The following is a 144,179-nucleotide window of genomic DNA, read 5'->3' as shown; positions in this document are numbered from 1 at the left end:
GCCCCCAGGTTCCCGCCTGCCCCGGGCTCGTTTTATGCTCTCTGTGCTCAGCTTCCTCCAGCTTTCCTGCCGGAACCCACAAGTCCTTTTGTCTCTCAACAAAGTCCAGCTCTTATCAGTCAAAAATCCTTTGGTTTTTAGACTGTTATCTTCACAGTGGATTTCAAGAGCCTGTTTTTGAACTCAAAAATCAAAAATTTGGTCTTTGTTCTAGACATTACCATCTTTTCCCTCGAGAGCCGAGGGGCAGAAAGCTGTCTGAACACTGGTGGGAAGGAGGGGGGCCGAGGGGAACATAGCAAAATGATCCTCTGCCATGCACGGCCATGCATGACAGCTCTGAGGGGCTCCCAAGAGTATGTTGAAGCCCTGACCCCAGTGCCTGTGAATGTGACCTTATCTAGAAACGGACTCTCTGCAGATGCAATCACGTTACGATGAGGTCATGCTCAATTAGGGCGGGCCCTCGTTCCGTAAAACCTGTGTGTTTATAAGGAAAGAAGAGACACAGACAGACACAGAGAAGTTGGCCATGTGAAGATGGGAGCAAAGATTAGAGTGATGCATCTACAGGCCAAGAACACCGAGGTTTGCTGGCAACGTCGGAAGCCAAGAGGAAGGAAAGATTCTTCTCCCCCGGAGCCTTGGGTGGGAGCATGGCTCTGCTGACACATTGATTTCACACTTCTGGCCTCCAAAACTAAGAGAGAATAAATTTCTGCTGTTTTAGGGCACATGGCTTGTGTAAGTTGCTATGGCAGCCCTAGGACACTGATACAAGGAGGTGGACAGGGGCTGGTGCTGTGTGAAGTGGCAGCCCACCCCCGTCTGCTCTTTGCGATCAGACTCTAAGACAGATGAGCATATTAGTGAATCATCTTTCAGATGCAAGAGGATGAACACCCAGCCTGTCTTGGTTTAAGCAAGAGAGGAAATTTGTTCGCTTAACCAGAGGTCTGGGACTAGAGCTTACCAGCATCAGGAGTGGCTGGATCCAGGGGCTCAAACGGCATTACCATCACCCTACAGCCCCATGTCTTCTTCTGGTCTTGTCCTTCCCAGGTCACCCTTCCACTTGGCCTATTAACCTTATGCTTTTGTTCCTTCCTTGTGGTTGTCTTCTACCAATTTTCCTTCATCTTTCTCTGCTCAGCAAATCCATCAATCAACAACCAATTTTTAGCCTAAAAGCTCATTCAGCACGAAGCAGTGCTGTGCAGGGGTTAAGAGCATAGATTCCCAAGCCAGCCTCTCTGCCAGTGGCTTGCTGTGTTCTTGGGAGAGCTATTTGACTTCTCTGTGCCTCAGTTCCCTCACTGGGAGAATGGGGATAGTAAAAGTATGGGCCTCGTGGTGTTACTTTGGGAATGAAGTGACTTAATAGATGCCAAATGCATGCAGTTCAGTGAGTTCACATACGTGAAGTGTGGTGAGGAAGGCCTACCATGTAGTGAGCACCGAATACGTACCCGTTTATAAAGTAGCGGCATATTATGCAAAGTTCTTTCACATTAATAGTAGAACATTTCAAAAAAAGCCTTTGACACAGACTTGCCATTCCCAGAAGTGACACAAATGAGGAAAGTGAAGCCCAGAGAGGTTTAAAATCTTTTGCAAGGTCACCAAGTCAGCAAAAAGCATAGCCCAGATTCCCAAAGGTTTTTCACTTCCAAACACTGAGCCTTTTCACTGTACGTGTTTGATCTCAGTTGCCCTGGCTCTTTGTCCTCCATCAATGACAACACCCTGCCTCTCTCATCCTAAAAGCACCCTTCCCTCCACCCTGCCTGGACCCCAGTGTCCACTGCCCCTCCCTGAGCCTGATCCCTACCCCGGCTCTGCACCTGCTTCACCCTGCACCTGGGGTGCGAAGGACCCCATGATCGGGCCCACCCATCCCCCACCAGCTGGATCTCCAAAGCAGGGCCACCATTTTGGCTGGAAAGAAACAAGAAAGATGTCACATTCTTAATGTCTGAAATTTTTCTTTTAAGCTATGGCCCAAGGAAAAGATGAAAAGATCTCTAAACTACTTGCTCCTCCCAAAGAAACATGTTCTCTTCAGGCCAAAAGAGAGAGGGTAAGGAAAAGAACTAAATGAACATGGGGTTTCTCAGAAGGAACCATGAACCCCCTACAGCCGGCCACAGGGGAAAGAAAAGGTCTGGTGTTGACAAGGAAAACCCCCATCTATTATGTGGCGCATCAGCCACCTGAGACCCCATCCCTCACGGAAGACCCTCATCAGCATAATACTAACCTATTATCTGACACATCAACTAACCTATTACCTTAGCCACCTGAGACCCCACCCCTTGGATCACCCCAACTTCATAAAAGTGGTAAAAATCGGGTAGACGGGGCTCAGAATTTGGTGGCGAGACCCCTCTGAGCTTGCCAGCAAATAAACTTCGATTCTCCGACTCTCGGTATGCCGCTCAGTTTGTCGTCGGGACCACCCGCTGTGACACTGGCTGTAACAATGTGTTTGACGATCTGAGAGTCAGGAGCCCTGGGCACCAATGAGGCGGAACAGGCATCTGTGGGGAGGCGGAGGCCAAGGGCCAAGGGCACGAGGCTCACAGAGGCACCCCCACTGCCCCGTGGGGTGCAGAGGAGCCAAGCGCAGCAGCACACAGTGGAGGGAGGGGATGCAGTCCTGCGGGTGGGTGGACTGGCCAGCCTGGACCAGGAAGTGCCAATGGAACAGTGAGTGCACTTTGCAGAGGAGGCCGTGTCTACACAGGCCAAGGAAGAGCCCGTCTGCCCCTGTGGAGACGCCACCACCTTAGTCCTTGGAAGGACTTTGCCCTGCTCTGAAGTGAAGGAGGGGGAGAGGAATCTGAATTGTAATTGTGCTTCCGCTGAATTAGGGACATTACGTTTCTGCTCCTTGCAGAAAAGGGGCGTTGAGGAACCCCCCCTAGAGCAAAAGCAGGCCTTCTCCTTGCCCCTCTAGGGTTTCAGATCCCGTTACTCCTTCAGCCTGGTACCTGTTAGAGTCGGTGAAGTCCGGGTTAGACCTGAGAAACAAAACCAGCAGGAGTGATACACACACACACACATAGAGAGAGAGAGGGAGAGGGAGACCCTCTAACCAGCTTCCACAATTGTGTGGGGTCAAGTCCCTCTAATAAATCTCTTATGACATGGGATTTGATCCTTTATGAAATGGTTACAGGGACCCGACCCCTGCGATTGCGGAAGCTATTTAGGCAGGCTCTGCAAGGCTGTCGCCTTTGTGTCTGGAGCTGGTGTCTGAGGTCCACGGGGAGGCCGTGGGGAAGGGAGGAAGGATTGGAAATGGGGACAGTGAGGACAAGTGCATCCCACAAGCAGGAACTGGCATCCATGAGGACAGGCTGGGACACTCGTGGGTGTCTGTTTTGAGCACCTCCTCTCGGTGCGGGAGGGAGTCCCGGCCGAGGCTGGGCGGTGAGACTCCGCCTGGGGAGGAGGACACCCCGCACCGTGCTGGGCCACACGGGGTTGCACGCTCAGGAGCAGAGGCAACAGGCCGGGGCTGAGGGAGGCAGGCTCTGTGGTATCCAGAGGGTGTGGTGCTCCCTGGCTCCCTCGGGAGGATATGGTGGGTGTTTTTGAATAATTTCACAGGATAGCAGGGACGAAAGCCTGCCACCCGCAATAAGCAGGCCCTGTGCCTGTCACAGTGCTAAGGAGAGTGGCTTAGCTAGGGGACCCTGCCATGGCAGCATAATAGAGCAGGTAACTTGCAGCTGGGGTCCCCCGGATGTGAAGGCACACGCAACTTCAATGACGGGGTGCAGTGTCTGCAGGAGAAGTTGGCATCCTCTGTGGTGAAGCTGAGCCCGCCCCAGCCTAGGGCGTAGAGAAGCAGAGTGGGCGTTCAGCAGGAGCCAGTGGCTGAGCCACCCAGGTGGACCAACAGGTGAGGACAAAGGGCGCAAGCAGTGACAGTGCCTGGACCTGTGCATGGGCCAAGGGCTGGAGGAACATGGCTGCTGCTTCGCCTTCACCTTGGAAACCTCGTGCAAAGGCCCTGTGGCCTGCCCCAACTCCATCCTCTGCGGGGAATGGAATTCTGGGAAATGCAGTTCCGGCTCAGCCAGGACAGCTGGGGAAGACACCACACCATCCCGCCTTTCTTCCAGGCCCCGCAAAAGTTCCATTTCCTGCAGGAAAAGGCTTTCCTGACTAACTCAGCTGAAAATGGTCTCGCAACTTCCAGGATACCTTATCCTTCTCTAATGTGCTTTTCACTTTGTGCCAGATAATAACCACTGTGATTACATCTCATTTCCCCTAACAATGATAACTAAGCCGCTGTGTGCCAAGTCTCGTACCGTGTCACCTCTAATCCTCCGAGGGACCAGAAAGCAAGCGTTATGACCCCCCCTTTTCCAGGTAAAGAAACACAACCAGGGGGGAGGGGAGATGAGAAGCCCCCTGGGCTGACACAAGGGGGAAGAGGCAGCGATGCTGAGAGCCAAAGCCAGATTTCTCGGATTGCACCCCAGCCTCTCCCCTGCTCTCAGTGGCCTTTATTCTTGTGCCTCATTCATGTGCCTCTCATGCTCACTAGTTCTGTAGCTTGGACAGGATAGAAACCCACTTGGGATCCATTCAAATCCCTTTCCTGTATGGGAAGCAAAGGACCACAGCTACAATTGGTGAAACCTCAAATCACCGTGCAGTCGTTATTGACTGGCCCTCTAAATCCTCACGGCCCCAAACGATTCTGGTGACACTTCATCCATGTTGGATCTGAGCCCACTGAGCATGCCTCAGCCTCCTGGCACTGTGTTCTGTGGGTACGTGCCCTTGTTTGATGGCACTACAGCCCCTGAGGAAGGTGTTTCCACCCCCATTTTACATGTGAGGAATCTGAGACTTGCTGGTAGTCACTCGGCCAAAGTCATGGACTTACAAAGAATAGAAGCCAGAATTCTGAGCACCCAGAAATTCTCGTCTCCATCTCAGGGGCTGCTCTGCTCCTAAGCCCTGTCACAGGTAGGAGTGGGCTCCACCTGGTGCCATCTGCCAAGTTCTAACTTATGTCCCACATCCCTTCTCTCCTCCAGACACCTCAGCTCCCACCGTTAGGGGCTGCCCGTGCTGTCTACCCCACACTCCTCCTCTGCATCTGAGCCTTCCTGCCTGTCCCCCCAGCCACCGCCATGGCCAGGTGTGCATTCTCTCTCTGACTGCTGCTCCCAACCAGCCCCCTGGACTCCACTCCTCCTCCCTCCAGCCCCGCCTCCACATTCCTGGAAAACCCATCCTCTGGAAACAGAAATCTGATCAAATAACTCCTCCACAGACAGTTTTTGGTGACTTCCTATTGTCACTGCACATGACACTCTGATTTGGCTCTGCTGACCACCCAGACTGAGCTTCTGGGACCAAGAGGCTCACCTGTGTATCTTGGCATCGCAAGATCTAGCCCAGTGCCTGGTGCATAAGAGGGTCTCAGTACAGCTTTGTGGAATGAGAAGGATGGGGAAACAGCCACTGCAGACAGAGCCCTTATCACATACCAGGCATCCAGAACACCCTACTGAGGCATTATCTCATGGAACTGTAGGGGTGAGGGGAAACTCCCCCTTTCCCCAGAGAGTTCCCTGAAAAATCAACCCACAATGAAGGCAGATTAATAAGAGAAAGGTTTATTTACCATGCACATGGGGAGAATCACAGTGATTACCCAAATATCCCAGTGGGATCCAGATATTTTTATACTCGCCTTTTAGAGGGGAGAGGGGATATGAAGAGGACAGGTAATTCCGTTTAGGGGCAATACATGGATGCTAGGGAGGATGAATGGATGGGGAAACAGATTGACTAATAAATTAACCCGAGAGGCAGGTATTATGTTTTAAATGATTTTGACCAGATCTGGCTGAATTCTTGATCTTCCTTCCTGCAATCTATTGAGATGACAGGGAGAGAAAGGGAAGCCCACTGTTCTTTTGATCTGGCAGTCTCTTTATGCAGATAAAGGGAAAGCCCCTTCCAATGCTTTTTTATCTCGAAGGGCCTGTAATTCAAAATACTCTTTATACCAAGGACTCACATTTTAGGGTGAAATTTTATGAGCTCCTTCATAACCCTCCGGATAACCTTATGCAATAGCAATCCTTATTTTACAGATGCTGAAATGGAAGCAGAGAGCTACGGTAACTTCTCCAACACTGCTCCTGAGTGGCAGGGCAGGAGTCGTGCCTCCACAGCTTGGATTCCCAACCATGACATGTGCCCAAAGCTGACTGTGCAGGGCTTTGAGCACTCAGCTGCACCTTGGGCAATGGGAAGCTGTGCTCTGGGACCCACGGCAAAGCAAGGGTTAACTTACCTGCAATAAGCCGCAGTGCAGGCCCCTTTGAAGACAGCAGGTGTAGTTTATGCAGGGGCAGTTCCAGGATCTGGACTGTAGGGATTAGCCAGCTCCTAACTGCAGATCCCGTTACAAACTCATGGGAATCTCTCCAGCCTCAAAGACAATTAACTGCTTAATGAACAAGAAACAATGACACATTTTTAACAGAGAGCCCCAGGGTTAATAGAAAGGAATTCATACCAGTTTTTGTGAGGAAGGCATATATGCTCCAACAAAAGTTTCAGGGCTGGCGGGCTCTGGAAACAGGTGACCGGCCACCCTTGCAGACGAGGCTATTCACAGACACGGCCCTGTGAGGCAATGAAGTTGGTTTTCTTCTCATGGCTATTTTTCTGAAAGTTTCTAAGGCTTCTCATTAGGATGAAAGCAAATTTGATGCTGTAAACTATTTAAAGATCCTCCGGAGTGCCAGTGAAGAGAGACCTTCTCTCGAGGTGGTAAGCGATGGCTATTTTTAGTCAAAGTTTCACTGCTAATGTTTCATAACTTTCAAGTGACTATTCAAGTTGATATTTTCAGCCAGAGGATGCTCTTGGGTTTAGGACCAAATGAGCAATTTACAAAAGACTTAGGCTTGCTTTGCCCAAATGCCTCCGGTTTCGTGAGGATTTTGAAAAATATTTTTACTTTTTTTTCTTTTTACCTTGGGTCTCGCATTGATTAATATCTATTAAAAAGCTGGTGTGCCTTCTGCTTCCTCTTTTAACTACTCCCCTTTGTCCCCCATATTTGAGGTGTCACAGTTGTTCCCCACACCAAACTCACCAGAGGCAGGGCTCCTGGCTTCTCGAGCCCAAGGAGGGATCACCAGGATGTCACATCCTTGTCACTTAAAACTCAAGTGAAGGGTGGATATGAGCTTATAGACATCCACAAGAATGCCTTCATGGAAACATTATCAAATTCTCCCAGAAATAAATCAATAATAATAAAAAACAATCCAACTCATGGTAGATGTACAAATGTTGTAGGAAAAACATCAGATTTTCTCATCATTTCCATCAATATTTGGATATTTGCCTCAGATGCAGCAACACGATTTTTGGTGTGTTGTGCAACAGTGAGCCGCTGTAAGTGGACACGAAGCTATTAAACAGCAACAGCAGTCCTTGTCCTCACTCCCCTTCCTGGGGACCTTTGATAACTTAGCACCTGGATCCCCCTCCCCATGTAGAGAAAAGATCAGAGGCAGAAGTCATCGTGATGACATCGTGAGATCAAACAAGCTGACCAAAGTCACACATCTCCAGTCCGCAGTGAAGGTTGGAACCCATGTCTGGGCTCCAGGTTCGTCTGCTGAAAACCCAGAGTGGAAGGCAGAACCCAGCCCCTGAAACACCTGGGGGGAAGTGAGCCGTTCCTGGGGCAAGGGTCAGGGACAGCAGCCAGCCGTACAGAACTTGACTGCAGGAAATGGTACCTCTGCCGAAGCACAAATGGTACTGAGAGTATATTCACGAACTCTCTGTATTTTAAGGTCAGTACTTTGAGTAATAACCCTTGCAGGCAAGGACGCTGCTCTGCCTTTTTTAAATCAGCCAGAACACAAGTGGTCGTCCATCCAAGGTAGGCCAGTGAAGGGCCAGAGAGAGGAGAGGGACACCACTGAACCAGATGGAGGGAAGGAAGAGGGCAAGAGATGGGGTCTCTCAGGTTGCCCCAACTCTTAAGGGAGACTGGATCTGTGCTCGGAACCAGAGCCAGGCTGCTCTTCCAGTGCACAGGGAGTTGGGTGTCTTACGCACATATTGTAGCCAAAGTTTCCTGCTTAGTGAACCATGTAGACATTTTCCCTAGTGTGGTTTTGGCCCTTCCCACCCGTTGCCTTGGGTACTGCGTAAGGCACTGTCGAGAGACCCTTCCAGGGGGACTAGGGAGGATGTGGAACAGGAGAAGCCACTGTCTGCCGCTAAGTTTCTGGGTCTCAGAACAGGTGGAATAGAGACATCTCCCCCCTTAGTGCTTGCGAATGGCGCCCATTCCTGGATGGGTCCTAAGGTCATATATTTGTCCATAAAATGAAACAAGGGAAGTGAGGAGCATCCATCAGCCATGGATCTATGTCTTCAAGCACATCACAGTTGCCCAGAAAAGAAGGACAAAAGGAAATACCGAAATAATTCAAGCTGCCACTGCGAGGTTGAGCTGCCCTTTCCAATCAATCAAGAAATATTTTAAGTACCTACCAAATGTTCAGCATTTTTCACTCAAGAGGACACTATAAGTCCTGGAAAATGTGATTCCCACTTTCAAAATTTTATCATCTGGTTAAAGAAATGAGATGAATAGACTTCACATGTATAATAAGACAAGGCAGATTAAATTTAGTGCTGAGTTATGCATTCAGGAAGAGAGATCGGAAAGGCCAGCCTCCCCGCGGGAGCTGCGAGGATGTCGTCATCTCGGTGTTAAAAGGAGGCCTGATTCGGATGAAGGCAGGAGAGAAGGAAGTTCCGGAGGACAGTGATCGTGGAGAGAAATGCTAACTGAGAGCGGCGGAACGTTTTCTCAGCTGTCAAATGAGGACAGCATTGGCCTCATCAGCTTTGTGGGACTTTTCTGAGGAGCAAAGATACTTAGGTAGATAGTGTGTTTCAATTCAAGCCCAGTGATGCACTCAGAAACCACGGGGTCCTCAGGAGGAGGATGCCCTGCACCAACCGGCAGATTTGCCGGCAAGCTTCTCTCCCTCTGAGGGGAGCCGGCTGCCCCCCTGGCTTTCCTGGGTGGGGAGGAGTCCCCCTGCCCTTCCAGGACTACAGCTTCTGCGTCACTGCCCCTCACCCTCCGCAGCACAAGTAGGGCAGCATTCTGCCACCACAAAGGCCAGGGAGGGGTCTCAAGCCTGGGTGCCTGGAGCAGCCTGTACCTGCCATCCGACGTCACAGGAGTCCAGGAGTTCCTGCAAGGCTGCTCTGACTTGCAGATCCCCAGGAAGGAGGGGGTGTTGGGGGCAAGAAGCTGAGGGCAGGACTTCCTGCACCTCCTGTGGCGGGAGCTAAGGCGATGGAGACCCCTGCAGGGGCTCCGGAGAACCATGTGGGTGTCCACCCATGAGGGACGTTTGGATTCTCAGCTTATGAAGAGCATCAGAGTCCTCTCAGCATCAGCCAGAGAGGACACAACAGCCAGCAGAGTGGACGATAATGTCACCCGGTCAACCCAGAGAAAGTTTGTCCTGACTTCATCCTCAGAGGCTGCAGTGCATGGAAGAAAGAGAGGGAGGGAGAGGAGGAGGAGGAGGAGACCAGGAGGAGGCAGCTGAGGTGTGACCTGCTCTTCAGGGAGCAGAAGAAAGATTTGCACCAAACCTGAGAGTGAAGTTTGCATAGCAACAGCGCTGAAGCTTGAGCACGAAGTGAGGCTGTGCTAGGAATCAGTGGGGCTGAGAAATGCAGGCTCTGGCCAGGAAGTCATTCAGGATACAAGTGCTTGCAGGAGGGGAGGGAGGGTTCCTTCCAGCAGGGCTGGGAGGGGCAGATACTGGAAAAAGTCAGACTACAGGGTTTCCTGTTCATCGTCCCAGGGAGCTAACACTTCACAACAAGCCAATTTCATTTGAATCTATGAGAAATGAACATATTCATATTTCCAAGTTAGCATTTCAGGCTTGTCCATAACCCTGGGCTTGAGCGCAGGCAGTATTTTCACAGGTGCTTCTGATTAGAGAATAAGAAAGAAGTAGCAAAGCATTAGCTTGACTGGGCACAAGACAGAATGCCATTTTCTTTTTTGCCCTTCCGTGGTCCTAAGTGACAACAAAAGCTGTTTTCTCTGATTCACAGCAACCCCGGTATCAGCTGAAGAAAAATTCCCAAATAGTGGTGGTTTCAGTGAGGGCTGCATTCACGCTACAAAGATGCATTGAATATACGTGCAAAAATTCATGTTTACATTAAAAAGCATCCTTTAAACTAAGCCATTTGCTAAAAAGCAAATTTCAGGACCTACCATTTCAGTTACTTTGTGGGAAAATTATTGGAATGGAGGGATCATTATATCCCACGTATTCAAAAAGTTACAATTACCTATATTTTTTGAAAGTTCATGTAAAATCGTTATGATCTTTGTAATTATTTTTCAGTTATATTTTATTTTTTATGCCTAAAGTTGCAATTTGCTCAGTAATGCCCTGGCACCCTGAAGACGTTAATGAGCATGCTCGAGGTTCAGCATGGTGCTTACAGCATCATGCGCCGGAGACCTCACAAGCCCGCTCCCAGGTCCTGCTTACTTGTTTTGGGCATGTGGCCAAGGGGGCTCCTTCCCGTGATCTCTACCTCACAACTAAGGAAGCAAAACCTAAGGAGCTGAATGGCTTTGCCCGGGATCAGGAAACCAAACACCTGCATCCACAAACGAAGCAGGCTATTTGAGAACATCATTGAAAGAAGACAAAAGAATTCTCAACATCTACTCCAGCAAGAGTCAGTAAAGCATTATGTTTACTATTTTTTTCAAATCGCCTGTATTTTTACGGATTTTAGTACTACTGTAGAAATAATGATTTATTTCTCTAAATGTGGAGGATTATGCTTTAGTGTCAATACTTCCATGTTCCTAAATGTCTTGATTATATTGTTCTATTCTGATGGGAGTAAAATATTACAAATGATTTATCATAGATATTAATTTAAAATGTGTCATTTCGGTATGTTTATTCCATTGCATTTTGCATTACTTTGTAAATATTCAATGGCCTGATAAATATAACCAGTGTGCAATATATTACCTAATGACACCAATATGATCAGTACTTCTAGAATTCTTGGGTTCCATAAAACCTTCTCATTAAATATGATTTAACAAATAAAAAAATGGAGTGGCTGTTCTCTTGTTCTTGTGGCCAGCCCAATGTCCACACAGATGGCTTCTTAATACGGTGGGGACCGTGACAATCCATCCCTTTTATTCCTCTGATGTCAAGAGGACAGAGAAGCTGCATGGACAAGGTCTCTGGAGACATCGCCGCTCTCTAGGCTGTCTGTGACTCTGGACAATAGACAGCCCCCTCTGAAGAATGGTAGACATGAGTCAACCACCCAAGTTATTCAATTTTTTTCTTTCTGAGACTTGCCAATTCCTGATGAAAGCTAAAGGATGTGGTTATAAACATCAGCGCTTTAGCTAGACTGCTTAATTTCCGTGTTGACCCCATCCACATCCCCGTCCACACACAGAAACACAGGGGAATCTTTTAGGCCACTGACGTGAATCACGGCTGTGGGTCTGCGTGGGTCTGGGCTGGAGGAATCTGGTGTTTACCACTCTGATGGTAATAGCCTGGGGACCAACCTGCTGTGGAGCTGTCTCCTAGGCAACTTACCTTGTTCCTAGAAACCAAAACCCTTTCCAAATTTTGTTTCTTTATCCCTACACACAAAAACATCTGAGGGCAACAAACCCAACTTCAAAATCCCAAGGTCAGATAATTTTCACTGTTTCCTAAGACTTCACATTCTTGTAATTGAGCTTCTGAAAGCCAGGCAGACCAGTGAGTCCATGTGAGGATAACGGAGTGTGCACCGGGTTGAACTGTGACCCTCAACAAGACATGTTGAGGTCCTAACCTCCTGCCCCTGTGAATGGGACCTTATTTGGAAATGGGGTTTTGGCAGATGTAAGCAAGTTAAGATTAGGTCATACTGGGCTAGGGTGGGCCCTAAATCCAATGACTGTGTCCGTATAAGAAAAAGGAAATGTGAACACATAGACACATGTGAGGAGTGCACATGCAAAGACAGGCGAAGATCTGAGTGACACAGCTGCAGACTGAGGAGCGCTGAGAATGACGGCCACAGCCCGCAGCTGGGAGAGGCAAGGAGGGCTCCTCCCAGAGTTTCGGGGAGGCACCGGCCTCCTGACACCTCACTTTCTGACTTCCAGCTTCCAGAACCATCAGAGAATAAATTTCTACTGTTTACAGCAGCCCTAGAAAACTAATACAGGTTCCAGCTTTTTCTGTCTGTTTGTTTTCAGTGTTGCTCATTAGAATGCACATATTTCAAAGGTGGCGAAGCTCGCTGACATTTCCATTTCTCCTTTGCTGATGCTCATAAATGGCAGTGAAAATTCGATCCCCTCAATCAACCCCTCCCTGCAGCCCCTTATGTTATGTTCTCTGGCTCAAGGCTGCTGTGGGACTCCTGCGGAAGGATGAAGCACACCTGGACCCACGGAGCCCCGCACACCTGGATCCTGGCCCCTGAACGTCCCTGGCATCTGCTCGGCCAATGCAGAGCCATCCAAAAAGGTCAGGGATTTGCAAACCCAGTATGTACTTCAGGACAGCAATAGGTAATAAAGAGCATGTCAAACAAAATTACTTGGAGCCTTTGCTGAAGACTGCGTCAGTGCACACACACTGGCACAGCAGTGACAGGGGCCTCAAAGCTGCTCAGCCTTGGTAGAGCATGATTACAAGTGGGAACCCGGGGCCAGGTGCCGGGATGTTGGCCCTGCTTCTGTCTCCTGGCCGAGCCACGGTGCATCTGCAGGACATCGCCTTTGCCTGTCCGTTCTCCAAGAACCTCAGTGTAACGACATCCAAGTCCCCAGGGTATCAAATTGCCACAGTGTCACGAAGGGCCTGTGAGAAGCAAGGAGCTGCATTAGCACTAACAACAAAGTGATCTGAGCTCCTCAGAAGTGGGGAGAAGAAAGGCGTATTCTGAATATTTGGTTCCTTAGAAACCCCACCCGGATATGTCAAGGGAGCAGGCACTGACCCCGAGTGACCCTGTGATAATTGTTAACAGTCATGTTGCATCTCCAGCCTGGCAGCACCCTCCACATGGCCAGATTCCGGCCCACTGGGTACATCTGAGCATCTGAAAACCTCTCCCGGAAAGCCAAGTTTTAGGTGTAGTCTGCCGAGACAAGGGAAAAGTAAATCAATTCAAACAAAACCACTCTGTGATGACCTCAAAACTGGAAGCACAGCTCTCCCGTAAAAATCTGTGAAGAGACGCTGGGTCCTTTTAGGATTCTAAACCCCAGGAGACCAAGGCGATCAGAGCACAGAGGAAAATGTAAACCATCCACGGTGGAGAAGGAAGAGGTGGCGGGAAGAAACGCCCGTCCAGAGCTGACTGCTGGCAGCGGGGGATGATTACAGGAACCCAGAGAATGATCTAGCACTGTGATGGGTTGAATGTGTTCCCCCAGAAAAGGTATGTTAGGGTCCTAACTCCTGGCACCTCACAATATGAACTTACTATGAGATAGGGTCTTGACAGCAGTAATTGAGTTAAAGTGGGGTCATTAGGGTGGACTTTAATCCAATATGACTGGTGTCCTTACAAACAGGAGAATTTGGGGCACAGATACACATAGAGGGAAGATAATCATCTCTACCCCTTTGTGCTGCTATAACACAGCACCACAGACTGGGTAATTTACAAAGAAAAGACATTTGTTTCTCACAGTTCTGGAGCACGAGAAGGTCAAGATCAAGGCACCAGCAGGTTCACTGTCTGGCGAGGGTCAGGTCTCTGCTTCCTTGAACGCTGCATCCTGCAGAGCGGAGGAGTCCTGAGTCCTCACACGGCAGAAGGCAGAAGGGCAGAAACAGACCAAACTCCCTCCGTCAAATGTTTTATAGCAGCATTAACTCATTCATGAGGGTGGAGCCCTCATGGCCAGAACACCTCCCAAAGGCCCAGCTCCCAACACTGTTGCACTGATGGGGCTAAGTTTCCCACACACAGATTTTGGGGGACCCATTCAAACCATAGCAATGCTATAAAAAGATGTAGACAAAGGATGACCATCTACAAGCCACGGAGAGAGGCCTGGACTAGATAGGTCCTTCCCTCCCAGCCCTGAACAAGACCAGCCTTGATCGTGGTCTTCCAGTCTGTGGCAGCTTGTTCATGTAGGCCTAGCAAACTAATGCAGATGTCATTGCCAAACCTTGGGTTAATTCCATTAACCAGAATGATTCTTCTGTCTACGCTTTTGGAAGAAAAAAAATCATAAGAAAACAAATCAACATCATCGAGTTATTCTTTTTTATCTTTCACACTTACCTAGTGCTTGTTCTGCCTGGCAGGTTGCAAGCATGTTGTGAATATTAAGTCATGTACTCCACGTAAAATCCCTGTGAGGGATGTATTGTCATCACTGCTAGTCTACAGATGAGGAAACCAAGGCCTGGAGGGATTAAGGAACTGGCTCGGGGACACAGAGATGTTATTCAAACCCAGCGGCAGCTCCAGGGTCAACGCCCCTAACCACTGGGACACCCTGTCCCCCCTAAACCCCAGCCTTCTGGCCTGTAGGCTTGCAGAGCCCAACAGCTCCCAGCAGCTCCACATTCAACTTGGGGACTTGCAGGGAATGCAAGACCTCCATCACTCACACAAAAACCCCTCAGGGGAGGAGCATTTACTCAAATCAAATAGCCCAGTTAAATTGATAGCTTCCAGGTTTCAAAATTAAAATAATAACAAAATCAGCATCCAATGCAAGGGCCTTGTCTGTGCCCCTTTGTCCAGCATGGTGGGAAGGCAACGTCCCAGTGGGTCAGGAACTTGAGACTCCAAGTCTACTCCCTTCCTGGCTACAAACTGCAGGGTGAGCTGAGGACAGCCACAGCCTCCGATGGGAGGCACAGCTGGGCCATCTCCCCTCCCAGCCACACTCGCCCCTCCAGGCCTGAACGCTGACTGACACCTGGCCAGGTGGCTTGGGGATTCCCCCTGCCCTGCGGTTGGTGAGGCAGCTCTACGGTGGTGGCACCTTTCATAGATGTGGCAAAAAGAAATGCACACATCTAATGTGCTTTCCGTCACGGCCAGATCAAAGGCCACTCCCTCCCGCAAGATAAATTCTTGAAAGGGATGTGATGAGCATCCCTGGGAGTCCAGTGTTTAGAAGCTGGAACTTCTGAACCAACTGCAAAATGTGAACTGACTCACCATAAGATTCCTACCTGACACTCACCTGGGAACGTGGAAGCACATGTCGCAGGCATTAAGGGCTTCTATCCGTTAAAATTAATTTCAGAACCAAAATTAAAATATGGTTGCTGATGGGAAGTAAATATGCTCGTTGCACAGGCAGCCTTTAGGAATAGCTATGGAAGAATGAGCGCAATGGGAAGTGGTGCAAGAGGAAGGAAGGGGTAGACTGGGTCCCACCAGGGCCAGGGCTACCCCTCCACTGTCTGTGGTGGCCGCTGGGCAGAGCAGTGACGTTCCTGCTCACCATGAAGCCCATCCCTTTAGGAACCTGGATTCTGCTCAGCCATCTCTTGGCAGAGGGTTTAAACCTGGCAGTTGGGCTCAGTGCGTGTCAGAGTGAGTGCATCGGACCCTCTGGGGGCCTCAGGGAAACAGAGATTTCTGGGCCCCGCCCCAGAGCATCTGATTCAGAAGGCCCAGGGTGGAGCCTGGGAACCTGCATTGCTAATAAGTCCTCAGGGGCTGCCGCTGCTGCTGGCCCAGGCACCCCACTTTGAGAAGCACTGGTTTGGGTAGCAGTGGCGGAAGAGAGAGGAGGCTGGGCACAGAATCACCTGGGGAGCAGAGCGAGGACACCAGCGAGGGCACCTGAGGGTAGGTGTGCAGGTGCGGCTGGGACAGAGGCAGAATCCAGGCCTCGTTTCTCAGGTGGCAGCTCCGCCGCCCCCCACCCCACCTCCTGTGAGTCCCTCGTGAGTCTCATCCTCATACTACTGCCCAACAGATGCCCAGTGCACGGGATGGGGGGGCCCACACTCCTTGGACATGTGTCCCAGCCTTTTTGAGCCTGTTTCCACATCTAACGTAAGTGAAATAGCACATGTAAAATGCGTAGCCCGATACCTGGCACATAGGAAGCCCTCACAAGTATTAGGGTCATTTTAATTATTATGATCACTTGTCGCTATTGACAAATGATGACAAAACACGCCAACTGTGGAAACTACCCGGGCCCTCAGTCAGCCTTCGACCTCCAAAGCACTACACACACTCGGGAGAAGCAGGCAGCCCTGCCAAGAACGCCAGGGGAACCCAACAGCAGCCATTCTGTCTGCTTCAGAGAGCTCTGAGCTTTAAAGAGGCTTCCAGGGACTTTTTTCATTGTAAAAGCCAGGAGCCCTGCTTTGACCCAGGGACCCAAGGCCACCACTGGAAATCTCTGGCCTCTGACACTGCCCGTGTGCAGGGCTGGTTGGGATTCCAAGACTTATTCCCTGGAGCGGGAGGTGGAAAATCTACGAAATTGTGAGGACAGCATTAAGGTGGTATCCTTATTAAAAGCGGAAATTTAGAGAGAGATCTGTGTCCAGGAAGAGCGCCATGTGAGCATGAAGGCAGAGATGGGGTCGTTCATCTAGAAGCCAGGGAACAGCAAAGATCACCAGCGAACCAGCAGAAGTGAGGGTGACACCTGGAACAGAGTCTCCCCCACAGTCTCCAAAGGAACCAACCTTGCTGACAGCTTGATCTTGGCCTTCAAACCTCTGGAACTGTGACACGGTAAATTCTGTTGTGTAAGCCACGCAGTCTACAGTACTTTGTCACAGCAGCCATTGCAAACTAACACATTTATCTGAGAAACAGAGCCCTTCTTTTTCTCAGCGTGTTATGCGTTCAGCATTCACCAACAGCAGTGATGGGTAAAAGGAGGAGGGTGGGAGACAGGAATAGGCTGGATGTCTTTATCTGGAAAACATGGAAAGCACCAGAAAGACCTGGAGGGGTGGGGATGGGGAAAGGCTAGGAGAAGATAGGTGAACAGGGAGGAAGAAAAGGGTGCAGAAATGTCCACGGAGAGGCACTCTGGGGAAGAGAAAGATGCTGGAAGAGGATCATAAGGAAGAATTGCTGTTCTGTGTGCAATGTAATTTCCTTCTCCCGCCAAGAAAGCTTCAGTAAAGACACTGATCTCCAAGCCTCCCAGGCTTGAGTAGCTGTGTCAGATGGGTGCAAGCTGGTAAGAGAGTGTGTGTGCACATGAACATCACGGAGTGGGAGACCAGTCCTACCCAAGTACATGCCAAGAACACGGCTATGAAGATAGCTCCCTTCCGCGTCCTCTGGCAGGGACCCAGCTTCCTGTACACCCAGCCCTCATCTGGGTACAACAGCTACAGAAGTCAATGCCTTTGATGAGAATACTGGTTAAAAGAATGGAGAACTCTTAAAAATGTTTAAGAGGCAAAATAGGAGGAATGGGGTGAGAGGCAAAGGAGAGAAAAATTTAGTACCTCAGGTTTGCCGAAAGAATGATGGCTCCATGAAATGATATATTGCTAGAGGTGGAAGGATTTCAGCAAGAGAACATTTGTGTTTGGTCTTATTTGTTCCAGGAACCCAGGTGCCTCTAGATCTGGAAGGCAGCTGGAGTTTGCATCAGAGTTTGGAACAGAGGAGAGAGGTCCAGGCTGGAGATGGAGTTTGAGTGTCAGCAACGTAGAGGCGGCATCTGAAGCCACAGGAATTGTCCTGAGAAGTAGGTGGGATGGAGGAGAACAGGTAACACATTAACAGGTGATGGGGAAAAGGATGAGAGAGGGAGGGGGCAGGGAGAGAGTGTAAATGGGGTGTGAGGAGACCCAGGAGAGTCCAGTGGCCCGATGGCCAGGGAGAGAGTTTCCAAAGGAAGGCACCAAAAGAGAGTGAAAGTCAACACAGAGGGCAAGAGGGAAAAAGGAGGGAAAATACTCTCTGGATACAGCAGTGTTTGGACCACGGGAAGCTTGACTTCAGTCAGGCGGAGATTCAGGAGCCAGATGACAGCAGGCTGAGACACAAGTGTGGTGGGACTGAATATCTGGAGGGGCCAAAATATTGTGGGAGTGCTAGGCTTTTATTTCATGTCTTAATGAAAATTCAGATCAAATTAGATCTGGATTCCTGTTTCATGATCTCCACAGACTGTTTGAGGAGCTTGACACACGGCTACAGAACTTCCAGCTGTGACTGTTTTTGTTTGCCTGTTTTTTTCTTTGTCTGTTTGTTTGTTTGGTGGAAGAAACATTCCCCCACACACAGAGTCCTTTTTCCCCACAGCTGTTCTTATTGTTAAGCGGAGTTCCGATGTCAAAGTGAAGTAGTTTTCTTAGACCATTTTCTGTAGCTTATAGCAGAATACCAGAAACCAGGTAATTTAAAAGAAACAAAATTTACTTCTTGCAATCATGGAGGCTGCTAAGTCCAAGGTCAAGGGAGTGCATCTGGTGGCAGTCTTCTTGCTGGTGGGGACACTCAGCCGATTTCTACAGTGGCACAGGGTATCCCGTGGTGGGGGGAGCTGAGCATGTTAGTTCAGGTCTGTCTTTCTCCCCTTATGAACATTCTAATGCCACTCCCATGATAACCCCTTAATCTGTTAATCTGTGAGTGGATTAATCCATTTGTGAGGGCTGAGCCCTCATGGCCCAATTGCCTCTTAAAGGTTGCACCTCTCAATACTTCCACATTGGGGATTAAGTCTCAGCATGAGTGTTGGAGGGAACAAACATGCAAGCACAGCAGCAGTGAAGCCAGGAAGCACAGATTACATGGAAGGAAGTCCGGGTGACAAGGGAAGGATAGAAGTTGAACACAGAAGGATGGGCATTAAGGAGGGATTTTTAATGTGTAAGAGTCTTTGATCTTGCAAATAGACCTTTGGAATGCAGGCATGGGGGAGGAGCGTGGATGGACAGGCTGAGAACAGACTCAAGACTTCATGTCCACAGAACAGACTGTACCGTAACCCTCAACATGTGCTGAGAATATCACTCTTTCATTCGGCTGATGCTGGGAAAACCACAGTGCAGTCCATCTGCCATACCTGGATGAGTTAACAAATTGCTGAGAACAGAGGACACTGTGTGTGCTACCCAGTCCCCCTAAGAACCAAAGCCGAGGATCCCAGGTGAGATGCTCTCCAGGACTGCTCCAGCTGGCATCCAGGGACTGGTCACTGCAGGGTACAGAGGCCTCAGCTTTAGCCTTAGTCCTGAAGACACCCCAGTTCCAGAGGTCCCCACGACTGGCTGAGGCATCTCTTGCAACTGCATCTCTGCTCAACATCTCCCTCTGCCCAGACCTTCCTGTCTCCTTCCCTTCCTTGCAAATGTTCCCAAGAATATGCCCCAACAAGCCTCCTGCACTCCACCACTTCTCATGCCTTGCTATGGTCTGAATGTTTGTGTCCCCACAAAATTCATATGTTGAAACTTAATCCCCATTGTGATGATATTAGGAGGTGGGACTTTGGGGAGGTGATTAGGTGATGAGGATGAAGCCCTCATGAATGGCATTACTGCCTTTGTAAAAAAGAAACCAGAGAGCTCCCTCTCCCCATCTGCCGTGTGAGGACACAGCAGGAGGGCACCATCTATAAACCAGGAAGCAGCCCTTACCAGACACTAAATCTGGTGGCACCTTGATCTTGGATTTCCCAGCCTCCAGAACTATTAGAAATAAATGTCCGTTGTTCCAAAGCTACCCAGTTAATGGCACTTGGTTATAGCAGCCCAAATGGACTAAGGCAGGCCAGTTTCCTGGGACTTCTTCAGATGCTAAACCATAATGATCTCAGTAGGAAGAGAGTAGATTGGTGAATTGTAGAAGAATGGGATCAGGGCATTCATTTTACAGCACTGTTTTTGTTTTTTTCCCCAAAAGTTCAGATATAAATAAGGATTGAGAAGATAACGCTAATTCCCGAGGGAACTCTGAAGAAGGAACCCCTGTGTCAGCAGGTTGGAGGAGCAAGCTATCGGCTATGCAAATGGTTTATTTGTTCAGAAAGCATTAGGTGTGCCAGGTCTGTGCTGGGTGCTGCAGGTGGGCCCAGGGTTGGGTCAGGGGCCTGCCCTCCAGGATTCACAGGCCACTGGGCATCCTGGTCAGTGAGGTTGTGGGGAAGCTCAATACTTCTAGAGCCTTCCTCATGCCCTGCACAGTCTTCATCCTGTCCTGATGCACCCATGAAAGGAAGCTGTTCTCCCTTGGCAGAGACAGAGGGAGGATCTTGCAATGTGACCACGAGTGGTTTGTCACACACTCATAACCCAGCGCCAGCCAGAAGCAATGGAGGTGCCGCTCTGGGCACGCTGGGAGTGGGTGTCTGTTGTTGCATGCTGAAGAAAGCACTGGGCCAACAAGTGGACCAGGAGGGCTCTAGTCTTGGCTTAGTCACTGAGGACTGGGTCCCTCCACACTGGGGCAGACATTGTATCTCTCTTGGGACTTTGCTTTTCTGACGGATGGCATGAGGCATCTGGGCTAGAGAACCATTCCTTTCCTTACTGATTGTGTGTGGGGTTTCAAAGGGTTTTAACTAGGGAGGTGCAGGGGTGCCCTGGTGGTCTCCCAGAAGCCCCCTCAGGGCCGAGGCCTGAGACTGCTGGCGCTGTTGGTTTCAGAGAAGCCGGTTCACCAGTGACCCTCATCCAGGTCGAGGGCAGCCTGCACCTGGCGCTGGCCTGCACAGGGTGGGGTGGACCCAGAGGCTTTGTCTTGAGGGGGCCACCTCCAGAGCCACCCCAGCCAGGGCTCACCGTCTGCCTCCACCTGGGTCGCCCCACAGCTGCTCACCTCTGCTCAGCATCTGGACCCCTGGACCCCCCACCCCGAGGAAGATGCCCCTCCAGTGGGAACGGCACTTCTGCAGAGAGGAGTGGAAAGGAGGGAGACGGGACAGGCACTGGTAGGGGAGAGGAGAGGTGGGGGCTTCGCCAGGCGGTGTGAGCCTCTCCCACAGGGAGGAAGGGAGGCAGTAGCACCATCGCCCACTGTCACCCATGAACAAGAGCAGGTGGCACAAGGTGCCATTTTCCTGCACAAGCAGGATGCTTGTGGGAGCTCGGGGCTCTCCTGCCTGAGCGTGCTGTGAGCCTCCACAGCTTCCTGGGCTGGAGCTCAGGGACGTGTTGTCACTGCCTGGACGTGGGAGGAAGGAAGCAGGGGTTGGTGGGGGGTCTTTGCCCATGGCCTCCAAGGCCCCCGTCCCCAGCCCCTCTGCCCCTTCCTTTCCCGCAGAGCTGATCCCTTCCTCCCGGAGGGGCTCAGGGCCCACTGACTCCACCTGCCAGGCTCAGGCACCAGGTGGGACTGCAGGGTCGCAGCTCTGCCAGAGGAGTTCCCAGCCTTCTCTTCAGCACAGCCCTCCCTCAGTACTGCCTGCCCCCCGCACCCAAGCACGGGGTCGCTGCTTAACAGGCTTGGCCAGACAACCCAGAGGCCCCCTCCAGATCGAGACGTCGAGAAAGGGCCACATCGGGCATCTGCCAGCACCTGGGGGAGTCAGACGTGGCGATCTCAGGGGCCCACAGCTGTCCACCGCAGAGGCTCGCAGGAGAAGCAGGTGGGACCGTGTCCTCGTCTGTGGATGGCCATCTCTGCCTGCACGGGGACAGCCCCACGCCGAAAGTCAAGCCACGCTGCCCCAAAGCCTTCTCTGCCACGCCCAGTTCCTTCTCCAATATTCCAGCTGTACCTCAGCCTTCAAGTTCAAGGTCAATAAAATTGTACCGGATGCCCGTGGGCTGTCCCAGTGGATCCTAATGATATTCCAGGTATCTGGTGTGTGTGTGTGTGTGTGTGTGTGTGTGCACAGTGTGGGGATGTAGGGGGTGCTAGTGCATGAGTCTGTGGTGTGTGAGTGTGTGTGTGGGAGTGTCCGATGTGTGTGTGTATGGGTTGCCTGTGTGTGTGGTGTATGGTGCGTGGTGTGTGTGTATGTGTATGTGTGTTTGGTGTGTGTATGTGTGGGGAATGTCTGTTGTATATGTGTCTGCTATGTGAGTGTAAGTATGTTCGTGTGGTGTGTGTGTGGTGTGTATAGTGTCAGGGGTGTCAAGTGTGTGTGTGCTGTGTACATAGTGTAGGGGGTGTAGGGGGTGTCAAGTGTGTGAAAGTGTGTGTGTGTATATTTGGTGTGTGGTGTGTGAGTGTGTGTGGTGTGTATGGTGTGAGGGGTGTCTAGTGTGTTTGTTTAAGTGTGTGGTGGTGTATGTAGTGTGGGTGGGGGGGGCTGTGTGGAGTGTGTGAATGTTTGGTGTGTAAGAGTGTGTGTGTGTGTGTGTGTCTGTGTGTGTGTGGTGTGCAGTGTCTACAGAGGAGCCCTTCAGAGCTGTGTCTGGGAAGGTCAGAGTGACCCTGACCATGGGACAATGTGACATCCTGCTGAAGGGCTGGATTGTGCATTGTGGTCCCACGGAGGGGTCTGAGCAGAGGCCTGTGACCCCACAGAGGCTTAGAGACCCTGTGGCAGGAGGTCGGGGTGGGGAAGGACATGGTGATCCCGTCTGGAGATGGGCCATGTGAACATCATGTTTGGGGCTTGACTGGGAGAGGCTGTGAGAGACATCCCAGAGGCAGAGTGAAAAAAAGCAAAATAAACACCCAAATCCACGACGGAGCAGGTAGGGCCTAGGTAGGTAACAGTGACACAGTGTCGCAGAGAATATGGATCAGGAACAGGGGTTCTTACCTTGGAGATGGGAGAAATAGCCCTGGACTGAAAACCTGAAAGGCTGGACTTGAATCTTATCACCAGCGTCTGCTGACTATGACCCTGGACTTCACCCATCTCACTGTGCTCCTAGCGCTTCACATCTCTGCAGTGAGAGACTAGCACTAACAGGTCAACCGCAAAAGATGACTTAAAAGTAATTAAATAAAATAATACTTGTAAAGCGCCTGGCCCAATGCCTGCGCAAGGTAAGCTCTTGTGGAACGTTAGCGACTGTCATGGGAGAGGAGCACCGAGGAGCACTCCAAAACCTGATAAAAATCTACATACTCTCCCCGGAAAGGTGCACCGTGCACGTGCAGCCCACGCAGGCATGCGCACCGCACAGACACACACACTCAATATTGCATAAGACTTCCCGGGACCTGTGGGCGCTCTGTGGCCATCCCTGGATTCCATTAAATGCCCCTAGATGCAGGCTGCAAAGTTCTAGTCTCCATGCAGGTATCCTACCGCCATTTGGAAATGTGGGTGTGGATTTCCAGGCAATAGTCAGGACCAGAGAAGTGAACTTGTGCGTCTCTGGCATGTTTCTGTCCAAGCTTGTGAGCACTGAAGACATCTCCCAGGGAAGCCGGGATACTAGGGCACAGCAGGCTGGGGAGGGCACCTGGGAGGCCACACGCAGTCCACAGGCCAGGGGGACTGGGCCAGCAGAGCAAAGGAGAAGCCCCCAACACCAGAGAACTCGATCCAGCCTTGGACCACTGAAATTTTAATCCCAGCTGGGTAATGTCTTAGGAACACAAACCAACACGATGAAAGTCCATATGCCATCATTTTAAATTTCATTGAGCTACATTTCACCATAAAATCCTTCTGTTTTATTTAGAGGCAGGATTTTTTTTCTAGCTTGTTTCTCCAGCTGTTCAATTTAAATTTGTCCCTTTGTGTAAAACTGTATTTCCTAAACCAAAATCATGCTACACATTTAGAAATAAGATTATTTTTATGGCTTATGAATTTATGTATGAGAAGTTTTACAAGCATATCCCAAAAAATAACATTTAGTTATGTGCATTCCACAAATTGACTTTATTGAAAAGAACAAAATTAGATGAAACCATAGGGATTCTGGAAAATCCCATCCTCAGATTTGAGAGTTTCCGGTGGGTACCACCAGCGGGCAGAGAGCAGTGGCCCAATACATGTCAGTTTCTCTGACTCCCTCAGTTTCAGAGAACAAAGGCGAAGGAAGAAAGGAAGGAAGGAAGGAAGGGGGGGGAAGAGGAAGGGAGTGGGAGGGAGATGATGGTGGAGGTTCATGGGCAAGACATGATTAGCAGAAGGTGTGAGGTGGTGGCATCTGGTGACCTGGGCTTCTACTCTTTTAGGTTCTGGGATTTGTGGGGCTCCCTCTTGCCGAGTTTCATGGTAGCTAGTGTACATGGGCAGTTAGTTTGTTATCCTAGTTGCTCTGGGTGTTTTTTTAGGGAAATTTAGGGAGTTTCCAAAGCCATGCCACTGCCTCCTTCTTTCTCTTGGATGTTTTCATCCTCAGACATTTTAGCCATCATTTAGTGATGAAAACAAGTACCACTGTCAATGAGAAATCTCGTGTGGCCCGTCCTGCTGAGCACCACATTATAACTTGCAGAAAATCTGGGCAAGACTGCTGGACCACTCTTTGCAGAACTGCTGCATCACTGATGGCACAGAGAACACAGTGTTGATAATCAGGCACAGACGACCAGTCTCAGATTCAGACTGTGATTTCAGTCCTGGGTCTGAATCTGAGACTGAGGATAAACTCCCTTAACACAGTCTGTGAGTCTGTGTTATGACTCCTCAAACAACGGTGAGCCATGATTGGCCTCCCATCCTTGGGAAGAGGGATCCTGTCTTAAGCATCTTTTAATCCCCGGCATAAAACAGAGTTCCTGACATATAGATCCCTTCTTTTTTTAAGAGACAGGGTCTCACTGTGTTGTCCAGGCTGTACTTGAACTCCTAGGCTCAAGCAATCCTTCTACCTCTGCCTCCTGAGTAGCTGGCATTTTTTGAAAAATGTATTAATTAAGGGAAGAAATGATGCTTTAAGTATCCTGACTTTCAGTCCTGGTGGTCTTATTTAAGGTTGCAACACTTGGTTAGAAAGACAAAAAAAAGCAGACATTCTCAGGAAAATCACTGTCTTCAGGTGGGCTCTGTAAGGAGCGACTGTGACATGCAACACACTGATCTTGAGGGAAGATGCTGGGTCGTGACCAGTTTCTTATGGTCTTGATAGGAAATAAATGGGCTGTCCCTTTCCTCCTCGAGAATCCTTCACTATTGCCCTGTCTGAGTGTGCAAAAAGTACGCTGTCCCCTCACCTAGCCAGCTTTGACGTCTACACACTTAATAGAGTCAGGAGCAATTGTTCTGCTCTACACAGTCGTGACCCACTGGAGATTTATTGTGACATGCACAAGGCCTCATTGTCATCGGAAGGACCTAGTTAAAGGTGTTGTAAGTATTCAACTGTTTACAGTTAATCTAAGCTTTCCATATTGTTAACTGAGTAACAGTAACTGGGAAACAGAACATGGACTGGTTGAACAAAGCTGGGAAATGCATGTGGAAGGCATTTGAGTGCTCAGCAGATGTGGGTGCCCGCCGGCTGGTGCAGGTGAAGGAAAAAAGACAGCTTTCTTTAATTTCCTTAATGATGTGGCAATAGATGTGCTTTTTCTAGTCAAGAATCAACATACATTAGTTGCCTATAACAACGGCCAGCCATTAGAATTAATTCTTGGTTACTATGTAGTTAATTTCCTAAATGAAAAATACCTATTAGCATGCATATTCAAATGGCACCACAGGCCATTAAAACTCCATTTGTTCTGCAAATAGAGCACTTGATGATTTTGCAACCAGCTTCTTTTAAGTAGCATCAATAATAGAAACTTCTAGATTCCTCATAGAAGGTCTTTTGAGCTCAAAATAAGAGACAGGATTGAATCCATTTACTGGAAGAGTTATGGTGTAGAGCTGGGAATTTCATCTCTATTTCTTCTTGATTTCCCAGGGTCATTGGACTTCTGAACTGTATAATAAATTTCAACTTTATGATAGAAGTCAATGGAGTCTGGACCAAACTATTAATATTTGTTTCCTGGGATTTAATGGAGTGGTCACTTGGAGATGGGCTGGGACCACCAGGAAGTCTCTCAAACTCCGCCAAGATTTTTATAGCTCTGAAACATTATTTCTGCCAGCAGAAGCTCCGTGCTGCAGCAGACTTAAAAGAAATTCACTGCCTGCTAGCGAGTTCAGAATGTTAAAAGATTGAACAAGAAAAATTAAACTTGGAAACTCTTGGAGAAAGGACATAGATTTCCCAAGTGAACCATAAGGCCATAACCATTTGTTTCTTTTCATCTTCCCTCAGACTAATGTAATCTGGTTGTTTTGTTCTCAGAGGACCCTGCCTAGGAAAAGTGGGAAGAAAGAAGAAAGAAGAGGTGCTAAGGCCATCAGAAAATGAACATGGGTTAACTCAAGGCACTCCTCCCCGGGACCCTGTAAGGAGAACTTGCCCCATCCTTTATGGCCAATATGTGGACTAATAAAATGTACGGGACGTTAGCCTTTCTGTTCAAGCAATCGCGAAAGTACACATGATTATGAAGGAAGGAGTAGTGCCTGCAGCTCCTTTTTCAAAGGAGCACAGTATCACAATTTAGAATGCAGCCATGGAACCTGTTCGCCCAACTCTAGCAGCCTTTCATCTTCTAAACTGCATGCAAATAAACCAGTGTTTTCTCAAAAAGGGCCATATAGATGTTTCATGCTGAGATATTTCAGAGGAACCAGCCATGAGATCATCACTATGGTGGAATGTCTGGTATGTCACGCTACTTCCTAACATTGAGTCCGTGTTGTAGATATGACTGTCCACACATGACAGACGAGAAACTGAGGCTAAGAGAAATGACTTTCCCCAATTCAAGAAAATGAGCTCTGTTGGAGCTCCACCCAGTCTGACTCCAAAGACAAGGGTCTCTTTTCCTGGCAAATATAATCCACTGTCCTGAAAAAAAGAAATTAATAATGATATTATTGAATGGTTATTTGGTTGTTTTCTCACCAGGGAAGATGGCACCTAGGTGACTGAGCATCTACCACACGAATTGCATGGGTAATGTGAGCCTAAAGGATTTGTTGGGAGAGCTCCACCTACCTACTAGACGCCTCCTGCTCGGAGTCCTCCAACTCTGCCTGTCCAGCGGGGAGCCTCAAACCTGCCCACACTGCTTCTTTTCATCTTCCCTCAGACTAATGTAATCTGGTTATTTTGTTCTCAGAGGACCCTGCCTAGGAAAAGTGGGAAGAAAGAAGAAAGAAGAGGTGCTAAGGCCATCAGAAAATGAACATGGGTTAACTCAAGGCACTCCTCCCCGGGACCCTGTAAGGAGAACTTGCCCCATCCTTTATGGCCAATATGTGGACTTGCCATGCAGCTTGCCTGCCCTCCCCAGCCCTGACTTTTGCCATGGCTGCCTCCTTGTCCCCACCACCAGGTACATCACTAAGTTCTGCGGAGCCTTCCCCCAAAATACTACAGAATACTCTATACCACTACTTCACATTCAGACCCATGCACCATGGAATTTTATTGTAGACTCTGAAATTAAGGATTCAGACAGGAAAGTACACTTGAAAGCAAATGTAAATATATTTATATTCACTAATGCAGAAAAACAAAACTTCCCATCGTCAATATCATTTAGACATTTTAAATTAGCAATGTCGTTTGCAGGGAGATTTGTTTCCATTTATTTTCCCTTGCCTGCTAGGGAATTATTAAGCTCTCCGTCTGGCCTGGGTCCCATGAGCTGCTTTTAACCTCACTTTGCTTTGCTGCAGCTCTTCTTCCAGCAGTTCATTCTGATGCCTTGCCTGGCTGCTCAAGGACTTCTGACCACAGGGCTCCGTTCTAACCTCAACATGGCTCCACAGCCCCAGTGACACTAAATGACATGAGTATTTGAGATACTTTGGAATATTTCCTTGATAATGGCGGAACAGACATCTCTCAAACCCTCCATGTTTCCAGGCCACAGCTCCTGCCCCCGGACCCTCTCACCCACACCCCACACCTGCCCCATGAGGGTGGATTAAAGGTCCTTTCCATCTCCCAAGGCTTTCAGTGCAAAACTATGTGTTTTTACTTTGCCTTGTTTTCAGAAATTACTCACAGCAGCAACTCTTATATTACAGGTCCCAGAAGTGAGATTCTCCCAGACAGCAGAGCAAAGGTGTCGGCACTTGTATTCACACAGAGGGAACACCGGTTGGGAAGAGGGCCCTGAAGTCACAAGTCTTTCTCCTCCTCTCCCTGGTGGCCCCACCCATGACATCCCTCCCTAATGTGGTCACATCATCCCTTTCATCCTTGTTCTCTCTCTTGGATCCTGCTCGGCTACAATCCATTCCTGCAGGGCAGTCGCATACTCACTGTACCCCAACCCTGCCCCATTCCTCCCCGCTGAGACCCTCGAGTGGTTCTGTATCCCTCTCTGGCATAGCTCTCTACACTGTCTCTGTCCCGAGACACCCAAGGGATACACCCACAACAGGGATTCTCACCAAGCCAAGGCCAGAGCCTTGGGGAGGGGAGGAAAGATGTGTAAGTTGTCCAATGGCAGGAGTGGCCAAATCTCTAGGACTTGTGTGAATTTTGACCTTCCCCCTGCAGTAATTTCTACATTCTTTTTCCATCCTATAACCCCAGGACCCAGGCTCACAACCACTGGACTAAGACATATTTCAAATTCTTCCCCGTGGTCTACAACATCCTTCGTGCTCTGACCTATCCTAACTCTCCAGCCCACACCCTCCCAGGGCCTTGGCCCCCTGCACCAGTGCCTGGGTCGGCACCCAGTACAAAGTAGGCATTCAGTAAGTGAGACTACTTCTATCATGAATAGAACGACCCCTGCCAGGCGCCATGAAAAGTGTTTCTTGTCCATTATCTCCCAATAGCCTTTATCCAATAGCCTTGTCCATTATCTCCCAATTGTTCAATTAGTCCCATGTTACAGATGGAGAAACTGAGGCTCAGAGAAGTGAAATTGACCTAGTGGCAGAGACAGCTTCAGATCTGTGTGCGTTTGCTTCCACATCCATGCTCCTTCTGTCACCGTGAGAACTAACATTGACTGGGGGCTTTGTTCATCCCAGTCAGAGTTCGAGTGTCTTTTATGCATCAACTTATTCCTGACATCACCTTTTAAAGTGGATGCTATTTTCATACCTCTTTAATAGGTAGGGAAAGGCAGAGAGAGGGTATGTAACTTCAGGACACACAATTGGGCAAGTGATTTGGCCCCATCCAGACTGACTCTGGAGCCTGCTCTTGTAACTAGGTATGGTTGAAGGTTTAAATTAAGGCCAAATATTATGAGCTTCCTTGACAGCTGGCAAAATCAGAAGAGCCTCAGTGGCCTAATCACAAGCTCCCCTCCCCACTCTGCCCCTGCAGATAAGGTTCCCTAGCCAAACAGCCCTCCTTATCAAGGGACCAGGCACACTGCCCGTTTATCCCTGAGTAGGGAGTTTCAGTACCTGCCAGCCTGAGGAATTATTCAAATGAGCCAGTCACATTCTCCCACAGAAACCGGGAGACACTGCACCCTCTTGTTACTACACAGCCAGCCTCCCATGGCCCCTGGTCTCTCACTCTGTCCTTGAGTGTCCCTGCATGGCAGCGTCCTCCTCCCCTGGGCTGAGTACGTGCAACAAATAGAGAAGGTTGTCAATCTCCACTGTCCAGTGTCAGGTGCGGCGTCTTTAGCCATATCCATAATCCTAAGGTGGGAATCCCTCCCTCACCAACAGGGTGAACAGGAGTCAATTAAAGCCCTGGGGATAAGGAGGTAATAAGAGTCAAAAAAAGATCAAAGATTCACTTTTGAACAAAACGCATATAAACCAAGCCTGATGGTCACGAACCATTCCTTCACTTATCACATATGTACTGAGCACCTGCTACCTGTCAGACACCACAGTAGGGACTGAAGTCCCACAGTGAACATGGCAGACAAGGCTCCTGACCTCACAGGGGCGAGGGAGAGGGTGAGCAAGAAAACAAATGAGTATGTACCTTGACGGCAGGTTGTGCTCTCCCCACACCAAGCCCAGGTTCCCACTAAAGATTCCCAATCAGAATTATAGGCTCCCAGAAGACGGATATGATTCCAGCTGGGCCACCATCTTCACTGATTTCCAGTAGCATGAAAATTCTGGAAGGCAGCACGAACAAGAGCAAGTTTGCCTTCCTCGCTCACTTTGCTCCAGAGCCTCCATTTGCTTCTTAGATCCATATGCCCCTTGGTTGGGCCCATTCCCTGTGCCCTGCCATACTGTGGCCCTAGCACATCCTCTGTGCCTCTCCCAACCTCCCCTGCGCTGCAGCCACTGCTTTTTCCTTGCCAGTCCCCAGCTGGCCCTCCCGGTGGGCCTGCAGTAGGGGGTCCACACACGTGGCTTGAGGAGCAAGAAGTCACTTCTAACCACAGAAAGCTTCCCCCAGTAACTCTTTAGGAAGCCAAAATGCTGTTATTGGGGCTAATTCTTTTGGATCTTTACTTTAAAAATCCCTTAAGTGTGAAATTGTCTGAGTAGTACTGTCTAATTCACGTATTTATCCTCAAGTCCCAATTTTTATAGGCAAATATGGAGAATTCCAGAGGGCCACCCTCTAGCCACCATGCAGGGAATTCCAAAGCATTATCCTGGAGGGAAGAAAAGAGGTCACGTCAACACAGAGTGATGCTCTTGCTGGTATAGGTTTTGACTTTCTGATAAATATCTCCTGCAAATTGAGTTACAACAATGTAGTGGCCCTTCTTTGTTGTGTATTGTGATTGGAGGGTTGAATTGTGCCCTCCCTTGTTAGGGTGGGTTTTGAGAGAGACAGCTGTCCTGGTTCTTTGGCTCCTTGCTTGGAAGAATCACAAGCAGGGCCAGTGTGGCAGACTGATAACAGACACGAAGCACTTCCACACAAGCAGCTTTTATTACAAAGTGAAAGTGAGTTCTAGAGAGAGCAACAGGTCTATCCCCATGGGTGGAGAAGACCCTGAAGATGGAGTATAGAAAGTATAGTACACTCTCAAGGTCAGTAGAGAGCAACTGTTCCAATAAGGAACAGCACGCGTCATCCCAGGGCTAGGGTCTGTCCTTTAAGCTAATCCCTAATAATATGCTAAGCTGGGGGTAGAATCTTCATGTCTTTTGGGGGAAGTGGGTGGAGATCCCCAGAATAATGTACCCTCCCATTTTCTGTCCTCGCATGGCTGGCTCTGGAACTGTCATGGCTCTAGGGGGTGTGAGTTTTACTATGCTAATGAGGGAAAGTAGGTGAAAAGTTCACCTTAGGTCATAATCTCCACTTTCTGCACATGTTCCCGGTTGGGAAAAGTCCCTAATCTCAAGTTGCTGCTGTTGTGCTTTCTACTCCTTATCCTCACTGATCCATGCCACCTGCATACCCTCTCCCCTACCTTACACTCCCAAAACATATGTTTACTTGGACCTGTGAGTGGGACCTTCTTTGGGAAAAGGATCTTTGCAGAAGTAATTAAGATGAATATCTTAAGGTGGTATCATCCCAGATTATCCAGGGGGGCCCTAAATCCAATGACACCTTTCCTTATAAGAGAAAGTTTGGGGGCAATTTGAGACACAGACAGAGGAGAAGGCAGTGTGAAAGCGGAGGCAGAGGCTGGAATGATGTGTCTGCAAACCGAGGAACACCAAGGACTGCAGCAACGCCAGAAGGCAGGACACAGGCATGGTGCAGACCCTCCCGCACAGCCTCTGGAGGGAGCGTGTCCCTGCCGACACCCTGATTTTGGACTTCTGGCCTCCAGAACCATGAGAATAAATCTGTGTGGTTTCAATCCACCCAGTCTGTGGCCATTTGTATGGCAGCCCCAGAAAACTCAAACATGGGGTGAGGACAACCACCGCCATCCTCCCGTGAACTCTTTAGGAAACCCATATGCCATTCCTTGACACGAATCTTTGTGGATCTTGAAAGTTTTTCCATATTCAGAAGCCGCATAGTAAAATGTGGTAACAAACCATTAAAAAGTGAGTGGATATTAATTTTCTAAACATGACAACTAGCAAACTTTGAAGAAGCTATAGGCATGGGACGCCATTTAGATGTCTGTAGGGAGCCCCCGAGCCCAAGGTGGAGGTCAGGGGCCTGACAAGGATGGGGAGGCATCGGCAGAGGTCACCTGCTGAACGTTTACATATCTCACAAACACACACGCGCATGTGCACTTGTGCACGCACACTCTTAATAGAGCAAATTATTTTAAACCCCAAACTGTGCCTTCCATTTTCCCCGAGAGCCGCACGCGCCTTTGTTGACTCACACAAGCCATGAATCTTTAATACGCAGCTGATGCCCGGAGCGCAGCTGCAGCTCCCCGGAGACACGTGCGGAGGCCGGGGCCGCCGCTAGGCTTCCCTAATTAGATGCTCTGGAACACGGATCTCCTACTTACGGCTGCCGCTGCCTCTTTTCTGTGAAACCACCCTACAAATTCAGTTCAGCGGGCACTTTTGTTTATACACAGACCATCAACAGAAGTTAGCTGAAATAATTTAAAGAGGCAGTTGTGTGCTTCTGGCATAAAGAGAAAATTTTTAAAAATCAGCATTTCATGGCTCTTAGCTAACTGGAGCCAAAAATACACTGGGCTGCAGTCTGGAGTCTGGCTTCCCTCCGTCTGAAGCTGACTGTGCGCGTTTTCAAGCCACGGCAGGACCCCGGGGAGGCCTCTCGGGTCAGGAGAGCTTTGGGTGGGGGCCGGGCCCCGAGAGCAGCTCCTGCACCTGCCTCAGTGGGCCACTCGGAGGCTAGGGCGATACAGGGCTGAGGAGAAGCCCACCCTCTCCTGGGAAAGGGGTGGCTCCAGGCTAGAGGTGGCCATGAGCAGGGAATATTCCACAGTCTGTGCCTTTGGCCGGGAGTGGGATGGCAGGGCAAACCCCAGGCCATCTGCACTCGTATGCCTGGTGTATTCTGGACTCCCAGAAAGCAGAGGCAGGAAACATACCCATCAGTACGTGGAACATTCTAGAAGCCCCACACAGCCAAATATGCTATTGGATAAAAACACACACACTAAACCAAAACAAATCTGAATGTTTGCATAGATATTGGTGACTGAGAGGAACAGCACTCCCCGCGCCACAATCAAAATAGATGCTTGGAAGCAAGCTCACAGGCCGGGCTGCGAGGAGAGGGGCTGCCCAGGGAAGCCGAGAGCCGAGAGCGTGGCTGAAGGGCTGCCGGGCCAGCACGGGTAGTTAGAGTTTACTTGGAGTCCCCTGAAACCCCTGCAGACCACATCTGCTACCGGTTCTTCTGCTCGCCTTGGAAAGGCCAGGGGGCAAGCGTTCCGCGAGGACTCGGCACAAGACTCCACAGCAACGCGATTTTCAGGGACTGGCAGAGTCGAACCCAGCGTTTTCCTGCTGCATCTCTGGGAACTCTTTGTAAACCTTTGAGTGTCTCGAAGGCTAATCTGTTTCCCAGGGCAGAGGCCCTGACCCCAGAGAAGCAACTTGTGTGTCAAAGCCTCAGAGATGCTGGGGTTGGAGAGATGTAAAAGACAGGGCAAATACTCTGCTACAAAAGAAAGGTAAAAGACCCCTGTTGCTATGAGGAAGAAAGAAATCACGGCTTCCAACTCCTTAAATGAAGGTTCATTTGACAAATTCACTTTGAACTTGATTTTTCAGAGGCGCTTGGTGCCCGTTAATTACAAGGTAATCAGCCCTGGTTGTGCCACGCCGCAGCGAAGGTCTCCACTTAAAAGGCTTCCTCGGCATTGCAAATATTTTGTTTGCACCAGATAAAAGCTGCTTTAGAACACAAAGGTCATAATTTCCGTAGTTTATCTTTTCAAGGGATGCACGTGGGTGTCTTTTAAATGGAGCCATCCAGAACAGACTGCGAAAAAAACCGATAATGGCCAAATTGATGATGGTGACTTTGAGAGGACCCTCTCCCTAAATTATTTTGAAGCAATATCAGTAAAGCGCTTCCATCTTTGATGATGGCCAAGAAAATCTATCTGGGTTTCCTCCTCTGCTAAATATAACAGCAGCCGTTTATGGTGGGCCTGCTACATGCTGGGCACTTTCCCTGCATACTCTCCAGACTTTACCACAAACCTAGGACATAGACATTGTTTTCCCCTAATCTACAGAGGAAACAGTGAGACTTGGAGATGGTGATTTATTAACTTAGTTGCAGAGGCAAGACCGGAAACCAGACTCTTCCAGCTCCTACACTCTGGGCGTGTTGGGCACAGGATTCCTCATTTAAAGCCACTGGGATTGTCCCCGTGTGCTGAAGTTAGGTCTGGTGCAAAGTCATTCAACTCAACTCAACTACCCAGGCACTGAATATTAGCAAATAACAACACAGTTTTTAAAAATATAAAAATTAGTCTTTGGCTGAAATAAGCTTAGAGCACTTTAGAAGACTGGGGCTCCTCAGTGCTCCTGAATTACTTTCCGTATCATCTGGGCAGGCGGCAGTGTCAGGAACCAGCGCCAGGAATAAGTGAAAGTAGGTGGAAGTGAGGTAGTCGGTTCTCAGCCCCAGCATGAGCTGTGGAGTCAGAAAGCGCTGGGTTCAAGTCTTAACTCCAAGCCTCAATTTTCCCATCTGAAAATCGGGATGATAATAACAGTAGCTATCTCAAAGAGTTATGAGTATCAAATGCATTAATGCCTAGGAAATAATGTACTTAAGCATTGACTTCAGTGATCAACACGTAAGTGTTTATTTAATGAATGCCAGTTATCCCTACTGTGGTCAGGTGTCATCATTAAAGATTCATCCATTCGGCCTTGCGAACTTCAGGATCTGTGTGAGTATGAGTGGTACGAATACAAGTAGCTCTGCAGAGCTGACATTTAAGCCACTCTCAGCCTTAACTACTTCAGCAAACGTCAGTTGATCACCACCCCAGAATGCGGTGGCGCTGGGAGAGAGCAGGTGACATGGGAGAGAAAGTGGGCAGGGAAGGAGGCAGATGGACAGAGTGTGGAAAACGCAAGGAGGTGGCTGTCCAGGCTCAGCTCTCCTGCTCTCAAATTTTGCCAAGGGCCAGCCCATGGACAGTTAGTCTTTGCCTATTATTTCAAAAATTGGGCTAATTCCATACTATTCATAATGATTGTACTAAAATAATAATAATGGTGATAATAACCAGTATTTTTCAAGTGCTTATTACAAGCTCAACTCTGAGCTAGGAAGACTCATGTACACGTAATTTTGCTTGGCATGGCATTATGCCAGTTTCTTTCCATTTGTTTATAGCTCAGTTGCAACACAGCAGGGAAAAGCAGTGGGGGGTTTTCCCACTCTGATTCGGACTCTGCCCAGTGTGTGATCTGTGGTAGAGGACACAGCGGCCGTGCCATCCTAATGGCTCCCCTGTGGGCCTGGGACTTCCGCTCAGCCATGGAGAAGCTCCTTCCCAGGCTTCACGGTCAGGAGGGTGACCCAAGGGTGCTGGGATGGTGGAGACAGTTGCTCACGGCGGCCGCCACATGGAGGCAGAAGTCCAGCGGACACAGTGGGCATCCTGTGGTAGCCACAGTGCCAACAACAAGGCCCAGACAGGCAGGCCCTGGCTACATCCCTGCTGCTGCACCTGCCATGGTCCCTGCCCTTCCTCTGAGTCAGGTTCTCTAGTCATCCTTTCAGTTCTAGAACCTTCCAGTGTACTCCTCTCTGCTCCCGTGGCAGAGGTGGCTTCTGCATTACCCTAGAGCTTCAGACGAGGCACTCACCTACCATATGGTTTCCAAGATCAGGAATCAGATGGATATGGTAATACCTGGGCCAATGATGCCCTGAGGTTTAAACCACATGGACAGCATCCGCCTGGGCACAGTGACTACTCTACATTTCATATGGGCATCGATATTGTTGATATGCATTCATTCATTCAACAAACACTATTGAGAGCCCCTCTATGACAGTTATTCAAGATGGTATGTCTTTGAACAAAGAAACAGAGCCTGGGATTTATGTGGGTCTTAATCAGCGATTGAAATGTGTGGGGATTTCACAGAAGCAGCTTTTTCTGAGATGGACTAGAAGCTCACGCGAGGACACACAGGAATCACGATAATTATGATGCAGCCACACCCTCATTCTACGTCTGTGCTACAAAAGTCTAATTTTTCAAAACATAATTATAATAATTGATCTAAGTGACAAAACAGATGGGCTTTGGCTTTAGGATCAAACCACAGAAAAGGGCTGATAAACAGAGAGGTGCAAATTCATTAAGCCTTGGCCTTCATAGATGCAAAAACATTCAACTTCCTTAAAGAACAGTGCCAGCCAGCGATTACCAAGAAATTTCTGCTCATATTTGAAGAAATTAATATTTGAGATATTCCCTCTCCTGTCTCAGATTTGAGGAAAAGTTGGAAGTTTCCTTCAGTTCCATTCAATTGTTTTTTTTAGTTAAAGGGAACAACGTGGTAGACACTGACCCAGGACTGCAGTAAACTGAATGTTTACAACCCCCACCCCAGACTCATCTGCTGAACTCCCAACCCCCAGGGTGTGTGGAGCTGCGGCTGTCAGGAGGGGATTAGGTCTCAGGCAGGGATTAGGTCGTGGAGCCCCTATGATGGGATTAGTGCCTTTATAAAATAGGCCTAGACAGACCCCTTGTCCCTTCTACCATGTGAGGACACAGCAAGAAGGTGCCATCTGTGAACCAGGAAATGGGCCCAAACGCCAGACCTGCCAGAGCCTTGATCTCAGACCTCCCAGCCTCCAGAACTGTGAGAAGTTAATTTCTGCTATTTATAAGCCACCGGTGTACAGTATTTTTCATGGCATCCCAAACAGATTAAGTCACCAGCAGAAGCAAGATGAGTATGGTGCAGAGATGGTGATGGAGGTTGTTCTGGTGCCCGTGAACACGTGCACAGGTGATCTCACCCATGCACAGCAGTAACTGTGCGACATCTGGAAATGCAGCCGTTAACGTGGCAGTGAACTGACCTTGGCATTTCATTCCCAGTGACTCTTCTTGGGCCCTGGGGGCTCCCCGTGTGTAGGGGCAGCAGCTGAGACCCTGCAGGATCCTTCCTGGAGAAAAGACAACATGCAAAACCAGGGCATCAAGGCTCAGCTTCTGAGTTTACCAATAACCTTTGAAACTCACTGGAGAAACCATAGTTTAAAAAAAACAGTTTTGAGTCACAGAAGCTACAATCCTGAAGGGCCGGGCAAATACATTTTACACCCGAAACAATAGATTTGGAAGAACACAGGATAAGGTGAGAGCCAGGTTTTCCTGCCCCATGGGTGAACTTCTAAATGTCCCCAGCCTATGCGAAGGAGCACAAGAAAGAAGCCCGACAGTTGGAGGCCTGAGGGTGTCCTGCGAGGGGACCCTGCCCCGAGGCGGGTTCCAGTCCTCTGGAGCCAGATCTCGCAGGGAGGGGTGAGAGGGTTGAGGTTAAGCTTCCTCTGGGCTGGGCCTTGGTTTCCAGGCCTGGTTACATACTATCCTCAGTATCATTGCGGAAGTGTCTTATAGATGTGCTCAACATTTAAACCAGTATATCTTGAGTAAATCAGATCACGCTCCATCATGCTGCAGGCCTCCTCCACTCAGTTGAGGCCCTTAAGAGAAAAGACTGAAGTTTCCCAAAGCAGAAGGAATTCTCAAGACTGCGACATAGAGATCCTGCCTGCGTCCCCAGCCTGCTGCCCCAAGGAACCCAGCTCAGGACCATAACGTCAGTGCTCACCTGAATTTCTGGCAATTTCAGACCTGCTAGTCCCCACAATCACACGAGCCAATTCCTTAAAATAAATTCCTCTGTACATACCTGTATGTAGATACAGATATATACAGAGATAGAAAGAAACAGTTAGAGACAGAGATATAAACATAAATATAGATGTGGACATAAATACAGCTGGATGGATGGATGCTATTGGCTCTGCTTCTCTGAAGAACCCTGGATAATATAAGGGAGAAATGACAGATCCCCCTTCCAGCTGCAGAAGTTCAGGGATCCAAGAACAGAGGTGACCTGTGCCCTACTTGCCAGCTTTCCTCCCACCCAGGGTAGTCTGATGCAGGAGAGCAGAAGTGACAGCTGGGACAGCCCCACGCAGTTCCCGGCAGCCCAGAAAGTGTCCCTTCCTGGCTGAGAATCGCTCAGTGGATGCTGAAGGGAAAGGCAAGATCTGCTGAGGGTTCAAGCTCAGGACAGAGCAGACATAGAAAGATCTGGGTGGACCAGTGATCCTTGGTCCAGTGGGAACACAGATGTCTCAGAAGCTCACAGAAACAGACCCTGACGTACAAGGACAGGAGGCCCCCTCCCGCCAGGATGTGGCCCTTTCTAAACCCACCACCCTTTATACACCACTAGGGGGAGAAGAGAAAGAAATGGTGAATTGCCAGAGAAGACAGTGAATTGGCTGTGTTTTTGTTTAATTCACGGGACTATTTCCACTATTAGGTGGGGGCTTACGATATAAATATGAAAAACAGGTTGCATTTTTGGTTGCCTGGGTTTGAGGACTCCGATGCGTCTTCTCTGAAGAATACTGAGCATTGAGATGGTAAGTTGTCCATCTTCACTCAGAAAAGTTACAAAATATTCTTTGTCCTAAGTCGTTGTGTTTTTTAATCTGGAGCCCCCAAATTTGCAGGGATCCCTCAAATCCTATAATGATATGTATTAACATATTTTGTATTGTGTGTTTTTGCTTGGATGATAACCTTTCAAAGCCTGGTTCTGAATGGCTGGATGCTCATGTAGCCTCTGGATTTATGACGTTATCAGTCCATGCAATCACCAAAGTGGCAGCATTTAACTCCAGTGTTTCTCTCAGGGATCCGTACAAAGGTTTTTCCCTTCCAAAGGAGACCCCAAGGCACTTGAGTTTGCAACAGGCTCTTGTAAGGAAGGGGCAGGAGGCCTGGGTCAAAAGACTTGTGCTCAATTCCCGGCCACTCTCTGGCCGCTTTCCTACGGCAACACAAACACACGAGCACCCCTGTTTTGTCCATTGAGGACAAATCAGTTTGTATAAACTGGAATTGCTGTTTTGGAAAAGACAATTCCTTAATTTTGGAATCCAAATGAAAATGAGCTCAAACAGCTAGGGGTGGCGGGTGTGGGGCGGGAAGTCTATCACCTTTCTCTTCTCCCACAAAGAGCTGGTAACTTTCCCACACGGGATCTTGATTCTGGCTCACGGCCTGGGGCACCAAGCGTGTCATAGCCACCCAGGAACAAGATGATTACTCTATTAAACTGAGTGCAAAGCCAATCAACAATATATCATTAAGATAAAAATGCAGCTTCTAAATGTAATTTAGCTCCTCAATGATATGCTTGTGTTGGAAGCACAGAAAACCTAATCTAAAATGCCTGGAAGATTCCTAGCCAGCGGCAGAAAGGAGACCTGTCATTTAGAGCAACAGAAATCTTTAAGAGGCCATTCACAAGAAGGATGTTGAATGTTCTTTTTCCCCTACTCTTCTGAATATCACAGACTTCGCTAAGGGAGTGGGAACCATTGCCTTCCTCACAAGGGGCTCGTACATACTTTCAAAGCGAGGTATGAATAAGAGATGATGAGACTAGGACAGAATTGATGTATCAAAATGAGTTTGACTGTGAAAGTTATGTTCCAGTGATGCCGAAACATAGAAAGCCATTTTGAAATGCCTTTCTGAACCTCTTTATAAATAATCAAAGAAAAAAAAATACAGGCTTAATTATTTATTTAAACCCCGTCTCTAACAGCAGAGGAGAACTAGCATAATCCCCTTCACTCACTGTTCTCAACTCTGACTGATTTTGGACAATTTCAAAAATTCAAATTCACCATCAAAGAATTTGCAAACAGTGAAAAGAAGGTGCTGTCTTTGAAAGAATGTTTTGTTTATCACCCCATGCCTGATGCCAGCTCATAGTATTTGCTAAATAAATGGCCATACTTCAGAACTTCTTTATAATGGTTTGGGTGTGTACTTTAAGCCAAATGTGTCTCTTTAGCAATATGCTCAATTTTTAAAATAAATGTACTGATACTTATGCATTGAAATAAAAATTGTGCATCATTATGTGCATTAATATGCAGTAATGCCAGTGATGTGTTGTTGCATAAGATGCTTTTGGGAGTCACTTTGTTGAAATTTTTTGAATGAATATTATAAGGCCTTACCAGCCCCCCAGAAGTTCTCAATCAGTCACTTAGCATCAGATAAGAAACAACAGAAAAGAGGAGGTCCAAATAATCCACTGGGTTCTGCATCAGTTGAGGGGGGACAGTCTGGAAAGTGCTCTGAATTGAGAGAAGACAGGGGACCATTTGATAACAGAAGCCAATTCATCAATAATGAAATAAATAACCTCCGTGCCTGAGGCACCTACGAGCCCTGTGCAGCGTTCATAAAAGAGCATTTGGCCAACAGTGCTCCCGAGGGACTTACGAATTGCTTAGGGAGGTGGCCATGGATGGAAATAAGCATATGACTCCAGAAGAGCCGATGAACTCTGCGGGCAGATTGCTGAGGAGCACAGACGAGAGAGAGGGGCTCTGGAGGAATCTTGAGAGACCTCAGGAAGGTGCTAGTGTTTGAGCTGGATTATATAAACACTGAATAAGATTTTAGAAAACAAAAAGGCAGTAAGATAGCACAGAATCTAAAAAAGTAGGTAAGACAGGAGGAGGTATGCAATGAGATTCTTTCCTTTCAGACATTTAATGGACACTTACTGAGTGCATATGACGTGCCAGGCATTCCAGGCACATGGATCAGGAATCCACACTTCCACTTTCTGAGAGGCTCACAGCCTAGCTCAGTTCCTCAGCCTCGGCGCTGCTCACGTCTGGGACTGAATCATCCCTGACTGTGGAGGTTGTGCTGTGGATTATACAATGTGTAGCTGCATCCTTGGCCTCTACCCACTAGGTGCCAGTGACAGCCCCAAATCGTCACAACAGACAATGTCTCCATACATTGTCAAATGTCCCTCTGAGAGCAGAATCCCCCCGGCTGAGACAGTTAACAGAAAATGCCATGTCCAAGGATGAATGTCATGATGTCATGATGAAGACACACAGGGGGCCAGAGCCTCCCACCGCCCCCTGCAGCCTGAGTGGCCGGGGAAGGATGCCGGGTGGAAGAGAAACAGGACTTGAGTCTTGAAGAATGAACGGAGGTTATGAAAATTAAAATTTCAGGTCAAAATATTGTGCTTAGGGTGATAATGAGCCAATTCTGTGAAAGTGTCTGATGAGCACTTGAAATCAGGTTTGTCGCCCAAGGAAAAGGTAAGAGACTACTGGAAGTAGAAGCCCTGGGTTGTAGTGAAATTAGCAGAGATTTTCCAGGAATAAGAGAAAAGAGCAGAGCAAGTGGAAAAAGATGTACAAAAAAAAAAAAAAAAAAGGGCATCTCAAAAAAAAAAAAAATGCCAAAAAAATGACCAGAGTGGGAGAACTTTAACAGCGAAAGCAGCTGGATGTTTGGGTGTGAGGCAAACTGAGAGGAAGCCTTGGGATTTTGTCACCAAGAGGTCATGTGAGGACGGAGCTTTCAGAAGCCCAGGTGTGAAGGGGCCTCCCAGGAGGTGAGGACCCAAAGGCCACCCAAACACTGGAGCAAGGGGGAGGGGCTTAAGGAGGTGTCAGGATTTTAAAAAACATGTTTAGAAGAGAAAAGACATAAAGGTGTTTGCAAGCTAAATGAAAAGAACAAAAAGAAAGGACGATTCGAGGGAAAGAGCATACACTTTATGGAGCAGGACCTCAGAGGATTCAGAAACGAGAAAAAGAATGGAGACATTTTCCTTAAAAAGGGAGCGAGACAGGCTTCTGCTTCAGGGTGGGATGTGGCAGTCACGGCGGGTCATGCCCCCATTGCACAACTACAAAAAGGTGGATAAATTACAAAATTATTTTTTTAAAGCCTTGGAGAACTATGAGAACTGGATGAATGAAAATTCCAGATGTGGGAAAACCATTCTGAGTTGACATCATCATGGCATCCATTTTTTTCCCTGGGGGATTTTCTATTTCTAGATGGGGGCTTAGGATCAGGGCACGCAGAGAACTCCTGTTGGGAGAACAGAGAACCAGAAAAGCTTCCAGCAGCCAACAAGGCTAGTGTGACACACTGCAGATGACACGTGCTTCGGAATATCTGCTGAGTTCTGCAACTATATGGGAGACGGGGGAGTTCGGCCAGACTCTCCCCACAAAGTGAATTCTCCTGCATTCTCTTGGTACCTGCGAAACAGAACATACAGGGGTTTACCTCAAACACAAGGCAGATCTCCCCTGAAGATATTTGCCAGATTTTGAAAGATATATGCAAAAGTGTGATGGTTTTAAAATAATGTTCACAAATCCTTTGACACTCTCCCCTTCAGTGGAGCTAACTTCCCTCCTGTTGAGTGTGGACCCTACATCATGACTCACTTCTGACGAGCAAAATGTGGCAGAGATCATGAAGGGTGACTCTGAGCCCAAGTCATGAAGACACTGTGACTTGCTCTCTCTCTTACATCACTCATACTGGGGACAACCACCTGCCATGTCCTAGGGACACACAAGAAGCCTACGGAGAGGCTTCACAGTGAGGAAACGAAGGCCTTTTTGGCCTTTGACTAGCAGCCAAAAAGGAAGAAAGGCTCCAGCCACACCAGTGACTAAGCCTGGAGGCAGGTCCTCCGGCCTCAGCCCAGTTTTCACGTTGGTGGCATCTTCAACCAAGAGCTTGACTTCATGAGACCTTCAGCCAAAATCAGTCATCTAAGCTGCTCTCAAATTCTTGACCCACAGAATCCATGAGATAATAAATGTCTGTTGTTTTAAGCTTCTAAACTCAGGTAATTTGTTGCTATGCAGAAGTAGATCACTAACACAAGGGTGAAGTCAAGGAGCTGAGCTGGGAACCTCTGAAGGGCAGAACTAAACCTCTTGTAGTCTTGCAGGGCTAAGATAAAGCTTGGATGGGCTCTCAGTGAAAAGGCTGGAAGAGTCATTGAACCAGATGTAAACTCAGACTTACTAAAACTGCAGCTCCACACCTGACCCAGCTCAACCTCTGTATTAAGACAATTAGTCTCTTACACTTTCCACCTAACAAAAAAAAAAAAAACAGAATAATCTCTTTGGTGGAAGAGAACAACAACTGGAGTCTCTACTGTACATGAAGAAGAAGATACTTAGACACACAAAGAGGGGAGACCATATGACCAACAATCAGGAGAAAAAACATTCAATAGAAGTAAAAACACAGATAAACTAGGTATTAGAAATAACAAACGAAGACTTCAACTTGATTAATATGTTTCTGTAAATGAAGGAAAAGAATCATAAAATAGACAAAAAGATACAGAATTTGACAAACAATTTGAATTTATAAATAATCAAATGGACATCCAGAATTGAAAAAGTGTAATATCGACGGTGGAGACAATAGCGAATAGGTTAATAGCAGATCAGACTCAGCAGGACACAGTATTAGTGAGCTGGAAGAAAATTTATTAAACCACCCAAATTTCAGTGAGAGAAAAAAGTGGGAAGAACAGTTAAGAGCATAAACAACACATAGGATCCTCACAGAAGGTCAAACATACATATATTTTGTGTCCCAAAAAGAAGAAAGAGGGAAAATTGGGCAGAAGTAACATTCAGGGGGATAATGGCTGAGAATTTTCCAGTGATAAAAAAGGAAAAGAGATACTTCATCTTCTGAAATGTTAGTAAAAGAGAGGAGAACAGGGGCTGCAGGGAATTCTGATATTGAGGTGTTAGAAGCCAGGAGAATTTAAATAGTCACGTCTTCTCAGAGAATTGGGACCTAAGTTGACTTTCAGAGACAGAGGAGGTTTAAGGAAGGAAGTCTGAAACTCAGAGAGAATAGAAAAGGGCTGGCTCAGCCCCTGTGGGCAGCTCACCAGGGAATTAACTGGGAAAACTGATAACAAATGTCATGTAGGAAGGAGGCCCCGGCTGAGGCTATATACAGTATGTCTATAGTGAAAGCAATGAACATTACTGAGTATCTTTCCCTAGTAGCATCTAGAAGCTCAACATCAAGACAGGAGAAACGTGTGCATGTATACACACACACACACACACACACGAATTTAATCAATGTTAAGCAAAAGCAAGGTGAGTGGTGAGGAAGGAAATTCAAGGAAATACTGAACATTACGACGTTGGTTGAGACAGCAGATCATCTGATCCAGGCCAAGTGGAGAGAATAAGATGAGAGGGGCTGACAGGCTGGAAACACTAAGGTAAGGTTATGGGATGGATGGTTGTGGTAGAATAAAAAACAAAGAACACTCAGTACAAGTAAGTTAGCGGACGAAACCAAAGGTCATAGCCAAGGTGAGGAATGAGCCTTCCTTGTAGGCGGAGTAACTCTAGGTGATTGTAACATCCGGAAAAAGGCCATGAATGACAGTTTCTGGAATGAAATGGAAGGGAAGATTATTGATGCCAAAAAAGTTGGGAAACGGTGAAGCCACCGGTCCTCTCACTCCTGCGATGTGAGGTAGGACCCAGGACAGGCCCACACTCCTTCCACTACTGTTCCTCTCCTCTCCTACTTTAAGCTAAAATGAAATGTTTTCTGGGACTGTTGGTTAAATTCCAATTTTTAAGAAAAGTTCCATACTGTAAGCTTCCGTGCTAACATAAAGCAGCCTTTGAAAATTTCTATTCAACCTGTTAAAAATAAAAATATAGAAATAACATTTTTTTGAAAAGTCACTCTATTTTATAAATGCCTGCCTGTTTTCTTTCTCAGCCCCAGCTAAAAATAACAGACAAACTGACAGAATTTGAACTTCCAAAAAAAAATAAAAAATCCACCTGGCTCTTGAAATTCGAGGTGGAAAACGTCAGGTCAGTTCATTTTTAAAAAGCAGCAAGTAAGAACATCCGATTCAACTGGACTGTTCAGCTTATTCATAAAACATCAACACCGATATAGAAGCATATTCTGGGGACAACTTGGAGGAAATGTGACTCAGAAAATACAACAAGGACACCTGCACAATGCCAGTGACCCCAAAGCCCCCCCTTCCACCCTGCCATAACAGTTAAAAATGTTGTGCATTTGCTTAATGGTGATCTGTGTCTTGTGGGTGGAAGTGTTGAGTAAACACATAGCCACATGTCACCTTGAGAGTCAGTTAACAGAAGATGTATTAGATGCCCCTCAAAAATGGAGTTCCCTAATTTAGCCACGTATTCGCAGAAATATCTTTATCCTCAGATAAACTTAACTCTTCCTTAGCAGTGCCACAGCTTTTCATAAAACTTAGTTTCTTACCTTAAAGTTTCTTTAAACTGAATACTTAAAAGCCAACATCTACCTTTAAAACCAAGAAATAGCAGGCTTACGTAATATTTTTCAAATACCATTTCTGTTTTTTTTTATTCTGCCCTGTACCATAACTTGCCAAGGTCAGAAATTATGTAAAAACAAACTGCATTGCAGTGTTTATTGAGAGTGCCAAAACTAGAAAGAAACTAATTTTTCATAAGCTTACTTTTATTTATATGACATTGGCTTGGGCTTCTAAGTTTTAAAGACATTCATAATCTTCTAGAAATAATTCCCTAGAACAATAGCTAAGAGAACACGGTCAGCTTTTATCAGCAGGAAGCCTAACTATCCCTGAATAAACTGTTTTGTTTGGGTTTGGATTTTTTTTTTTTTTGGTGGGGGGAAGTTGGGGTGAGGAACACAATCAATTCATTTAACAAAATTCACTTCAGATTTGGAACTGAGTAATAAAGGGCTATAACAAATCCAATTGCAATTTGCAAGGAGCCAACATAAACATTTTCCTAATTTTGGACCAAAGTGATTGACATAAAATTTTTAGTATTTTTAATTATCATCTTTTCATTCATGGGAGGTTTTCTATTTTCTTTTTAAGATATTCTTTCTCCAATTTAGAGCTTTTGCATAGCATAACTTCAACACTATTCAGAAACAATCATTCTCTCTTCCCCATACTGCAAAGTCTCCATGAAATTAGTAAATAAATCCCAAAGAAACCATCATCTAAATTATTGATAGGAAAGCATTTTTTTATGTTAGCCTTCCCAAATTAAAAGTTTCTGTGATAAACCTGTATATTAAAATCCCATATCATTTTAGCTTACTAACAATTCTACCTTTTGGAGAAAAGGTTGCAGAGCCTGTTATAGTAGCCAATTGCATCTTGACAGGTTGTTTCTATTTTTAGCAATAAGCACTTTAAGTTTTCTCTAAGATCATCCTCCATAGCTGGCTGTAGAGGTGGCTGGGAGAACTAAATGTTGGATCTTACATCTTTACATTTTATAAACTATATTGGTCACTCCCTTTTTAAAATCACTATTTTAACAAAATTCCCTACAATTGTTCTATGAGCCAGTCACGTTTGAGAACTATGTATGACAACCCTGAACTTCAGGGTACCTGACAGTGAAGAAGTAAGAAATAAAATCACAAAACAGACATGGCACATTTTCCCATTTATTTCATTCCCTGGTGAGTAATGTACAATGCAAGTACTAGAGAATGGAATGCAATATTCATTTTAGGCTAGACCAGCGGTCCCCAACCTTTTTAGCACCAGGGACCTGTTTCACGGAAGACAATTTTTCCATGGACTAGGGGTGGGGTGAGGATGGTTTCGGGATGATTCAAGCACATTACATTTATTGCACAGTCAAACCTCTCTGCTAATGACAATCTGTATTTGCAGCCGCTCCCCAGCACTAGCATCACAGCCTCAGCTCCACTTCAGATCATCAGGAATTAGATTCTCATAAGGAGCGTGCAGCCTAGATCCCTCACGTGTGCAGTTTCAGGAGGGTTTGTGCTCCTGTGAGAATCTAACTCCACTGCTGGTCTGACAGGAGCTGGAGCTCAGGCAGTGATGCGAGCCACAGGGAGCGGCTGTAAATACAGATGAAGTTTCTCTCTCTCACCTGCCGCTCAGCCTGCTGCTCACCTCCTGCTGTGCGGGCCAGTTCCTAACAGGACTGGTAGAGGTCTGTGACCCAGGGTTTGGGGACCACAGGCCTAGAACACCAGATTTCAAACACGTTTGAGGCCTTTGGCTCAGTCATGTCCTGGGCTGGACATGACATTAAATATTATTTAGAGTTTCTCTTCTGTGAGCTCAGGAACCGAATCTGATACCAACAGTCACTGCAAAAGTTGAGTTTCATAAATGGATTCTCTCTATGATGCAAAAACACCCCTATATATTCTTCCTACTGCAAGATGTCGGGTACTGCTGGTTCCCCGGGCTACAGTCATGCAGCAAACAGTCACCCAGTGTCTGCAGGGGCACCTGGTACTGAGCTTTGCCTGTGGGTCCACCGCCCTCTCCCAGGTGTGGTGTGTGGGTCCCCTTGCCTCATGTTCTAGAACATTCAGCCAGCTTTTGAGATCCATTCAGAGGGCTCCATTCAATTCAAAGCTGAACCAAGTTTTAATAATATTAGTATTTAGATTCAGTAGTAATCTTTAATGGTGGGGAACTATGAATAAGCCTGTGACGGATAAGATCCTACTGTATGTGGATGCCGGGCCTGGCTGTTTTGAAAGTAAGAAAAAGCAGATTGCCTGATTCTCTCCTTAAATAATTTGTAGGAGATTCTGCCCTTTGCAACAACATGTCTGAACCTAGAGGACATTATGCTAAGTGAAATAAGAGAGAGAAAGAAAAATGCTACATGATCTCACTTCTATGTGGACTGTAAAAAAAGGAAGCAAGGAAGGAAAGAAAGAAGGAAAGAAGGAAGGAAATAAATAAAAGAGCAGAAAGTCAGTTACCAGGGCTGGGTTGGCAGAAATGTGAAGCATACATCAGCGTGTACACAGAGGCAGTGAGCTGGATGAATGCGTCTAGAGATCTAATGTACAACACGAGGACTACAGTTAATAACATTATATTCTCTATTTAAAATTTTCTAAGAGTGTAGATTTTTGGTACTCTTAACCACAAAAAAAGAAAAAGAAAAAAAGAAAGATAACTGTGCAAGATGATGGATGTGTTAATTTATGTGACTGTAGTAATCACTATGTATATGTGTATCAAAATATCACATTGTACACCTTAAATCACACATAAAAATAAATTTTAAAGAGAAAAAATAATTTGTGATCTCTATATGCAGTAAAATGTTCACATCAGACATTTGATGAATAATCTTTAAAAAATCATGAAAAAAGAACAATACATAACAGCACACGCTGGACATATGTAAGTACGGGCACCCCAGGCAGGCTGGTTCACACAGTGGCACATCAGCAAATAGTCCAGAAGATGAGGGTCAAGAGGAAAGAAACCAAGACTCAAACCTCAGCAAAGGTGTAGGAGCCAGAAAACCGTCGGAAGCAGCCGGGTGAACAGCCAGAAGTCAAACGCAGAAAAAACAGCGCGCCCATCGGGGCCCCAAATAGGCCCATGTCTTGTTGTAGGACGGCAACCTGCCATTTCTGGAGCTTTTCATGTGCATCTTGCCCTTCCTCTTCCAAGCGTTTTGGCCACAGGATCTGGGAGTGAGCTGGGGTTGACAGGGCAGGCCCTGGGCATGGCCCAGGCTTTCCAAGAGTGTGAAGGTGCCAGCCCCTTCCCAGAGCACAGAAAGCCCATCGACACCTGTCTCTAGGACTGAAGTACTTTCCTAGTGGTCGAGGCTGCTCGACTAACCCTCTCCACGTCTCCACGTGGTCTCTTTTGGTACCCAGGGCATAATTACTCGGCAGCATTTCCAACAGGTCGCCTACGATTGTCAGCTTGCCATACCCTGCATAACAAAGTGGCACACTTGATATTCATAGATTGTTTATTTACATCATTTTCTGCTCAACCACCTTCCATAGATAATGTTCAGTACTGGTGATAGATCAGATTAGCTGTACTCCATTGATTCCCAGCCCGCTCTATCTGGGAAGTGTGTTTATAGACTCATTAGTCAATCGGGAAGCCAATGTGTTTTTAGAATGTCACTTCTGATAGGCACAAGAGGTAGAAACAGCCCCCAGTGTACCCTCTAGAAAAGTAGTGGGTAGTTAGGGCGGCCATATTGGTTTCCTGTAGATGCTGTAACAGATCCTCTCACAGTTCCGGAGAAGAAATCCAAAATCAAGGCACCAGCAAGACCGTGCTCTCTCTGCAGGATCCAGGGCAGAACTGAGTCTTTCCCTCTGCCGGCTTCTCTCGGCCGCCATCGTTCCTCGCTTGGTGCACCTCTCCGCTGCCTGCCCAGGGCTGCACGGCCACCTCCTCTTCCGTCTGTATAGTCTCCCACTGCTTCACTCCTATAAAAGCACTTGTCATCGGATTTAGAGCCCACCCAGATAATCCAGCATGATCTCGCCTCAAGATCCTTAACTTCATTGCATATGCAAGGCCCTTTTTCCAAGCAAGATCGCATTTACAGCTTCTGGGAATTAGGATGTGGAGGTACCTTTTTAGTGACAAACTTTCCCAGTTTTCCTTGGACTAAAGGGTTTCCCGGGACAGGATTTTTATTGCCCAAATGGAGATTAGTTGGTTCCCCTAACTCTGAGCAGCAGATTCCAGAGTAACACCCTCGGCAGAGTTGGGCGGCTGTGCAAGTGTGTCCCGCTACCAGCGGTAGCTCCACACCGCGGGGTCCTTGTTAGAAAGGCCACTTCTTGGGCCCTGCCCAGCCCTATTGCTCAGAAACACGAAGGGCAAGAGGCTTAACAAGTTCCCCAGGTGATTCTAACACACGCTAAAGTTTGAGGACCACTTGAGTGAGATTTAAATGTTGGCCAAAATAAAGCAAAGAAAAACCCGACTGGAGCTACAGTGCTCAGCTCCAGCAGCTCATTTGAATCACATGAAAAGCTTCGTAAAAACAACACTGATGCCTAAGCCCCATTATAATTGGTCTGGGGAGGAGCCCAAACACTGGTGTTTTTAAAAAGCACCCCAGGTGATGATAACCGTGCCAGGACCAGCCTAAGCCGGGACCTCACCCGGGGGCAGCACAATGGGTGAGCTGGGCTCAGGAGAGGTCTGTGGGCTCCTTTGTCTCCAAGTCACAGAATAAACACTTGGCTTTTATTTTGAACTTAAAAAGAATGAAAGGCCATATTTCTTTGGCCTACAGCTATAGACGGACTACAAAACGTAATTTCAGGGTAATTTGAGAAACAGAAGTATGTGAATAGCTTAGGGGTAAATTAAAAAAAGACCCCAAATTAAAACAGAGCAAGCCAAGAGGTGATGTGGAAGAAGGAAAGACACACGGAATCTTTCTGCTGAGGTGAGAAGAGAAGCTATTTCCACACGTGGTAATAACGTGAGCTCACCAGGAAGCTGCCGTGGGCTGGCAAGATGCCGCCCTCTGCCCGCGAGTGTGTGCGTGCATGTGTGTGCATGTGTGTGCATGTATGTGTGTGCGAGCGTGTATGTGTGTGTGTTAGCCAGGACAGCAATGTTTTCACTTCCATCTTTTCTTCCCCTGCTTCAGCTACACCCAGGATTTACTCACGTTCCCAAGAGAAGGGAGCACAGGATGCCACTCGGGCCACATGAAGAAGTGCCAGGGCCAGTCAGGAGGCTGAAGAAATGAGGAGGATGCCATTGTTGACACAGAGTAGAACAGTCTGAGCCAGGTTAGGATTGGATAGTTTGAACAATTTTGGCCTCTATAGAGGTGGTCCTAGTTGGCCAGCAACTGGCCGTGGGCGATTCAGGCCAGGGAAATATCAGCCTGGTTACGTAAAGGAGGTGGGTGGGCGTTTGGCCTTTGGATCAATTGGTGTGCGTGAGGAAGGTGTGTTTGCTGGGAAGGCGTTTGCTGTCTCTAGGAACTAGCCAGCCCTGGGAGGGACAGTCCAGGCGCCCAGATATCAAAGCATCATAAAAGACCAAAAATAAAAATGTGATTAATGCACCCACATGATCTAAAATCAAAAGGCTCTTTTTCTCAGCTGAGCCTTCTATGAGGCCTAAGCAATTCAAACTAGGAGGCTAGTGAGGGAGATTTGGGTCCAACTGAGTGAAGGCGATTAATCTGGAGTGCAGAGTGAAGGTTTGTGCAGAGCCTGAGGGACCCCCATTTGTTAGGGCGTGAGAGCGAGAGGAAGACCCAGCCAGGGCACAGAAGAAAGTGGCAAAGAGCAGGAAGAGAGAAAAGAGCGGAGAAGCAGGGAGTTGTCTGTCTGAGAGGGGCGAGCCACGGTGGTGGCCAGTGGCACTTGGAGGGATGGACGGGAGGGCAGCCCACAAACGCCGGGTGGGAAAGTGCTTCCAATGAACGCTGCCAACTTCAAAGCAAGAGTGGATGTGAAGGAAGGATAAGAATTTCTGGAAATACCAGGATCATGGGATGATTTTGTTCTCAAAGACAGAGCAGACTTGTGCATATTTTTACAGGGAGAAGGAGGACTACAATAAGGAAGACACTGAATGCCCAACGGAAGGGGTGAAGTCATGATGCACCATTTGTTCCTGAAGGGCTGGAAGGGGTGAGACCCACACACAGGACAACAGGTGCCATTATAAGGGAGCAGTTATTTCTTCATAAACAGGAGCAAGAAGAGAGATAGGGGCTAAGAAATGTTGTCCATAAGAGGGATGAAGTTGGTTATGTACATTGGAAGGGCTTCAGTCTTCTCAGTAAGATGGGAGGCAAGGTGATCTGCTAAGACTTCAGGGGCAGCTGGCAGCAGGATGGGTGTACGACAGTTGGGGAAAAGCAGCAGAGTCGAGTCTGAAAGAAGAAATGGGCCACAGAGAGGATGGGCAGAGGTTACAGCTTGGGGGCTGCTGGAGGAGCAGGTGTCACCCAAAACAGGAGCATTGATTGAAATCCCATGTAAGGTCAGTTACATCATGAGCTACCCACTCCCACCTGGCACACAGCTAACGTTTATTCTCTGGAGAGACTGAAAATGAGGCACAGCTGAGGTCAGGAGAATTCAATGAAAGTTTACACACTACAGGGTGAGACCCCTGGGCCCCTTTTCCTCCTCAGTTCGGAGCACATGGGCTGCCAGACTGGTACTCGTCCCCCACACGTTCCCTCCAGAAGGAGTTTGAGGATTTCTCTTGAGCCCTGACGATGATCTATACATAGATAGCAATGGAAAGACCCAGCCAATCCTCCCTACCTTGAACCACCAGCCAGCCAACAGCCTTGTCCATAAATGCTTTTTAATGCACTACATTTTAAATATGAACCATTAATATCAGCAGACATTTAACAAAATCATCTATGATCTCAGGGTTTCTCAACCTCAGCACTTTGACATTTTGGGCTAGATAATCCTTTTTTGGTGGGGGGGGACTATTCTGTGGGTTGTGAAAAGTTTAGGAACATCCCTGGCCACTGCCCACTAGATGCCAGAAAACCCCCACCCCACTTGTGACAACCAAAAATATTTCCAGATGTCGCCAAATATCCCTTGAGGATAAAATATCTACGTGCAGACACACTCCCAGTTGAGAATCACCTATCTAGCATGAAAGAAAAGACAAATTTTAAAACAAAGACATAGAAAAAAAAAAGAGTAATACAGAGAGAATGTTCTCCCCCAACATTTGGGGGAAAAAAACTTCAGTTAATATCTGATGGATGTGGGTAGATACTGTTTTAATAAAACAAGAATGAAGTGATTACAATTACATTCAGGCAATATGATTACAATTACATTCAGGCAAAAAAAATATTAGAATTAGGAAATTAAAACTATGAGGTCAAAATGAAAAGTACAATAGATATATTAAAAAGCAAAATTGAAAACAATCTTCCAGCTGGCAAAACAAAGTAATAGAGAAATGAAAAATGGAAGAGAAAAATAAACAAAATGAAAGGACCATTCCAGGAAGCCACAATCCAAATAATAGATATTCTAGAAAGTGAGTTCAGAGAAAAATAGAGGGTAACAAAATACCAAATAAATAATTTAAGAAATTTTCCAGGAACTGAAGGACATGAGACTTCAATTGGAAAGTTCTTATTAAATACCCAGTTATAATTGGATGAAAGACACTTACCTCAATGCAAGCAATGTAAATGTCAGCAAACTGGAACTAAAGAGAAGAACCTTAAAGATTCTAGAGCAGAAGCCAGGGCACAAAGGATTGGAAATCAGAATGGTGCTGGTTTTCTCTTTGGCAATAATGGAGGCAATAACATAAAAAAGAACACCTTCAAAGTCTTAAGAAACATGACCAAGTGCTGACAGTGATGTGGAGCTACTAGAAATCTCATGCATTTCTGGTGCAAATGCAACATGACACAGCCACTTTGGAAAACAATTTGGCCATTTCTTATAAACTTGCCATTATGACCCAGCAATCTCACTCATAGAGAAAGAAATAAAATAAAAACATATGTGCATACAAAGACATGTATGCAAACATTTGTTGCAGAACTATTAATAAAATGCCAAAACTGATATAAACCAATTGTCTATTGGTTGCTGAGGGGATAGTTGCAGTATATCCATACTAGAGGATAATACTCAGCCATAAAAAGGAATGAAATATTAACATACACAACAACATAGGTGAACCTCAAAAACATTACTCTGTCTATAAGTCTATACACTATATGATTTCTTGTATATGAAATTCTGGAAAAAGAAAAATTATAGTGACACAAACCAGAGCAGGGGTTTCCTGAGGTTCAACAACGGAAGGGCACGAGGAAATGTTCTACAGTAACAGAACTGTCCTGTAGTAGTGATTATATAACTGTATATAGTTATCAAAATCAAAAAACTGCACACTTTTTAATGAGCAAACATTTTGTTGTTTATAAATTGTATATCAATAAAGCTGGTGAAAAGCAGTATAAAGAAATCAAAAATACTGTTCACCACCTAGAATTTTACACCTAATCAAACTATCATTCAGTTAAAGAGTTCTTTAAGAAAAATGTATCTTCAAAAGTGCAAAAGTTCCATATCTTCTAGGTACCCTTTCTCATTAGGACCCCAAAGATATATTCCATCTGCATGAAGAACATAACCAAGAAAGAGGAACATATGAGGATCAGAGGACAGGAACTCCTGTGAGAACCAGAGACAGGAACTCCAACACAGGAGAAAGTTTGAGCAACTCCCTGACGGATGGCGAATGGACACTCCAGGATGAAAGCTGTGGTGAAACCCTGTTGGAACAGGAAGATGGAGGAATGTCTCTGAAACAAAATGAATAAAAGAAACTACAGATTGCTTGAGGCATTTGAATATATTAAGGAGAAATACCTTTCTGGTAGAAAGTCTAGCATTATCATAGTGGTAAGCACATAAAAACTAAGCAAAGGAAAAGTTACACAATTATTAACTCCAGAAAAGAAAACACAATGGCAGTATGTTAAATGGCTCAGCTGTGGGTTATATTAACCTAGACATAATAATAAAAAGACCAAAACATAAACTACACTGAGAGAATAGGAGAAGGAAGAGATGAGGAAAAGAGTTAAGTCCTCATGCTCCATTTAGGAAGTCATCGTGCAGTGTCTGAAACTGAAAAATTAGGAAAGAGCTGGGAGAGTATGTGTTAGAGATATGAAGGTAAATTCTTAAAGAAACAGCTGAAATAGTTGAGAGATTTTTGGGGGGTGAAAGAAATGACCCAGAGATGGAAAGTGTCAGGCAGAGCACCGCTGTTTTTGTCATAATCTTTGTGGAGCCATGTAACATTTTCAAAAGTAAAATTTAATAAAAAACCAAAAAACAGGTAATGCATCAGGCGAGAAGGGGAATGTGTGCTCTGATAAAATTAGGCCAAGTTAGAGGTAGAGGCTAAAAGGAAATGAAGGTAAAATGGGTGTCATTGGGAGAAAAGAACAGAGAGCAGGTCACAGTGGCTGTAGAGCAAGGTCAGCGAGCGGCAGGGCCTGCAGAGATGTGGCAGGAATTAATGGACACCACAGGGGACTAGGGTGGAACTCAGCACTCAGATCAGAACATGGTGTTTTGAAACCATCTGCATCAATTTTCTGTTCTTCCGTAGGTCAGGTCTTTAAGCATTTTATAATATTTCTCAAACAACATGTCCCTTATGTTCTTTCTAAACAATTTTATCCAGAGTAAGAGTAATAATAATGATGAACAGTTATCAAGGCAGTCCTGTTGGTGCCCAAGTTTTCAAAAGACACCTGGCACTAAGAGCTTATGTGCGGTAGCACGTTGCTGGAAATTCTGCCTTTGGCAGATAAATGTGCTTGTCTTTACATATCCTGTCTGCAAGACTCATGATGAACATGATTAAGAAAACAGCCGAAACCATTACGTGAACACCATGCTTTAAGAATTGGCTTCAGAAAACTTCAAAAGCGTAGGTTAAGATCCTTAAATCCAGAACACAACCAGTGGCATTAAATACATCTTCAAATGGAGATAATCATAGTGCCCACCCCATGGGGTCAGTGTTAGGGTTAAATGAGATGGAACGTGAGAGCACTCAGCGTGACACCTGGCACGGCACGGCACGTGTGCTGGATACCTGTCCACAGTAGTGGCGGTAGCTGGGGTGGTGCTGCTGGTGGCGGTTGGCATGGCAGCAGGTGGCGGTACAGTTGTCCAGGCTCACCTTCCACCCACACACAGTGTCTGCTTCTCTTGTCCAGCAGCTTTGCACCCGGCCGTGTAATGCACTTTAGTGTGATCTTGACTTTCTTCCTCGTTGGACAGAAATGTTTTAAAGAGCAAGAACTCTATCTCATTTACCTTTGATCCTCCAACATGGTGGAGCCGGGACTTGAAAACAGTAGGAGCTCAACACTTAAGGTGAAATAATGAATTTGTGAGATAATGAGCAGCCCGCCATCCAAGGATGTTTGTGCACCCCAGAGAGGGACAGAGAACTTGTTTTCTAGGGCTCCCCAGTAAGGAGCCTGTGGACATCCCCTTTATCTCCCCCATGGGACTTGGCCCACCTTAGACATGCCTCCCTCCCCGATGGGGGCAGATGTAGACTCCCTGCATCCTCACTGCCTGCTGACAAAATACACTTGGCCATTTATGACTGTATGAGTTAGAGTGGTGCTAGCTGCTATAACAGAGAACCCCCAAATCTCAGACATTCACACAATAGAAGTTTATTTATCATTCATGTTAAATCCAAAAGAAGTGTTCCTGAATGCCGGGCAGCCTTCCACATGATCACTCAAGGGCCAGGTTCCTTCCATCCCGGGCTCTGCCGTTGTCTCAGTCTGTGCAGCTGCTGTAACAGAACTACCACAAACTAGGTGGCTCATAAACAGAAATGTATTTCTCACAGCCCTGGAGGCTGGAAGTCCAAGATCAAGGTGAAGGCAAGTTCTGACTCCGTGAGGGCCTGTTTCACAGATGGCACCTTCCCACTGTGTCCTCACATGGTGGAAGGGGCAAGGGAGCTCTCTCAGGCCTCTTTTATAAGGGCATGAATTCCATTCATAAAGCCTTCCCTCTCATGGCCTAATCACCCCAAAGACCCCCCCTCCTAATACATCACATGAAGGATTAGGTTTCAACATAGGAATTTTGGGGGGACACAAACATTCAGATACTAGCAGCCATCTTAAACCAGTTCCAATGTCACCCTAGTGGATATCTCCACTCCAGCTCTAAGAGGAAAAGAGAATGGAGACACACACATAGATGGCTCTTTATTTTTGGTAGAGAAAGGGTCTCACTATGTTGCCCAGGCTGGTCTTGAACTCCTGGCATCAAGTGATCCTCCTTCCTCAGCCTCCCAAAGTGCTGGGGTTACAGGTGTTGAGCCACCGAGCCCAACCCCCCTTTTTTTTTTTAATGAGCATGGTTTGAAAGTGGCTCATGTGCCTTCTTGCCCTGTGGTTTCCTTGGCCGGGACTCAGTCACATGTCCACATCTCGCTGCCAGGAAGACTGGCGAGTGTCAGTAGGCTGTTCCCAAGATGAGGAGAAGACAGGCTGGAGGCTGTCAGCCAGCTCTGCCACAGTGGCCCCCGTGACCTGGCCTGCCTCGACCTCCCTCTCCAGGCTTAGATGCCACCGCACCACTCCAAGCTCCCTGCGTGCTTGCCTCACAGGAAGAGTGATCCCGTGCCTGTGTCTGCCTTTCCTGAAATGGCCTCTGCCCTATCTCCACACATTCGAGTTCTGTGCCGTCCTCAAGACCCTGCTTCTTCACCAAGCCATCCCTTAGTCGCAGTCACTCTCTCTCCCCATCCTTCATCTCTCTGCCTCTCAAAGAACTTGCACTTTCACCTTATCGGTGGGAACGTCCGTCACCCCTGTTAGAAGCAAACTCCTTGTAGACGGACAGTCACATCCTGACGTTGTGCTGGCTGAAGCAGACCCACAAGAGCTTCTCGTGCCTAACTGCGTCCTTCACGCTGTGTCCCCGTGAAGCTGGTACAGTGCCTTGGACGTGGCAGGTGCAGAGTGAACGAGCGCTCGCCTCGTCCCCATCACAGACTGGCCACGGCTCTCCAGCTCCTGAATGAAATCTGCTGCACCTGCAGACACGGAGACCGGAGCTTTCAGCAGAGATGGTCACCCACCCCTGACTGTGCACTGGTCACGGGCACCGTGGGAGATGTTCGCTCCTGTCTCCAGACCAAGCTGGAGGGAGATTATTTTCTTTCCTACCTGCTCACTTTGTTCCTCTTCTCTCTTCCCTCTAGCCTCTTCTCCTTTCTTTCATTCTTTTTCCCCTTCCTCCAACCTCACCCTTCTCCTGCTCTTTATTTCTTTCAAAAAATATTTATTATTTTATCTGCTATGTGTCCAAGACAGATCTGAATCAATAATCAGTAAGGAAGTACAAAATTACACAAGCTTGCTTTTCCCTCTTTGGTCCTCTGCAAGCCAGCAGAAAATTTTCCAGAACAGAAGGCGTAGCAGGGGGCGGGGAAGTGACCCTCATTCCCTCCTCCCCACCAGCCAAGGACCTGGGGCCTTCCTGCTTACAAATATGCTGTGTGGCTCTGCTCGGACAAGGTAGTTTGGACCCGCTTCAAACAGGCTGCCAACTGATGTTTTGCAGCTCAGTGTAGATTATGCCGGAGCTGCTGAAGTGCAGTTCTGGGAGAGCCAAAATAGAAATAAATTTGCAGCATCCTCGCGTTCAGCAGTCGATATTTGTGCTTGAAGAATGCACTTCAGGCTCCACCTATCCACTTCGCCTCTCTGGCAGATGAGCCTGTCAACATTTGCTTTCATCAACTTGGGACATCTGCATTGTCATTCCTGTCAATTGATGTCATCCAGTTTCTGGACCACAAGGTGAGAACTTTGGCTGTGTCTTCAGTCTCTGGGTGTGTCCTTGAACAGGGCACCGTGGGGAGAAGGAAGCTGAAACACCTGCCAGGATGAGAGAAAGAACAGGTCAGGGGAAAGGCAGCACCCAGTCAGCACCTGGCTCAGGCCAGCCCGGCCCCCTTGATGAGCAAAAGAAGGTCTGAGGACATGAGGGGAAAGTGACAACCACCCCACAAGGACAAGGTCCAGGAGTCAGCACAGGGAGAGGCAGAGCATCCTGTGGGGCAAAATGCACAGGCTCTGAAAACTGTCTGCTCAGCTGGGAACAGTGGTTCCACTGTTTACAAATGACCTTGGGAAATTCATGAAATGATTCTGTGCCTCTGTTTACCTATCTGAAAACTGGATAACTGAGAGTGTCTACCTCAGAGGCTTCCTGTGAGGACTAAAATGAGGCAGTCCTTGCACGTGCCGTAGCCACCGTGTCAGAGACCAGCCAGGTGCCGCCGCCTCCACTTCCTTTCCCTGCGCAAACAGGACGACTGTCTTCCCAGCCCTCCTCAAAACCAGGGCTGTGCTGTCGGCCTGATGTGACCCCTGGAAGGCGGGTAGACGTGTGTGCCACTCCCACGCCTGATGAACAGTGTGTGGCAGGTTAAACAGCCGCCCCCAGGGAGAGACATCCAAGTCCTAGCCCAGCACCTGTGAAGGGGACCGTATCTGGAAAAAGGGGTTTTGCAGCTGTAAATAAGTTACGGATGGGAAGATGAGATCACCCTGGATTTAAGGTGCCCTAAATCCAACGACAGGCGTCACAGAGACGCGGTGAAGAGGGCCGTGGGAAGACGGAGGCAGACACTGGAGCTACGTATCTACACGCCAAGGAATGCCCAGGACTGTCAGTGACCACTGGGAGCTAAAAGAGGGACCAGGCTCTCCCTCAGAGCCTCAGAGGGGCCCCACCTGGTTGACACCTTGATCTTGGCCTTCAAACCTCCAGAACTGTGAGACCATAAGTGTCTGTTATTTAAGCTTGGTTTGTGGTGATTTGTTACGGAAACCCTCGGGAACTGGTACACCTGCGGGCATCCAAGCTCTTTCTCTCAGAGGAAGGTCACATGAAGATGCAAAGTCACCAAGGGATGGCGTCTGAGCCCTGAGTCCCTCCCTGGGTGGGAGCCGCCAGGGACGCTGCACCGGCTCGTCAGACTGTCTGGGAGTGACAACCGCACTGCTCGAGTGTTAACCCACTGGGATGCGGGGTGCGTGTCGCAGCAGCCAGCACTGAGTGTCCCCGGCAACTCAGCCGTTACTGTTACGGAGTCTAAAGTAAGACCTGGATGAGGCAGAAAGGAGAAGCCTGAGTGTCAGAAAGGGTGCAAAGAAGCGAAGTTAGGCAGTTCCAGCCCCTCACCCTCGGTGGTGCTTCAAGTTCTGGACCTTTCTAGCAGATGTGGGTTCAGGATAGAGTGACCCACACAAAGTGCTGGGAATCCCACCTTATCCCTGCAACCTACTGGAGTTACCGTTGGCTCAGAGATGAAATCAGACTTCTTATTACAAAACAGAGTGGTAGAGTCCATGAGCCCCATGGAGAGCCACTGTCCTGGGGAGACTCAAATTGGGAAGACTTTGTTCCCAGGGCGGAGGGAGCCAAGAGGCCCACACCAGGGCTGGCTCGATCCAGACTGGGCGTCCAGTTTAAAGCAAGATAGAGATGATGGAATCTGTCTGGAAGGCAATTCAGCTCGTTTAACTGCTTATTCAGAAAACTGGAAAACCATAGCCTGGGGCTTAGAAACTACAGGAAAAGAGGAAAGACAGGACTCTTAAAAATTTTGAGGGGCCGCAGTGCAGTCAGTCTCACTCCAAGCAGAACTGGTTCCAGCTGAAATAGCTTTTCACAGTCCTAGAATAGCTCCGGGGCAGGAGACAGATCCTTCTGTGTGTAGGCTGTAGGGTCAAGCATCCCTGCAGCCGGGGCCACTCACGTCCACCGGAGAAGTATCGGCACCAGGCATCAGGGAGTCCCCTGGCAAGCAGGTATCTTGAGGGCAGAGAGCTTTGAGATGACTAATACTGGACCAAGCACAAGGAGGTGTTCTTGGGGAGCGAGGACTATTTTGAGACTTGTCTAGAGGGCAGAGGCAGACGGAGCGCCCACAAAGGACAAGGAGGCAGCACGTGGAAGACACAGGGACCCGGTCACGAGGAGAGAGCACGTCCCTGCTTTAACCCGAGAAGCAGAAGCTGACCCCAGATGCCAGCGTGTCCCAGAGAGCAGAGCACCAAGTCCTAACACACAAATCAATGAAGAAAGCGACGTCCCTGAAGCCACCTGAAATTCGTGTTCCACCAGCCTGAGAAAGCAGAGGGAAAGCAGCACATTTGCAATCCCCGAGGCGCCAGAAGGGAGGGTTTTGTGGCTGAAGTTGCTGTGGTGGAGGAGGAGGGTGTGACGCAGAAACACGTGGTCTCATTATGGACGGTGAGACCCTCATTCCCCGGCGGTCGTTTCTCCTCCTCCCCACCCCCTGGTCCTCCCCGGGGAAGCTCAGCCTCCAGGCTGCTCACGGAGACACCTCCATTTCTCGAGGACATAGTCACCTCTTCATAAACGTGCGCTCCGTGCGACAGAGCTTGCATTGCTCTCCTGCTCTGAGTCGCCGTCTCACGTGCTGACATCGTAACTCTCCGGCTGGAACGCACCTTCAGGGGTGGTGGAGAGCGCATCTCCCTGGTCCTCACGGCTCCAGGACTCAGACGAATGCCAACACAGAGCACGTTGATTGCAGCCTCCTCCTCCACCCTCCTTCCCTTGCAAGGAAGGTTTTCCTTCAAGGAAAGGAAACACCTCTTGATGGACAAAAACTATGTCAATTTTTGTCCATTTTAGTCTTTAGAGGCTGATTTTTTAATAAAAGGAGATTGTGAAAAACTATAATATAAACAAAACAGATGGTGCATATGGTCCAGAAGTCTTGGAACCTGGAGTTTTAGCTAAAAATGCCTACACGTCTCCTTTGCCATATGTCTTGGATTGGGTTCCCCCAGTAGCAAACCTTGAAGCAAGGATGGGAGTGCAAGTGGCTTATTTGGGAGGTTACCCGGGGAAGTGTGGGGAAGGCAGTAGGGGTGTGAGACAGAGAAGGAAGCAAAGTCCCTAAAAAGCGCTCCCTCGAGCAGGGTCTTACGTGAGGTCTGGGGCTCGCCCCCACTAGCTCACTTCCACTCCAGGAGGCAGCAGGGAACAGCCTTGGGGCTGGGAGCTGGGATGTTTACCCTCCACGTGCCATCAGGTGTGGTGATGGATGGTGTTGAGCAACAGGAGCGTGGTCACTTCCAGCGGCCCTGCATGCAGCCCGGGACAAGCACCAGCACTAACGGGAAGGACGAGTGCTGGGAAGGTGGGGGCAGGTATGGAGATACCTGCTGCCACACCCATCACACGTCCCCAGGCCACACCACACCAGGAGAAGTGGACAAGTGTCAACTGCCCATGGAACATGGGCCACACGCATGCCCGTCTACCCAGCTTAGGCCACGAAAGAGGGGCCATGCGCCAGAGACTGTGCACTGCCCCTCTGTCTCCACCCTCCCAGTAGTCTGTCACCTTGTCCCCTTCCTGCGGCTGCACAGGGACACAGGGGTGATCCAGCTCAGGCCAGAAGGGAAAAGCAGGAGCCTAAGGACAGCCAGACGAGGTGGAAGTCCTGTTCCTGGTGCCTGCCCTGGACGCTTCATCCAGAACGGTACGCATCAGACACACGAACCCTCCTGCTGAAGCCACTGCTGTTTGAGGTGCTGGTTAAACCAGTGCTGAGTGTAAAGGCTCATTGCCGCACCCCTTCCCCTCCACTCTTCTGTCCTAAATTCAGACTGAAATAGCGAGGAAGCGCACCGCTGTCTGTTGGCTTCTGGTCTTTCCCCCACTTCCACTCGCAAGAACAGAGCAGATGCGTGGGCAGCCAGGCCAGCACGGGCCTCTCGCCTCCTGGGACCTCTGATGGAGAGGGTGGCTGGGTCGCGTGAGCCTCGTTGTGGGTTAACCTTTGTTGGGGGATGCGCTGGCCCTGAAGGACGCTATGCCCAGGCCCTGCCGTGCAGTCTAGGATAAGCCGCTCCGTTTCTCGGAGCTTTGCTTTGTTTGTTTATGAAACACAGGGTGGGTGAGATCTCCAAGGCAGCTCAAGGCACTAACATGCTTTGATTTATGGCCGCAGAGACACGTGAGGGTGAGAGCCAGGCATCCCCAGGCTGCTGCAGAAGGCGTGTGCTCCTGGGCTCATCATGCACGGTGAGCCCAGCGACAGCCCCGGCCTCTCCACGGAGTTCCCTCACCCTCACCCCTCCTTGGAGGTTCTCAAAGCACGAAAATACCTGCTTCCTGCTCCACCACCCCTCTGTTCCTCCACAGCGGGAGGATGGGCAGAGCCGCTCGTGCCCCCACTTGGAGCTGGACTGCAGTGGAGGTCGGGGCTGGGGAAATCAGGGGTGCTCTGGCAGGAATAGGGACGGTGCAGAGCCCCGGTCCTCCCTGTCAGTCGCAGCTCTGCAATGCCAGTGCTGCACACGCCGCGGTGGTTATGGGCTTGGCTCAGTGCCCTAGCGTTGCAGAGGCTGCTAGCTTGGTCGCAAACAAATTGCACAAAAGAGCCTGAGCTACCCCTGAACAATGAGAGAATCTGCGGTGACAGCAAATGCTGGCCACGGGCCAGCCTCTAAAGCTCACTCGGAGTTCTCAGGTCACGGCAACGGCTCACGCCATGATGCTGCTGGCTTGCCTCAGCCCTCAGCACCTCCCTGTTCCAGGGGGTCCCGTGAAGACTGCGCTGTGATCACGTTGCTGCAACTTCTGGCCCCAGACCGGGGCTGGTGATGCAGTGACCTGCGGGTCATCTCACTTGCATCCAGATATTTCCGAGGCCCTCTTACATATCTTCTCTGTCCTTATAGAGAGGGATAAAACTGAGGTGTCTCTTCTCAAGGGGTTCCCTGCGAGCAGGGCCGATAATAACAAACATATGTAGAACAGGTAAGCTGCAAGACCACACCTAGAGTTCAGGTACAAGAGACATGGCTCAGGAAATACCACTGTATTATAGTTTTCTGCTGCTGCTATAACCGATAACCACAAACCTAGTAGCTTCAAACCACACAGATTTACTGTGCTACAGTTCTGGGGCTCAGAAATCCAGAATGAGTCTTAGAAGGTAAAATCAAATTCTAGCAGGGCTGTGTTCCCTCTCCAGGAGCCCAGGAGAATCTGTGTCCCCCCTTTTCCAGTGTCCTTGGCTCGGGGCCCCTTCCTCCATCCTCTAAGCCAGGGGCAGGAACATTTTCATGTTGGAGGCCACATGAACTCAACTGTAATCAAATAAGACCACATTCAAGAAATTTCAATTAGATATACTTAAAAATGTACATTATTTTGTAAATATCTAACTACTATATACTTAATAATTTCAAAAAATGAAAACTGTTTGTTAATTTTAAAGTTAATTGACCTTTTAATGACTCTGTTGTGTCTGCTTTTTGTTGGAAAGCATTTGAATATTTGGTTGCAGCATGGAAGTCCGCAGTTTCAGTCGATCTTCTAGATGGGCATCAGTCATTTGTGACCTTAAGGGCATCTTGATTTGGGTCAGGTAGGAGAATGTAGATCCGCAGCAGTAAGTGGTTGAAAAGCAAGAAAGCATTTTCTGGGCATGTTGCCAAAGGTGTGGGTATTCTACTGCATTTTTCCATATTTCAGTTGGCTCTTTCTTAACATCAAACAATGACTTTAAAATGTCATCTACTGAGAGCTCAATCAATTCCATCTGTGGTTCTTTAAGTGCCTTGGTGTTGTCAACTAGGTGAGGCTGAAATGCTAATTTGAGGGTGATGTCATGATTCTCAAAGTCAGTGAACCTTTCATTGTATTCTCCAATTAATAGGTCTATAACAGCTGCCTGTTCTTCAAATGATTCACATATGTCATCCTGCTCATCAGTGACCTTTACTAACTAGAGAAAATGTTCATTTGAAATTTCGTTTTGAAGAGGAAGTGTTTTGAAAAAAGATAGCTTTTTTCAAAATGCTTGGATTTTTTGCCACATGTCATATATACACTCAGTTTTACCTTGCAAAGAAATATTCAAGTTGTTTTGATTTGACATGAAAATGCTTTGACAGAAATGCTGCATTCCCATAGAAATCTTTTTTCAATAATTCATATTAGTGATTCTATTCTTCATAAAATTTAACTCTGTTCTCACAGAGATAAAATTTTGATTGACACATTCTAAAATAGCCAATGCATTTTAGAATGATACAGCACATACCTTGTTGGTCAACTTTAGCATGTTATGAAACAGATGATGCCATGTTACATTTGCATGAATATAGTTAACAGTACTTACAACTTATTGCAAAGTGTCACTTACAATGGTAGCTTTAGCAGAGAGATTTTGCTGATGCAAGATACAGTGAAAAGAAATGAGACCATCTGATCTGTTAATACTTCTTTTATCTGTGCAATAAACCCTTCATGTTTTCCTGTCATGAAAGGTTCACCATCTGTGCATACACTCAATAAATTTACCAAATTCAGTCCAACTTCACAAAATTTATCTTGAAACTTGTTGAAGATATATATTCCTTGGGTTCTGTTTGCAAGAGTGCCCAAAGTGAGTAACTCTTCATAGCAAAGAAAATCTTCTGTTATGACCCGACTGAAGTAACAAACCTGCACTGAGTCAGTAGTATCACTTGAATCATCCAAAGTGATTGCATAATATATATGTTCCTTTTGAGGTATTGCATGAATAATGTTAAGTTGAAGGCTAATTCATGCTGCTGATCAGTTACAGTTCTCCTTGAAAGAGGTAGTTGTTTGTATTAATACTTTAAAATGTTATTGGGGTCTAAGCATCCTACAACTTCCACAATGCATTCTTTCACAATTTCTACATCACTGAATGGCTTCCCCTTTTCTCCAAGTATAAAAGTGACTTCATAAGTTGCTTCAGTGGCATTATTTACAGGTCTTATTGCTGCTCGAAAAAATTGTCTTTGCTTTTGCTTTTCATCTTTTAATTTCTGCAATCCAACCTTCATGCCTCTCCCTCTGGTTTAAAATACTTGTGGTCTTTATGAGTGTTACAATGCTGATGAGCATTGAATTTCTTTAATGTTGATATTGCAGTATCACAAAGCAAGCAAATCATCCTATCTTTAGCAGAAATAAGATTGCAATTCCCAAGCCTCATTAAAAAATCTGTTTTCTGCCTTCAGTGTTCTCTTGGTCTTCTTTGACATTCTGGGCTGTTAAGCAGACAAAATTAAAAAATACTGTCAAGCTGTGCAACTATTCCCAAATTCCACTTCAGACAGAAACGCAGTACACTGTTGTGAAAAGCTGATTATAGACTGGCGTACTCGACCCCCATAAACTCTCACCAACCAGCCTCCTATAGTAGTGGCACCAGCCAGGTGGGGGAAGTTAGAACTAAATCATGAACGTAGTAGCCGTCCATTTAGCCCTTATGACTTGCTAATGCTCTAACTGTGCCAGTCAATCTGAAAGGATTATTTTGTTGAAACTTATTTTATTCTTTGGTGTTTTAAATATGTTCATTTAAAAAATAAAATAAAAATACAAAAGATGAACAAAAACGTATTAATAAAAATACAAAGATTTGTTCTATAAAATTTGGATTCAGTCAAAAGGCTGCACTTAAGGACCTAGAAGGCCACATGTTCTCCACCCCTGATCTAAGCCCATCCCTCCAACCTTTGCTTCCACTGTCAAAGCTCCTTTTACTGACACAGGTTCTCCTGCCTCCTTGTTGCAAAGCTGGGCCAGCTCAGACAGTCCAGTACGATCTCTCACTTCAAAATCCTGAAATTAGTCATGTCCGCAAAGCCCCTTTGGACATAGAAGGCAACATGTTCACACCCCTGGGGATCAGGACATCCTTGGCAGCCCTTTTTCTATCTACGACCACCACTGTGGTATTCAGAGGCAGGAGGGTCCCCAAAGGACTTGAGTCATTGAGGGAGTCCTCATGTGAGTCACCAGAGATTGTGCCCCATGTGGACAGGAAGCATCCTAAGTTACAAAATACATCGGCATTCAATGCCTCCTACGGGGTGACATGGGTGTCAGAGACTTCAGGCTCTCGAGTCAGACCCAGATGAGGAGCTCAACCTCCTCCCTCCCTGGCTGCATGGCCCCCAGTGCCTGCCTCACACTCTCTGAGCCTTAGTTTCCTCGTCTATAGAATGGGGGTAAAGTACGTACTCTATACAACTGTTAAGATTTAATGAAATAATACATGTAAAGTGCTTAGCGGCTCGCCACAAACTGACACACTGGAAGGATTCCCTATAGGTGACATTTAATCCCTCCCTGCCACCCTAGGGGCTTTATTATAACCGTTGTACAGAGGAAGAGATTGAGGCCAGAGGAAGTTGTGGCTCTTTCCCAGGACAACCCCAGTGCTGGTGACGGAGTCGGGCCAATGCCTGGCTGGGCTGACTGCAAGTCCAGGACGCCCACTCCCCATGGGGAGGGTAGGTTAGAGGCAGAGCTGTGTTCTCCATGGAAAAAATGACATTAAAATATATGACAAGCAGGATCCTGGCTTTGCAATACTCAGGCATCTGTTGACCTTGAGGCCATCCTAGGCTTGAGGATTTGTTCAGCTTTTGTTGGGGGGGCGGATGCAGAAAGACCTAGAAGTGTACCTTGGTGCCTGCCTGTCCTGAATTCCACCCTATGTCTACCCCTTATAAACTGAGATGACAAAAAAAAATCCATGACACAGTTGGCTTTCTAAGACCCTCTTTAGAAAGGAAAATGAAAACCTGAAGCGTACAAGCTGACTTTGAACTCTGACCAACTCAAGAGCTCCCTTGGCTGTTTACTGAATGAAAACACAGGGGTTTCTTTACGTCCCTCTGCCTGCAGATATGTCAGGGGAGAGGATTTCTGCAGCGTGTACACCGCACACTTGGGCACGCTTTTATTCATTCATTCTTGCTGCAAGTATCTACACAGCACTTAAACTGCCAGTGAAATGGGGGTCCCTGACCTCATGGAGCTGAGTGGAAGAAAAAAGTGTTGATCAAAGAATCACAGTGTTGCATGTGACATTAAAACAGAAATAAGTGCCATCCAGAACAGGACCTGGCCAGGCACGGTGGCTCACACCTGTAATCCTAGCACTCTGGGAGGCCAAGGCTGGAGGATTGCTTGAGGTCAAGAGTTTAAGACCAGCCTGAGCAAGAGCAAGACCCTGTCTCTACTAAAAAAAAAAGAAAAAGAAAAAAGAAAATAGAAAAAATCAGCCAGGCAACTTAAAATAGAAAAAATTAGCCAGGCATGGTGGTGTGGTGGCATGCACCTGTAGTCCCAGCTACTTGGGAGGCTGAGGCAGGAGGATCGCTTGAGCCCAGGAGCTGGAGGTTGCTGTGAGCTAGGCTGATGCCACAGCACTCTAGCCTGGGCAACAGAGTGAGACTCTGTCTCAAAAAAAAAAAATTAAAAAAAAAGAAGAATAGGACTTTACTGGGAGGGGGTAGATGTGTGGGAGGAGACAGGGGTGAAGGCAGCGGGCTGTGGCAGAAACTGCAATGAGTTTCCCCCCAAACCTGTTTCCTCACCCCGGGCACACAGGTAGACTGCATTTCCCAGCTTCCTTGCACAGAGGCGAGGCCAGGTGCCTTCTTCAGGCCCGTGGAACTGATGAAATAAGTGCCTCTGGGCTGGCCCATCACAAACCTTTGGCACCACCGCCCACACAGGGGCTGGAGATGGCTCAGGAGCTGCAGTATCAGACTCTGCTGTGAGTGAGAAAGAAAATCCAGGGTGCAGGCACCGGGTTTGCGGGTTTGTCTTTCCCAGAAGTTAGTTTTACCTCGACTACCCCAGAAAGTAATGTGTCCAGTCAGAACCAAAAGATGAAAGGGATTAACCAGTCACAAAGCCGGAGGGGCGGAGTGGAAGCCGGAGAGGCAGACTCACCACCCGGATGCGGGAGGGCGAAGAGTATGCCTGAGGAAACATCCAGAACGTGAGGGGAGATGGTGCCCTGCGGGTCCCCTCGGGCCACGTGGAGGAAACTGGCTTTATCCTAAGAGCACAGTGAAGCCACTGAAGGATTTTAAGTTTGGGGGCAGGGAGACGTGGAAAAGATGACATGGTCAGATTTGCATTTTTTAAAGATTACTCTGGCTTCTACAGGAGAATGTACTAGAAAAAGGAACGTACGGCGTGGCACAAGCAGAGGGATGGCCACGGAAAGTGTCCAGGCGTGGAATGGCCAGCACTCTCCCCGTGACCCACGCTGTCTGAGCCTCCGGACCCGTCAGCAGAGTCAGCCGCTCTTGTCTCAGGCAGGACATGCGCCACGTGTGGCTCCCAAGCCACAGCGTGGTCAGAGGGCCTGGGCACAGGTGAGCACGGCTGCACCAGAGGGAAGAGGACAGCCAGGGTGATGCTGTTGGCATCGGTAAGGTGCTGGATGCAGTGGGGAAGCGTGGACTCCTCCCAGCGTCCCTGCAAACCGTGCGGCTCCGCCCGCGTCCGGGAGTTTCTGCGCAGGAATCCGCCCGCTTAGTCAAAGCCTCCGCCCGGCTCTGGGCGAGACAACCGTGGAGCTCGAGCCCTGCAGTGCGTTTCGCAGGCAGCGAGGGAAGGTTCCTCAGCTGGGGGACTGTAAGACAGACGCCAGCTGAGGCGTCAGAAGAACTAACAGAGAAGCGCGTTTCCATCCTCTGTGCGTGTGACTGCAGCTCTTTAAGCCCTCGAGTGCCAGAGAAGCTCCGAAGCACAGGCACACAGAAATAATGACAGCGGTTACTCTTTGGGGTTTCAAAAATGCCACATGCAAATCAGCCTTACCGGGCAGAGAGCAGAGTGCAGGGGCTCCGCTTTGAACAAGCCACGAAGCCTGACTGAGCCTGGCCTGCGGGCGTCCCAGGACGCGGGTCGACCCAAACCCGTCATTACCCCAGCTCCGCCTGCGCCTGGCTCCCAGGGAGGCCACACAAAGCGCAGCAGCGCTCTGCTTACCCTTCACTCTTACTCAATTAAGTGACTGCTAATAAGAGAGCAAATGACTCCCAGGAGGGCGAGGTGGCACTCGAGGGAAGGCACTGTCACAGCCGCAAGGGAAATGGAGCCAGCCTTCAAGCAGCAGCCAGAGGGCAAGCGTGGCAGGCAGTGAGTGTGAACCCAAGTCCTGCCGTAAATCAACTGGGCGGTAAATATAGTCCAATTTATTATTCAGCCTGATTAAATTACAGAAAATGAAGCACAAAGGTAAACCGGATGTAATGGACTGAATGTTTATGTCCCTTCAAAATTCACACGGTAAAGCCCCGAGCCCCACGATGACAGTGTTAGCAGGGGGGACCTTTGGGAGGTAATTGGGCTTAGATGAAGTCGAGAGGGTGGGGCCCCCATGGTGGGGTTAGCGCCCTGATAAGAAGAGGAAGAGAAGAAGTCCTCGCTCTCTCTGCCATGTGGGGACGCAGCAGGAAGGTGGTCCTCTGCACCCCAGGAAGAGAGCCCTCACCAGGAACCACATCTGCCAGCACCTTGACCTTGGACTTCCCAGGCTCCAGAACTGTGAGAAACAAAAGTCTGTTGCTTAAGCCACCCAGCCTATGGTATTTTGTTATGGCAGCCCTAGCTGGCTAAGACACCGCACAGCACAGAGCGGCCAAGAGACCCTACCTCCATCACCTATGATTAGAGTTGGAATCAAGTGAAGTCTCCTAAATATGACATTAATGTGAATCCTCACCTTAAACACAAATCCTAAATAAGCTCTAACCCTAAACTCTTTCTCCCCTTACAAGTGTACTAATTTATCTAGGTTAATATTAATATTAATCTGTGCATTCAAAAGTACAATGAAAGGCCCCCAAAACTTAAGAAAATATAATCCTATGAATTTAAAAGCAATCAGTTCAAAATAGATAACCTATGCAAATGACCACCTCATGAAATGGTCTGTCATTATCACTGTTGCAACTGAAATAATGCCCAAGCCTCCCTCAATACACAGGGATGAATTATAAGGAAAAAAGACCAGAATAAAGGAAGAAATTAAAAGCAGTGGAAAAGAAGAGACAAAATTATTATTTCCAGATGATAAGACTGTCTACCTGGAAATCCAAAAAAATCTATGGAGAAATGATCGAGTATCATGTGGTTCAGTAAGGTGAACAGTTACAGAGTTAAATATGCAGAAATCAGCAGTTCTCTTAGATAACGGCAAAAACAACTAGAGAATGCTTTGGAAAAGGACTCTACTTAGAAGGACAACAAAAACTACGAAATACCTAGAAATAGAACAAAAAGAAATGTGAAAGAACTATATGAAGACAACTATAAAACTTTACTGAACATCACAAAATGCTACAAAGACAATATTATAAAGATGTCAATTCTTCCCCACTGTGCCCCAGTTTATTTTTAAATCTCATGTAATTCTGCCTGCCTCTGGCATTCTATTCTTTCCTTGGGTGTCTTGGATGCTCTATTCTTGGATGTCTGTGAGACCTAATAATTCTCTCTCTTTTTTTTTAGGAATCGTGAGTGGGTTTCTGTTCATTGCAACCAAATGACTAACTCAACCCAGGCTACCCCTGCGTCTCTCCTGGGCCCGTGTATCTTGGGACTCGATGCCTCTCCTGCGTCTCCCTCCAGCTCTCCCCAAACAAGCTGTTGCAGCTTCTTAAAAAGTTCTTTTGAAGCTTTTTTTGCAACTTCAACTTGTCACAATACCAGCCTTGGCTCCAACTCAACATCTCCCTCCTGTTCTGGATCAGTTCCCAGGACGATGAGCTCAGACTCATGAGAGAAAGACCCTGCCTGGTTGAGCCCACCCCTGGGGTCAGGTGCCCACCACTGGGCCAACCTCCTGCAGCCAAGAGAAGCAGAGTCTCGCAGCTTGGGGTGAATGAGGAAAAAGGGTGTTGGTAATGGAGGCCAGGAGGGACTCTCTTCACTGCACTGGTCTGTCAATAACAACAGCTTCCATTTATCAGACAGCTGCAATGCGCTAGGCACTCATGCATTTGACCTCATTTCAAACTTCTAACATTCCGCCAGTCACCTTGCCAAGCAGACTTTGTTATCACTTCAGTGTTAAGGAAACTGGCTACTTGAGGAAGGTCGCTGCTCTGTGGTCACTAGCCCAGCCTGTAGTCAAAGAGGAATCCAGTTCTGAGTCTCTAGTGCTTGGGGCCTTGCCTCCTGGGCACCCCAAGTTCAGGGAGCAGAGCCGCATCCCCCAGGTTGCAGCCTCCAAGACTGCCAACTGAGCGTGTCCTCCTCGAGGCTCCTGCCCAGACATGTCACCACTCCCAGCCCTTACTTACCCGGGAACTCCCCTCATCCTTCAGTGCCCTGCTGAGGGCGGCAGCGCCTGGGGGAGGTTCGAGGGACTCTCCACGCTGCTCTGCCGCAGCGCTCCGCTCTGCCCCTCCTTCCATTCCAGCCTCTGTGTGTCTCTGTCTCTCCCCACCAGCCCGCCAGCACCTCCACGAGGACTGTCCTGCTTTGTGCCACAGCACCAAGGCCACACACAGTCGGAGTTAATAAACGTGAGTAAAGTGAAATTGGATCGGTGATGCTCCTAATTGCTGACACCTGTGTCACATGCTGAGGACGTTCCTTCCCCCTCTCTGGGTGAGTGTGTGGCCCGCGGGAAGGAAGAGGCCCTCTAAGCCTGCAGCTGCAAGCACTTCTCACTCCCCTGGCTCTGCGAGGCCACAGACTCAACGTGCCGATCCCTATGTTGAGGGGGCACACAGGGGATCCCCCCTCGCTGTCAGCTCGAGTTCTAGACTCTCATGAGTCCACCTGGGAACTGAACAATGAAATTCATCCCTGTGGCTCAAAGTGAACTAGTTATACCCTTGTCCTGTGATTGGGACGAGAGAGGCATGTCACAATCATTGAGGGGCCGCTCCAAATTTCACAGCCTCCACCCCACTTTCACCCTTCGGCCCCCAACGGGCCACTGTCACTGTTGAAGACAGGAATGTTTCCAGTCCCTCAACCCTCTGCTTTGCAAGGGAGCATTCTTGTTATAAACCAGATTAGCTCCCAGAGGCCGGAGCAGGGCAAACCCTGGCCGACCAGTACTGGTACAGCAGTAGGGAGAGCCCCCCACTTGCTTTATGTGAAATAGAGGATGAGGGGACAATGGGGTATTTGGAGGACAAGGTGTGGAAGAATTAAAATGAACTATGTAAGTGTTTGTTTTGTTCCTGGTTTGCTTTACTTTGGTAGCTTCAGGGAACTCCAAACAAGGCTACATCACAGCCTATCTGATTTCATGGTATTTGTACCCACTGTCTCAGCAAGAATTTCCTGGAGTGTCCCCTCAATCTGTGGTCCTCTTTTCAGTATGGACGACACCACTGGGAGCCTCTGGGAGCCCTGTCTGCCCATCAGGGCCAGAGCGATCCTACTTAGCTCTCTGCCGACTGGAAATCAGTCAGAGGAACCCAGATGTTTCCCTGTTCCTAACAGCTGCAGAGAATCCCCTGGCAGGAGGGATTTCCTTACAATAGACAATGCGCACATTATCAGAGGGATTTTTTATAACAGTAAATCTCCAATATACCAATCTTTCTTCATCTGTGCCCTTGTGGAACAAATGGGACCCTGGCAAAGGAACAGTGTCACACCCACCCCAGTCACTGCCCCGCTCACGCCTCACTCCCACACCTCCCACCTGCACACCCAGGCACATGCGTGTGCACGTGCGCACAGTGGCGTCCCTTCCTCTTCCCCCGTAGTCTTCCTGCGGCACCTGATCCTGTGTTAAGGAGCTGGCACAGGGAAGAAGTGTGATGCCCCACGGTGTACATGGTGCTGCCACGGAGTATCTCGGGATGTCAAAGAGATGTGACTTCCATAACAGGTTCTCATGTGGCAGAGCTCAAACGAAAGCCACAACGTGACCCAGGGGCCAGGCGGGTGGCGTGGTCCTCTCCACGTGATGGACCTCTCCTCGCCCCCTGCAAAGCCACTGCAAGGTGTGCAGAGCTTTTCACCTTTGAGGTTTGCAGGGGAGGAGGTGGGGTGAGAGCTTCTCCAAATTGCAGGTTGCAGCAAGTGACCCAAAAAAGTAGCAAAGCACAGTGTGGGGCACAGAGGAGGTGGGGAGCCTGGAGAAGGAGCCCACCCTGGGAGCCGTACAGGTACAGGGGGCTGCAGGCAGGCAGCAGAATGGCCCTCAACAGGCTGGCGCGTCCCCTTTGGAGATGGGAAACGGTCCTGCTGAGCAAATCTGGGGACGCTTCAAACCTGGCCCTCCCCCATTCGTTCCCCTGCATCAGTCATAATTCCCCAGGAAAACTTCTGACTCTTCGGCTCCCCAGGATACAGGGTTCTGCTCCCATGATAAGAAGAAAGTGTACTGCCGTCAGCAGTCGGCACTGAGTACTCCCCAAATGAGACCGGCACGGCTGAGAATGGATCTCTCTCTCTCTCAGCACAAAAGCCCCTAACAGAAGGCTCCGTATCACATCTCTAACTCTTACGGAGAAAATAGACTTCTGGTTTGCAGTCCCCACTAACACTATGACTTCCCAGAATAATAGAAAGAAAGAGGCAAAGGCAGACACTTGAATCACTCATCGTAACTCCGTTTTATTACAACGTCAAGGAAAATAGTTGCAGGGGGAATGGTAATGGAGAGAAACACAGAGATTAAGCTACTCACAACTTCATCGTCTACACCTTCCTACCAGGGCATAAATATCACAGGTTTCTGTACATGCATTGTAGGTTTGCTGTGCGAGTGTGTATCGTGTGCGGATGACTTCTCTCTAGGGTGTTGTTCTCTTAATTTCTTGACAGATGATGGTTGAGTTTGGTGTCTTCGGAGGACTAGGAAGGGGCTCCCCCGCTAGGACTGAGACCCTGCCTTTTTCTTCTGGAATTTTCTGAACTGAGACTGAATGGCCACCGCCGCACGTTCTGTCTCTGGCGCATCCATGTCGATGTCAAATTCCTCTTGAACTTTCTTCTGCCCATCTGTAGCAAGAAACACACAAACACAAGGCAGTCACCGAGCTGAAAATCGGAGAGCAGACAGAGCACTGGGAAAGGGAAGCCGGGCGGTGCTCAGGGCCACCCCCGCCCAGGGCTTGGCTGCCACCCAGGACAAGAGCTCTGCTCCGCTGCAGAGTGAAACCCAGTGGAGCGTTTGGACAGAGCTCAGAAGCCACGGCCTTCCGCTGCCTGAACGCCACACCGGGGAGGGACCACGAAACTTAAGGACACAGTCTCAACACTTCATATATTTTCTGCGCATGATTTTCTGTTCCAAATGGCCACAGTCTACGTATAGTTGTCAAAATCTTAACTGTGCTGTTACTTTCTCCTGCTGTCTCATGTATGTAAAATTTAAATGTGCTGCAAGTATTGACCCTACGGTAGCTGATATTCACAACGGCTCAGAGCTAACAAACTAATGCGCTGGGTTTCTGTGTCCTTCTATCATCCGTGAGATTTGCTTACGGTAATCAGGTCTTCAGTTTCTATCATCGCCAAGACCGAAGACGCCGCCTGACCTTCACAGTCAGACTGAACTTTCACAAGTCTTACATTTTGTTCCTACGGGGTAGGCTTAGCGATTTGTTTGTTACGGCTGAAGGATTCAACTAGTTCACACTGGAATGATCGTTGAAGACGGGATGTCAGCCAGAGAGAAGTAACGGCTGGAGCTGGGTGTCCCTTTGTGCTGTGTACCTTACTGAGCACTGGCCAGTGTGCAGCCAAGTAGGAAAAACAAATACGTGAATAAAATGCTCCGATCGTAGAAGGGGAAAAGCTTTTAAAATCCTCCAGTCCGGTGAAGACCGAACATCAGAAAAATCAAAGGCATCCTTTTTCCTTTTCTTTCCTTTTTAAATACAGGCACTGGGGCCCCACCCCAGACTCAGGGCCCCTCCGTGCACAGCCCCAGTGGGAAGGGTGTTCCTGACAGCAAGATCGAGTTAGAGAAATCGGCATTCCTCGGGGGGGGGTGGCGCCCAGACAGCTACGCCTTATACAAAGGTTCTCAGGTGCAGCCAGAGTTGAGATCCAACTCCCTGTCTGCAGGTGAAGTGACAAATAAGCCCCTGGAGTTAGCTCAAGCCAGAACTGGGGACAGGAGCCACCTCTCCTGGGACCCAGGCCAAGAACCTTGCTGCCACCCTGGGCTTGCACCTGGCTCACAGGAGGCCGGCCATGCCAAGGGTTCATCCAGCTGGGAGACAGGAGAATCAGGGGCCTTTGGAGGCAGAAGAACAAGCCCTAGCCAGGGAGCAGGGAGTGGGCTCTTCCTGACTGTCACCAGGCAGCCTGGGTTCATCATTCAATCTAGATGTGGTCCATCCACTTCCTCTCCCAGTGACTTTGCACGGTAACGCTTGGGCACAAGCTCTAACGGTGGGAGTGGAAGAAGCCGGGGTTACTTGCAGTAAGGCAGCTGTTCTCTCTGCTTGCTCAGTCACCACTCCCTCTCTCCCTCCCTCCCTCTGACCTGCCTTAGATGATTGATAGGTCGATGATAGATAGGTACATAAATAGATGGAGTGGTGGTTACATAGACAGGTGAGAATCAGCACTTATTGCAGATGCACCTCATTGTGTGACATGTCCTTTGCAGATCCTTAAGCAAGCTCCTCTCACTTTTCCCAGAGACTAAGCAGGTTCCACCCGAGCCCTCCAATCACACGGTCACCTAGGAGGAGGGGACACTGGCTGTGCCTTCTCAAACCTTGTTGAGCTGATGGGACTGTGACCTAAATCAAAGAACTGTTTTCTTCCATCTGAGATTTGCTGCCAGTGTTTACACAAGCAGAGATTTTGAGGGCACCGATGTTCGGGTAATACTTGGGGGCATCCTTTTCAATCCGTGACAGCCCAGATGATATAGGGACAAGTGGAGCTATTTCCTCCTGTTCTTGGTAGCCATCCATGCTCTGGTCTCCTTGCAGGAGCTCTTTCTTCAGGGGGTACTAAGACATAAGAGAATTGGGAGGGGTAGGAGTTTCCTGTGGCTCAAGTGGATGCTTTACAAATGTCTAATTAGTATTATCACACATGAGCCTGGACCTGGGGGACAAGTGTAGTGCAGACCTGAAGTGCGAATGTCCCCACTGCTCGTGCTAATAGCAATAGACCGGTTAGTGCCAACAACACCTGCAGTTAGGTAGCACCTAAAGCACTAGAAATTGTCTTTTTTCATAAGGTGGTTTGCGGCCCCAAATCCTTTTACCCCCGGAGGAATCTTTGCATGGACTGTATAGCGATTGCAAAGGGGAAAAATTCACTCCGATTCGAACTAGGATGGGAGGTTTCTCTTTTACATTGAAAATGCTGCTGCAGCCTGAAGTTTCTGAAAGGCCTGATTCATCTTTTCCCTTTTGCAATAATGGAAGAAAACAGCAATATTTTTTTTTGAGAAATGATAAATGAAGGCACAGAAAATTATGTATATTCAGGGAATATATAATGAGAGTGAGGACGGGTCATAAAAATCAATTATATCTTAATATAATAATCATCTGTTAAACTAATCTCACCAAAAGTGATTTATGGATTCCTCTCTAGTTTGAAAAATATTACAGTGTTTAAGAAAGAAACCACTGATATTTAAGGAATGGCTACTTTCTGTTTACTTCTAGAACTCAGGTCTGCCGCTGTTTCAGGACTGACAAAGGGCTCCTCCCACCGAGCCAGCAGGGACGCGAGAGGCAGAGCAGGAGGGACAGCTAAGCAGACTGCATAGCACAGGGCTCAGTGAAAATGATCTAAAGGTGTGGAGATGGCTCGATGCGGCCCTGGGAGCCAGGGAAGGCCAGCGCTGAACACTCAGACTCAGCAGGTGTGCAGGGATGTGGGAGGAGAGTCTGGGGAGGGACTGCAGTCGGGCACTCGCCCCTAGAGCCACTCTTCAGAGCCTCAGAGCCTAGAAGGTTCACCGTGAATGACCCTAGGGACAGTGACAAGGGCCCAGGGTCCAGGTGGCCCCATCGCTCCAGGGAAGAGGTACGGGCCACCGGCAGTGCCAGGGGGCCTTTTCTGCTGCTGACTCCCAGAGGGAACCCTGGGCCTTGCCTGCAGGGGAGTCTGGAGGGTTCTAGGAGGGCAGAGTCGCTGAACATGTCCCCTGTGGTGCACACCCACCTTCAGCCTGCACTGGGTTCTTCACGGAGCAATCACACACTTTCCTTCCCTCTGTCCTTCCCTGGTTTGTCCTCACTGTCCCCCACTAGAGTGTGAGCTCCGCGAGGGCAGGGACTTTGCCCATTCCAGCAGCTGGCACAGGGCCCAGCGCATAGTAGGTGTTCAATTAAATCCATTTACTAACATGGCAGGCAGCAGTTGAGCACCTACTCTCACCTGGAGGACTAGACAAATATGTCACCCTCTGCAGTGACCCCTGAATTCCACTTTGTGGGGTGTTTCCTCGCCCTCACTTCCCCACCGTTGTCACAGAGAGTCTAAAAACAGGCCTCTGTGGAGAGTGACAGGGGTGTTGTGGCAAAGCCACTGTGGGGACAGCCAGAGGGGCACAGCCCACAGATGACACCATGAAGAAGATGGATGACGTGACACGGAGGCGTTATGTGACGGGGCAGAGGCTCAGGAAGTGGTCGGGGCTCGGGGAGAGAGGAGTGACACAGGCGCAGGCGTCCGCAGACACTCAGGGAGGCACAGATGTGCCCCCACCCCACCGAGCCCAGGGCCGTGACCCTATGGGAGCCTGTGGGGACCCAGCAGAGAAGCCCTGGGTGGGCTCAGGCTGCAGCGCAATCCCACTGACACGGGCTGTCACGCCAGGGAGCCCTGGCAACGCCTCGCACAGCACCTGCCACCAACCCTGGCCAGGGAGTAGACAAACGCAGGCCCCACGTCCCACCCTCAGCAGACTCCTCCTGACACTGAGATCTGAGACCCTCCCCGCACCAAACGAGGCGACCTGCAGAAGCCGGGGTGCAGCGTCCAGGTGACAGCCACACCTGGGGATTGCCCCCAACTGCTCTGCGACTTGGGAACGGTTCTCTGCTTCTCTGGTGTTCAGTTTCCTTATCTACAAACTGGAAATGTAAAATCCTCCCAGCATGACGTGAAGATCAGTGCCTTAGTAGGTTAAACTGCAGGCCAGACTGTACCGGGCAGGACGTGGCCAGAGCTGCAGAGGGGCAGGTGTGGTAACGTGGTTCCTCGGCCTCGGGGTCCCTGCGCCTGCTCCGTGCTGAGATTCACGGATCACTGGGCCCTAATTCCGGGAGGATGGGGCACTTTCCATTACGGCTGGCTGCACGGTCAGCATGGGCAGCTGCTTTTGCCGGCTGGTCGCAGCGACGACCCCAGCTCAGCAATAAAAGCTTGAATAATGCAGAAGAGTCTCGCCGTCCCCATAGCTAGGAGGGCACGACCATGCCAGGGACCTTTGCACAGCTCCGCTACCCGGAGAGAGCGGTACATCTAAACTAGTGAAACCGATAAAACCTGTGTCATTGTCATTTCCAGACTACAGTACAACCATTTCTCTTATATTTCCGTTTGTTCCTTCGTAAAGATGTCTGAAGGTTTATATCTGGGCTGGGTGGCCTCTCCCTGACATTTTTATGTAGGATTCTGCTGCCTGAATTGAAAGAACACATTGGCCACCCGGTCCTGATGGTGGCTTTGGTCAGTCTGAGCAAGCAGTGTACTAAACTAAACTGAATGTGGCCTGAGGATGACTCCATGCTCGAGTTCTTACTGAACAAGCTGCAACCGAACTTAGTACGAAAACTAACCGGAAGTGAAATTTAGGAGTCCTGCACAGGAACATCCCAGTGACAAGTAGCTGGGTCTCCGTCAGTTACAGCAGCCACCTCTGTCAGCCGGGGGCGGCCACCTGAGCAAACAGGGCGAAGCACCGGCCGCACCCTGTCAGGCTGTCTCTGTACCTCACTGCCGTTCTCTGTCTATACCCAGCCCCTGCCCGCGTCACAGGCCGGGGTTCTTAGGACCGGTTCTGGTTCTGAGGGCTGCCCAATTCTCAAATCGTTCTTTGCTAAATTGAACTTATCTGAGCCTTTTCTTTTTAACAAAAATATTTCACCAAAACCCTTGGCAAACCGTCCAGGACTATGCAGTTAGTACTTGTGTCTGTCGGGGTTCTGGAACACGACCATTTTCCCCTCTGCATAGACATTCTGAAATTCCCCCGCCGACCACAAGGACAGTCAAGAGGACATTCATGCCAGCAAGCTGGTTTGATGTACGAAGATGGCGATTCCAGTGCCACTGGAGGATGAAGGGAAACCCGACTGCTTGGCCAGGACAGTCCCCATAACCGCAGTGTCCTGTGCACCTGGGTGTGCTGGGATCCCCCAAAAGCCCTTTGGACGTCACCCTACTCTGCCAGCTCCAGCACCTGGAAGACCTCGCCTCAAAGTCTACCAGGCTGGGACGTTGACATGAACTGCTACGTTATCTATCTATTATCCCCCCATCTACCTATCTTCCTGTTTATTGTCTATCTCCCTATGATATTGTGTGCTCTCTCTCCCTCTCCCTCCACCCCTCCTTCCAAAGAGCACAGCTACAAAATGGCTCCAAGCAATGCGGCTTCTCCCCTGAGCAGAAACTTCATAGACCCGCAGGGCCTGACACAGAGCTCTGCCAACGGCCCCAGCAGAACGAAGAAATGATGCTTCCTGAGGCTTGGATGTCTCCTGACTCAGTTCTGCCATGACCTCCCCTAGGAAGCTGCACAGTACACTTCAGGTTTGTGCTTTGCATTAGTCTAGCTATTTCTTATGCCACTTCCCTGAAATACGGCCTTTTCCTTACAGAAACTGGGACAGAAAGTGGCCTCTGCTGTTATGTGATTTATTATGTCATAAGAGAAACGTTCAGATGGCCCGTCTTAAAGATGGAATTGTAATAAGAACCACTCTTCATTGAGCATTAAATAGATCCTCCCTTGTATACTTAAGTGAATTTTCTTTTACAGATCATTTGGTGGGCAAATGTCAGGTAGAGAATCATAAATATAAAAGTAATAAATGCTACCAGTTGAAGACAATCCCAAATGAATATTACCAGTCTCTGATATTGTCATGAAAATCCAAAGGGTAGAAAAATGGTTTGATACATTAATACTAAAATTCCCCTTGCATTCATCTATTCTGATAAACACAGAGTCCAGTATTGGAGTGAAGCTTCTCAAACCAGCCTTGCAGTCCCTCAGCAAATACTTACTGAGTACCAGTATTCGTTTGCTCCTGCTGCCATAACAAAACACCCCAGACCAGGTGGCTTAAACAACAGAAATTTTATGTTTCCACAGTTCTGGAGGCTGGAAGTTAGAGATCAAGGTGTTGGCAGGGCTGGTTCCTCCTGAAGCTTCTGCTAGGCTTGCAGACGGCCGCCTCGCTGCATCCTCACGTGGGGAGACACACGGCCCTCGTGTCTCTCTGTGTCCAGATTTCCCCTTTATTAGGACACTAGTCCTACTGGATGAGGACCCGCCCTGATGGCCTCTTTTAACATTAATCACCTCTTTAAAGATGCTGTCTCCAAAGACAGTCACATTCTGCGTACTGGAGGGCAGGACTTTCATGTATCAATTTGGCAGGGGAGGGCACAATTCAGCCTGTAACAGCACTTACCCTAACTTCTGGGATTTGCAGGCTTTAAAATTGCATTGTATTCTCTGCCTTGCTTCACTTCTGCATCCGGTTATGAGAACGGCGGGAAACATTCATTGTCTATTTTACAAGGACCTCACTCAAGGTCACTTTGTGAATACTGGCTGACAAGATACAGGTCTTGCCCAAATCTTGTGTTCATGCTGCAGGTTGCACTACTTCCTGCTCCTTAGGTGGAGGCCATGTTGACAGGCTTCTGTATGGACCAGCTAATGTGGCTCTGGGGAAAAACATCTCTTAAATGGCCCAAGTCTAAACATGTAATACAGTCAACCAGCCTGCAAAATCTGCTCGTTCACCAGGCATCAGGGAGAACTCACACCAAATCCGTTCACTCGGCAAGTGGGCTGGATTGCTCTGGGGGCCGGGAGAGCACGGCACACGCGAAAGGCTCTGCTCGCAGAAGCAGAAAGGGAAACGCACAAATACGCAACGGAGTTCCAGAGATTCCAAAAGCAAAGACAGTGTGCCTGAGTCCGGGTGGTCAGGCGGGGCCCCTGCAATGGAGACAGCAGGGAGGCAGCACATTCCCAAGGGGAGACTAGAACCTGGCTCCGAGGAAGGAGGGAGGAGGCAAGGGCTCCTCGGGAGGTGAGAAAACGCACTTTCTGAAAAATTATTCCTCAGCTGTGCGTTCACAATCTAAGTGGCAGACTTCGAATAATTAACATAAATTCCTCAGAAATTAACAGACACGAGAAGTCATCCAGGGCATGACAGAGCTATTCATGGATCCTGCAACAGCCCAGATAGGATAAAAAGTCTGCAAGGAAGCCTAACTCAAAAATTCATCATATTAACCCCTACGCTTGGGAAAGGAAACTCCTAAATACGTTTGTTTCCAAGTTGATGACAATGTTAGGCCATTGCCTAGAGGTGCTGGCGATAATTCATGAGCACAGTAGCTTTTAGTTTTAACACACACACAACACACCACACACACACCACATACTACACATACCACATCACACGCACCACACACACCACATATATTCATACACCCCCCACACGCCCCACACACCACACTACACAAACATCACACACACCACACACACATCACACCACATACATCATACCACACGCACACCACACATACACACACACATCATAGACACATACACCCCCATACAGCATACCACACGCACACCCCACACCACATACATTCATACACCCCCCACACGCCCCACACACCACACCACACATACATATCACACCACATACACAAACACACACATCATACTAACCCCACGCACACACCACACAAATGCACAGCACACACAAATACTACACACACATCATATCACACACACAGACACACAACACACACACAAATACATATCACATACACACCTCACACACTCACTCACACAAACACCATGCCACACACACACAAACTGCACATACCACAGTACACACACTCATACACATTACACCACACACACACATCATGGACACATATATGCCCATTCCAACATACCACACACACACACATACATCATAGACACACACACCCCCATACAACACAGCACACACACACCTCATAGCACATACATTCATACACCCCACACTACACACACACACACACCACACCTACATATCACACCACATACACAAACATACATCATACCAAACCCCACACACACACATCACACAAATGCACACCACACACAAATACACACACATACCACACACACAAATACATACCACACAAATACACACCACACACACACAAATACATATCACACGCACACCCCACACACTCACACTCACACAAACACCACAGCACACACACACAAACCACACACACCACAGTACACACACTCATACACATTACACCACACACACATCACAGACACATATATGCCCATTCCAACACACCACACACACACACACACACACACACATACACCACACGCCATACACACATACCACACCCACCACAAACACACACAAATAGGTAAAAGCTTTCATTTACATATGAATAGCTTTCCATATTTTAAGATTTATTTCATAGAAACAAATCACCTCCTAAGGCCTGATCCTGTGATCAGAAATTTGTGCATAAGCAGTAAATTGGGATATAATTGTCCTGAGTGGGAGTTTTCCTTCATTAGGAGTCGAAGCACACAGCGTGCTATAAAAGGACCTACATTTTAGCACGCTGTAAAGAAATAACAGTCATTTAACTTAAGTGTGCCTTGCAAATGGGGCATTTTAACGCCAAGGTCCTTAGAATGTCCTACCTTCTTTCACAGTGTAATATTAACTTTGAAAGAATTAACATCTGTCAGTTGTGTTGGCCTTGATATAATTAAGCTAATTGACACGAGCCCTGCACGCCTGGGCCCTCTTAGCCGGGGTCCCTCCCCCACACCAGGGCCACCCACAGGCCCAGGAGGGCCAGCGTGGGCCCCTGCAGAGGGACCCAAGCCCTCGCCCTTGGTCCCGGGAAGCCAAAGAGGCGGGTGAGAAAAGCAAGTCAGGATTGGAATTTTTATCCCTCACGCCTCAAATAAAGCATCTAGTGTTGGGGAAAAGGGCAATTCCTCCAGAGACAAAATAATAAAAATAAATTTATACACCTAGTACATAATAATGCTGGCAGACAGCATCACATTTTATGAAATGCCAACAAAGAAACAAATAGAATACATTCTTTAAAAAGCTGGGAACAAGGCCTGCAGAGTGCCCCAGCGTCCTCCCACCCAGATCCCGAGCTGGGGTCCCTCCACGTGGGGAGCGCGGGACCCCAGCGAGCCCCCCCCCCCGCTCCTGCCCGCGGGCTCTGTATTATTGAGCGGGGGCCGCTGGTGCGGAGAATTGCAATTTTCCAGGTCTTGGCTAAGAGGCAGAGATTAATGGGCCAGGTCAGGCATTAGCAGGGCCAGGCAAGGGGACTTTCCACATCTACTGTGTTCTCCAAATCAAATAAAAACACAATTCCCGTTTCTTCTGACTCTCCATCTTACACGTTAGTACCTTCTTTGGTACTTACAGCTTTTTCCAAGAGAGAGCAATTCTCTTTTGTCCTAAAATAGAGGTGCTCTGAAACCCACAATCTTCACCTGTTCCAATCGGGTTCTGGTTAGTGCAGAGCCTAATTTGGTCAGCAGAAAGGGACGGTTTACTCGGTGCTCCTCCAGGTCATCTATTTCCAATTATTCTGTTTCTCTGGCTCTCACCTAGACACATCCTGGCTTCTATAAAATGACTGCCCCGCTGCAGCACTAGGTAATCAAATGAGCACAAATCCATGGGAATCGATCACAAAGAATAAGCACTAATGAGATCACGTCTTCCTCCAAGTTCAGAAAGCCGAGGAAGGGAATAAAAAAAGAAGACATAAATATCACGGAAAAAATAATAACTTTTCTACTGGAAAGGCAAAATTCATTCCCAGCTGCACTAGTCTGCTCAGGCTGCTGTAAACATACCACGCACTGGGCAGCTTTGAAAGCAGAAACACAGCCTCTCGCAGATCTGGAGGCTGGGAGTTGAGGTCGAGGTGTGGGCAGGGCTGGTTCCTCCGAGGCCTCTCTCCGTAGCTTGCAGATGGCACATTCTCCTGTGTCCTCACATGGTCGTCCCTCCATGGGTGTTGGTGTCCTAATCTCCTCTTCTTATAAGGACACCAGTTATGTTGGATTAGGGCCGCTCTAATGACCTAATTTCAATTTATTAATAATTGCCTCTGCAAAGGCCCTATCTCCAAATAGGGTCACATTCTGTACAATGAATGTTAGGGCTTCAACATGTGGATTTTGGGGGGATACACAACCCAGCCCATAACACTAGTCAAAATATATACATTTTTAAGAAAAAAATAAAGACAGCGGGGTACGATGAGAAACAGCTTGACTGGGGACAGCTTGACTCTTGCCTTTGTCAGGTTTGCCTTCCTGAGGTTCAAGTCTTTTCCTGGGCTTGCTTTTCTCTAGAGATCTTTTAGCGGGACAAGGAGAGCATGCACACTGCACGGCCCGCGTTGTAAGGTGTGAAGGGCCGTCCCCGATGCAGGGCTCTCTGCCCGGGCTGGCGGCAGGCGGCAGGGCTTGCCCACTGCCCTCCCCTTCCTGCTCCTCCATCTACCACTGAGGCTGAGAACCCGGAGGAAGCGGGTTCCCACGTGTCCTGGGCGTGAAAGTCTGCTGCCCGCGGTGGGTCTGGCCAGGCAGGTGCACCGGCAGCATCTGCGAAGGCAGCAGTGAGCACCGGGGGCGTCAAACACAGGAAGATCCCAACTGGCAAGCCCCAAGGCACTGCGTTTCCCTGGGGCGGCCGTGGTGACATCCCACTGCCCGGCACCCAGTGCCATGTGCCAGGCGGCGTTAGGAGCAGTCGGGGCTTCTGCTAGAAGGGTCCGTCATGTGTTCAGGTATCTTCCATAAGCACTGCTCCTGGCCTGGTGTCATCAGGCCATGTTCTCTGCCTCCCAGAACTTCTTCAAGGCGCCGATGCCCTATAATAAAGCCCCTTCTGCCGCATATAGCAAGAGCAGAGTCCGGTGTCTGCCCCACCACCTCCTATGGTCATGCCCAGTTTACATCAGGGCTGGGGGAGGAGAGGAATGTTATACAAAGAAAAGGGGTGATTCTGTGCTTTTAGGGATCAGACTGAAACTTTCATGTCCTTGGCACAGATGGTACTTCAGCACTTACTGGAGAATAAGTGGAAGGAAAGCGGGTGAATGAGAACACCTCTGGGGGTGAGAAGAGCACACCAGGTATTTCCTTCCACTCTGAACACATGGAAAGAACTGAAATTCCTTCCCCGGAGTCAGCAGCTGCCTGCCCTGACTGCAAACCACAGAAAAGCCACCGTTTGCCCTCCCTCATTCTCTGACAACGAAAGCCTGCTTTAGGCTGACGGGGGAGAGAACAAATGAATCATCCAACATTTCAGAAAAGCCCTCCATGCAAGCTAACCAGCTACGTACATTTCTAAGAAACTCCACAAGCAGAAATGTGTTGTGGCTGAGTCTACTCATTGCCTTAGTTTACCCCTTTTTGCTTAGTTATAAAACCACTGACTTGAGGCTAAGCACATGGTTACCCAAAAAAAAAGTTTCCAGCCTCTTTGCTGTTCCATGGGGCCACATAACTAGGTTCTGTTCAATATGATGTGTGTGGAAAAAAAGAAATCTTAAAATGAAGTGGAAAGACACCCTTTGTTCCTATCTGCTTTATGCTGCTGAAACATAGGTGAAATGGCTGGTGCTCAAGCAGCCACCTTGGGCCATAAGGTGGAGGTCTTATGCCAAGGATGGCAAAACAGTAATACAGTTGCTTGGTGCTCCCTGAAACCACCCTGACTATCCTCAATTATCTACCTCCAGATTCCTTTTATATGAAAGAGAAGTAAACTTCTCTATTGTTTAAGCTCTTCTTATCTGGGGGGTTCAGCTTCTTGTAAATGAGCTCCATCTACTTACATATATGTTACAATCAGTGTATAATTCACCTGGAAACATTTCATTTCAAGCCAATAATAAAAATTCAGAGGCACATCACTGTGCCTTGTATGGGTTCATTTTTTTTTCCCTGAACTACCTGCTTTCTCTTCAGCTACACTCATCCGTCCAATTCCTGATAAAAATAGTCATTTCTTCACAGCATTTAATATACTTTAAAAACCTCAGATTTTTTGTTTATTTGTTTTGTGGTTTTTTTGTTTGTTTGTTTTTTGAGACAGGGTCTCACTCTGTCACCCTGGGCTAGAGTGCAGTGGCATCATCGTAGCTCACTGCAACCTCAAACTCCTGGGCTCAAGCGATCCCCCTGCCTCAGTCTCCCGAGCAGCTGGGACTACAGGCACCACCACGCCCAGCTAATTTTTTCTATTTTTGGTAGAGACAGGACCTTCCTCTTGCTCAGGCTGGTCTCTAACTCCTGACCTCAAGAAATCCTCCAGGCTTGGCCTCCCAGAGTGCTAGGATTACTGATGTGAGCCAACGTGCCTGGCCAGATTTTTTTTACAGAAATATATCCTTTAAATTCAGTAACCTTTGCCAATTGTCACTGTCAGGCTTCCCTGCCCCATGTTCTTTTTCTCCTTATGGGGCATCTGCTTCCAGCTCCATGCCCTTCCCCTTCCAGCTGATAACAGTGCATAGCTTTTCAAGTGCCTGGCAATGCAGGAATAAATGTGAGTGGACACAGCTCCTGGGAAGGGATTTTCTCTAATCAGGCTTTACCCTACTCCCTTCATTTTGCATTAGGCCTATTTATTCCTTCCTTTCGTAGCTTTGCAATCACTGGAGTTTTCTCCTTTCTTTTGCATTACCTGCTTTCACCAGGCATCGAATTGCCCTTTTGGGGGTGTTCACTACCTTCCAGGATTCACTTTTGCCCCTAGTTTCTAACATTCCCATACCAGTTTGAAAAGATTAAACTCTAAAAATTTCGACCCTGCAGAGAATTTCATAAAGTCCCCAGTTTCAAATACAAAGAAAAGTCCAATTCAATCATAATTACAGGGCAATTTTTAACTCAAAGGAACATCAATTAGCCTAATTAATATAAAAACCTGACTTGAACCCATGGAGTTTCTTCTGATTCTCCTCGCCCCGTAACTCTCAGGGGAATTTGACTTTGAGGAGGAAAGGTAGAAGCAGAGCAAATGGACCGCGTTCCAGGACTCGGTGCAGGGAAGGCTGATGAGATCCCCAGAGCTTTGTGAACAGCGTGGAAAGGAAACCGTGGCGTGGCTAGAAACATCATCACATGCACGCCAGAAAGGGGACAACGCTGTTTTCAAAAGTTGGGACTTTGGGCCTTTTTCCCTTGCCTTTGTTCTCTGTGGCACTGCCTGATTTAAAATGCCTTTCTCCGGCAGTGTGTGGGTGTCTGGCTGCCTCCCTGGCACGTGTTGCTGTGCCCTTCTTGGCCCTGGCTGTCACCCAAGCCGCCGGACCACGCTGTCACAGGACACCTTCCCACTCCGGCTCTTGGGCCCTGGGCGTCTAATCCCGGCCGACAGGTGTTGTCCTTTGTGTATTTACAGGGATTACGAGCTTTCCTAAACGCACAAGACTGTTTGGTAAATGAGTCTGTTGTGTATGCAATTTGGCGTTGGGTACAAACCTCTGATTGGCACCTTGAAAGGGGGTCTGTGGGCCAAAGCCAGGGCCAAGTCTATCTTGGAGTAGCTGCAGCCAAGCTGACGAATGCCCGTTACTGCTCAAAATCTCCAACCCAGGACTCCCACCAACCTTGACTCTCCACTCAGCCATGCATCGTGCACCGTTTCTCTCTCCACACTCTTGTGTGTGGACAGAAAACAGAGGAGCAGAAACAGACATCATCATACGCATCTCCGGCTTCCCATGTTTCAGAACACCCTGCGATCATTCCAACATGACCGAGCATTCCGTGTCACAGTGTCCTAGGGTTAGGGATGGATGCTGCCCAGACGTGTGTGCCTGTGTTTGTCAATGTGGATTTATGGATCAACAAAGATGTGTGCTGAGCCCCAGGAACTGCCAGGTGGTGGCAATTAAACTTCACACACTCCCGTTTCCTGACCTGCAGCCACAGTCCTCTGCATCCATTCCCTTGGGATGTTGGAGGGAAGACATACCACTTCTATTGGCTTTGTTAAATGGCACTATCTTAAGCGCTCATGGCCAGGCATTTGCTGATTTGTTGGAAACAGCTATTTAGAGATGGGTCATCTTAAGCTTTGGGCCTTCCTCCCAGGAAGATGGGTTCACACATTTATAAAAGGAGAATAAAATTAAATGCCCAAGAAGGAATAAAATTATGTGGTATTCTGGACTAGTAGCTGAACTACATAGAGTACCCCGGACTCAAAGAGATTAGTTAAGAATAGAGTTTGCGTTTTAGTTTTAAGCAGCAAATAATAACGTTCTGACAACTGCTCCCAAAAAGAAACGGAAATAAGTGCTTTCCCAGGTCGTGAAGCTCCAGACTTCTGTCCTACAGGTGCAGGTGGATGGATACCTGCGCAGAATCCAGATGTGGGCTGCTTAAAGGACCGTTTAACCAAGACCTGTTTCATGCGACACTGTGGCAAGAGAGCAAGGTCCCTGCCCTCTATGGGTGCCATCAAAGCCTCCCCATCCCAAAAGTTCTTACAGACCAAAGATAAAGTGGAGCATTTTTATTTCTTTCAAGAATTCCAAAGACAGAAAGAAATTTCCTCTGTCAGGTGACATGATTGAAAATTATTTGGATTCAAAATAGTTAAAAAAAATAATTTTTCAAAAGACCAACATTGAAACATCACCCCTTGAAGCATTCTAATTACCCACAGAGGTAGTCGAAACATTTCTGTCTGGAGCAGAAATTTAAGCAGTGATAAAATATCCATTTTTGGTGGCAGTAGCTCAAGGGAGCATTAACAGAGGCTGATGTCAAGAAACTGATGGGGAAACCAATTTAGAGAGAGTGTTAGAATAAAAAAAAAAATCTAACATCAGTCTAGTAGAGAAGGGAAGCATCTCCCAGGGGCGGTAACATCTGACCTTTTCTAAAGTCATTTTAAGCTGAACGAAGGAAATATACGACAGGGAGTTCTATTTCACCATCTGTGGATGGCCGGGGTGAACTAATAGGCTGTTTCCAGCTCTGATACGTAATTGGCAAGATTTTATAGTTTTGTTCAAGCTTTGAGGTGTGTGAGCGGAATAAGACTGAACGTTTTATCTACAGGTAGCTTATCATGTCTTCCAAGTCTCTGTCCTATTCTCCCACAGACTAATCTGGCTTATGATTTCAAAATCACAGTTCGACTCCTCCGCACGTGCCGTAGTTTGAGGTGCCAGGAGCTTCAATTTATAGAAAAAGTGATGATTTTTAAAGAAGCAGCTGTAACTCAATATTCAACTGCCATGGGCTGGAGAGAGTGTACCTAGGCAACCTCAGGCACGTCGTCAACAGTGCTGAGCACCGGGTGGCATTGCCTAGGCCCAAAAGATGGTTACAAAGTTTCAGAAGAAAACTGAAATATCTTCTGGTTGCAAAATTGCAGTCACAATTTAATTTCAGGGGTGCCAACTGCTGCCAAAGGAAGGCACCCACTTTTCTTGTGTTTCCATGATGAGTGGAGCATGGCTATCTCACTCGCACTCACCCAGGGGCCAGGCCCTGGCCCAGCCGCCTCCTTGCAAAGCTGAATACACATTACGGGAATGTCCAGGAAATAAGCCCTGTTTCCATGTTTGGCAGTCAGCTAGCTGGAAATGCAGTTTTTCCAGATAAAAGACTGAATTTTCCCATTTTCACCCAATTGGTTAAAATAATTATTTCAAAAACATAACCATTTGTTATCATGTGTTCACAGCCAGTGACAATCCTATTCAGATGTTGTCCACTGTAACTTCTTTCCCCTCCACTGCCTCCACCAAGAAAAATCTTATTTCTCCTCTGGACTCACAGGCAATATTTTTTTGACATGTACAGCAAATAAAATCAAAAGTCAAACATCCTATACTGTCCCAGGAAAGAGACAACCACAGAATCATAAAGTGTCAGAATGAGAAAAGAGCCGAAAGACGGTACCACCCCACAGTGAAGACACTGGGACCCAAAGAGAGGAAACAATTCTCTGCAGGTGGACCAGGAGCAGAAGAGCAAAGCGCAGAGTGGCAGAGACAGAAGAACTCTGGGATTCACCCGAGTGCCACCCCTGCGTGAGCAAACCAAGACTCAGACGTGGTTCACTGACCTGGCCCGCAGGCCAGCAGGTTCAAGACGTTACAGTCAGGGAACAGCTAAAGAGAAAGAAAGAACCTAACAGTGATCAGCTAAAATGCTCATATGCTGGTGGTTAGGAGGCAACACAGTGTCAGCTAATCTATGGAAAAAAACAGCAAAAGTTTGAGACTAAACATCTCTCTATTTCCTTCTGAACTTTCTATGAAACAATTACTGAGCTCAGAGCTAGCTGGGGGGAACATTCAAAGCACATTTCCCAACCAGCAAATGCATTATCATCTACAACAAGCATCTTCATGGGCTGTTTCGGATGGCCTAGACAGCCCATTTTCAAAGCACACTATAAAACCTTCCCCCCGCCTTTTTTAATGGACCAGTGGGAAATTGAATTTTGTCGAGTGCACATCAGTTCAAACTGCCAAAAGGTTTATGTTTGCGTGGAAACATAGACACTCTAAATCTAAGAGAGGTTGGAAGGAGGAAGAATCATCACCTAACTGTGATTAGCACCATTATCGAGGACGGTGCTGTGGGAAATGAGTTTGCCCTCCCACAAAGCTCAGTTCTGTTGCACTGGGATTCTGTAAGCTGGTTGCAACCGGAGAATCTGAGGTAGGAATTGCGTGGCTCACATTGTGCCTTGCCACGAAAGCACCACTCTGACATCCCAGGAGACTTTGCTTTCGAAATGAATGCCAGAACGTGGTTTAATTTTCAATTGTCTTCAGGGTCTGGGATGGTAACATAGTAGAGAGAGAAGAATTGCACTTCAGAAACATTTGAAGAAACCACTTGCCAAGCACAAAAGCTGCAGCAAGCTTCCGTGTCATGTCTTCATAGACTACTCATAGACTACTGGAAGGAGCGTTTTCATAGACATGGTGATGGAGGCCTTATCATCTTCCCATCCCCCTCCTGCCTTGGTCCTCCATCTGGGTCTACCTGATCAATATGTATCGATCATTGGTCTACACATTTGCAGATCCCAAGAGGAAAAAGGAAGTGGCAGCTGGAAGTCTATGACCAGAACCCAAAAGAAGCCCAGTGGGGTTGATAAGAAGAAACACCTACTATTTAGTTGTTCAGAAGAGGGAATATAACTTTCAAGGGAAATATAACTTTTAAAAATGTCATATTAAGTTAAATCTAGTGATATGCAAATAATTAGCCTTCTTGATCACGATGAGAATGAGGGAAAGGACAGGACAGAACAGCAGACTGTGAAGAGAGGCCAGTGCTCAGCCACAGCGGCTAATCTGCTCATGGGGGAAGCAACAGTGAAAGGACAGAACAACAAGCCACAATTCCTGTAAAAAAAATGGTAATAATAATAATAATAAATATTCCTTCCAACCAATGCTGGAAAAAGTGAAGTCTGCAAGTTACTGCATTTTAAATTCAGTGATCCTATCATATTGTTATTATTCTTCCTTCTTGAACTTGCAAAATACAGTTTACATTGAAGGAGCCCTGACCCTCATTTCTTCCCCGTGGTGCAGGAAAGAACAATTCCCCTGGTTGTGTGGCGAAGCAGAGGGATAATATTAAAAGGAGATGTGTTTGATTTAAAGGAGGAGGTGGTCATTTCTCATATTTTTAAACAGCTGATCTTGCAGTCACAAATTTGAAGTTTAATTTAAGGTTATGAAGCTAAAGAATCCAAGAAGTACCTGAATTAAAGCAAATCGGCCCCTTAGTGCCTCTCCATGGGGGTGGAGGCAGATTTAGCCTCTCCTGTCCGACAGGCTGTCTGGGGGGGCTCAGTGCTGCGTGCCCTGCCAGATCACACCTAAAGCCCCAGGCGGGGGCAGCGGCTAGTCCAGCCTCCCAGGGAGCGCCTAGAGCAGCCGATGGTCCCTGCTTCTCCCCACCTTTCCTGGGGGCAGGGGCAGCTGCAGGAGTCATCTAGAGACTCACTCAGTAGGAGCAGAGTCTGGGGCTCCCGGTGGACCCCTGGGAAGGCAGCCTTTCTGGAAGCCTGTGGTACATGGGTGTGTGCCTTCCTGCCCCAGCCACTGAGGTGCCTAACCACACCCCACCCCTGTTTGGTTCCTGGTGGCCCCAAATCCCAGGAGGCTGGAAGCTGCTCTCCATCTCCCTCCTGCTCTGACAAACCTGACTTTCTGAAGAGAACTGCACCTGCTCTGCCCCCCTCCCCCTTCCAGGTGGCCTGGGGTCCGGCAGGTTTCATTCAGACTGGGCGGAGGCACGCACGGCTCTGTACCCACCCTCACCCCCTCTTTCTGGCTGCCTCTCTATTACTTTCCTTCCTCTTTGGCCACCTCCTTTTGCTCCCTTAATGACACCTGAGGATGGATGAGGGGCTCGAACTGTGGGGAACACACATTAACTTTCACGGGGACAGCCTCATCACTCCAGGAGTGTCAAACATGTCGTCTTTAAAAAAGAGATCTGACAGCTTTCTTTCCTTTAGAAATATTAAGCCAGCCAATGACACTGCACAGTTAAAATAAAAGGATGCTATCGGTGGACCACTTTTCCTCCTTTTTCTTTTTGCTGAAACCAATCCAGACTTCACATACAAAAATCATGCCGACTTTGTTTTCACAAAGCTACAATCACGTATAGTATAATAGGCTACATTTTTTTAATTATCAGGGACTAAGAGGGGCACAGGGTGACCCGGCCCATAGGCTCAGTGAGGGACGTGCACTGGCAAGGTCTGAAAAAAGGGCCCTTGATCCAATGCAACATTTCATCTCTCCCCTCTGCAGCTTCACTCTCCACGCTTTCCCACGCTGCTCTGTGGTTTGGTTTGGATTCCCCCAGAGGGTAGCCCTAGAGGTGATCCGATCGAAGGCAGTAAGAGAGGTCTGGGTATTTTACTTCCTTGCCTCCCTCTCTGCCAGGGTTTTCAGATAAAATGTGGAATGTCTAATTAAATTCAAATTTTATGTTACAAAAAATTTTTAGTATAAGTACACGTCCTAAACATTTCAAGGGATATACTCACACTAAAATTTTTTTTAATTTGTTTATCTGAAGTTGAAACTTAAGCGGGCATCCTGTACTTTTATTTGCTGAATCTAGCAATCCTGTAAGTCTCTGCGAAGTTGCCACAGCTCAGCTGTGCCCTTCAACACAGGTAGTTGCCCACCAGGAAGCCCTCTCTGGGGTTCTGGTTCCTCCCCCTCAGGCCCTGCCACCGTCAGTTGCAAATGCAAACTGCCCTGCATCCTGCCCGCACCTTGCAAATAGTCCCTTTGTCGTAAATGCTCCTCAAATTACCCAGCTGGTGTGTGTGCTGCATTCTATCCCAGGACCATGACTGACACTCGTGTCATCACAGACTTCCCACCCTATGCTCCCAGCACTGCTGTCTCCAAACAGTCCATCACCCGCTCTGATTACAGCGTCTAGCACACAGTAGGTGCTTAGTGAATATTTCTTGAATGAATGAAAACGAGAAAAGAAGTTAGAGTCTACACTGTGTTGCAATATCCCTTTTTTGGTTATTACAAGTGCCTAAAGAGACCGTATTCTAACCAGCAAAGAGTAGGAAACAGTCCAGGAGGTACATGAGGGAGGATGGAGTGAGAGGAGAACAGATGGGTTAGCGAGGATGAGAAATCTAGTTATGTTCCAGTTAACTATTGCTGTGGAATGAATTATCCCAAAATTTAACAGCAAGAAACAGAAGAACTCTCTCCGAGTTCTGTGGGTTGACGGACTCAGCTGGGCACTTCTTGCTCGGAGACCCCCTGCAGTTGCAGTCAGGTGGTCCTGGGGCCGGAGCCATCTGAAGGATTCTTCCCCCACACGTCTGGCACCCGGGCTGGGCCAGCTGGCACGTCAGTAGCTGGCTGGACACCTGTCCGTGTGGCTACTCCACGTGGCTAGCTTGAGCGTCCTTGCAGCATGTTGGGTCCAGGGCAGTTGGACTTCTTACATGACAACTGGCTTCCGCCACAGTGAGCCTTCCAGAGAGGGAAGTGGAAGCTTCCAGTTTCTTAAGGCCAGGCACAGAAACTAACACGCACGCCTTCTGCCACATTCTGTTGGTCTGGAGGGTTGCAGGGTCTGTGCAGATGCCAGAGGAGGGGACTTAGAACTCCCTCTCCACACGGCAAAGAATTTGTAGTGGCCTTGAATCCACTACAAGATACGATCCAAAAAAGAGATCATTTAAAATTATAACCAATATATAAAGTGACCAAGGAATTTTAGCCAAACCTATGAAAAAGTAAGGAAAAATAAAAGGAGTAGGGGAGTTTTATGCCCCTCCTTTGGGAAATTAATTAAATTCAAATTAATATTTAACACCAAAAAGTTTCCAATTATCTATCTGCTTAAACCGGGGTAGTAGTTTAGAAGTGCTGGAAAGAAAATGTATTGTGAAATGAATGATATATGCTTTATTTATTTTTATTTTATTTTTTTTTTTTTGAGACAGAGTCTCACTCTGTTTCCTGGGCTAGAGTGAGTGCCGTGGCGTCAGCCTAGCTCACAGCAACCTCAAACTCCTGGGCTCCAGCGATCCTCCTGCCTCAGCCTCCCAAGTAGCTGGGACTACAGGCATGAGCCACCATGCCCGGCTAATTTTTTCTATATATATTTTTAGCTGTCCAAATCATTTCTTTCTATTTTTAGTAGAGACGGGGTCTCGCTCTTGCTCAGGCTGGATCGTTTGAGCTTTATTTTTTTTTAAGCCAAAAGAAAAAGTTTGCGTGTGACACCTTCAGAGACTGGCCTCATGGCCAGGCAACCGGGGCCCACACCTGCCCATGGGACACAAAGCCACAGTGACACCGGCCAGTCTGCTAGGCTAAGCTCCAGCGCAGGACCAGAAAAATCCACTATCACATTTTGAAGTAACTCTTAAAAAGATGATTCAGAGCCAAATCTATTCTCAGCTTGCCTAAAGTAATGAAAATTGGTCTTTCCCTGAAAACAAGGAGAGTCTCATTTAGGGGAGAATGAAGAACCGTACTTAGAGCTAAATAGCACCCGTTTCTTGATTGAATGAATAATCCATGGGATAGAGCCAAATCTTCACAATTAATTAGTATTGATTGGAAACTCCAACTCATTACTGATTAAGAATGCTGGAAGAAACCAATCAATCCGTGAAACGGAATTTACATAAACTCAAAACAGTCCCCAGGCGCCTGCCCCAAAGGAATGTCCTAGACTAGCTGGCAGAGAGTTTTCTTGTGCGACCCCGGAAGACTTCTGCCCTGGGGTCTGTAGTAAGCTCTGCGGTTGCTCTAAGGATGTCCTGGAGACATGGCCAGGGCAGACGGCTTCCTCTCCCCAGTGTGATGTGTGTGGGAGAACAGCTCTAGACTAAGCAAGGGCTCTACTTCCTGAAGACAATTCAGCCCACTCTAGCTACTGAGAACATTCCTTCCCAGGGAGGACTATTAGCATTTCTACATGCTTCGTAATCCCAGATGAACTTCACTAATATGAAACCTACAGATTTAAACCATCTTATCATTTAGTCCAAGCTGAAATTCAGGTTGGTTCTTGCCTCTGAAAAACTACCCACTGTGCAAATTAATTCTATAAATAAGATTATAAGTGTTTCACCTACTTAAAAGAGCAAAATGCTTTCAAGCATGTGAAAAAATATTATTTCCATACAAATAATTGATAACCAGAAGCTGAAACATTCTTATCTCTTAATTGGAGCAGGATTCCAAAGACTAGAATGATCAACATTTTCCTGGTTTAAGTGGGTTCATGGGCATAAAAACATCTTAAAGGGCAATTCCTTTAGCATAATTTATAACTTCAGCTTTTCACTAAGGTACATTGGCCTTCTCCATATGGCGTGGAATAAAATTCTATTTTAGCTGGTCTAAAGTTATCCAGTGTTCAATCTCAAAAAAAAAAAAAAAGGAAAGAAGGAAGGAAGGAAAGGAGAGAAAGAGAAGGAGGATGAAGGAAGGGGAAGAAAGGAGAAGGGAGGGAAAATATGGCTATGCCTGTAAATAAGTACATCACTTTAATGTTTTAATTCTGAAAATTAACGTGGCTGTCACTGTCATTAGTCTGAGATCACATGCATTTGCCAGAGCCTAGTTAACTAAACTGAGATAACGGTGCTGTTGACACTACAGTTTCTGGCGTGGCCAAGCTATAGACCTATTAACCTCATTCTGTTTCATGGGCCCAGACCACCCCCCACCAAAGCTGCCAGTTTATAAACTAGACCCTGGTCAAGAGGGAACTCTGGAGAAAAAGTAAATGGAGACAACCTGGTGTGTTTAGACAGTGGGCCAGGTGACCAAACTATCCTCCTGGTCTATGTGACTTTGGGAAAATTCCCTAGCTTCACGAGGAACCCTGCCTGAGACAGTCTCCTGCCGCACCTGGCAAGGCTGGAGCAAAATCAAAGGGAATATAGTGTGGGAGAGCATTTTTAAACTATGCAAATCCACGTAGAGGCAAAGAATTATAACTAGGGGCGGATATGAATCTCCGCTTCTGCGGACAATGCTTCAAGCACATTTACGCCAAACAGTGATCAGAAGCTTCATGTTCATCCAAGGTGGTACTTGCTCAGTGAAGTTATTGTAACGCTCAAGCTGAAGGGCGAAACAAGCAAAGTCGCTCTTATAACTTAGATTGATGGCACCGAATTCCCTGTCAGCACTAATCCCTAAAATAACCTTCACACAGAATCGACTCTCTTGTCGAACAATATTACCCATTGACCAGGGTTGTTTGGAGACCCTGACGGTTTAAAGGCCTGGCTTAATAATCAATTCCAATTTCGTTCCTTCCCCATCTGGATCAATATCAGAAGCAACTGCGCGTATCCAGCCCTTCCTTCTGGAATATAGATTCTTTAGGGCGTTTGAAGCCAAAAGCACAAAGGACTCTCTCTCCTGAGCTTCAGCTGCTCTTGTTCTGATTTTTTTTTTTCTGGTTACTTCAAATACAGAAAAAGAAGAAGAGAAAGGGCCAAGAGATCCCAGATGGAGAGCAGAGCCGTTTGATTTTCACCTTGAAAGCCTCATGCGTCTCTGGTATTCATAGCAGTGCTCACAGTCCACCAGCACGGCGGATTCTGGGCTCTGTGCAGCTCTCGATTTTATTGCACTAGGAGGAAACAGATTCTGAGCTCTCTGGCCTGGGAAATGCTGCACACCTTAGAGACTGATGGCTTTAGGGAGGTGCTGTTTCCATAGCCAGGTGCCTTCCCATACATGTCGCAGCTCAATACTCTTAAGTTGTCTTTGTCCCTTTTCAAAGAGATTTGTCTTAGCACGGTAAGTTTCCATCTGAACTATTGAGATGGATGCTAAATTGGCATATTTGGTGCTTGGTGTAGGATGCAAGAGTTTCACATCCACCTGGATTCCACACACCTGGACACACCAGCCCACAGGAACAGCAAAAACTTGAATCACAGGCTGCCTGGTTTTCCCTCTCACCATCCTCAAACGCTGATCTGATCACAGCCCATATCTGAAGCAGAACAGAGCTGCATCACTGCTGGCAGCAGGTGCAGACCACGTTCCCTCTGTAGCCTTTCTAGAAATTGCATTTCTTCCTCTCGCCTTCCATCCCAGCCGTCCAGTGCCCAGGAACAAGATCAGCCAAGCAGGCCCGTCTTCCAAAACTGACTTTCCCTCCTGGGTGCGACAATGAGTGCTCAGTCACCCTCCCACCAAGGGGAGGTGACAGGTTAAGTGTATCCCAGGCAAAATCTGCCCAAGTCAGTGCATACGTAGGTCTTGAAAGATCATCGTACATCAAGAACACCAAAAACTACCACTAAAAATTTCCTGTCTACTGGGTGATACAGAGCTAACATGGGGCAGGGTAGGGAATGGTGACAGTGCTTTGGGAATAAATATTTGAATTTTATTTTTTATTTGAAATGTCACGTTCAGTTTAATGGCAGGGTACATATGTATCTGTCTATAAACACAGGTCCTTCTCGGTTAACCTCTCTACCTATTTGATAGCAGAAAAATAAGAAAATTACTCTGTGTGTGTGTGTGTGTGTGTGTGTGTGTGTGTGTGTGTGTGTATGTGTTTCTTCAAAATCAAAAGGTGAGATAAACTTCTACAGTTTGGGGTTTTATTTAAAATTAGGAAAGGAGACTATGCAGTACAACATTTTGTTCACTGTTAGCAATTGTATAATCATATGAAATCAAACTAAATCTTAAGTACTCCTAGAATATCCCCACGCCTACTAGAAACTTCTCAAGCCACACCCTTTCTCCAAAGAAGGGGCACACCTGTGCACGCATCGAGCCAGAGCTTGGGCCAGGCTACTCACAGCTCAAAAAAGCACCATGGCTGCAGAGAGAGTCACGGGTGATTCAGAGTAATACTTTCCTTCGGGGCACTTGGCTACAACCCGGATTTGATGGGAGTCTTTTCTTAAAATCAGGTGTGTTCATATGCTTTCCACCCCCAAAGACAGAGCCTTTTGGAAACAAATGTATCACAGCTCGCTAAGTCAAGAGAAATCCATCCCAGTTTTAGAAATTCAATTTAGTCTGGGTAAGCCTCCAAGCCCTGAAAGTAAGCTCTGTCAGGAGCTTTATTATTCATAAATTTTCCCTTCAGCTTGGAAGTCTCCCAGCAGCCACTCTCCTTCCTCCCAGTATTTTTCTACTTTCCTGTGTCAATAAAGAAATTTAACTTTTGCAGTCTCTCTGAATAACCCACGTCAAGATACAGATCAAGATATACAGCCACAGGGTCGTTTCACAAAAACCTCTTTGGGCTGTGTCCAGCCTGCTAATTTGTGGTGGATAAGCTAGATTCAGATGGTCGGGTCTGTATTTACAAGCATGATTGAATTTAATAAAGCCAGCTAAACCAGATGATGAGATTTGTAACTAGAGCTATAAACTATTGTTTCACTCAAGTAGAAAGTTATATCAAGAAACAAATGAAATCCTTGGCCTAGCTAATCGGATAACAAAGGACATACGTGTAGGAATGAAAATCTCTGAACCATCCAGATGCTGATAAATTTATTTTTTAATTAAAAAAATTATAACCCTAATTTTTTTGAAAAATGTATCTTCTGACCGCAGATGCTACCACAAAGTCTACAGCCAGGGGAACATCTGGTTTGCTGGCTCGTGTGTGCAGAGGTTGGCGTCTTGGGGGAATGAGGACTTCAGGGACATTCTGGGTGGTACAGAGTGTATATATGTCATATTTCATATCAGTAAACGCCATGACAGCAACAACAACAAAAATAAATCTTGGGATTACAGGAAACCCGATTCCCAGACAATGGCAATCTCAAGATAATATTTAACATAACAAAATTGCAGAAGAGCCCAACAATTTAAATACCTTCTGTATGAAGTTCAAAAATACCTGACTTGGATTTTTTGTGATCCAAATAATTTCAAGGCATTCCCACAGACCTTATTCCTTTTATGTTGAATGGAGACCTCAACTAAATTTATAATATTTGGAATGAGAACACTCTGCTTCATGTGGACAACTAATGAAATTTGGGAACATTCATTTTATGATTAAGTGACTGCTATCCAAATGTCATAGCGTTTTGATGTTTTAGACTTCGTATTTCTATTCTCGTGGGTCCTTGCTCCTCCAACACATGTAGACAGCTTCATTTGATATTAACAGGAAATATACATTGTCATAATAGATCACCCCAGATGCCTGTGGTGACAGAGTAAAATAATTTGAACTTCAATGAAATATAAAATGAAATATTAGGTTAAAACAGAAATTCCAAGATGATCTTCACATATCAGGAATTTAAGAATAAAAAATTAAGCGACTTGGATTCTTTAGGAAAATGTCTTTTTGTCTACTTATAGAAGTTTTTACCCTAATCTTTCTTGGGCTGTTCTGGCTTTCATCTTCACTCATTTTTACAGGCAAAAGCCCAAACCTAATATTATAATAAAGTATCATATACAAATATATAGAAGCAGTTTTACCTGAAATTAAATTATAGCATGTTAACAATTTAGATTTATACAGTGCCATTATTCTATAACTATCAAATAATCTCTACTTCCTTTTTTCTACTCAGAAATAAATATCTTTCAATACCTAGAAATATATAATGAAAAGGCTTATTCATACCATCTTGAATTTTTCCATACAATTAACTTTTATATCCCATAAAGGACTGTTTCCACTCGTGTGGACCAGTTTTTGGCTGAAAGAAATTCTATGCCTTTGAAGGGCAGAAAGTAGCCTCATCTGTAATAGCTGATAATTCTGTTTGGTGCAAATCACCGAGCTCATAGGCAGGCTTTGAAGGACCGACAGGATGCCAGGATAAGGCTGAGGTGCAGAGGCATCAAGCTCACGAGACCTAGACCTGGTTCTGCCACCAGCTTGCCTGGTCTTTGGGCTGCAGGCTCCCCAGGCACGACACGGGACTTGCACTAGAGCAGCGGTTCTCAAAGTGCGGACCAAGGACCCTAGGGGCACCCACCTCCTTTGAGGGAGCTCGCAAGATCAAAAACATTTTTGATCTTATACAACACATTATCATCATCATCATCATTATTATAAAAGATATAGTTTGATCTTAAAAGATGCCATTTCCTTTCTTTAACCCCATTCTCTCACGAGAGCACAGTGGAATTTTCCATAGGCTACATGGCAACAGACTGGATGCAGCAGTAGATAGGAAAACCCACCTGGCATCTGCGAAGCCAGATATCACAGAGATCTGCAAGAATGTAAATTACCCCTCTTCACTAAACATTTTTCTGTTTTGGAAAACGTAATTACTTTTCATAAAAAAAAAAATTGTTAGTTATGTTAACATGTAGTAGATTTATTACTTTATTCTTAACGAATTGATAAATAAAACTTTTTTAGAGCTCTCCATTTTAACTTCTAACATGGGAACCCTCAGTAGACAGAACCAACATGAACAAAGTTCTCGGGGGTCTTCGAGAATTTTTGAGAATGGAAAGGAGTGGTGAGAGCGAAGCGTTTGAGAGTTGCCACAGTACAGGATCTCTGAGAAGGTTTGCGACTGTAAACCTCTAGGATTCTAAGCATGTGAGGTTCCACGGGAATGAACTGTGAATGTGCGAACCAGGAAGATCAGTGGTGGCCCACAGTACCCCACACGGGGATGCTCCCCTGTGTCCTACTTCGTTTAAGCAGCTATAATTTTGTTCCTCCCTTTTAAGCTCCATCCTTTGCTCCCTCTTCTGCTTTCTGACCCCCCCTGCCACAACGCACACCCACCCCAACTCACACACGGGGGCAGGAAAAGCCCCAGGCAGCAAAGGAAGCTCCATCCAGCTCTTGAAAGACCTTGTTTCCTTCCTCTGCCCCCACCTCTGATTGAGACACTGTAGGGCACCAACCTCTCTTCTCACTGATATGATGGTCCCTCTACCCCAGGGGTCACCACGCTGACCTTGCCCTATGGGACGGCCCCAAATGGGCAGGAGATACAGAGGAACATTCTTGCACTCGAGTCTTGCTCAGGCCCCAGTTCACACTCACTGCAGAGGTGCCCAAGTGGCTTTCAGGCCCCTAAGGAATTGTTACAGGTGGTATTTGAGGTTGGCATTACCCACAATTTGACTGGTGGGCACTTGCATATATTCCATTCAGTTGGAAACAAGAGTAGTTTTCCACAAGAGAAGAGTTTGTTCTGAGTTGATAAAAAGTTAGAACACCCAGAGTCTAACCTCGCCAGAACTGTCCTGTAGCCCTTGGTGCATACAGCTGGGGACTGTTCATTGCTATGCTTTGTCCTCCATGGCCACTGCTAACATTAGGGACCTGGGGCTTAAACCAGCTCTATTTCCTTCAGGATCTGTGTTCTTCCCGCCCCAGGCCACATCCCAGCCCCAGCACCAGTCCTATTTCCTGACTCATAAAAATAGGACGATCGCTCCTATGATTTAGGGCCAGAGAGGCAGGATGGATGCCCCGTCACAGCCCTCAGCTGTGTGTGCCGGGGCATTGCTGCCGCGACACCCACCAACCCTGCACCTCCCTGGGACCAGCGCTGCTTCTGTGTGCTCCCGAGGGCTGAGGCGAGTTTTTCAGCATCCTTTCAGGAGTTGAGCACTTCACAGTTTTCAAAGCACTTATCTCATTTGATCTCATTTTATCCTCACAACAACTTGGATGATTCTCACCAACCCTAATGAAGAAAGCAGAGAACTATATTTGCACTGTAATTATCATGTTGCCCAAAATGGGAGTCCTCCTCTGGGAGGGAAACCGTTCTTATCACTGCATTTAGCTAGCTCAGTTTTCTTTACGAAACCAGCCTTCAGTGCTCCCTGAGAACTGCTAAACTCCACTGTAAACCGAAGCACAGAGGTATACAGTAAGCAGACTGGGATGGGAGGCAGCACCCACCCCTGCCATGTGCCCAGGGCTCAGAAGGGAAAAACGTGGCTGGACTAGTCACGTCCTCTTACCGTTTTCACCAGATGTCTTGTCTTTTCCATTGGTTGCCCCAGCACCTTGTCGCTAAAGGCATAAAAAAAAAAAAAGAAAGAAATTGTTATCAGGTATATCCAGGATTATTTTTGTCTCTTTCATTGTTTTCAATACCTCTTGCATTGTATTGAGTTCTGTGTTACTTTAGCTCAGATGGTTGAAGCATCTTGCTCATGAGAGCAGGAAGGACCAACCAAGACAAGGATCTACTGCAGCCGGCCAGATTGCTTCACTGGTCCACATCACTTCTGCGTAAACACAGTTCACTTAGCAGCAAAGAAACCAAGACAAAGACTGTTGATGATCAAGCATAACCCCACCGAAAACATGAGGGAAACAGCCAAGAGTCTGTGTCAACTACAAGAAGATCAGAATTTAAACTTTTGTCAGTGATGGCTATTACACTGCTATGTTTCCGTTCTAGTCACTATGTCCAATGTCTTCATTTTAAATTTTTTTTATTTATTTATTTTTTGAGACAAAGTCTTGCTCTGTCACCCCAGCTAAAGTGCAGTGGCATCATCATAGCTCACAGTAACCTCAAACTCCCGGGCTCAAGCAATCCTCCTGCCTCAGCCTCCCGAGTAGCTGGAACTACTGGCACGTGCCACCATGCCTGGCTAATTTTTCTATTTTTAGTAGAGACAGGGTCTTGCTCTTGCTCAGGCTGGTCTCCAACTCCTGAGTTCAAGTGATCCTCCAGCCTTGGCCTCCCAGAGTGCTAGGATTACAGGCATTAACCACTATGCCCAGCCTTAAGTAAATTTTAATCAACTATAAGACTCCTATGTTAATAGAGTTTCTCCTACTGTTGAAATATTTTTTCTGCCATTGTTTATGCCTATCCTGTGAATTTTTATTTTACCAGCATGACTGGAAGTATGAAGAATTCTATGGGTAGACTTGGATCTTTGGGTGAGATTCTCTGGGTGTGAGGTCTGGGGGACTGTGTGAAATGTGTGACATACAAAGCTTGTTTCCTCAAAGCTTAACATGATGTTCAAACTATTCTAGCCCACGGAGAGAGAAGCATTCTCTCAATCCAACTTTTTGGTCATTATCAGAAAATATGCCTATAAAGTCTCTAACTTTCAGGTAAAGAAAATGAGGCAGGTGGGAGCATTCGTCCAACACCTACATCATCTCGGCTCATGCATGGTGGAGGCCTCCTTGCCTTCAGGAATCGCTATGGAGATGTAACCATCTGGGTGGGACCCTGGAAAGGGAGACAGGGCACCAGGCAAGGAAAAAACTACTGCAGGTGACCACACTATGGGAGGAAGGTACCCTCAAAATTCTTGTTTGGGTCCAGGACTAAGAACAATATTATAAAAATAATAATCAGTTCCCTTTGGTGTTCAGTGTTGTCGTGAGAAATTCCCAGATCACTGGTCACCCCTTGATTAATGGCACATGGATCATCTGGGAAAACCTTGCTTCCAAATTCTGGTTAATGCAAGCAAATAGGGTGAATGATAAAGACTTATGTTAACAAAGTTAACCTGCGTGTGCTTATTGCCTTTTGCAGATGATACCCCAAGAGAAGCAAAGTAAAGCCTTTTACATTTTATCAACACCCCTCACCCTCCGCCCTAGCTAAAGTGAAATGATTTAAACCAGATAACACATTTCTTAAATTTAGTAGATTTGCAAGTAAAAATGCCTCCTTCTTCTTGCCTGTCCCTATTTTGATGGCTTCTCTTTTCAGACACAAAGCTGGTAGCCGGCTACACCAGACGGGAATCTTACGGGGCCAAGGAGGCAACAGCCATCCCGGGTGACTGAACTCCTCCAGCATTTGAACCCTGTATCCTTCCCTGCATAATTCATAGAAGGCTCAGCAAAAGCGAAAATTCTATGGAATAAAAGGACCGTGTTTTAGAGTAGAATAAAGTCAAATTAAACGGAATACAAGTGCAAAACAGGCGCAAACACAGCCCCGCCGTCTTTAAATGCTTTAAACATGGACACCTTTCAAATGCCATGAATACCTCATTGCTTAAAAGACCACTTTCTAGAAACCAGAGGAAAACCAAAATGAAATGTGCACGGGGAGAAAAGGAGACATTCTTCGGCTTTCTAAGACAGGGTTCTTGTGTCAGGTCTTATTTAATGGAGGCACAATGAAGCTGATTGATGTCACAGGAGACAGCGTCTTGGATCAGAAATGATTCTGGGAAAAAAGAGCTAGTCATCGAAAGCACCTCATTGCAGAGTTCTTTGAGACCTTACGATGTTTTCAAGGGAAGGCTGGGAGCAGAGGGGAATTCTCCAACAGCTTCCCTGGGGTCTGGTCAGTGCACGCAACTGTTTCATCACCACACCAGGCCCGGCAGTTGGAGTATCGCTGAGCTGATCATGGAGCGAGTCTGGGCCAGGCCGGTTGTGGGGTGATCGTGGCTCACACTGCAGAGCCCAGGGCCCAGGACTCCCGAGCGTCCCTGACAAAGTAGAAACCCTAGTTATCCTCATCAGCCTGGTTGTCCCTATCGTATCCCAAGGCACAGAGAGGAACTTGCTCGAGCACACAGTAGGGAAGAGGCAGAGCCAGAATTCAAACCCAAAGAACCAGCTCTAGCATCTCCCCCCTTAACCACCGTGCCGATGTCTCTGCGTCTTGTGTGCAGGGAGTAATGAGGCAGGGAGATTCGGGTTTGAAGGTTAACGCGGCTTCATTAGCACCACAGGCTGAGAGTTTTGAGAACCCTTTGCTTACAGGAAGAAGCAGAGTCAAACAGCAGCCAACGGCTCTACTGCAGAAATGCTATGAGATCTTTTTTTAGTGCTTAAATAACACAGGCACCCAGAGCCAGCATAAATGGATGGATGGATGGATGGATGGATGGATGGATGGATGGATGGATGGGGGAATGTAGATCATTCTCCAAAAGGCCACGAGGGGAAAGGTTCTTTTCACGAGGAGACAGAGGTTAGCATTCTGGGGAAGAGGCTGCCTTTTCTCTCCACTCTACTTTATCCAGAGCTGAGAAGATCTGACCTCTTCTTTCCATCCTAAATCAGCGGCAACCATGAGTTTCATCGTCCTGAGAACCTATGTTGCTCACTGAACAGAAGTAGTCACACCTCAAAAGCACCATCTATGATAACTGGACTAATAAATAAAATCAAGTGTTGAAGGAAAAGGGCACAATAAATTGACTTCAGGACAACCCCTGACATGAGATTCTAGAACTCTGAGCACCTTCCTAGGAATTTCGGCAATGGCTCAGTGGTGTCCTGAATACCACCACCATGCTAGTCAGTGTGGATATCCGTGTAACTTAATATATGAGGGCATGCAGAAGGCAGGGCAAGTGTTCTCTGGCCAAATACACACAGCCACAATTACCAGGTTAATGCACATGCAGAAAATATGCTGTCAGCATTCCCTAGAAAACCAAGCACTTGTGTATTTGAGAGCTTCAGGAGTGTGGCATTCAATACCATTTTGTCAGCAGATACTTGCTGGGGTGTTTGCTGATGGATCTAGAGAGTGAGACGATGGCTGCGGCCGTGAAGAACAGCAGAGGTCGATAACACGCAAGATTTCGCTTATCTTCTCTTCTGGGGCAGGGGTGGTAATGGAGGCAAAGAATCAGCATGAATTTCAGCCACAGCAAAACCAGGGCTATCAGGTGTCCTCCTAATTACACTCCCGGGAGAATCCCGCCCGAGTCTTGCAGTCTGCCCCTTGTCGTGGTGTTTGGCACAGAGGTTCTCCTTCAGGTCCTCTCCTGGTCATCTCCACCCCAGCCCCCTCCTAAAGAATTCCCTTTCATAAAATGTTCCTGTTTGGGACCCTCCGTATCACCTTGTCCCCTGCAGACATGGCATCCTCTTCCATGCTCATCCTAGTGTCTAGAAGGACAACCCTTTCCTCCTTCTGCCATCTGAAATCGGTGTCCCTGGTGCCAGCTCTGTGTCTGTTCCCTCGGGCTGGCCCTCCCTCTTCAACCATGTCAAAACAACGTCCCTGTGGTCATCCTCAGAGACCTTTTCAAGGGACAGAGGTCCCTTTGTGGGACAGTGTATTCTACTCAGACTTCCCTTTATGATCACAAGTAGGACAACTACTTGGCTCTTTAGAACACAGACACATTCTCCTCAAAACGGCCTCTTTCAATACCGTCCTTCTTTCACCATCAGGATGCACTAGATACCCATCTAAGGATGAAACACAAGGACTCAGGGAGGTTTCCTTTCTCAGCAATGCTCACTAATAAAAATACAGCATTTCATAAGACCATAATTAAAAGGAACTGAAATAACAAATGAGTATATGAAAGATCCTCGTGCCTTGAAATGTTTCTTCTGATAACCTAGGACTTGCCAAGCATCCATAAAAAGGCAGGAGAGGCATTTAAAGGTATAATTTCTGTAGTGATCTTTCCTGCCAGTCCTGTTGCACTGAGGTCTGCAGGAAAATAACAAAGAATATGTCTTAGTCTGGCTTCCCAGAAAGCAGAGCCTGAGGCAAGTGCCGTCGTTCTAGAATTTTATTACAGCGGCGATGCCAGGAATGAGGGGGAGGAAGGAAGCGGGCAGAGAGCGAGCCACCGTGACGACTCCTCATCAAACCGGCCTTTGTGGGGGGCAACCAAACGCTGTCCTTGTGGGGTGGCCCTCAAGAGTTGTGTGAACTGTGTCTGAGGACAGACCCTTGGGAGAGCCAAAAACATCTATCCACCAGCTCCTGTCTCTCACTGATCCAAGACGCTCTGCAGAGCACTGGTCCCCGACGCATCTGGGCTGTGTAAGGTCTTGCACCCGGCATCCGCCCGGAGCCGAGGAGGCAGTCCCGGGATGGGGGAGTGAAGGTGGAGGTGCTCGGCACAGGCAGGGATGACATGCTGTCCCTCTGCACCTGCCTGAAGTCTGTGGAGCCCAGGCTGAGCTGGCCACTCCCGGGGTTCCTCAGAGAGGGTCTGTAGTGACAGGTGAGCAGTGTCTGACCCAGCACACAAACATGGCTGGGTGACTTCTTTCTTCAACCACGTTGCTAAATCACAGAGAGCCCCTTTGTATTATTAGATGCCTCCCGAGCTGAGCAGACCACACTAACCTCCAGGTAAATAACTGGATTTGGATCCATTTCTCTCTGTACCTTGAGCTTAGAATGGAGGCAAAGCTACGTCTGACCATGTCTATGCTACAGCTAGGAGCTGTGCACACGTCATTAACGCTCCGGTCTCAACAGCAGGGCTGGAATAGAAATGTGCTGGCATCCTGAACATCGCCAACAGCCTCAAACACTCTCAGGACCTGTCTCTTAAAAAGCCTCCTTATGCTTCCTCTGAAAATAAGGGACTCGACTACGTGTCAGTCCACTATTCTTCCTTGTGAAATCTGTTACGAAATCAAGTGTTCTTGGAATAGCCACCACTGGGGAAGGGGAACGAGGCATTTGCCATGGGCACGAAATATAAGGGGCACCAAGAAACTCAATAATCAAATAATATTTTAAAATCAAACAAATATTAATATTAAATAAAGACAGGATTGAAATGACCGATATGTCCTTGTGCCTCAGGCTCCAGTGTGGTTCAACCCGGCACCAGTCCCTAAAGTAAGGAAACAGTCGGAGCAACCCAGCACCCTTTCACTACCTTACGGGCCGTGACTGTATGTTAAGAACTCACACCGTCATTGTGTGAGTGTTTATGACGTGATTTCTAGAACACTGCAGTGGAAGATCCCGTCTTTCACACTTTGCTGTCCCTACTCACAAAATCAGTGTGCTATTTATACGTCACGGAAGAAGCCAAATTACCAAAACCTGTCTCATCATTAATCCTAACCCAGAACATGAGGCAGATAGTGCCTGCTTGGAAAATCTCTCCGCGTAGCATGTATTGTATCTTGAGGATGAAACACAAGTCCCACATTAAAAGACATTTATTTTTTATTCCAGAGGTTGAAGAGTGTGAAATGTGATATGAACTATAGCTGGTTAAATTTGGGATCCAAATTGCAGTCCAAGAATATTTTCCGAATCTGTACCTATGGCATTCCAGTGGGTAAATTCGTATTCACTCTAAGAACTTGACCTGATATTTCATTTGGTGAGATATGGCTTGACTAGAGGGTCCCCACTTCCAAAGCCTCCTTAGGGTTAGGGGACAAGGAGCCTCCTGAATGAGCAGGACACAGGCCATCCCCAGATCCCTCGGGGACCCCACACTCCCCCCCTTCTTTCTCATCTCCCCAGTAGACCTGCCCATTTGGTCACCAAAGATTGGAAAGAGCGTAATACGAGAATTTGGCTTCAGCAATACTAGAGAAAGGAAGATAGTGTCCTCACGCAGCCAGGTCTGCAGGGCACAAGGGACACAGGGACCCACAGACCCTCTAGCTCACAGTGCCATTCCTCTTCAGCCCTTTGGGAACAGCAGTGAGACCAGCTCCTCCGGGCCTGGTGCCAGCCTCTCGCTGCTGCCGCTCAGGGGCAATCCCCGGTGACAGGACTGTCATGTCTCCCAGGCCAGGAAATAAAAGGGCATTTTCCAGAGCAGATTATCAAAACGAGGCACATTCACCACTGTGCAAAGCCATCAGCAGTGAAGGTCATGGCTACGGTGTCACATGCCCAGACACAGCTGGGGGAGGGGACTCACTCCGGGACCATTTGCTTTTGTCCTTGCTGAGCCAGGCCCTGGGCGGGGCCCGAGGGTCGCCAGGAGAAGGGCACGTGCTCCCACCTCGGTCGGCTCCCAGGCTGGGGGGGCAGGCAGGGAATAAAGCCACCAGAGCAACACGGTGGGTGGGGAGGAGCCACCCAAGAATGACCGAGGTGGGGGGCACAGGTGAGGGGCCCCGATCTCACGCTGCAAGCAGGTCTGGAGGGAGGCTGTGAGCCACCGGCTGCCCCAGCTGTGGGGTGCGGGGACATCCCTGACCGGAGTCTCAGTCCCCTCCCCGTGAGAGATAAACCATTGTCCATGACCCTCAGTAGCTGCATCTAAGGGGCCTCCTCGACCCGTCCACCTACGTCGGTGTTTTCCACAGAGTCATCACTCGGTGATTGACAGTGGACACCTTCTCTGGGTGAAGCGCAGGGAAAGTATCTGTTCCAAAGCGCTGGTTAGCATTTTGCCCTCTGTTCCCAACATCTGGCCTCTGTTGGCCCCTGACTACCAAGTGGTTGCAGAGATTTTGCACAAGAAGGAAGGAAAACTCCATCTCGTTCTCACGGTGGCTCGAAAGCTCTTGTTAGCAGGTGCTACTTAATGCCATCTACCCCCCAGTGATGCATGTGCTCTGACCTTATTCTTCTCCCTGGTGCTGTCTTCCGTTCCTGCGGTAGCATCCTGGTATTTTCATTTCTAATGGTTTTGGGGTTTCTAGCTCCCCTGAAATGGCAGCATCTTGACAAGCAGTTCCTCAGATGGGTCATAACGAGAGAAAATAACATAAATCTGCATATCTTTGGCATATATTGCACTTGGGGACCACGACGTTTTGGGTATTGCATATTCCTCACAGCATCAGCACCCCACGCAGCAGAGACATCAAATGGAGAACCGCCCCCAATTACCCCAGTAAGTTTCTCGGGGGCTTTCTTTTAATCGCTGTGTTTATGAAGAAACAAAAAAATGTGTTTCTATATTTAATGTTTGAATGGCAAAGGGTCATGAGTCTCTTGGACGATCAGTCTTTAAAGGAACAGGGAAGCAGAGCCATGCGGGGAAACGGAGGAGCAGCCGAGTGGGCCAGCAGGTATCGATGGCTCCTGGGCCACCAGTCATTAAGCAAATGGCTTCCCTGGAACATCAAAGGTGCATCATTAAAGGCACTTTCCAAATCAAAGCTGCCAAGTTTGTCTGAAGAGCAGAAGAGACTTTTATGCCAACATTTTGTGATGAGGACGGAATAGATTTAATTTCTTGCCACTGATATTTTTAAATCATCTATAAAATTCTCCTACTAACATTCCAAAAACTGAGCATTAATTTAATCCCTAAAGGTGTAGAAATTAATGTCAAAAGAAAACTTCAGCTGGAAGGTGTTTTTTTTTTTTCAGTTGGTTTAAAAATAAAGTGATGGGATCTTCCAATGCATTAACCTTTCTAGTGCTTGCTCTGCACTCTTGCTCTCACCTGTGAAAGACCCACAGGCTGAAATTCTGCCTCAAACACTGTATTCTATTCCTAGCATTTTTATCCTGACCTTTATGGTAAGAGAATTCATTAGCATCACTGCAGTCCAGGCAAACCATTTAGGAAGGGACCATCATTTTCAGGTATTCATGATTTCCTTTATTGAAATCCATCTTCTTCATTCTCCCACAGTCATATTTTTAAAATCAGTATTTTCTACCCTATAAAATCTTCTTTGTGCCAATTTTCATTTTAAAAAACACTTTTTTCTATTTGCAAAAGTAGAATATGGTCATTGTGAAATTTTTGGAAAATAAATGCACAAGGAAGAAAGCAATAAACTAACTATAACTCAACTGATCAGTCGATCCTTGTTAATAATTTAGGATATTTTCTGTGTGGACATAACATAACCACAGTCTCTGTTTTATAAAAATGGCCATATGCCATACACATAATTTCATAACAGGTATATGTCACAACTTAAAGGATACTTGCTCTTCAATGACCTCTGTGTGGAAGTTTCCAGCTTCACAGATTTGACGATGTGAAATGTCCAGCCCACTCTGTTGAGTTCATTTGGGGCTTTTCAAATCCTCCGTATCTCATCCAGGCCAATAAAGTCACTTTGCTTTGTTTACTCAACTCAGCTCAACACAGAGTCACAGCAAGGTGTGTGTTGCTGTCAATTGTTTGAAAACCAAGGGCGCAGAAGGTTCTGAACAGTCCTTGAAGTTGGGCAAAGGCCGCTACAACTTTTGCGTGTTATGGACTGGATTAAGACCTCCCTCAGAAAATTGATATGATGTCCTAACACTCCCTCAGAATGTCATCTTACTTAGAGACGGGGTCTTTGCAGAAGTGATCAAGTTAAGAAGAGTTCATTAGGGTGGCCCTAATCCAGTACAACTGGGGTCCTTATAAACAGGGATGATTTGGACACAAACATGCACAGAGAGAAGAGGCCATGAAGAGACAGGGTGCAGATGGCCTGGACAGACCTTCCCTCAGAGCTCGTAGAAGGAACCAACCCTGCACATACCTTAATTTTAATTTTTTTTTCTTTTAAGAGACAAGGTCTCATTATGTTGCCCAGGCTGGTTGCAGATTCCTGGCCTCAAGCGATCCTCCTATGTCAGCCTCCCAGGCCTGAGATTACAGGCATGAGCCGCTGTGCCCAGCCAGACACCTGGATTTGAAACTTCTGGTCTCCAGAACTACGAGAGAACACGTTTCTGTGGCTTAAGCCTCCCAGCTTGTGGTACTTCGTGATGGCTGCCCTAGAGACTAAGTGATAGGAACAGACAGCAATGTGCGAAGGACAGGCTTCTCCACTGCGCTGATAAAAGGGAACTCAGGAAAGAAAGCCGGGCACAGGCTTGCTCTGTAGCCCCTGAGGCTGCCCTGGCACCCCGGCCCACAGGACAGAGAGGTGCCCCAGCCTCTGGGCCCAGAGCACACGGGGTGTGTGCCCTCTGTAGGGGGTGTGATTCTATGGGCATGGGCTGCATTCTCTCCTGAGCCCCCAACCAGATGGAGGCAGAACACTGACCCTGGGCTAGAAACAAGGGAGGTGTCCTGCTTAAACCGCACGCCTGGAATGCTTTCTCCAGCCCAGAGCCAGAGGTTTCCCCAGCTGCCTGGTATGATGTCACTCTCTCACCCCCTTTGTGAGGGCAGCACCCAGCAGGGGGACGAGCTGTGGGCAGAGCAGCGTGGTGACAGCCGGGAGCATGACTGGGAGTCACATTCCGTCCCTGGCTGCCGCGTGGCTACACGCCTCCCCACAACTCTGGCTCTGCTGGATGTGGCTGAGTAGCCCCCTGAGCAGGAGCGGGTGCTGGTGTTTGTTCTGCCACTTTAAGAAAGATCAGGGCAGAAACCCAACTAAAGTTTAGGGCTGAGGCTGCCCTGCAGAAGCAAATGTGCTTGTGCTCAGTGAATGCCCCCTGCTGTCTGAGATCCTGGAATGAGCTACAAGGACCAGGAACCTGGGTCATTCCTGTGTCCTTTCTAAGACTTCAGCTATTCGTTATAAAGCACCATTTAGAAATTGTTGCTCTGCATGATTTAACTTATTTACAAGCCTGTGTGATCATGCTATTCTCAAAACCGTGTGAAAACCTTGCAACGTAATTGGGCTTGTTTTTATTTAGGGCGTGCTGTGGAGGATGTGGGTCCTAGGGCTAAGGGTGGAAGGAAGGGATTGACTCCACAGGCACATAAAGGAACTTTTCAGGGTGACAAGATAGTCTATGTCTCAACTGTAAGACTGTACAACTAAAAGAGGTACATTTTACTATATATAGGTGACACCTTAATAATTCTGGCTTTAAAAAAAAAGTGTTTTGGAATCAGACTGTACAGGATATCCCAGCCCTGTCACATGGCAGTTTCGTGACTATATGCAGGTCACTTAAGTTCTCTGAGCCTCAGTTTCTGCCTCTATAAAATGGGAGGAACAATATATCTACCTCATTGGAGTGTGAGAATTAAATGAGATAAAATGCTCACATTGCATGAGTCTAGTTTCTAAAAGAACTCAGACAGCAAAGTCATGGTAAAACAGACTTAAAAAGAAATTCACATCTTTCTTTTCCATTGTATTCAACTTGGAGTACAGTTAAGGTAATGAAAAAAGCATGTTGTGGTCAACAGTTTGAAGACCTGGGGCAAAGCCCAGATCCCACGTGTGGCTGAGTGATCATTCACTCTTCAGCTTCTTCATCCAGCCAGTCTCTTTTTCATGGTGAATTAAAATAAATTAAATAAAATAGAACATGTACCTTACATGGCTGTTCTAAGAATCCAAAGGAAGAATATTAATATTTGCAATTATTTTTCTCATAAAGGATGCAGCCTCTACCTGTTATTAAGTTGTTAATTTTCATTGGTTTCTCAGGCCTCTGATTCCAGTGGATACATTTTGTGTGTTTAGTAAAAATTACAGCTTGTGTTTTTCTAGAAAGGGAAGATACAAAAGGAGGGTACACTGATGACCAAAGAAGCAACTGGATGGAAGTGGGTGGAAGCTGGGAGAGTTTAGTGGTGCCATTACGACGTCTGCATATCTGATTCTATCTGTAGACCCTCCACAGGCCTGAGGTTGGATAAAAGGATGAAGGAATCAACATCTCCACTTACCCAGCAACAGCCACATTAACCCACCCTCAGCCAGCGCTGGGAGCCCCACGGATCTGTAAGGTGCTAGAACAATGCGGGAACCAAGATGTCTACCCACCTCTGCATCTGAATTGCACCCAGAGAAATGCTTCTGCATCCACCTCACTTCCTTTATTGTCCTCTTGTAGTTGTGTCAGTTCCTTAGATTAGCCTCAGAAGAAAGGTTGCTGGCATAGGGGCCAGATGCTAGCCAGAACAGCTGCTGTGGTTGGAAAAATGACAACAGTGGGCTTTCAGACAAGGCCCAGATATCCAAAAGCTTCTCACAGGATTATAATCTCACAGAGTACACAGAAGGTACCCAGATCCAAGCAGGGTAGAGGAAGAAAGAAGAGATTTGTTTTCTCTTCCTGTCCTTGAAAAGTTATGGCTGACTAATGAGACGCCAAGAGTAAGAAAGAGGTTGGAAAATTGTCAATAATAGGTCAACGTCATAAAAGAAACTGTGCCTGGAACTAACTCATTTAAGGGGAAGTTGCCTTTTACAGACGATTAGGGAAAAAACCAATAGGCAGGGCCAGTTTTCTAGAACTGAAGGGAACCCATAATGTAATGATTTTGAGAACACCACGCCTGCCTGTCCTTCCTAGAATGATGTGATTTTTCAAGGACTACCACACTTCAAAGGCTAGAGAAGTTGAAGTGAAATCAGACAACCAACATGTGGTCTCCCCGGATGATGGAAACTGGCCATAGAGACAGACATGTCTTTTCTTTGCTTTCAATAGTAACACCAGCATTCCATTCCCTATCCCTCCCCCAGATAGCTAATAAAATGCTTTGCCAGTTGTCATCAAATAAAGGCAAAAGAATGAACAAAAACCACAGAATGAAAATGGCCCTACAGCCAGGAGAATCCTGCCCTGTGGGTCTCTAAGCAGCAATCTATCCTGAAAGATCTCTCACCATGGCCACACGGGCTCTAACACAGTTGAACCACTCATAACCTACTGCTGTGCTCAGATTCCTTGTTAAGTGAACAAAAAGGTGTCCAGGAGAAGAAAGGACACAAGCCAAATCCATTGTTATCCAAGAGAAGCCCATATTTAGAGCTGAATGAATAGATAACACTTCCAAATTTGACAAAGATGTTTTCTTTTCTTTGCAACAAGGCACAAGGCTCTGCCTGCAAATGCAACACAATAACAACAGCTTAGTGCTGGTATAGAAACAATCCTATGAGGTGGATACTACCACTATCCCAATTGGAGAGGTTTAGTAATATGTCCAAGGATGTTACTGCTAAGTGAGGTGGGGTTGGGATGGAATTTGAATCTGGGCAGACTTGCTTGGAAGTCTGAGCAATGGCCACTCAATCTTGCCAGTGTAGAGGGGAGAACATTGGCTGGGAAGATGGAAAACCTGACTTTGACGACCCCTTCTGCCACCAACGATGCAGACATTGTGTACCTCAGTTCACCTGGTCACACAGTGGGGATCATGCTTTATTTTAAAGCAATGTTGTGGAACACATTCCACAAAGCACACGAAACTCTGCATGTGAAAATAACTGGGCCATTTTAGGAAAAAGATGAGATGAATACATTTCACAAGATTGTCAGGGAATCTGATAATGCATCATACTGTGTCCGGGGTCCACTTAACACCAGATCTGCAGACACACATTTCACCCATCTATGATGAGAAAAGGGACCCAAGACCATAAAAGCAGGTCTTGCTCCAGAATTCACTGTGTGTCCCGATTTGCCTTTTACACGTTTAACTTGCTTCCTAGACTCTCCTGTGAATACTCTTCCCGTGAAAACTAATGCCCACTCTCCCCATAATGACTTCTTGTGATGAAATGCAGATGTTTATTTGGCACAATGTATTACTCTTGTGTTTCTCCAAGATGGAGTGTTGCAAGCTTCGGAAGCTAGAGACTTTCTTTTTTGGTAATAAAGAAACAGCTGGCGGTCTTTTTCCCCACTCAAATAATACAAAAATAGCTTCAAAAAAACAGTAGAAGACTGAGGTTGTACACTTTTGGAAGAAAGGGAATGTTTTGTCCTACATCTACTGACACAACTCAAGAAGTGAATTGAAACACAGATAGAAAGACATGTCAAAAGTTATATGGGTCATTAATCAGCTGCTCTCTGGGGAGGTGAAAATTCTAACACTGTCCCCGTAAAAAATATACGCACACCCCTCCACCACCACCACCACCACCACCACCGCCATCACAACCACCACCACCATCGGCATTACCACCATCAATACCACCACCACCATCATGATCACCACCACCACCACCATCATCACTACCACTTCACCTACCAACTCAGTCTAACAGCTGTGTCTCCTCCTTCACAATGGATATTTCTTCCATATTTCCATTCAAATCCCTCTGAAATCCATAAGAATTTAATCTACTGGAAAATAAACTGAATTCTAATTTAGTCAAATGTTGTCTTCCAGGGATCTGGTCTTTATGAATGGCCAAAGTTCACACCACCAAACTGCCTCTTATCCACACATATCGATCCTGGCATTATTAGTGTAGACCTCTTTCTTTCCCAAGCCCAGTGTGAAACAATGTTTCTTTAATTGAACAAGCCTAACACATCTGTGTTCTGTGTCACCCTGGACATGCTCAAGAAGAGGAGGTGAGGACTGAAGACTTGACGGCATGAAAAGTCTCAGGACAAAACTGGTCATTGGAAGCTTTCATCTGAATAAACAATAAATGTTCAGTAGAGATGTTTAGAATTAGAATTCAAGGGCATTTTCAATTAAATTTTAATGGCCTTTAAAAAATACACGCACACACTCACACACACACACACACTCACTCTCTCTCACACACACACGCACACACTCCAAGTGATTTGAATCAATTTTGTTATTTTGTCATTAAAACAGTCCTCAGTGTGAGCCAAGCTGACCCTTGAACATGACAATTTCTTATTGAAACACGCACTAGGTTGGCTTCCTCAAAGCCAGCCTGAAAGCTCCATCGGATTTGGGGAAAAGTCCCTCAGTCTGCCCACCTCCATAGTCAGGCTCAGCCATCTCAAAAGCTTCTGCTTGGACAGAGGAAAAGAGATATCCACGTAAGGCTCCAGACATTGCAAGGATGATGGACTATGTTTCATCAGCTCTGTCTCCTCTTTTCTCATTACACAGTAGTCAGACCACTTGCCACATTAACCCAGGGCTGGCCTCAAGGCCAAGTAACCCATGCAGTGGTGCAGGGCCCAGCCTTAGAAGGCCCCGCACTTGGTCTCATGTGTGGCTGTTACCATCGTAAAATTCTTAACAAAGTTTAACAAGGCCATCGCACTGATTTTTCACCGGGCCCACAAATTGTGCTACTGGTCCTATCTTCCCCCTAGCATAGACTCTTATGGGTGTTCCACCTCTGAGCTACGCCACCTCAAAAGAGGTTGAAGGCAGAGGTGGGCAAGAGGGAAGGATACAGAACTGTGGCTTTTTTTTAAATTGCCTCACTTTGCTGGAGCTCTGTTGGACTCTTCAGCCATGTCTTCCTTCCTCATTGTGATACTGACAGGACATAAGGAGCCCGAGCTGGGTCCCTTGAGGCCACTGCTTGTACCGCTGAAGTTACCTTAGGCTGCATTTATATTTTTGTCATGTGAAAATTCAAAAGCCTCATCCAAAATTCAACCGTGGGGGAACTCTCACATGAATTTCAGCCAAATCTGTTTCTCACCAAGAACTCAGCAAAAAAATGATGACATGGAAATTCATAAAATAGGGCTGAAAAAATGAAACGAATCAGCTTTAAAGATGAGAAAGATTAACTCTAGATGAAAAAGTAACTATGAACTTGGAGGAGGTATTCAGTGGAGTTGCTTGACAAATTGCTACATCTATTTTAAGAAATTTTCTTCAAAAAAGAGGTAAAATAGCCCACATTTCTGAAGTATAGAACATTGCCAGAAATAATATTTGAGATGTGGCACTGTATTATCTAGATATTTTGACAGAAATTATGCAGATGTGAGAACAGAGCTATAAATATAAGGCTGAGCCCATCCCTTGAACAAACTTCAAAGAGAAGAAAATAATAATAATGGTTGAGAGCACTACCAGGAGCTCTGAGATACGGAGCGCAAAGATATCCGACCAGGGCCAAACACCGGGACTCTCACACTAGGTAAGTTACAGCCATGGCCAAATTCACACACACATGTCTCACAGTTGGAACATGTAAATTTTAAAATAAAACTATGTGTATAATTCCAAAAATATAATTGTCCTCATGTAATCTATTTCCAGTGTACTGAAGAGACATTTTTTTTAACTTTTAAAGAAAAATATAATAAGTCAATGGAGCCCAAATATTCGTGGATGAGGATGGGAAAATGTCTGACATGTTTAAAGAAATTTTTGTCACTAGGCAGGAGTTAAAAATTAACGATAGCATCACAATAGATACATATCTATGCATTGAACTTGAAGATGACTAAATTCTCATATGATTCTAAAATAAATGACTTTTAAGATCAACCAAAAGTTCTGTGGTGCTATTCTTCAAGCAGTATGAACGTCTATAAGCAGTGACTCCTTTGAGATGGTTTTTCTGACCATTTTCTTTCCTCCCCATCCTAGCCCTGCACAATAGCAAATTAACCAATGCTTCCCTGGCATTGGTTTATACAAAGAACAACCTATACTCTGTATGGATCCTGTAGCAGAGTTAATTTTATGTGATTCTGTCTCCCCCACTAGCCTATAAGGTTTTCGAGGGGTGAGGACCATGTCTTATGCATCAACACAGCACAATGTCCAACACATAATGGATTCTCCATCAATGTGAGGTCAGTGTATATGGTGGAGAGATGAAAAGGTATAGAAGACCTTTAAAATTTCATAAACTAAAAGACAAAAAGAAATATGAATGACAAATAGCAACAAAGAAAATAAAATACCTAGGAATATATTTAACTAAGGAGGTAAAAGACCTCTATAGGGAGAACTATGAAACACTGAGGAAGGAAATAGCAGAGGACAAAAACAGGTAGAAAACCATACCATGCCCATGGGTCAGCAGAATCAACATTGATAAATGTCTATACTGCCCAAAGTGATCTACAGATTCCATGCAATCCCTGTTAAAATAGCAACATATTTTATGCTTCGTATAGAACCAGAGAAGACCCCATATAGCCAAAGCAATCTTAAGCAAAAAAGAACAAATTGGGAGGCATCAATTTACCAGACTTCAGGCTATAGTAACTACAACAGCATGGTACTGGCACAAGAACAGAGACATAGACCAATGGAAAAGATCTGAGAACCCAGATATAAAACTATCCTCATATAGCCATCTAATCTTTGGCAAAGCACACAAAAACATAGACTAGGGGAAAGAACCTTTATTCAATAAACGGTTCTGGGAAAATTCGATAGCCACATGTAGAAGACTGAAACAGGATCCACACCTTTAACCTCTCACAAAAATCAACTCACAGTGGATAACAGACTTAAACCTAAGGCATGAAACTATAAGAATTCTAGAAGAAAATATTGGAAAAACTGCTACAGATATTGGCCTAGGCAAAGAATTTATGAAGAAGACCCCCAAAGGCAATCACAGACACAGCAGAAATAAATAAATGGGACCTGATCAAATTAAAAAGCTTCTGCACAGCCACGAGAGCAAACAGACAACCTAAAGAAGGAGAAAATATTCACATGCTACACATCCAACAAAGGGCTGATAACTAGAATCTATATAGAACTCAGGAAAATCAGCAAGAAAAAATCAAACAACCCTATCAAAAAGTGGGCAAAGGACATGAACAGAAACTTTTCAAAAGAAGACAGAATAATGGCAAACAAACATACAAAAAAATGCTCAACATCTCTAATCATCAGGGAAATGCAAATCAAAACCACAATGAGATATCACTTATCCCCAGTGAGAATGGCCTCTATCAAAAAGTCCCAAAACAATAAATGTTGGCATGGATACAGGGAAACAGGAACACTTATACACTGCTGGTGGGACTGCAAACTAGTACAACCTCTGTGGAAAGTAACATGGAGACACCTCAAAGAGCTACAGGTAGAACTACCATTTGATCCAGTAATCCCATTACTGGGCATCTACCCAAAAGAACAAAAGACATTCTATAAAAAAGATATCTGCACTCGAATGTTTATACCAACACAGTTCACAATTGCAAATGTGGAAACTATCCAAGTGCCCATCAATACCACAATAAAATATGGTATATGTATACTATGGAGTTCTACTTAGCCACAAAAATCAATGGTGATATAGCACCTCTTGTATTTTCCTGGATAGAGTTGGAACCCATTCTACTAAGTAAAGTAACCCAGGAATGAAAAAACAAGCACCAGATGTACTCACCATCAAATTGGCATTAACTGATCAACACTTAAGTACACATACAGTAGTAATATTCATCAGGTGTTGGGCAGGTGGGGGGGAGGAGGGGATGGGTATATTCACACTTAATGGGTGTGGTGCACACCATCTGGGGGATGGACACGCTTGAAGCTCTGACTCGGGTGGGGCAAAGGCAATATATGTAACCTAAACATTTGTACTCCCATAATATGCTGAAATAAAAAGAAGAAAGAGAGAAAAGAAAGGAAGGAAGGAAGGAAGGAAGGAAGGAAGGAAGGAAGGAAGGAAGGAAGGAAGGAAGGAAGGAAGGAAGGAAGGAAGGAAGATGGATTAATGACAAAATATATGAATACCAATTATATGCGTAATCGTTTTGACAGTAGAAAGGGCCACTATTCTCTGGGCAAACATTTTCTAAGAGTTTTATATTTTGGGGTTCAGAATGCTCTTTCTTTTTCAAACAGAGCCCTGGAGAGTCAGCAAGGCATAACGGTGATTGTTGTAACCTCAAAGTCAAGGCAACTCTACGAGGCGAGACAGAAGAAACCTTTGCCAAAAAAGCTCTTAATGAAATATTCCACAGGAGTAGCAATACCGACATTTATCAACTTCTCTACGTGTGGTTGGGATGGAGCGTGAGGGGTCAGAAAGAAAATCAGAATCCCTAGAAACAGAGTTGAAGATCTGGTGAAGAAAGGAATGGCTCTGTCAGGATCTCTAGTGTTATTCTTGTTTCACTCAAGACTAATAAAAATATCCAGGACAATGTTAGTTCTAATATATTTCTTGTCTAAGTCCTCTGTGGAATTTGGACAAGTGTACAAAGTGTAAAAGAAGTTGGGTTGTACCCAGAATATGACAGAAAATGAGAAATTTAATAGGATAGGAAAAGTGGAAGTGAAACCTAGACTGGCTTTTCCTCAAGAAGCTCTGTGATTTTGAACAAGATTGATCTTTGGGCATCCAGTCCCATATTTTCAAATGACTACTTTGAATGAAATGACAACTATGGCCTCCTTCAATTTTCTGAATTCTAAGTGGGACTATAGAAATGACAGTCTTTCTCTAGGTTAGTGGTCCTTAAGCAGGCTGACCACACCCCAGGGAGGGGCTGAGCTACCACATGCAGCTGCACAGGTTGTGCACTGCACAAGTCCAGGGGGCGCCACTGACATGGCCCACAGTGTAAATAGCACCTCTGGGGTTGTAGGTGCTTCACTGTCACAACCATACATGGTGAAGACAACTTTAGAATCTTTATTTATATCTGTTTAGTATCTAAGATCAATTAAAAATTTAGATTTTATTAATAGCTAATAAATGGATTGATACTGACCTCATCCTCTGGTGGATAGAAACGAGTGGGAGTCCCACAAGGCGACTGTCCCAGACACCCTCACTGTTGACTTGCTCTCAGATTATCGCCGTGTGCTGCACCGCAGTTCCTTCTGCTCCATTAAGAAGATTTACAGATTATTCCATCCACCTTTAGTCTTCCCACAGTAAGCACACACCTTCTAAAATTTCCTACGTAGTCATATGCCACAACATAGATGAGCTTGAAGACATGCTAGGTAAAATGAGATGGTCACAAAGACAAACACTGTATGATTCCACTTAGATGAGGTCCCTAAAGTAGTCAAATTCACAGAGGTAGAAAGTAGAATGGTGGCTGCCAACGGCTGGGGGAGGGGAAATGGGGAGTAGTCGTTTAATGGGGACAGTTTCAGTTTTGCCAGAGGGAACAGTTCTGAAGGTCTGTTTCACAACAATGTCAATAGACTTAACACTACTGAACCGTACACTTAAAAATGATGAAGACGGTAACTTTTATATGTTTCTTACCAAGATAAAAAAATTCCTGCATAAAATCATGGATTCAAAATAATCCTAATACTGCCAGCACAAACAACAAGGAAACAATGAAAGTGCTAAGCAACCCTTCTGTTATTAGGATGCCTTCACGACCACCAACACAAGCTTAAAAACCACAGCCGTCAAATTAGACTCAAAACGAAGTGCAGTCACCAAAAAGACTATTTGAAGTATCGATTTCCATACTCTTTCATGAACACTTAACTCTTAATATATTAGCACATATACATAATTGTATTTTTATTTATTTATTTATTTGTGAGACAGAGTGATGCTCTGTTGTCCAGACTAGAGTGCCATGGCATCAGCCTAGTTCACAGCAAACTCAAACTCCTGGGCCCAAGGGATCCTCCTCCCTCAGCCTCCCGAGTAGCTGGGACTACAGGCATGCGCCACCACGCCTGGCTTGTTTTTTCTACTTTTAGTAGAGACAGGGTCTCGCTCTTTCTCAGGCTGGTCTCCAACTCCTGATCTCAGGCGATCCTCTCACCTTGGCCTCCCAGGGTGCTAGGATTACAAGCATGAGCCACCACACCGAGCCCATAATTTTAAAATAAATAAAAATTTTCTGTGCATACATGATCAAATATTTTTTCTATTAGGGTGCACTATTAAAAACTTTGGAGGGGCTGATTTGGACAGCTAAAAAATATATAGAGAGAAAAAATTAGCTGGGCATGGTGGCGCATCCCTGTAGTCCCAGCTACTTGGGAGGCTGAGGCAGTAGGATCGCTTGAGCCCAGGAGTCTGAGGTTGCTGTGAGCTAGGCAGACGCCACAGCACTCTACCCCAGGCAACAGAGTGAGACTCTATCTCGGAAAAAAAAAAAAACTTTGGCGACCACTGTTGAAGAGTGATGATACCTATGATCATTGGGGACACCACTGCATTGTTCTGTCATGGATCTGGGGGAGGATGGAGAAGACAGTTCCCTAAAACCTGAAATGCTGAATCAGACAGTTATTGTTAGAAAAATGACAGCTAAATGTGGAAAAGTCAGAGAAGGGGAAAGAACAGATGACAATAGTTTCTCTAGGCAAGAGGACAAAAATTATGCCAAATCACCTTTAGTTGTTTGGAAGAGAAGATGACACTAACATTATCCTTTGGTGGATAGGAAAGACTAATATGACTAGAGACTCTTTAGTATTGTCCAAGTCCAAGACTGCCCTAAAATCGAGGGCAGAAACCTCGCAGAGAAAGGGGCTTCCCTGCCCTCTATTCTAGTTCTTTTGCGAGGAAAATTGCCTCATTTGAATGGTTTGAACAGTTCACACATTTTGCTTCCTTCTCCTTAGCTGTTCAATTTGTGGATGATTACCCTCCTGCTTTATGAGTCTCGTTTGTCTTCCTTTTATTTATGAAATGGCAGGTTAAGAGTAAAATGCAAAATAATGGCGTTTAGTGGGTGATTGATTTTTCTACTGGCAATGCCATAAATATGGCCAAGCGTTTCCCTTTCAGAAATGGAATGAGAAGTAATTCAGTGAGATTCTGAAGCATAAATTTAGAGCTATTTGCAAGGCAGATACAAGCAGATAGATGCCTGGAATGTGTAACTCATGCTGAATTGTTTTATGTAAAAGAGCCCAGAAAAAGATGTTGAGATTACAGGACTAAGCTATTGATAGGTATGGCAACCTGTCTTTGTTTCTGGCACAAAACAATGACCTATCAGACATTCTCATGTCTATACCCAAAAGGCACCTATACCCAAGTGAATGGAAAGTGTTTATTCATTGTTTATCCTTCACTTCATTTCAAAGGTTGGAAGAAGGATGGTAAACAGTTTATGCCTGGCATTTACAGGAAGTGGAGATCCTATCCGACCGACTGTGCAGGGGCGGAGATGCACGATTCAATCTCTAGCTCCACAGGAGAACAAATTTGAGTCAATTTCTCTTTGCATATGAATTCTCATATATTGCTGTTTCAAGTATAAATGAATTAAAATAGTTAAATATTCAAATATAAATTAATATGAAATTTATTGTAATTAAGATTAATATGCATATATCATTGATAATTAATTTTAAATGATCAATAAGATATTTACACATACAACTTGTTTTCTGTATGCTAGATAGATTTTACCTTCAACAATATGCCAGAATTTACAAGTAGGCTGCTTGTGATTCGGAAGTAGGAGCTAACTTACTAAAGATCTGCTTAGGCTCTTTCTTATTCTCCTCTAGTCACACTCAAACTGGTTTTCTATTTCAATACCGTCAACCATGTTTCCAGGTACTCGCAGGCTCTGCCTCTCTGGCCCCCGTCCCTTTTGTTTGAATTCCGTTGAACTTATCTGAAGCCAGGTGGTCTCAACGGAGACAACACCACACCGCAACACAGGATATTAGAATTCTACGTCCCTCGCTCCATTCTCATATTTTCTCTGACATTTTCCCAAATGTCAAGAGTTCTCTCTGTTGAGATTCTTCCCATTTTTTCTCATTTTCTTTCACTGTCACGGGAGCATTTATTTTGCGTATCTAACAATACACCCATTTCCCACTTAAAAGGACTGAAATGGCAAACGCAGGTTCCAAACCGGGAGTGGAGAACGAAAGACACAAACGCGTCCTCTCCGAAGGTGTCCCAACCACAGGTCTCAACGTTTAGACCACTGGTCACATGAACTCATAAATCCACACCCCACAGTCTGTTGATTCATTCAGTAACTGGACATTTACCGAGTGCCAAACCGGCAGCCCGGCCTCATGGATGACATAGAATTGTCCCTGTCAGGAAATCCATTCTAGGCAGAGCTCTCTTAATCAACAACGTGCAACCTATAAGACCTTAACAGCATGATCTTTACAGTGTGTTTTATAAAAACAGCAGTGGGATATGATAGAAACCTGTGTGTGTGCCTCCCCTAAAACCCTTCTTTTCCTCCAGCACGAAGCCCTTTCTGGAAAGTCATTCTGAATTAATGAGAAGCCCCAGGCTTGGGCTGATGGTATCATTTGCGTGCCAGATAGCACAGTGTGCCAAGTGGACTAAGAACAGCAGGACCGCAGGCAAATTGTGATGTCTTCCACCTATGATAACATCTCTCATGAAGCACGGAGAGCAGAAATTGGAATTTTAAAAAATAATGCAGATAATGCATTCATCATAAATTCAGGGGACTTTCCATTACAAAATCCTTGTTTTCTTTTCCTCTTGATCTCACTATTCCACTAGACCCTTAGTAAAATCAATTGTGAGTCATTTATTTTCTTTCTGAAAAAAAATAATCCATCTTGCATTCTGTCATTCTTAGAATTCAAAAGACAAAAACTGAAACTTTTTAAAGCCACAGCATTAGTTAATGAAACACAGGATCAGGGAAATAAATTTTATTGTAATCCATTACAATCATCGGCCCAGCAAAACACATTTTCATGCTTAATTTTGGCCTCTTCCCTGTTAGGAAAAGTCAAACTTCAAACTCAAGTTGTAACTGGTATCTGTCTAGGCTTACTATTCCCAGTTAGAGCAGAGAGTGTTGGCATTGTGTGGTCCAGCAAAGCCAAATAGATCTTCCTGGATCTTTCTACATCTTTGCTGCAGTTACACCCCAAAATGAAGTTAAAATTACATAAGAAATTGAATTGTCATTTGACCTGTTGCTAGGCCTTCGCAGCCAGTTGCAAACACCAGATATTATGTGGCTACCCTCAGAATCTGTGCTCAACAACTAGTCTAGAATATACAGTTCCTTACAAATCTAACCACCCATCCATTAGCATCTGTTTTGGTTTACTATTACATCATCAGAAGCACAAAACTAGGATCATTCTCATCTTAGGACTGTTTCATTGTATCATTTGTCTTTCCACTGAGTTACCATGATGGCTAACTAGGTAAGCCCCAAATCAATGTCGTATGATATTTTTTGATCAATTGACAAATATCGTTTTAAAATTCATGTCTCGTCTATACCCCCACCCCAAGATTTAAGTGTATGTAGCCTCCCCTTGGAAATCTCTGCCCATAACAGTATTATTCACTGTTTTCTTGTTTCCTTAGAGATCACTGTATGTTTTCATGCATACAATAAATTAAACAGACAGTATATTTTGTCTCAGCACTAAGGACAGACATGTGTATCTGAAGATTTGCCCTTGAATGTCCTCAGTGTTGTTCAAACCATGCCTTTGATGGCACACTCCTTTCTCTGTGGCAAAGGCTACATGAAGGGAAGACCCATACCCCTGGCACCGAGTTGTATCCCATCCAAGCCAAAGCAAGAAGAAAGCCCATGACAGTGAAATTTGGGGTTAGGAGAAGACTTTTCCCAAAGGGGTCTCAAGCCTAATTAATAGCTGTTAATTGATTATGTAACTGGGAACATCTACCCACACCCTTCCCAAGCAAGGTGATGGTATGTCCTGTTTTAAACTAACTCTCCAGATGTTTGCCTGCATGCATTAAAATCTTGCTCCTAGCTCTCCTAAATGAGCTCCTTTCAAAGGCAACTTAAAAACACACACCTAAATGGGAACATGGGACTGACTATCATTGTTCCTGGGACTCTTTTTTAAGTCACTAAACAAAGGGAGCCTTTTTTCCTGTGTAGGATGAGGCCAATAGGGAGAGAACAGAATGCATTTTGTAAACTCGGGCCATGGAGGTTAGGATTTCTGATCCGGCTAATATACTTAAGCCTGCGGTTTGATCCCTGCTAAATCATCTTCTAGTTCATCTCATACATTGCTCCAGGCACATGTGACGTACTTTAATACTGAAATGTAAATGAGACACCCCCACAGACCACCTCCACTCTCTCACATTGCCCTAAATTTGGACCTGACTTTCCTCGCTGCTCCTTTCAATCACGCCATTCCCCCTAAAAAGTGTTGCTGCAGGGGACGGAAGAGACATCGCGCTGTAAAGTTGCCCAGTGTAAAGCCAGCTCAAGGCCTTCCCCTTGAAGGCTGGGGAGGCCCAGCAGCGCAGAGCAGAGCCGACCCCAGGGAGCACTGCACTGCTAAGGTCCTCTCTGCCCAGCCTGGCCCCTGCACGGGCTGGAGGAGCACCTGGTGAGCTTGGGGGCCGCAGCAGGCACTAAGCCCTGAAGGCTGCAGCAGGCGCTACTTGCCCACCACACCCAGAGAAATCCTGAGGTCAGAGGGACGTCTGACAAAGCCCATTGCTCTGGCCCCTTGGTAATTAGTCACACAAGCAAGTAAGTGATCATCTAAAATCCATTCCCTCCTGAGAGTTATTTTAAAAAACTAGAAGCCCCATTTAATTCACCCAACTAAAGAAAACTTTTCAGGGGCTGGGGACAGGAGAGTAATTCAGTTCTCCACCTAGAAAGGAGCTTGTGTTCCACTTTATTAAATGCCTTAAGCAGATTTAAGTTTTAGTCAAAGGACAAATTCCTGCTCTCCAAGGAACACACACCCAGGGACTTGGAGATCAGCCAGGAGTGGTGGGCATGCTGGTGGGGAGAAGGGGGCCGCATGTGATGCGATGGGGAGACGGTGCAGGAGGGAGCCCGGGAAGGGAGCCCGGGGAGGGAGCCCCGGGGAGGGAGCCCTGGGGTTAGGGATCTGCGTCTTGTGGGCTTTTATGCTCATTAAAGGCACTAAGGCCAGAGCTCCCGCAATAGCCTACACACGTCCAGTGCTGGGGTGGGGCGGCGACTGCCGAGCTGCCCTAATTACATGTTCAGCAGGAACGAGGCTGTGACCCTAATCACAGGTGAGCTCTGGGACACGCTCTCTCCCTGGAGACCCACACAGTTAAGTGAACCTGACCCAGCTGAGCACCCTGGAAAGCTCGAAAGCACAGCTGCACAGGAGCCTCGGCGAGAGACGGGGTCACTGGGCCAGGATCCCAGGCCCCCTTGACCCAAGAAAGGGGGCCTCCAGGGCTATGCTGGTTTCCAAGTCCTTCTCTTATAGGAAATAAAGAAAAACCACTTTCAAGGCCATCCCCTTCTAGTTGCAAGCAAGGTGAGCTGACACAAACAGCAGCTTCTGAAACCTCTGCAGCGTCCAGCAGAAAGCCCCTCACCAAGCATGTGAGAAACGGAGGCCTCATCCTCATCACCCTATATCTCAGCTTCCTACTCCTCCCTCCCGACTCTCTCCCTGCCCCCTCTCTGGCACCCAGCTGTTCAGAAAATCCCATACACATCTGGACATCAAGATCCACCTGGCAGTTGATCACCCAGCATTGCAACCCACATCCTGGCTCTGCTGCTCACTAGCTGGTGACCTTGAACCAGTTAGTCCATGGTTCTGTGCCTCAGTTTCCCCATCTGTCAATTGGGAATAATAATGCAGCCTACTGCACAGAGTTGTTGGGAGGCTCAAAGGTGGTGACAGGGTGGAGGGCGCTGGACGCCACATCAGCACAAAGACCGTTAGGCACATGTCCCTGGCGTTGTCAGGAAACTTCACGTCTTCCACCCGCATTTGCCTTCTTCCCACCTCAAACCCTGGGCTCTGTCCCAAATCTCGTTCCTAAGTTTTATAGCGCTTAGCCCTTCTTCCTGCCATGTTTATACCAAAAGTCACCCATCAGAGAGATAAAAGGAGTGAGGAGGCATTTTATTTCTAAGCTATTAATTTTACTCTAGACTTCCAAAAAACGATCACCCATCTGTCAAAAGAAAAAAAAAAGACAGAGAAGATAAAAAAAAAATTTTAAAGTAATTATTTGAAGTGCCAACCAAGAGGAAATAAAAAATGTATTTGGCTCGATTATAGAGTTGAATGAGAGGACGGTGGTAAATAACCCCAAATCTGCCTCCCAGAAGAGAAAGAAAATAAATGAACTATCAGTTTTCCCCAACAAAACATATTCTGTACAAATATATTCAGAGAAGTGACTTTTGATTTGAAATTGTGGCTCCTCTTCTGCCAACACCACTTCCCGACTTAGAGACACCTATCTCTGCACACAGATTTTTCCCATTTGTTTGCATCTCTTCCCCTGCTCTGATTAACTGCAGATGGAGTTTGTACGGGCCACGCTTCTGCACGACTGGGCCACGAATCGCCGCCCAACTGCAAGCCCTCTCCCACCTTCCCCTTCCCTCCGGGGGCCTGGTGGCCGCAGACGACCACCTGCCTGCTCACATCCTGAAAGGTGGCATCAGAGGAAGCCTGAAGACACCGGCGCTGGAAGGAGCACAAATCTTCAGGAGAGAATAAAACAATTGGCTTTCTCCTCTGAGGTCTAAAGCCCAAAGCACTTTTCAAAGTCACAATTAGATCAGCAGCGAACAATGAATCCCTTTCTCTTTCTAAGGCTAATTTTAAAAGTTACACTTGCTATCCAAGTGCATTGCTGCAAACCAATCTATCAACAGCATCAGTCCTGCAAGCAAATAATGACAGGATTAACCTGGTCTTCGGCCCCACATGGCTTAGACCACCCGCGCAACCCTCGCTCCCAAGTTTGCCTCTGCAAGCGGAGTCGCTCACCTCGCTCATGTTGGCTCGAACTCAGCAGCTGGGTCCCGCCGCTCGGCACAGAGAGCGCTGCTCAGGGGTCGCTGCTGCACCGGTCCTGGCTTTTCTCTTAAAAAGAGCTGCCTGGTGGCATCACGCCTCCCGAGAGCCAATGAGAGCCGCTCACCTGTCTGAGCCCCGGCCGGCATCGGAGGGCGCCAGGCGCCACCTGGTGGCGCAGAGGAGGACAGCGCGCTCGGTCGCTGCTCCCGACTCCGCCAGGGACGGGAGGAAGCGCCAGATTAAAGAAAAAGCAAAAGCAAAAGTCAGAGGGACAAAGGTCATCACAGGGAGGCCACCGTGCATTGTTTTCAAGGCGTACAGGATCTACACCTGTGAAAATGCCTTTCCTGTGTCCGCGGGAAGGGGCTTTGTTTCTCTGTGAACGGGGGGGGGGGGGGGGGCTCTGAAACCGCTGCCTGCCGCTGCTGTCCCTCCAGGCTTTCCCGGGACCTGCTTTTCCCTTCCCTTGACATTCCTGCTCCTTCTCCCGACCGCAGCCTGCTTGTGCCCCGAGCGGAGGGACAAGGATTTGGAGTCCAGGATTCTGACAAGAGAGGGGAGCAGCCCCTCCGCTTGTGTCGTGTGAGCTGTCACGGCCACACCAGCCCGGGAAGGGGACTCGCTTCCCTCTGGCCGAAGGCCCCCTGCCGCGGCCCTGAAGATCCCAGTGCCCCACGCCTTCCCCAGCGCCCCTCTTCTCCCTGCCCCGGGCAGGGCCCCCATCCCAGCACGGCAGCGCTCTTCTCTCCTCGCCTCGGGGCCCCTGCGCCTCCCCGCCCTGGACCGCAGCCCACGCTGACCCTCCTCGGGTCCAGCTCCGAGAGCGAGTGAAGGCTGCACGTCCCCAGGTGGGCACCGGCTGGGAGCCCTCGGCCACGCAGCACGGACAGGAGCGTGGACACAAAGTAGTAGGACGGAGCCTTTCCTGTGGCTCCCGGTGGGAACAAGTCTTCTTAACTTACAGTCACTTGACATGGGGTCTGTCTACAGACAAGCTCTTTCAATGGGAAGTTTGGTAGGTTTCACAGAGCAACAGAAATGAACCTTGCACATGTTATGTGCATGTATAATGTGCATATGCATTGTATGTGCATGTGTATAAACTCTCCTGACCACAGGAGTCACTTGCAAGCTGACAAAGGCAGCCTGCTCCTTACCCTCTCACTCCCCAGTTTCACACCTTCGAAGGCCAGGCAGGGCCCTCAGGGCTCCCCAGGTAGTTAGAAGTGGGAGGCCGAGGAGGATGAGGAGGAGGAGGAAGGCCAAGGTCAGGAGCTGGGACCACAGTGCCACATGTGACATATAACAGACAGGAGCAAGGGGAGCTTGCTTGCCCATACTGGGAGAAACCCATAATTTCTGAGGAGCAGAGCACACCCTCCCCCAGGGGACACCTGTCTTGTGGGGGGTTGGGGCACCCAGAGCCTCAAGGTGGAGGACAAGGTCCCCCGGTGGCAGCCCCCACACGGCCCCACGTGTGGTTTTGCGGGCTGTGCTGGTGGCAAGCTTCACCGGCTCTCTGGCCTGGGCACACCTTCCGTCATCTCCTGACAGGTGGCCCTCAGACCGCAGCTCCTGGCCCCACGGATTCCCTCGGGACAGTAGTGCCTCAACAAGACCAGCCACCAGACCAAGGATTGTGAAGACTACCCGGAGCAATTCTCAGGAGCCCCAAGGTCAAGGACAGTGAATGTGTGGTGTGAAACCTTTCTGCATGGTTCTGATAAGTAGTCAAGTTTGGGAATCACTGCTTAAAGCAGCCAAAGGACACACACATGTGCACACACATGCACACACATGTGCACACACGCTCCTTCCGAACTTTCCAGGCTCCCTCCTCCTGCCTCCTTTTAGGCACTGCTTGGCCATTTATACACAGACGTCAATCCTAGTTAAACAGCTTCAGTGCACCCATCACACGACTCTCCTCAGATTAGCCACACACGGCATTACCTAGTGGATGGAATCTCAAACCAGAAGCTCATAGAACCTCAGTCCTCAGCGTGAGAGCGAAGGCTCTCCACCCCTCAGTGTCCATCTCCTCCACTGGGGATACAAAAATATTATGTTGCCAACCTAAGCAAAAATATAAACACTCAATATATTGAGCTGCAAAATAAATTTTCAAGGAACTTCAGGAGAATGAGAGCTGCAGCTTCATATATTAGATCTCAGGGAACGCTTCAGCCTGGCTGAATTAAAATACAGACATGTGGCTGTATAATTTATGGGAAAAATGTATGTAATAGGGACATATTATTTTCATCTTCTTGGAAGCATGATCCTGCTAGAAGGAGCAGAGTTGGGCCAGGCTGTCTTCGGGATGATTTATGGGGACACTATGCACTGATGACCTGAGGCCTTCCATTAGACTTTCCTACCAAATGCATCATTTCTGTACAGTCTCAGGGCTGCGGAGGCTTTTAAAAAGAACCCACCTTCTGCTTTATTTCCTGCCTTTGCTATTGCAGGCTCGAAGCCCCTGGTGCCCTCCACGTGCATGCATGGTGCAGTCTTACTTCAGCATGGACGGAGACTGCGTGGCCCAGCTCATGGGTAGGCTCCCCCTCTCTCTGCCTTCGCTGTTCCCCAACCAGATGCCAAGTATAGCTCTGGGTGTCTACGCAGCCTCCAGCCTCAGCATGGCTTGTCCTAATGTGTGGACCCAGAGGGTCCTCTCTTTGACGTCCCAACTCCTTTCCTGCTGCCTTGAACTTGACTCTCCCCTGCAGATTCTGTCCCACGGCTCACCTGCTGGATGTGACGTGGCCCTGGAGCCAGAAGGCTACCCTGGTTCTAGCCACCCGTGTGGACATGCAACATAATTCTATGAGCCCCTTCTGGAAGGAGTTATTTGTTTTAATGATGCATTAATGTGCGCGCTTGTTTACCGAAGTCTCGTCTCTCGCCTCCTGCGCTGTAAGCGGTGGCGAGGGGAGGCCAGGCCACGCCACCCTACGTGGTCCTTCACTGCCCGGACCTGGCACTGCGCCCAGCTCCGAACTGGCAGCCAGAACTCCTTCTGAATAAATAAATATCCTGGTGGTTACTAAGCATGAATGCTGCTGTAAGAGAGAAAGCTCTTTTGTTCCATGAAATTAGTTTTGCTTTCCAAAGCCAACATGTAAGAATTTTCTCTCTTGAAAATGAAAAAAACAAAAAAAAAAGATATTTCAAAAATCTCTATGCTGTCAACTGTTAATCCAGCTTTTGAAAATGTTAAAAAAAATTATGGCAAAAAAATCTGTTTCAAACCTAGATGGTTGAGTTTCACTGCCTTTTTGAAGGGAAAAAAAAAATCGATTAACAGGACTGTTAGGCTGTGGCCGTCCTGGGTTTTAGCATATAAGAGGGCGCAGCCACTGTTCTACCCCTCCCCACCCCGCCCCATCTCTCCCGCATGCTGGGGCTCCTCTCAATCAGCCACTGGGATAACACTGTGGATGTGTCATTATTTCTTGGAAGTTACTGAAAACTCGGTCTGCTCGAGCTTGGGCGCACACTCGCCCTCTGTGTCTCTCTCCCTCTCTCTACCTCCCTCCCTGTCTCTCTCCCTCTCTCTTTTTCTCTCTCCCTCTCTCCCTGTCTCTCTCTCATCTAAAATACCTTGTGTTCTATGTATGTGACTTTCCATATCACCCTGACACCAGGCGAGGTGACCCTTCCCTTCAGAAGGCCCCAGCCAATAGAAGAGAGGGACTGATTTGGGAAACAATTGTGGGCAGGTAAAATCCACCTGCCATTGTTCTGCGGACTTCGGTCTCGTCTCATCTGCTCGTCCGAGTGCTGCAGTCTTACCTGAAGCTGCTGCTATTCTTAAGGTTGAAACCGTTCCCTGATGAAAAGGTCACTGTGTAACCCGCAGTCCCTTCCAGCCCAATTAAGTGCCCAGGCCTGCCCCGCTGCCGAGGACTGTCTGGCTCGCCCGCAGAGCCCGCTGTCGGCACGCCGGCCTCTCTCTGATGGAAAGGTCAGCGAGGGTTTGGGCTCAAAGAGCCGCCGCCAGGCGCAGAAGGCCGCATTGCGGGCCCCCTGATAGGACTTCCGACTCTCTGCAGCCTGACAGCTTTCAGATTCGTGCTTTGTTGAGTCCCTAATTATTTTCCCTGTCCCCACTTTCTACACAGGTGAACTCATCCAATTGTCTCTCCAGCAATTGTTTCCGAGATTCCAGATCGATGCTGCTGTCTGCAGAGCCAGCCCGCCTGTCTGGTGCTGTGGACTAAATCGAGTTTCCCCAAAATCCGTATGCTGAATCCCTGACCCCCAACCAGACTGCATTTGCACATAGGGCCTTTAAAGAGGTCAAGGTTAAATGAGTTCTCAAAGGTGGGCCCCCGTCCATTATGACTGGTGTCCGCACAAGAGGAGATGAGGACACAGACACCTGCAGGGGGACAACCCTGAGAAGATGCCATCTGTAAGCCACCGGGAGAGGTCTCCGGAGGAACCAACCTGCTGGTACCTTGACCTCGGACTTCCAACCTCCGCAACCGTGAGATGCTAAGTTTCTGTTGTTTACCATTCCGTCCACAGTGCTCTGTTTTGGCGTCCTGAACTACGCATCTGGACAGCAGCTGAGGCTGGCTTCTGCGGTCCACAGTGTGTCAGGCTACCCCAATCCCCTGCTCTGGGGCTGAGGTGCTCATTCGCTCAGCTGCAAGAGTGCCGTGGTAGTACTCTCGGTTCATCCCCCCAGAGAGATTGTTCTCTGCCAGAGGGAGCTGCCCCACCCAAGTCACGGCGCCATGCAGAGGGCAGGCAACATCCAATAAGGCCTGGCTCCCTTCCCCAATTTGGGACAACTCTTTAGGATCATCCATCCCAACTCCAAGTCTTCCTATGAGACCCAGAGAGGCGTTGTTCTGCCTGAATCACGGCCTAAACTCTCCCTCTGCCCCATCCTGCCCCTTTCTCCCTGACATGGGTGATTCCAAGGCATTTTGTCACCCTGCGTTCCACTCTCCACCCCAGAGTCTGCTTCCAGGTGAGCTGACCCGGCACAGTCGCGCCAGGAGCAGCAGGAGAGAGCAGACCTTGGCACGGGGCTCAGAGCTGGGTCACCTGGGAGCCACATGTCAGACCTCCAAGAAATGTGTGGGGAAGATAATTATGAGGACAATGGCATGGGATGGCTGCTGCTGGGGACAGAAAGAAGGCAAGGCTGGGGGTGAGCAATCAGGAGTTCAAGGCCAAGGATGAAACCAGGGCCGCTTGGGCAGCATATAGAAAAAAGAAGACTCTTGTTTCCTACAGGCTGCGGGCAGACGGAGCTGAAGAAAGACCCAAGGATTAATCCTGAGTGTGGTGGAGCCCCAGGCCAGGCTACACTCTCAGCACCAGCAGGTGCACTACGCCAGGGTTAGGGTCTGGCTGGAGGGGAAATGGATCCTGAGTCAGGGGTGGATGAGCTTGGAGACCTTGGATTCTCCTATCCCTGCAGGGGCTGGGGGACCGGCCGCCCCCTCCCTGCCGAAGGCTCAGCCGCTGGTGCTTGAAGACGTCGCAGGGCCTTCTGCCTGAAGAGGCGATACATGCCTATCCCACGACACACTCTGCCTCCCCTCACCACCGCCAAACCCATGACAAGGCTCAAATCACCCCACAAGCTGGTGGGGAGAGTGCAGAGCCCCATGGGGGAAGAAAAGAGCTGTCCCCAAGGGAGCTGCAGGGCTTGGCCCACGCACACTGGCCGGAGCCGCGAGGATGCACGTGGGGCTGGATTCTGAGCCTCAGATCAAGGCAGGAAGACACAAGGGCGATCAGAAAATAAAGTCAGACAGGGGAATATGCATCGATATGGGAAAACTATCCTATGACACAGAACTTGACGCTCTGGGACAGACCCCTGGAGCTGTCCCAACAAGCTGCTGGGATGGGTGGAGAAAGTGGTGTCCCACATGGACTGAGTTCTAGCGATGCCAGAACTGCAATGGCAACAGGTGGCCATGGGGGACAAAGGCTAAGATAAGAGGAGAGGGCATGGAAGCAGTGAGGGCATCACCTTTTCCAAGCAAAAGGAATGTGCTACTGAGACGGGCCCCAGCACCACGGAGCACCTTGGCGGTGTTCATCCCCCAAGGGCCAGAGCGGGTGCTGGGGAAGCCATTACAGAGCCAGGAGAGCCAGGATCTCTGAGAGCAATGGGCGTGGGAGGATCCAGAAATACGAGAGGTCCGGTGGCAACAGGCAACCCCAAAAGCAAGGTGGGTGCTGTAATCGCAGTGAGTGCAAAGGTCCGGGGGCAGCAGCGGGTCTGACTTGCACAGCCCTATGTTAGCAGGTGCGAGCAGAACACAGCACTACAGAGACAAGACAGGACAGCCAACAACGTGGCACTCGCTCTATTCCTGTAATTCCCACCCACCCACCCAGGCGACGTTGGCAATGTCTGGAGACATTTTTGGTTGTCACAGCTGGGGGGAAATATTTTTGGTTGTTGCAACCTGAGCAGGGAGGGGCATCTAGTGTGTGGAGACTAGGGGTGCAACTAAATACCATAAAATATGCAGGACTGCCCCCCACAGCAAAGAACTATCTGGCTCAAAATGTTAATAGTGTCAAGGTTGAGAAACTCTGATCCATACAAACACATCTACACAAGGATCTATAAATCTATACAAGAAACCAAAGCCGGATCATGGAGAGGCTGAAGGGCAGACATCTCAATAAAAAGTCAAGGTTCCTTGTTCCTTGCGTAGTTTTTAGGTCTGAACCAGTTTCCAGATCCAAGAGCAATTGACTAAACGGGAAACCAGACCCAGAGGAGAAATGATCGGCTTATGTTCCAGGCCACAGTAAGCAGCGTTAACTTTCCCAGTCATTCCTCAGAAGGGCCACAGCCATTTACTTGAGTAACTATGCACTAGGCAGGTGGAACAACCACACGTTTGGAAGATCATTGACTACAGAGCCCAAATGGAAATTGGGGGCCCAGAGTATCAGCCCCCCTGGTGGAGTGGGCCCATGGAGGGGGATCCTGGCACAGGTTCAACACCAGGTGGGTCTACTGGAAATAGACATGTTGGGCAGTTGGCAGAACAGCCACACTGGGTCCTCAGCCTGTGGCAATTCTCTTAGTGGGGAAGGCCAAGAAAAAGCTCTGAAACTTCCCCTACTTCAGCCAAAATAATAAATAAAAAATAATATCACATTCCAATGGAACAGCAGTGATCAATGCCAGCCTTAAATACCTAAAGGATGCTGGGTGTTGATCCTCAACTTACCGTTATTTAACTCACCAGTTTGGTCTCTACAAAAAACAGACAGACCCTGGAAGATGCCATAAGAGTAGTTCAAACTCCATCAGTTGCAGCCCCAACCTCATCTGCTGTGCTGGAGGCGGTGTCTTTGCAAGAAGGGAGCAGCGTGGCATCAGGTGTGTGGTATACGGTCACTGACATCGCAAACATCTCCTTTCCTTCATCATCAGGAAGGAGGATCAGAGGCTGAGAGCCCCTGATGTGACACCTGCTCTCAAGGAGACTCATGTTTGGTTGCAAGTTGAGGTCATTACACTCCTACCCCGGAGAAAGCAATAATTCACCTTAACTGGCATTGACGCAAGATGTGAGCTTCCTTTCCAGTCCACAGGCCTCTCTCTGGCCACGTCCAGAACCGCCATCTGAGAGCGTAACGAGTGTTTGACCCACTGATGCAGGGTATTGCGTCACATCTCGCTGAACTGACGGCCCCATCTGATGTCGACAGAGGTACGACGGAGGGCTTGCTAGAGTGGGGTAGTCTGGGAAATGCGGTGAGGCCATCACCTTTACCAGGGGCGCCATGGAGAAAGGGGGAGATGCACAGAGAGCTGCAGAGGGTTCCCTCGAGGCTCTGACGGAATACTGATCTAAGCAAGAAAACCCTCCAAAGCCAAAGTGGAGGAAACCTCCCAAGGCCAAGGAAAAGGCTCTGTGAAAATTCCCAGGGCTCCCAGAGAACTGGAAATCACTCATGTTCCCATCAGCCAAAGTGGAGCAACCTCCAAATACTTAAGCACTGGGCAGAGGTCCTACGTGCATTCACGTTAGATCTACATTAGTCCTGGAATAAAGGCTGCTCTTGACTCGCCATAACAAAGCCCAAGATCAAGCCCCAATAGAATCAAGATGATCCATGGGTTACTTAATTGCATGCCAGAAAAATAATCCAATGCTCTTTAAAGAAATACAATAAAATTCAGCACCCAAAAATAGGAAATTCACAATGCCTGACATCCAAAAATTACTAGGCATGCAAAAAAAAGGGGGAGGGGGTAGAAAAATACAATCCATTTATTTTATAGAAACTAATGCAGAGTGCATCCCAGGCTGAGCCTGCCTGGCTCTGCCAAGAGGGGACACGGCAGGGATCCTGCAAGCCTGGAGGAAGAAGGAGAGACATGGTCCCTCTTGTCTTCTTGCTCCTTCCTGGGGAATTCCCGTTCCTGCTGCAGTGCACTCCTTCACCCTGGCAGTGGCAGCTCCTCCCCACTGAATCCACTTTGTGGTTTTGCCAACATTTGCGGAACCAACGTCATGACTCTGGAGACACCTGCACCAGCCGAGCTACACCTGCCCAGCTCCCCCAGCCCAGCTACTCCAGCTGAGCTACACCTTCTGAGCTCCCCCAGCCCAGCTACTCTAGCTGAGCTACACCTGCCGAGCTCCCCCAGCCCAGCTACTCGAGCTGAGCTACACCTTCTGAGCTCCCCCAGCCCAGCTACTCTAGCTGAGCTACACCTGCCGAGCACTCCTAGCCCAGCTACTCCAGCTGAGCTTCACCTGCCGAGCTCCGCCACCACCACAGAACTCTGAACTCTGGTTTCCCTAAGGTCTTTGCTGTCAGCTTCTAAATTTTAATAATCAGATTCTCTCCTTGTTCCCCGCAGCCCCAGGGGTGGTAGCTGTTTCCTGCAATTGCTACCTCTCTGATACCTTATAGTTCTCTTTTTACCACTTTGGTCAACGAGCCAATAACTCTGTTACTTCATTATCAATTTTTATATGCAATTCTGTCTGAGCAAAAACTGGAGTGGTTTCTGCCTCCTGAAGCCTGTCTGTGTAGCCCCTTCTGTGCTTCATTATGTTTAGTACTCACCAAACCTAATGAGGTAACTCACTTTATTAACCTCATTTTTACAGACAAAGAGCACGTGGTTCAGAGAAGCTAGTACTTTGCCCAAAATTCCAGTAAGTAACTGTGAAGTCTTGTTTTTCAAGACAAACAGTCAGAACCCAAAATTTGTACACCTGACTGCACAGCAGGACCTACGCCAATACGCCTGGACCTGCTGGTTCAGGGGAAATGCCAGCCAGTGGCCTTGGAGAGATTAGCAAGATCCATAAATACTCTAGGGCCGGTCCCTGGTCACAGGAGCTTACAGAAAAAAGCAACGGGGGCCCATCTCAGGTGGGCCAACTGAGATGAAATGAGTCTTGCATCTCAGAAAATATCTACATGAGGATCCCAAGTGATCTGAGATGAAAAATACCAGTGAGACAGGTGGGTTCACAGTTGCTACCCTCAATATTAATTTCTAATCCCCTGAATTCAGACAATCCAACTATTTTCCCCTGGGAAAAACAGTTGGTATGGTTAGAAAGTTTAAAGGTTTTATCATGGGTTTTGTTTTTTCCCTCTTGGGTATATTAATATAGTAGAAACCATTGTTCTTTCATACTCTAAAATTAAGTCCCTTCCCTGTTCCGGGGGTTATGCCAGGCAAACAAACAAGACAAAGATGTGTGTGTGTGTGCATGTCTGTGTATGCATGTGTATGGTGTGTGTATGTATGTAGTGTGTGTGTGTGTGTGTGTGGTGTGTGATGTGTGTGTACGTGTCTGTATGCCTGTGTAGTGTATGTGGTGTGTGTGTGTATATGTGTGTGTGTGTGTGTGTGTGTGTGTGTGTGTGTATCTCAGGGATGGAAGCTGGAGGAAGGGGTAGACTAAAAGCAAACAACCCACCATATATTCCCCGTGGTGCCTCCTACTAGACTGAATTATGCAGCGTTTAAATAGTTCACAAAAGAACTGTAAATAGTTATCACTCTCTGGGCTTAATGCCTATGTCAATAAAATGCTGTGAAACTACGCTAACATCTTTCCAAATAAAGAAAAAATGATATCCGAACTTGATGTCCTGTAAAACATTCCTATCATTTTCCTTATTTCAAGACTGTAAAACATTAGCATAAAACAGCGATATGTTCATTCCACTTAATAGGAATACTTGCTTTAAATAATTCCAAATACTAAATCATGCTGAAGAACTTATCAGCAATATGGTAAAATTAGAAAAATTCTGAGTCAATTAAATTCAGGGAACTCAAAGTCTTTAGAAAAATGTAATTCTCTAATTAAGCAGCCCAGAGGCAGGGGCTGCAAGAGCAAACCCGTGGCGACGTTCCCCACAGAGTAGTGACAGTCACTAACCTTGTAAATGAGATATTTCCACGAAGGCACAATCAAGAAGAAAGCTTAAAAATGCTTAAATGCCATTATATATTGGGATCTCGGAAGGCAAGAGCATTTTCATCATGAACAGAAATTAGCTAGGAAAAAAAAAAAACTTTATTCCTCATCTGAAAAGTAACTTTTGCAACCAGGTGCCCACAAATATCACCCAAAAATATATTGGGTAATAACATTCACTGCCCCTGTTTTGGCCTGAATATTCTAAAGGCCAGAATGTCATCAATAGCATCATCTCCACCCCGGCCATTAAAGTGGCTCCCTGCCCACTCGGCCATAAACACACATACGTGTGTGTGTGTGTGTGTGTGTGTGTGTGTGTGTGTGTGTGTGTGTGTAATAGACATGCCTTTAACACGGTCCACAGGACCATGTCATTCCTCAGGGCCCTGTGCACCCCTTGGTCTCTAGGGCCATAGAAAAATACCTGAGACTTTGTAAGGACCCAGAACCGCTACAGGAGTGGGCCAGAGACATCTGGGATTGCCAGTCTGGAATACCAGGGCATCGATGAATAGCTACAGGAAGGGGCTTTGTGATCCGGAGAAGGGGAGGCGTCACAGTGGACAGGGAGGGAGGCTCTGAGGGAAGCCAGCGGCACCCACTGTGTGCAAACTGTGCTTTGGGAGGACCCCCAGTGAGAAAAGACAGCTGAGAAAGTGGGGTCCAGACACGGAGAGGGAAGAGCCAGGGGAGACTTCCCAGAAGGTCTCCCCAGGAATCACTGAGTGCAGGAGAGGGGGAGACCCAGAGCCCAGTCACAGAAAAGAGCTTGGACCGTGAGTAAGTGAGTCGTGCTGCAGGTGAGGGGCTGGGAAGAGGCAGGAGGTCAGGCTGCAGTGCAAGGATGGGGTGAGGTGATTTGGGGCCTCCATCTGCAGAAGAGAAGCTGCATCTTACGAGACCCTGGTCATCCTATTAGGAGTGGGGAATCCTCACAGCTGGGCTGAACCAGGGCAGGGGCATCCAGGGACGCTGGCACTGGCTGCCTGAGAGTTGGCCCAGGGACATCAGCCGGGAACGAGTCATCTGAGACTGGATGAGGAATGAGTCGTGTCTCTCCAGATGGACGTGTCGTATGGTTACCATGCTGTGCCGGGATAGCTCTGCTGTCACTCACCCGGACGTCAGGAAGTCCCCTGTGTGTTCCCAGGGCAGATAGAAAGGAATCTCTCTCGCGCTCTGGACCCAGAAGCGTGGGCAGCAAGGAGGTCACTGTGCCTGGCTGCCCAGGCCCTGCCTCCCTCCCCATGGTGGCTAAGACTTTTCACCTTATTCACATGCAAAGGGGCTGTGATTTGAAGCTTCCAGTGAGACTTCCTGCAGTGAGGGGGAACCAAGGAGAGCCATGAAGCAGGTGGTGTGAGCCTGTCCCTCTCGGGTCTTCTAGAGCTCGGATGGTTAGCGGTGCGAGTGCCAGGAACTGGTGGAATGGCCCTGTCTTCTCTGTGAGCTTGTCAGAGAGAAGCAGAACCAGACAATGGTCAAAGTGGTAAGGATGGACTTCATTCAGCAATAACTATTGCAGTAGGGAAGAGAACCTAGCGTGAACTAAGCTCAGCTTTGCCAAAACCCTGAGGAGGTTTGTTAAAGGCCGGAGCATGTGGAGCACAGGGCACTGAGGGCACGAGGTGGGTTGGCCGTGTGATCAGGACACCTGGGTTTGCTAATAGTCACGAATCCAGAGGAGACACAAATGTCTCACGTCTTTGTGACAGGAGGCAGTGGGGCCAATGAGGGCAAGGTGCCCACCAAAGTCAGGCCCTGGCCCTCCCTCCGAGACTGGGACCAGAGGAAGTTATCTCCCTGGATGTTTGCATGTCAAAGAGTTGGCCTTGGTGTTCTTGAGAAGACAGTTTACATCTCAAAGGGGCAGAGAAAGGATTTATAATCGCAAATTTCTAACTGTACCTGCTCTAAGAGGGGGTTCAGAGGCCCATCTGCCTATCACCAGGATTGGTTGGAAGAAACAATGAATTCTTCTGTCAGCCTTGAACTTTCCCAGGCAGGAACTTAAAGGGGCTGGAGTCATCATCCCAGCGAAACTATGTCCAAAACCACGCTAGGGTTTATTTCAGTCTCTTAGCATGGGGGGGTGGGTGGACTTGTTTGTGCAGAGAGTCTGCAGTTTTCACAGGCCAAGGTTGAGTCCTGGTGAGAACAGAGCTCCGAGGAGCCTGGCCAGTGTTTGGTCAAGGTCAAGTCTTTGCCACCTGCATCATCATCTCTGCAAGCTGCATTGTCTTCTCCATGAAACACCTTGGGAAGACCCTAGACACGGAGTAACGGTCAGTCACTGCCTGGTACACACATTCAGAGGACACTTGTTGAAGCCAAGAGCAGAGAAGGGCTGCCTTGGGAGCCGGGTGGCAGTAAGTGGCTCAGACCAGAGCAGGGGCGGTTCCTGCCTGCGTGTGGAGCTAGCACCTGCAGGGCCTGATGCTCCGAGCACATCTGCAGAGATCTCCTTGGCTAGGACGTTGCCTTCTGTGGTGGGTGGTGACGGTGGTGCACCTGTGACATGTGGCTTCCATGCAGGGGTTGTGAATAAGAGGGAGTCAGAGAGGAAAGGAAGAACAGACGCAGATACTCGCTCAGCCACGAGCCACAGGAGCCGCCCTCCAGAGACGCCCAGGAATTCCTGGGGAACTCTTAGACAGCTGCTCATCTCCAGTCCTCACAGCCTCAAGCCAGCAGGGATGAAGCAACCAAACTGATCATTGCAAGGGAGTGTGACATTTTGTGAGCCCCAGGCTGCTGAGTCCTGGGTGTCTATCTTCACTGCAAGCCAGCAGCGGGCTAGATGAGGTCAGAGCCCACGGTGGACAGGACGATCCCACCAACCCCAGCCGAGCACTCTATCCTGACGCAGACATGAGACTCAGGTCCTCCCGGCTGTGTTCCCACCGTGATCTGCACCAGCCTTTTCAGTAATCTTTTTGAACATTAATTTCCTGCCAAAGCAGCAGAGATTACAGAAAGGATTTTTACCTACAGATGGCGAAGGGGGAGCAGTGTGCCCAAAGCCCCATGTGGGCAGCTGGGGTCTGGCCTAAGAGCTCAAGGGAAGGTGGATTCCTCTGGAAAAGGAAACAGGGCTTTATTCTCCTTCCATGGTCGGCCCTGGGGGCTCTGGGTTTTATTTTATTTCATTTGAGAGGATGACATTTCCTTTTCGCATCTGTGACGCACAACAAGAGGATAACCATTCCCCTGTGGGAGCCGGCAGCACTGTTTTGTCCCCCAACACCCAGCCACTGCCACAGCCCCGAGCTCAGCAGAGTTGGGAGGAAGGGTGGTGCTCAAACCCAACGGCAGCAGTGAGGGTGACAGGGTGCGCCCTGGAGCAGGGGTTGTGTAACTTTATTTTCTAAGGGGTCTGAAGTGGCTCACTTTGCACTTTCCTCTCATGCATGAGCAAGGGTCAAGCAGACAGAGTTCTCTCGCTTAGGTTTATTCTAGTTTCTGAAAACAGCAAACACTCCCAGCTGGCTTACACCAAAGAGCACAGCTGTCTCGAGGACACCAAGGGCAGGAAGGCAGGTGACCAACTTGGAAGGCCCCTGGGGAACCAGGGAGTGCGGATGGTCGGTTTCCACCCACTTTCTTTGCAAACTGCCCTACTCAGCCACTGCAGGCCATGTGGTAGGCAGAAGATGACCACCCACAACCCCCCAGGTCCATGTGCCGTGGTTCCTGTGTGTACATGTGGCCAGACTGCCCAGATGTTAGCCCTGTCTGGCCGTGTGCCCACCCATGACTGGATCAACCACAGCTGGGGGATGTGGGTGCACAACAGCATCACGACCAGGACCATCCCTGAGCCCTGTGGGG

At 47.4% G+C, this 144,179-nt stretch overlaps 1 protein-coding gene across 1 annotated transcript; it reads right to left on the bottom strand.

The window, feature by feature from the left end:
* Positions 1-73,762: 73,762 nt before the first annotated feature.
* On the bottom strand, positions 73,763-130,051 carry PCP4 (Purkinje cell protein 4). Its single transcript, XM_045558318.1, has 3 exons — positions 129,859-130,051; positions 102,907-102,958; positions 73,763-74,169 (listed from the first exon to the last, which is right to left on the bottom strand). Exons 1-3 carry the CDS (start codon positions 129,865-129,867, stop codon positions 74,042-74,044), a joined length of 189 nt encoding a protein of 62 aa, XP_045414274.1. The 5' UTR covers positions 129,868-130,051; the 3' UTR covers positions 73,763-74,041.
* Between the last annotated feature and the right edge of the window lie 14,128 nt (positions 130,052-144,179).

Source organism: Lemur catta, chromosome 1, assembly GCF_020740605.2.
Source record: "Lemur catta isolate mLemCat1 chromosome 1, mLemCat1.pri, whole genome shotgun sequence".
NCBI classification, from domain to species: Eukaryota; Metazoa; Chordata; class Mammalia; order Primates; family Lemuridae; genus Lemur; species Lemur catta.
This window is presented reverse-complemented; position numbering and strand designations above follow the sequence as displayed.

Bases quoted from the DNA above. Each gene is read 5' to 3' on its own strand.
- PCP4 (XM_045558318.1), bottom strand. The intron at 74,170-102,906 runs GTAAGAGGACGT...TTCTTGCTACAG, and splicing joins CAAGACATCTGGTGAAAACG to ATGGGCAGAAGAAAGTTCAA.